General features: G+C 46.9%; 1 protein-coding gene across 1 annotated transcript; it reads right to left on the bottom strand.

Moving 5' to 3' along the window:
- Window positions 1–52,012: 52,012 nt before the first annotated feature.
- LOC137300321 (sodium-dependent phosphate transport protein 2C-like) lies at window positions 52,013–97,692 on the bottom strand. Its single transcript, XM_067969406.1, has 12 exons — window positions 97,602–97,692; window positions 94,753–94,866; window positions 94,537–94,665; window positions 87,511–87,654; window positions 86,540–86,651; window positions 83,642–83,837; window positions 78,366–78,461; window positions 68,398–68,515; window positions 63,789–63,956; window positions 59,899–60,015; window positions 57,843–57,967; window positions 52,013–52,528 (listed from the first exon to the last, which is right to left on the bottom strand). The coding sequence occupies exons 1-12, from the start codon at window positions 97,690–97,692 to the stop codon at window positions 52,013–52,015; spliced, it is 1,926 nt and encodes a 641-aa protein (XP_067825507.1).
- Between the last annotated feature and the right edge of the window lie 25,174 nt (window positions 97,693–122,866).

Genomic DNA, 122,866 nt, shown 5'->3' with positions numbered 1-122,866 from the left:
GGTTAATTTCTAGAGGGATAGAATTGAAAAGCAGAGAAATTACGTTAAACTTGTATAGAACCTTAGATAGACCACACTTGGAGTATTGTGTACAATTCTGGTCTCCACACTATAAAAATGATATAGAGGCACTGGAGAAGGTGCAAAAAAGATTTGCTAGGATGATACCAGAACCGAGAGCTTTTATCTAGCAGAAAAGATTGAGCAGCCTGGGTCTCTTTCCTCTAGAAAAGAGAAGTTTGAGGGGTGACCTGATAGAGGTCTTTAAGATTATGAAAGGGTTTGATAGGGTAGACGCGGAGAAGATGTTTCCATTTGTGGGGGAGACCAGAACTAGAGACTATAAATATAAAATAGTCACTAATAAATCCAATAGGGAATTCAGGAGAAACGTCTTTACACAAAGAGTGGTAAGAATGTGGAACTCACTAGGCAAAGGTGTAGTTGGGGCGACTAGCATAGCTGCATCAAAGGGGAAGCTAGATAAACACATGAGAGAGAAAGGAATAAAAAGATATGCGGATGGGGTTAGTTGAAGCAGGGAGGAAGGAGGCTCGTGTGGAGAATAAACACCAGCATGGATCTGTTGGGCTGAATGGCCTGTTTCCGTGCTATACATTCTGTCATTCTGTGTAATTATTAGAGTCTGCATTTGTGTATCTGGCTGTATTATAGTCTGTGTTTGTGTTACTGGCTGCGTTAGAGTCTATGTTTGTGTTACTTGCTGGACTAGAGTCTGTCTTTGTGCTCCTTGTTGTATTAGAGTCTGTGTTTGTGTTACCGGTTGAATTAGAGTCTGTAACTGTGTTACTGGTTGTCTTAGAGCCTATGTTTGTATTGCTGGCTATGTTAAAATCTGTTTTTGTGTTACAGGCAATATTTGAGCCTGCGTTTGTGTTACTGGCCAAGTTAGATCCCGTGTTTGTGTTACTGGCTGTGTTGAGGCCTGTGTTGGCGTTACTGGCTTTATTAGTTTCTGTGTTTGTGTTACCGGCTGTGATAGAGTCTGTGTTTGTGTTACTGGCTGTGTTCGAGTCTGTGTTTGTATTACAGTTTGTGTTTGTGTTACTAGCTTTGTTAGTTTCTGTGTTGCTGTTACTGGTTGAATTAGAGTCTGTGTTTGTGTTACTGGATGTGCTACAGTCTGCGTTTGCGTTACTGCCTGTGTTATAGTCTGTGTTTGTGTTATTGGCTGTGTTACAGTCTGTGTTTGTGTTACTGGCTGTATTACAGTCTGTGTTTATGTAATTGGCTGTGTTACAGTCTGTGTTTGTGTTACTGGCTTTCTTACAGTCTGTGTTTATGTTATTGGCTGTGTTACAGTCTGTGTTTATGTTATTGGCTGTGTTACAGTCTGTGTTTGTGTTACTGGCTTTCTTACAGCCTGTGTTTATGTTATTGGCTGTGTTACAGTCTGTGTTTGTGTTACTGGCTGTGTTACAGTCTGTGTTTATGTTATTGGCTGTGTTACAGTGTGTGTTTGTGTTACTGGCTATGTTAGAGTGTGTGTTTGTGTTATTGGCTTTCTTACAGTCTGTGTTTATGTTATTGGCTGTGTTACAGTCTGTGTTTGTGTTACTGGCTGTGTTACAGTCTGTGTTTATGTTATTGGCTGTGTTACAGTGTGTGTTTGTGTTACTGGCTATGTTAGAGTGTGTGTTTGTGTTATTGGCTGTGTTACAGTCTGTGTTTGTGTTACTGGCTTTCTTACAGTCTGTGTTTATGTTATTGGCTGTGTTACAGTCTGTGTTTGTGTTACTGGCTTTCTTACAGTCTGTGTTTGTGTTATTGGCTGTGTTACAGTGTGTGTTTGTGTTATTGGCTGTGTTACAGTGTGTGTTTGTGTTACTGGCTATGTTAGAGTGTGTGTTTGTGTTATTGGCTGTGTTACAGTCTGTGTTTGTGTTATTGGCTGTGTTACAGTCTGTGTTTGTGTTATTGGCTGTGTTACAGTGTGTGTTTGTGTTACTGGCTATGTTAGAGTGTGTGTTTGTGTTACTGGCTGTGTTACAGTGTGTTTGTGTTACAGAAGGTGGTGGTGAGCCGCCTTCTTGAACCGCTGCAGTCCGTGTGGTGAAGGTTCTCCCACAGTGCTGTTAGGAAGGGAGTTCCAGGATTTTGACCCAGCGACGATGAAGGAACGACGATATATTTCAAAGTCAGGATGGTGTGTGACTTGGAGGGGAACGTGCAGGTGGTGTTGTTCCCATGTGCCTGCTGCTCTTGTCCTTCTAGGTGGTAGAGGTCGCGGGTTTGGGAGGTGCTGTCGAAGAAGCCTTGGCGAGTCGCTGCAGTGCATCCTGTGAATGGTACACACTGCAGCCACCGTGCGCCGGTGGTGAAGGGAGTGAATGTTTATGGTGGTGGATGGGGTGCCAATCAAGCGGGCTGGTTTGTCCTGGATGGTGTCGAGCTTCTTGAGTGTTGTTGGAGCTGCACTCATCCAAGCAAGTGGAGAGTATTCCATCACACTCCTGACTTGTGCCTTGTCGATGGTGGAAAGGCTTTGGGGAGTCAGGAGGTGAGTCACTCGCCGCAGAATACCCAGCCTCTGACCTGCTCTTGTAGCTGCAGTATTTATATGTCTAGTTAAGTTTCTGGTCAATGGTGACTCCCAGGATGTTGGTGGTGGGGGATTTGGCAATGGTAATGCAGTTGAATGTCAAGGGGAGGTGGTTAGACTCTCTCTTGTTGGAGATAGTCATTGCCTGGCATTTGTCTGGTGCGAATGTTACTTGCCACTTATGAGCCCAAGCCTGGATGTTGTCCAGGTCTTGCTGCATGCGGGCACGGACTGCTTCATTATCTGAGGGGTTGCAAATGGAACTGAACACTGTGCAATCATCAGCGAACATCCCCATTTCTGACCTTATGATGGAGGGAAGGTCATTGATGAAGCAGCTGAAGATGGTTGGGCCTAGGACACTGTCCTGAGGAACTCCTGCAGCAATGTCCTGGGGCTGAGATGATTGGCCTTCAACAACCACTTCCATCTTCCTTTGTGCTAGGTATGACTCCAGCCACTGGAGAGTTTTCCCCCTGATTCTCATTGACTTCAATTTTACCAGGGCTCCTTGGTGCCACACTAGGTCAAATGCTGCCTTGATATCAAGGGCAGTCACTCTCACTTCGCCTCTGGAATTCAGCTCTTTTGTCAATGTTTGGACCAAGGCTGTAATGAGGTCTGGAGCCGAGTGGTCCTGGCGGAACCCAAACTGAGCATCAGTGAGCAGGTTATTGGTGAGTGAGTGCCACTTGATAGCACTGTCGACGACACCTTCCATCACTTTGCTGATGATTGAGAGTAGACTGATGGAGCGGTAATTGGCTGGATTGGATTTGTCCTGCTTTTTGTGGACAGGACATACCATGGCAATTTTTCACATTGTCGGGTAGATGCCAGTGTTGTAGCTGTACTGGAACAGCTTGGCTAGAGGCGCAGCTAGTTCTGGAGCACACGTCTTCAGCACTACAGCTGGGATGTTGTCAGGGCCCATAGCCTTTGCTGTATCCAGTGCACTCAGCCGTTTCTTGATATCATGTGGAGTAAATCGAATTGGCTGAAGACTGGCTTCTGTGATGGTGGGGATATTGGGAGGAGGCCAAGATGGATCATCCACTCGGCACTTCTGGCTGAAGATGGTTGCAAACGTTTCAGCCTTGTCGTTTGCACTCACGTGCTGGACTCCGCCATCATTGAGGATGGGGATGTTTGCAGAGCCTCCTCCTCCTGTTAGTTGTTTAATTGTCCACCACCATTCACGACTGGATGTGGCAGGACTGCAGAGCTTTGATCTGATCTGTTGGTTGTGGAATTGCTTAGCTTTGTCTATATCATGTTGCTTCCGCTGTTTAGCATGCATGTAGTCCTGTGTTGTAGCTTCACCTGGTTGGCACCTCATTTTTAGGTATGCCTGGTTCTGCTCCTGGCATGCTCTTCTACACTCCACATTGAACCAGGGTTGATCCCCTGGCTTGTTGGTAATGGTAGAGTGAGGAATATGCCAGGCCATGAGGTTACAGATTGTGCTGGAATACAATTCTGCTGCTGCTGATGGCCCACAGCGCCTCATGGATGCCCAGTTTTGAGCTGCTAGATCTGTTCTGAATCTATCCAATTTAGCACGGTGGTAGTGCCACAAAACACGTTGGATGGTGTCCTCAGTGCGAGGACGGGACTTCATCTCCACGAGGACTGTGTGGTGGTCACTCCTACCAATACTGTCATGAACAGATGCATTTGCGACAGGTAGATTGGTGAGGACGAGGTCAAGTAAGTTTTTCCCTCGTGTTGGTTCGCTCACCACCTGCTCCAGGCCCAGGGGTGGCAGTTATCTCCTTCAGGACTCGGCCAGCGCGGTCAGTAGTGGTGCTACCAGAGCCACTCTTGGTGATGGACATTGAAGTCCCCCACCCAGAGTACATTCTGTGCCCTTGCTACCCTCAGTGCTTCCTCCAAGTGGTGTTCAACATGGAGGAAGACTGATTCATCAGCTGAGGGAGGGCGGTAGGTGGTAATCAGCAGGAGGTTTCCTTGCCCATGTTTGACTTGATGCCATGAGATTTCATGGGATCCAGAGTCAATGTTGAGGACTCCCAGGGCCACTCCCTCCTGACTGTATATCACTGTACCGCCACCTCTGGTGGGTCTGTCCTGCCGGTGGGACAGGACATACCCAGGGATGGTGATGGAAGAGTCTGGGACGTTGGCTGAAAGGTATGATTCTGTGAGTACATAAGATATAGGAGCAGGAGTAGGCCAATCCTATTTCTTATGTACTCACAGAATCATACCTTTCAGCCAACGTCCCAGACTCTTCCATGGTTATGGCAGGCTGTTGCTTGACTAGTCTGTGGGACAGCTCTCCCAATTTTGGCACAGGTCCCCAGTTGTTAGTGAGGAGGACTTTGCAGGCTCGACTGGGCTTGGTTTGCCTTTGTCGTGTCCGGTGCCGAGTGGTCCGTCCGGTTTTATTCTTATTATGACATTTTTTAAGCAAGATTGTACAATTGAGTGGCTTGCTCGGCCATCTCAGGGCAATTAAGAATCAACCAATCTGGGGACTTGTGCCAAAACTGGGAGAGCTGTCCCATAGACTAGTCAAGCAACAGCCTGACATAACCATACTCACACCTTGCTGTGGGTCTGGAGTTACATTTCAGCCAGACCAGGAAAGGATGGCAGGTTTCCTTTCCTGAAGGGCATTAGTGAACCAGACAATCTGGTAGTTTCATGGTTACCATTACTGATACTGGCATTTTAATTCCAGATTTTATTTAATTGAATTTAAATTCCCCAGCTGCTATAGCAGGATTTGAACTCATGCTTCTGGATTAATTGGGTTAGGCTTCGGGATTACTAGTCCAGTAGCATAACCACTATGCTACCATACCCCATGTTTATCATGCTTGCTGTGTTACAGTGTGTGTTTGTGTTACTGGCTGTGTCACAGTGTGTGTTTGTGTTATTGGCCGTGTTACAGTCTGTGTTTGTGTTACTGGCTGTGTTACAGTGTGTGTTTTTGTTATTGGCTGTGTTACAGTATGTGTTTGTGTTATTGGCTGTGTTACAGTGTGTGTTTGTGTTATTGGCTGTGTTACAGTCTGTGTTTGTGTTACTGGCTGTGTCACAGTCTGTGTTTGTGTTACTGGCTGTGTAACAGTCTGTGTTTGTGTTACTGGCTGTGTAACAGTGTGTGTTTGTGTTATTGGCTGTGTTACAGTGTGTGTTTGTGTTACTGGCTGCGTTACAGTGTGTGTTTGTGTTACTGGCTGTGTTACAGTGCGTGTTTGTGTTACTGGCTATGTTATAGTGTGTGTTTGTGTTCCTGTCTGTTTTAGTTTCTGTGGGTCGAATTTAAAAGAAAACTGCAGTGTGTTGGGGGCGGGGGGACAAAGAAAACTATGTTTTTTTGGAGCGGGCAGATATCCCGGATCCAATACGCTGAGGAGCGCACACGACCCTGAGTCATCTGGGTGAGCCCACCGTTCCTGAACCCGGATTGTCCCACCGGCAATTAAAGCCGGTGGGACAATATTTAAAGCAGCAATTCAAGTAATTAAAGTACTTGAATTGTATATGAATCTAATTAACAGTGAAGGCCAGTGATTTTTTTAATTATTTATTCGTTCATATGATGTGGGCGTCGCTGGCGAGGACAGCATTTATTGCCCATCCCTAATTGCCCTTGAGAAGGTGGTGGTGAGCCGCCTTCTTGAACCGCTGCAGTCCGTGTGGTGAAGGTTCTCCCACAGTGCTGTTAGGAAAGGAGTTCCAGGATTTTGACCCAGTGACGATGAAGGAACGGCGATATATTTCCAAGTCAGGATGGTGTGTGACTTGGAGGGGAACGTGCAGGTGGTGTTGTTCCCATGGGCCTGCTGCTCTTGTCCTTCTGGGTGGTAGAGGTCGCGGGTTTGGGAGGTGCTGTCGAAGAAGCCTTGGCGAATTGCTGCAGTGCATTCTGTAGATGGTACACACTGCAGCCACAGTGCGCCGGTGGTGAAAGGAGTGAATGTTTAGGGTGGTGGATGGGGTGCCAATCAAGCGGGCTGCCTTGTCCTGGATGGTGTCGAGCTTCTTGAGTGTTGTTGGAGCTGCACTCATCCAAGCAAGTGGAGAGTATTCCATTACACTCCTGACTTGTGCCTTGTCGATGGTGGAAAGGCTTTGGGGAGTCAGGAGGTGAGTCACTCGCTGCAGAATACCCAGCCTCTGACCTGCTCTTGTAGCCACAGTATTTATATGCTGCCTCAGCGTGTTTCCCGTGCTGTGTGAAACACGCCATGGTGAAGGAGTCGTGTTTCAGCCGGCAGCCATTTGGACATTTAAATGCCTGTTTGACAGATGGGGATAAAAGGTGAGATATTGCAGCAGGGCACTCAGTTCTCTCAGACATATTTTTGGCCGGGAGTTCTTTGTGTTTAGACTGAAAATTCTTGGTTTCCACTCAGAATTGTTCTGTTTACACATTTTTATCAATTTTTTGGACCCCCTCACCTGACACCATCAGGATGGGGGGGCGCGATGGCTGCATTCACCAGTACATCCGAGGACGAGCAACACCACCGTCCTCACCAGGCACGGCGTGCACTTCCGCTACTTGGAGCTTCACAACACAGTGCTGCGCCACAGGGACCTGCACAAGAGCACAGAGGGGAACAACAGAGAGAACGATGTCGCAGGAGCCACGACCCTCACCACAGGGACTACAGACCGAGGCTCAGCTTCCTGGACCTTTCTGAGGAGCAGTGCATACGGAGGCTGAGAGTGAGTCGCTAGGTAGTCGCAGACATCTGCAGCCTCCTTCATACTGGGCTGCTCCCGGCTGGGCCTGGCAGCATCTCATTACCCGTCGCTGTTAAAGTCACCACTGCCCTCAACTTCTTCGCCTCCAGATCATTCCAGGGTGCCACCAGGGACATCGTCGGGGTCTCTCAGTTGTCTGCACACAAGTGCATAAGAGAGGTCACTGAATGTTGTTCACCCTGAGTCCGAACAGCCGTTGTCAGGGTGAACAAATGGACTCATTTGTGAGCCGTGCTTGAAGCTCCATGGAGGCTAGCCTTCCCTCCATCGCAGACATTCCAGCACTTACCTGCGACGCTATCTCAGATATTTTCACAGTTCCCTGCAGCACTATCTCAGACAGTTGCTCACATCCCTGCGGCACTATCTCAGAAATTCCCTCAAGTACCTGTGCCACCATTCCACTAATCCAGGAGTTGGATTCCTCCATTCTCTGCGCTGTTGTGGAGAGTGTATGTGGCACCTGTTCCAGTAGCTCACAAATGTGCTGCTGTCCCTCGATCATTCTTCTATTAAAGGACGGCCCCTGGGGTTCAGCATCTGTGTCCAGCTGAGCAGAGCCTGGCGAGGAATGCTCCCACTGACACGGACTCTTCACAGCTGCCCCTGCCACCAGTGTCTGCTCGTGCTCACTTGTGTGTGGTGACTCACCATGTGCCAACCCAACTAACTGACTACTAGGAACCACCAAGGTGTGAGTATCTGCGCTGATGGATGGCTCACTAAGATGTGACGATGCACCCTCAGAGATTTGGAGCTCTTCTGAGGAATCGCCCTCTGCCGTCACTGCAGTCGTTGAAGGGCCTGTAAGAGAATAGAAGGCAATATTAAACATCATCACAGATGTGTAATTTTATGATGAGCTTACTGAGGTGCTCAAGATGCCAATCATTGTTAACATCAATTGATAATGTGTGTGATGAATGTTAAAGTTGTGTCACCAGACGTTTGTCGGGTGCCAGTCTCAGCGTCCCCGACGGACAGGCACTCGAGGGCGCGGCTGATCTCCAGGGTCTCCTCCTCTGTGTATGTGAGGACCATGATCTGTTGCGGCCCCCCTCCAGTCCTCGCCCTCTCGCGTGCATTTTGCTCTCTCTTCTCCTAGAAGGGGGAATGTACCGACGTGTGAGTGAGTGATGGTGAAGTGGCCAACCACTGAATGCATTGGTTTGGGTGAGGCTGACCGTGAAAGAGATGCATCAGAGGGTGAGTATCAGACAGAGCCATGACATTGGATGAGGATTGGGGTGAGTGGTAGTGGAGGGGTGAGTATTGGGGAGGTGAGGAAGTGCTCAGGAAGTGAAGTTAAGTTGAGGATGGGCCTTAAGTGGGTGTGAGGAGTGATGTGATGGAGTAGTCTTGGCAGTGCAGAATGATGTGAGAGGATGGAGCGGGGTGGGGGGGGGGGTGATGTGCGACACAGAATGCAGGAGTATCAATAAGTGGACTCACTTTTACTGACCTGGTTAGGTCATTGAAATGCTTCCTACACTGAACCCAAGTGCGGGATATGTTGCTCCTGCTGGTGACCTCCTCTGCCACCTCGAGCCGATACAGCACGGGTTAGATACAGAGTAAAGCTCCCTCTACACTGTCCCAGCAAACACTCCCAGGACAGGTACAGCACGGGTTAGATACAGAGTAAAGCCCCCTCTACACTGTCCCATCAAACACTCCCAGGACAGGTACAGCACGGGTTAGATACAGAGTAAAGCTCCCTCTACACTGTCCCAGCAAACACTCCCAGGACAGGTACAGCACGGGTTAGATACAGAGTAAAGCCCCCTCTACACTGTCCCATCAAACACTCCCAGGGCAGGTACAGGGTTAGATACAGAGTAAAGTTCCCTCTACACTGTCCCATCAAACACTCCCAGGACAGGTACAACACGGGGTTGATGAGAAGGTAGAGAGAAGGTTCATTGAGAAGCAGTGGTTTGATGACACCAAGTTTGGGTTTTTAAAAGTCTGGATATAGACAGGCTGGTGGCATGGGCAGAGACAGGGCAGATGAAATTTAACACATAAAAATGCAAGGTGATACATTTCGGTCGAAAGAACGAGGAGAGGAAATATAAACTAGAGGGCACAATTCTAAAAGGGGTACAGGAACAGAGAGATCTGGGGGTATATGTGCACAAATCATTGAAGGTGGCAGGGTAGGTTGAAAAAGCATACGGGATCCTGGGCTTTAATAATATAGGCATAGAGTACAAAACAAGGAAGTGATGATGAACCTTTATAAAACACTGGTTCAAGCACAACTGGAGTATTCTGGGCACTGCAATTGAGGAAAGATGTGACGGCCTTAGAGAGGGTGCGGAAGAGATTTACTAGAATGATTCCAGGGATGAAGGACTTTAGTTATGTGGATAGACTGGAGAAGCTGGGGTTGTTCTCCTTGGAACAGAGACGGTTGCGAGGAGATCGTGAAGGGTCTAGACAGAGTAGATAGAGAGAAACTGTTCCCACTGGTGGAAGGGTCAAGAACCAGAAGATATAGATTTAAGGTGATTGGCAAAAGAACCACAGCGAGTGGTTGGGATCTGGAATGCACTGCCCGAGGGGGTGGTGGAGGCAGATTCAATCATGGCCCTCAAAAGGGATCTGGATAAGTACTTGAAAGGAAAAAATTTGCAGGGCTTCGGGGAAAGGGCAGAAGAATGGGACTAGCTGGATTGCTCTTGCATAGAGCTGGCACGGCTCAATGGGTCGAATGGCCTGCTTCCGTGCTGTAATCTTTCTATGAGCCAGGCCTTCTTGGTGGCAGAGGCAGGACACTTCCTCCTGTCGGCCGGGTAAAACAGTTCATTCCTCCTCCTCACCCCGGCCAGTAGCACCTGAAGTGAGGCATCGTTGAATCTCGGAGCAGCCTCGCCCCTGTGCTACTCCATTGGGTCTCCTTGTTCTTTGCTCCAGCAAAATCCATTGGAGCAATGGCCCTTTAAATCCAGACGCTCCAGCTGACAGCAGGTGATACGGGTGTGCAGTCCGCCCACTGCACAGCTTTCGGACGGCAAACCTGGAAACAAGATTAATGGCCACTAATTAAGTTGCAATCGCGTGGGGAAAGGTAGGTTTTTATTATATGGGTTACTCGCACCCACGTTCACCCCCCACATCCCGCTGCTATCCCGTGACCCTTTTAAAATCATGCCCTGCGTCTGTGTTACTCGTTGAATTAGAGTCTGTGTTTGTATTACTGGTTGTATTCGAGTCGGTCTGTGGTTTGGGGCTGTATTAAAGCTCATATTTGTTTTAGTGAATGTGCTAGAGTCTGTCTTTGTGTTACTGTCTGTTTTAGAGTCTGTGTTTATGGTGCTGGCTGTATTGGAGTCTGTCTTTGTGTTACTGTCTGTTTTAGAGCCTGTGTTTGTGTTACTGGCTATGGTAGAACCTCTGTTTGTGCTACTGCCTGTGTTGGAGTCCGTGTTTGTGTTACTGGTTGTATTAGAGCCTGTGTTTGTGTTACTGTCTTTATTACTTTCTGTGTCTGTGTTAGTGGCTGTGTTAGAGTCTGTGTTTATGTTACTGGCTACAGTAGAGCTGTGTTTGTGTTACTGACTCTGTTACAGCCTGTGTTTGTGTTACTGTCTGTTTTAGAGTCCGTGTTTGTGTTATTAGCTGTGTTGGAACCATAGTTTGTATTACCAGCTATGGTAGAATCTGTGTTTGTGTTACCACTGTGTTAGAGTCTGTGTTTGCATTATTGGATGTGTTAGAGTCTGTGTTGTGTTACTGGTTGTATTAGAGCCTGTATTTGTGTTACTGGCTGTGTTCGAGTTTGTGTTTGTGTTGATGCCTGTGTTTGTGTTACTGGCTATGATAGAATCTGTGTTTGTGTTACTGGCTGTGTTGGAGTCCGTGTTTGCATAACTGGATGTGTTAGAGCCTGTGTTTGTGTTACTGTCTTTATTAGTTTCTGAGTCTGTGTTAGAGGCTGTGTTAGAGATTGTCTTTCTGTCACTGTTAGCACCACTGTTTGTGTTGCTGGCTGTGTTAGAGTCTGTGTTTGCGTTACTGGCTGTGTAGCACCTGTGTTTGTGTTACTGGCAGTGTTAGATGCTGCACGTGTGTGTTTCTGGCTATTTAAGAACATAAGAACATAAGAAATAGGAGCAGGAGTAGGCCAATCAGCCCTTCGAGCCTGCTCCGCCATTCAATAAGATCATGGCTGATCTGATCCTAACCTCAAATCTAAAATCATGTCCAATTTCCTGCCCGCTCCCCTTAACCCCTAATTCCCTTTACTTCTAGGAAACTGTCTATTTCTGTTTTAAATTTATTTAATGATGTAGCTTCCACAGCTTCCAGGGGCAGCAAATTCCACAGACCTACCACCCTCTGAGTGAAGAAGTTTCCCCTCATCTCAGTTTTGAAGGAGCAGCCCCTTATTCTAAGATTATGCCCCCTCGTTCTAGTTTCACCCATCCTTGGGAACATCCTTACCGCATCCACCTGATCAAGCCCCTTCGCAATCTTATATGTTTCAATAAGATCGCCTCTCATTCTTCTGAACTCCAACGAGTAGAGTCCCAATCTACTCAACCTCTCCTCATATGCCCGCCCCCTTATCCCCGGGATTAACCGAGTGAACTTTCTTTGTACTGCCTCGAGAGCAAGTATGTCTTTTCTTAAGCATGGAGACCACTGGAACTTTTTTTAGTGACTGTTTTTGTCACTGGCTCTGTTAAGGCCGTTTTACAGTCTGTGTTTGTTTCACTGGGTGTGTTAGAGTCTGTGTTTGTGTTACTGGCTGTGTTAGAGTCTGTCTTTGTTTTACGGGCTGCGTTACAGCTTGTCTTTGTGTTACTGTCTGCATTAGAGTCTGTCTCTGTGCTGGGCCTATATTAAAGCTTGCATTTGTTTTGTGAATGTGTTAGTGTGTGTGATTGTGTTACTGGCTGGATATTTGAGACTGTCTTTGTGCTACTCCCTGTGTTTGTAACTGTCTTTGTGTTGCTTGCTGTGTTAGAGTCTGTGTTTGTGTTGCTGGCTGTTTTAGTGTCTGTTTGTGTTACTGGCTGTGTTGTAGCCTGTGTTTGTGTTACTGGATGTGCTAGCACCTGTGTTTGTGTTACTAGCTGTATTAGTTCCAGTGTTTGTGTTTCTGGCTGTATTAGTTCCTGTGTTTGTGTTTCTGGCTGTATTAGTTCCTGTGTTTGTGTTTCTGGCTGTATTAGTTCCTGTGTTTGTGTTTCTGGCTGTATTAGTTCCTGTGTTTGTGTTTCTGGCTGTATTAGTTCCTGTGTTTGTGTTTCTGGCTGTGCTGGAATCCATCTTTGTATTACTAGCTGGTTAAGAGCCTGTCTTTTGTTACTGTGTGGATTAGAGTCTCTGTGTTGGGCCTGTATTAAAGCTTGCATTTATTGAATGTGTTTGAGCCTGTATTTGTGTTGCTAGCTGTGTTTGAGCCTGTAATTCTGTTACTGGCTGTGTCAGTGTCTGTGTTTCTATTTCTGACTGTGTTAATATCTTTTTTTGTTTTATTGTCTGTATTTAAGTGTGTCTTGTGTTACTGGTTGTATTAGATGCTGAGCTTGTGTTACTGGTTGTATTAGATGCTGAGCTTGTGTTACTGGTTGTATTAGATGCTGAGCTTGTGTTACTGGTTGTATTAGATGCTGAGCTTGTGTTACTGGTTGTATTAGATGCTGAGCTTGTGTTACTGGTTGTATTAGATGCTGAGCTTGTGTTACTGGTTGTATTAGATGCTGAGCTCGTGTTACTGGTTGTATTAGATGCTGAGCTCGTGTTACTGGTTGTATTAGATGCTGAGCTCGTGTTACTGGTTGTATTAGATGCTGAGCTCGTGTTACTGGTTGTATTAGATGCTGAGCTCGTGTTACTGGTTGTATTAGATGCTGAGCTTGTGTTACTGGTTGTATTAGATGCTGAGCTCGTGTTACTGTTGGTGTTAGAATCTGTCCTTGTATTATTCACTGTATTAGTGTCTGTCTTTGTTTTACAGGTTGTGTTAAAGCTTGTGTTTGTGTTAATGGATGTGTTAGAGTCTGTGTTTGTGTTGTTGGCTGTGTTAGAGTCTGTGTTTATGTTGCTGGTCATGTGAGAGCCTGTGTTTGTGTACTGGCTGTATTAGTTTCTGTGATTGTGTTACTGGCTTTGTTAGAGCCTGTGTTTTCGTAACTGGCTGTTTTAGAGTCTGTGTTTGTGTTACCGGCTGTGTTAGTGTCTGTGTTTATGTTACTGGTTGTGTTAGAGTCTGTGTTGATGTAATTGGCAGTGTTAGAGTCGGTCTGTGGTTTGGGGCTGTATTAAAGCTAATATTTGTGTTAGTGACTGTGTTAGAGTTTGTGTTTATGGTGCTGGCTGTATTGGAGTCGCTCTTTTTCTTACAATCTGTTTTATAGCCTGTCTTTGTGGTACTGGCTATATTTGAGTCTGTCTTTTTGCGACTGTCTGTGTTAGGAACTGTCTTTGTGTTGTTGGCTGTGTCAGAGTCTGTGTTTGTGTTACTTTTTAAAAATTCATTCACAGGATATGGGTATCGCTGGCAAGGCCAGCGTACTGTCTGCATTAGAATCTGTCTCTATGTTGGGCCTGTATTAAAGCTTGTATTTGTTTTATTGAATGTGTTAGAGCCTGTGATTGTGTTACTGGCTGTTTTAGAACCTGTGTATCTGTTACTGGCTGTGTCAGTGTCTGTGTTTCTATTACTGGCTGTGTCAGTGTCTGTGTTTCTATTACTGGCTGTGTCAGTGTCTGTGTTTCTATTACTGGCTGTGTCAGTGTCTGTGTTTCTATTACTGGCTGTGTCAGTGTCTGTGTTTCTGTTACTGGCTGTGTCAGTGTCTGTTTTTGTTTTATTGGCTGTATTTCAGTGTGTCTTTGTGTTACTGGTTGCGTTAGATCTGTCTTTGTGTTGCTCACTTTATTAGTGTCTGTCTTTGTTTTACTGGCTGTGTTAAAGCTTGTGTTTGTGTTACTGGATGTGTTAGAGCCTGTGTTTGTGTTATTGGCTGTGCTAGAATCTGTGTTTGTGTTACTGGTCATATTAGTTTTTGTTTGTGTTACTGGCTTTATTAGTGCCTGTGTTTTCATTACTGGCTGTTTTAGAGCCTGCTTTTGTTTCATTGGCTGTATTACAGCTTGTGTTTGCATTACTGGGTGTGTTAGAATCTGTCTTTGTGTTACTGACTGTGTTAGAGCCTATGTTTGTGTTACTGGCTCTATTAGAATCTATGTTTGTGTTACTGGCTGTATTAGATTCTGCCTTTGTGTTACAGTGTGTGTTTGTGTTACTTTCTGCTTTAGAGCCTGTCTCTGTGTTTGGAGTGTAATAAAGCTTGCATTTGTTTTAGTGCATGTGTTAATGTCTGTGTTTGTGTTTCTTGGTGTTTTAGAGTCTGTGTTCATGTTAATGGCTGTATTTAAGTCTGTCTTTGTGCTCCTGCCTGTATTAGAACCTTTGTTTGTGTTACTGGCTCTGTTAGGATCTGTGTTTGTGGTATTGGCTGCATTAGAGTCTGTGTTTGTGTCACTGGCTGTGTTAGAACTATGTTTGTGTTACTGGCTATGTTGGAATCAGTGGTTACATTTTTGACTTTGTTAGAGTCTGTGTTTGTGTTAATGGCTGTGTTAGAGCCTGTGTTTATTTTCATGGCTGTGTTTGTGTTTATGGCTGTGTTTGTGCTTATGGCTGTGTTTGTGTTTATGTTAGTTGCTGTGTCTGTATTAGTTGCTGTGTTTGCATTTGTGTTTATGTTAGTGGCTATGATGGTTTTCATGTTAGTGGTTGTGTTTGTGTTTAATTTACTTGCTGTGTTTGGGTTTGTGTTTATATTAGTTGCTGTATCTGTATTAGTGGCTGTGCTTGCATTTGCATTTATATTAATGGCTGTGTTTATGTTTATGTTAGTGGCTGTGTTTGTATTTATTTTAATGTCTGTGTTTGTGTTGATGTTAGCGGCTGTGTTTGTATTTATTTTAATGTCTGTGTTTGTGTTGATGTTAGCGGCTGTGTTTGTATTTATTTTAATGTCTGTGTTTGTGTTGATGTTAGCGGCTGTGTTTGTATTTATTTTGATGTCTGTGTTTGTGTTGATGTTAGCGGCTGTGTTTGTATTTATTTTAATGTCTGTGTTTGTATTGATGTTAGCGGCTGTGTTTGTATTTGCATTGATGTTAGTGGCTGTGTTTGTGTTTGCATTGATGTTAGTGGCTGCGTTTGTGTTTGTGTTACTGTTTTTTTTCTGTTTGTGTTACTGTTAGTGGCTTTGTTTGTGTTTGTGTTACTGTTAGTGTTGTTTGTGTTTGTGTTACTGTTAGTGGCTGTGTTTGTGTTTGTGTTACTGTTAGTGGTTGTGTTTGTGTTTGTGTTACTGTTAGTGGCTGTGTTTGTGTTTGTGTTACTGTTAGTGGCTGTGTTTGTGTTTGTGTTACTGTTAGTGGCTGTGTTTGTGTTTGTGTTACTGTTAGTGGCTGTGTTTGTGTTTGTGTTACTGTTAGTGGCTGTGTTTGTGTTTGTGTTACTGTTAGTGGCTGTGTTTGTGTTTGTGTTACTGTTAGTGGCTGTGTTTGTGTTTGTGTTACTGTTAGTGGCTGTGTTTGTGTTTGTGTTACTGTTAGTGGCTGTGTTTGTGTTTGTGTTACTGTTAGTGTCTGTTTAGGTTGGTGCCTGTGTTTGTGTTTATGTTAATGTCTGCCTTTGTATTGATGGTATTGGCTGTGCTAGTGTTTATGTTGGTGCCTGTGGTTGTGTTTACATTAATGGCTGTATTCGTGTTAATGTCAGTGTTTGTGTTTCTGTTAATGTTAGTGGTTGTGTTTTTGTTTATATTAATGGCGGTATTAGTGTTTATATTGGTGCCCCAGTTTGTGCTTATGTTAATAGCTGTGTTTGTGTTAATGTTAGTGTTTGTGTTTGTGTTAGTATTAGTGGCTGTGTTTTTGTTCTTTTTTAAGGCTTTTTTTGTGTTTATAGAATCAAAGAATGGTTATAGCACAGAAGGCAGCCATTCGGCCCATCAAGACCATGCCAGCACTTTGTAGGAGCAGTCCACTTAGTCCCATTCCCTGTTCTTTCACCGTAGCCTTGCAAACTTTTTCCCTTCAAGTATTTATCCAATTCCTTTTCGAAAGCCATGATTGAATCTGTCTCCACCGCCCTTTCAGGCAGCGCATTCCAGATCATCACCACTCACTGCGTAAAAAAGTTTTTCCTCATGTTGCCTTTGGTTCTTTTGTGTCATCTGGTTCTTGACCCTTCTGCCAATGGGAACAGTTTCACTTTATTTACTTTATCTAAACCCATTGTGATTTTGAACATTTCTATCAAATCTCCTCTCAACCTTCTCTGCTCTAAGGAGAACAATCCCAGCTTCTCCAGTTTATCCTCGAAACTGAAGTCTCTCATCCCTGGAACTAGTCTAGTAAATCTTTTCTGCACCCTCTCTAAGGCCTGTGACTGTGTTCGTGTTAGTGACAGTTTTAGTGTTAGTGAATGTGTTAGTGTCAGTGACTGTTTTAGTGTTAGTGATGGTTTTAGTGTCAGTGACTGTATTAGCGTTAGTGATGGTTTTAGTGTTAGTGACAGTTTTAGTGTTAGTGACTGTGTTAGTGTTAGTGACGGTTTTAGTGTCAGTGACTGTATTAGTGTTCATGATGGTTTTAGTGTTAGTGACTACTAGTGTTCGTGATGGTTTTAGTGTTAGTGAATGTGTTAGTGTTAGTGACGGTTTTAGTGTTAGTGACTGCGTTAGTGTTAGTGACGGTTTTAGAGTTAGTGACTGCGTTAGTGTTAGTGATGGTTTTAGTGTTAGTGACTGTGTGAGTGTTAGTGACAGTTTTAGTGTCAGTGACTGTATTAGTGTTCGTGATGGTTTTAGTGTTAGTGACTGTGTGAGTGTTAGTGACAGTTTTAGTGTCAGTGACTGTATTAGTGTTTGTGATGGTTTTAGTGTTAGTGAATGTGTGAGTGTAAGTGACGGTTTTAGTGTCAGTGACTATTAGCGTTAGTGATGGTTTTAGTGTTAGTGAATGTGTTAGTGTTAGTGATGGTTTTAGTGTTAGTGACTGTGTGAGTGTTAGTGATGGTTTTAGTGTTAGTGAATGTGTTAGTGTTAGTGATGGTTTTAGTGTTAGTGACTGTATTAGTGTTCGTGATGGTTTTAGTGTTAATGAATGTGTTAGTGTTAGTGACAGTTTTAGTGTCAGTGACTGTATTAGTGTTCGTGATGGTTTTAGTGTCAGTGACTGTATTAGCGTTAGTGATGGTTTTAGTGTTAGTGACTGTGTTAGTGATGGTTTTAGTGTCAGTGACTGTATTAGCGTTAGTGATGGTTTTAGTGTTAGTGACTGTGTGAGTGTAAGTGACGGTTTTAGTGTCAGTGACTGTATTAGTGTTCGTGATGGTTTTAGTGTTAGTGACTGTGTTAGTGTTAGTGATGGTTTTAGTGTCAGTGACTGTATTAGTGTTCGTGATGGTTTTAGTGTTAGTGAATGTGTTAGTGTTAGTGATGGTTTTAGTGTCAGTGACTGTATTAGTGTTCGTGATGGTTTTAGTGTTAGTGAATGTGTTAGTGTTAGTGATGGTTTTAGTGTCAGTGACTGTATTAGTGTTCGTGATGGTTTTAGTGTTAGTGAATGTGTTAGTGTTAGTGACGGTTTTCGTGTAAGTGACGGTTTTAGTGTCAGTGACTGTATTAGCGTTAGTGACGGTTTTCGTGTTAGTGACTGTGTTAGTGTTCGTGATGGTTTTAGTGTCAGTGACTGTGTTAGTGTCAGTGACTGTGTTAATGTTAGTGACCATTTTAGTGTTAGTGAATGTGTTAGTGTTTGTGACGGTTTTTGAAATTTTCATTGACCTCAGCCTTAACAGTTTTTTGGGGAGAGAGTTCCAGATTGCCACTCCCCTTTGTGAGTTCTTGGTCCCAGATCTCCAAAACCATTGTCAGCCTTCTCCTCAGCCGGGGAAGGCGGCACACTCTCAGCCCCTCCCTCCTTCTCCGGCTCCCTCGTGCTCTGTGAATCACCCCGTACCTCACCCTCACCATAACACCACCTAATCCACCCACAGGGTGATGGTATCTGAGCTGATGCATAGGAGTGAGACTGGAAATGAGGGGTGGGAGAGGGTGGGGGTGATATCAAGGGGTTGGGGCAGAGGAACACGGGGCAAGTTCCTGGGCCATGTCCTCAACGTCCTCTTCCTCATCATTGCAGTCCATAAGGAAGAATAATCTCCCCTCCTTCTCTTCATTCTCCTCTTTTCCATGTTGCTGCGCTGGATCTACGGGAAGGGAAGGTACTAACTAGGGATGAGGAGCATCGCCCCCTTGGGATTGAGGAGACAGGGAACGGGGTGAATCCTTCCAGCTGTGTGTTGCTTCACAGGGATGTCTAGGCCACTGTCTGGTGTGCACCCACTAACATGCCGCCTGCACTGTCCCACCCATCTCCCAGCTCCCACAACGAGGACAAAGGGCCTTCCCGGCAGCTCCGTGGCCTGCTCTTCACAGGGGGGCAGCTCTCTGGCATTGGGAATACCTCTCCGGAACCCAGTTTCTCAAGGACATTGTGCACCAGTTCCTCCTGTAGTAAGACTAAGTGAATTAGGTGCAGGTTGGCAACTGTTGCTTGGTGTTCTCAGACAATTGATGTACGAGATGTGGGGGTAGCACCTTGTTACAGTGGAGCAAAGTGGCTTGAAGGTTTTATAAATTGGGGTGCTATTCCCTAGAAATGAGAAGGCTGAGGAGTGACCTAATAGAAGTCTATAAAATTATGAAAGGGTTCGATAGGGTAGACGTAGAGAAGATGTTTTCATTTATGGGGGAGTCCAAAACTAGGGGCCATAATATAAGATAGTCACTAATAAATCCAATAGGGAATTCCGGAGAAACTTCTTTACCCAGAGAGTGGTAATAATGTGGAACTCGCTGCCACAAGGAGTAGTTGAGGTGAATAGTGTAGATGCATTTAAGGGGAAGCGAGATAAACACATGAGGGAGAAAGGAATAGAAGGATATGTTGATAGTGTTCGATGAAGTAAGGTGGGAGGAGGCTCATGTGGAGCATAAATACCGACATAGACCAGTTGGGCCGAATGGCCTGTTTCTGTGCTGCATCATTCTATGTAACATTCTACATGTGAGGAATTGCTGTTAGGGGAGATGGCGATACATATTGTAAGCCCTCGAGTTCATGCCCCCCTTAACCAGAATGCAGTGTGAAGGGTGACTTGTGCGATTATTAATTTCAGAGGGCGAACTGTGTGCTGGTGCCCACGGTGCACACTGCGCCCAAGGAAGCCAGCACTGCTCCCCCGCTCAGGCCTAAAGTAGCAGATCGGGCCTGAATTATGCCATTGGGGCCTAGTTTGCATATTTAAAGGAGAACCCCCACTGATTTCGGATGTTCTTGCAGTTGGCCAGATAGTGGCGGGAACAAAGTTGGTAAGTCCCCCCGCTCATTTTAATTGCCCCCCACCCTGTTTGTGCCAGGCGGGGGGAATTAAAGTCAATGCCTGTGATATTATACTGACTCTGTTCCTGCTGCTCCTGTTTTGTGTCTCTCTCAGCTACATACTGATACACATGAATGAAAGATTCAATAACCACACTGCTTCTAACTCATGACAAAATAAACAAGCAGTGCAAATTGTGACTGCAAAGTTTCACTTATCGCACTGCTACCTCCTCAGCCTCACTCTATCCATCTTCCTCTGGCCTTTCCCAACCCTCCTCTTGCGCCCGCTGTACGGTGAATCTAAAATTCTCATCCTTGTTTTCAAATCCCTCCATGGCCTCGCCCCTCCCTATCTCTGTAACCTCCTCCAGCCCTACAACCCTCTGAGATCTCTGCGCTCCTCCAATTCTGGCCTCTTGCGCATCCCCGATTTCCATCACCTCACCATTGGCGGCCGTGCCTTCAGCTGCTTAGGCTCTAAGCTCTGAAATTCCCTCCCTAAACCTCTCCGCCTCCTTTAAGACCCTTCTTGAAGCCTATCTCCTTGAGAAAGCTTTTGGTTGGTTGGGTAACGGTTGACGGGTGTTTTTGTGACTGGAAGGCTGTTTCCAGTGGGGTCCCGCAGGGCTCAGTACTCGGTCCCTTGCTTTTTGTGATATATATCAATGATTTGGACTTAAATGTAGGGGGCTTGATCAAGAAGTTTGCAGATGATACAAAAATTGGCCATGTAGTTGATAGTGAGGAGGAAAGCTGTAGACTGCAGGAAGATATCAATGGACTGGTCAGGTGGGCAGAAAAGTGGCAAATGGAAATCAATCCGGAGAAGTGTGAGGTAATGCATTTGGGGAGAGCAAACAAGGCAAAGGAATACACAATAAATGGGAGGATACTGAGAGGTGTAGAGGAAGTGAGGGACCTTGGAGTGCATGTCCACAGATCCCTGATGGTAGAAGGACAGGTAGATAAGGTGGTTAAAAAGGCAAATGGGATACTTTCCTTAATTATCCAAAGCATAGAATATAAGAGCAGGAAGGTTATGCTGGAACTGTATAAAACATTGGTTAGGTCACAGCTTGAGTACTGTGTACAGTTCTGGTCAGCACATTACAGGGGGCATAGATTTAAAGTGATTGGTAGAAGGATTAGACTGGAGCTGAGGAAACATTTTTTCACCCAGAGGGTGGTGGGGGTCTGGAACTCACTGCCTGAGAGGGTGGTAGAGGCAGAAACCCTCAACTCATTTAAAAAGTACCTGGATGTGCACTTGAAGTGCTGTAACCCACAGGGCTACGGACCAAGTGCTGGAAAGTGGGATTAAACTGGACAGCTCTTTTTCGGCCGGCACAGACATGATTACCTCACACTTCTCTGGATTGAATTCCATTTGCCACTTTTCTGCCCACCTGACCAGCCCATTGATAACTTCCTGCAGTCTACAGCTTTGTGGCGTAACTTTCTATGATTCTATGAATTGATTGACAGTGAACACCCGTTAGGAGACACCGGGTTGCTCCAGTGTCATCAACCCAAAATAAAAGAAATCTAACAAAAGTGCCCCTGAGAGGCACTAACAATAAACACCCAAATCATACGAAAGACAAAGGAAACTTAGCAAATTAAATAATAATATTATTTCCAGTGTCCACTGGTCCCTGCGGTGCCCACCGGTCGTGGAAAGCCTCAGGCGTACCGGCGGACACTGCAAGCTCCTTCTCCAGGGCAACCCGGGCATGGAGAAGGCCACGGAAGAGAGGCAGGCAGCCAGAGCGACCCCACAGGCCACATCCAACCTGGGCCTGGGAATTGCCACCTTGGCCAGGTCCAGGAGCAGACCCACTTGCCCACCTCCGTCCGCACCGGGCGCCAAAGATCAGGAACATGGGACTGAAGTGCAGCCAGAAGTTGAGGAGCGGCCCCTTCAAATAGTGGAAGAGGGGCTGCGACCTCCCACACTCCGTGTATTCATGAACCACGGACTCATCCAGGGACTCGCAGGTTTTAAAGTTGGAAAACTAAGTCAAATTTCAGTTTGATAAAAGTCTATTCTCATCGTGAGATCTACGGTACTGGGTTGGGTTTGATTAACTTACTCCAAACTGTAACTGGTGAACTCTGTGCTCTCTCTTTCAGGGAAACCAACAGGGGCACTTCAGTCAAGCTGTTCATAGCAGGAGTGAGGAAAGCAGAAATGATCCTTCGACACAGTGACACTCCCTTAAGCAATAAATGTGAGCTGCAATAAAGATCCTCAGCAACAAGAATGAACCGTCTCACTGGCATCTTTCCATTTGGTCAGTCACTGGAATGTGTGCTCACTGTATGGGATTGATCAGTTTAATAGGGAATATAGGGACATCATTTACATGTTTTTACAGAGCATTATTTATTTGAAGGAAATGTGTTATGGAAATGCTTTCTGGGAACATTTATTGTATTGATTGGGCGGTTTGCTCCATTAGTTTGGTTTGTTGGGTTTATTGGGTGATGAGATGGTAACAGTAGAGGGAGCTGGACGAACAGCAAAGGACCCCCCGCCTGAAGCTCAGAGCGCACAGAAAGACTCAGAGACGTCACATGAGGAAAACCGACCGGCAAATCCCAGATCTCCCAAAGCGCAACACATGGTTCAGCAATCCAGGATTAGGGAATCAAAGGGGAGAAAGGGCCAGAAATACACAGCAGGGTCCGTCAGTATCTGTAACAAGAAGGGACGGGAGGAGGGTTCAGGTGGATTGGCCAGGACCAGACACTGGGAGCTAAGGAAGATCCGGTCACTTCCCCCTCCCATCCCTCTCAAACCTTCCCGTCTTCCGCCTCCTACAACTAAGCTCAGAGTGAACTTGAGGAGACAGGTGACCATTTCCTGAACACCTCGACTGCCCCCAGTGCTGCCCCGATTCTCCATCCATTGCTTCCATTTTCTGACGTGCTCAAAGATCCTTGGAAATGACTCCTGAACTCTTTGTTGCCTTGGATGCCCTGCAGCTCATTGGTCTGTACGTTGAGTTTAACTACGTCAGACCCCAGAGGCCTCCTCTATTTTCCTGCCTGTTTCATCAATTCACCTCCCCTCCTTTTATCTTTCTGATGCTTTATATATCATCCAGCATTTTTCACTTCCTTCCAGCATTTTAAAATGTCTTCTCACAGGCTATTAATCCCAGTGACAGGACTCAGTGTACCTGTTCTTCTGTCCCCATCCCTTTTCACAGAATCATACAGCACAGAAGGAGGCCATTTGGCCCATTGTGCCTGTGCCGGCTCTTTAAAAGAGCTCACCAATTAGTCCCACTCCCCTTCCTTTTCCCCATAGCCCTGTAAATTTTTCCCTGCAAGTATTTATCCAATTACCTTTTGAAAGTTATTATTGAATCTGCTTCCATCACCCTTTCAGGCAGTGAATTCCAGATCAGAACAACTCGCTGCGTAAAAAAATGTTTCCTCATCTCACCTCTGGTTCTTTTGCCGATCACCTTAAATCTGTATCCTTTGGTTACCGACCCTTCTGCCACTGGAAATAGTTTCTCCTTATTTACTCTATCAAAACCTTTCATGATTTTGAACATACGAACATATGAAATTGATGGCCAGGAAAAGAGCATCTGGTCCATCAAGCCTGCCCCACAACATGATGGCCGCACCATCACGGCTAAACACTTCTTCCCTCCCCCCCGCCTCTCCCCTCCCCCACTGCAGCCATGTTATCCCCTGGGAGAGGCAAAAAACAGAGAAAAAACCCAGGGTCAATAAGGGAAAAAATATTCTGGAAAATTCTGACCACCGCCCCCCCCCCCCCGCCCCGCCCTCAGACGATCAAAACCAGTCCAGGAGATTACATGGACTAAGTGTTATTTATAAAGACACTTACCTTCAATATGATGCGATCTCTGCCCCAGTCAGGAACTGGTCCAGCTCCCTCTTGAAAGCAGGCAGAGAATCAGCACCCATCACACCAGCCGGCAATGTATTTCAGAGGCTCACAATTCTCTGGGAAAAGAGGAACCACCTAACATCCAGTCTATTTCTACTCTTCCATAGTTTAAATTCATGTCCCCTGGTCCTCCCCAACCTGTTAAACTGGAATAATCTATCAATTGGGACGCTATCCAGCCCCTTAATTATTTTATGGACCTCTATCAGGTCACCTCTAAGTCTACGCTGTTCTGAAGTAAATAGACCAATGCTCTTGAGACTATCTGAGTAGCTGAGGTTCTTTAAGCTAGGAATTATTCTTGTAGCTCTCCTTTGGACCTTTTCCAAAGCTGTTATATCACCCACCATGTGGGGGGACCAAAATTGGGTACAGTTCTCTAGATGCGGTCTGACCGGTGACCTGTACAAAATGGTGTCCTTTGATTTATACTAAATGGTTCTATTAATACAACCCAATACCTTGTTAGCTTTAGCTACAGTTTCTCTACATTGGTCATGAACCTTTAATAATCTGTACACAATAACCCCAAGGACTTTTTGTCGCTCTACCTCTTTCAGTATTGATCCCTGCAAATAATACATGATTTCTGTGTTGGCCCTACCAACATGCATGACACTACATTTATCTAAATTAAATGCCATTTGCCCATGTGTGGCCCACTCCCCTAGCACATCTAAATCTTTTTGGATTTGATTGCACAACCTTGCACAGATTTTGGTATCATCTGTAAACATACTGACCATACTCCCAACACCACTGTCCAGGTCATTAATAAAGACCGTGAAAAGTAGCGAGCCTAGGACCGATCCCTGGGGGACACCACTAATAACATGTCTCCAGGCTGAACCATATCTGTTAACTACAATGTTTTGGCTGTGGGATTGGAGCCAATTCCTAATCCAGCTTGTCAGATTTCTACGGATACCACAAGATTCTATCTTGTGAAATAACCTAGTGTGAGCTAGGGATTTCTGAAGGTCCAGGTAAACAATGTTTACCGGATTTCCCTCATCCACTACCCGAGTGACTGCCTCGAAAAATTCTATCAAATTTGTAAGGCATGACCTACTTTTGGGTTCCCTTTTACATTAGCTGCTAATCTATTCTCATAATCTCTCTTTTCCTCTCTTATTCCCTATTTTAGATCTCCTCTGTACTTTCTGTATTCAGCTGGTTCTCTACTGTATTATGAACCTTACATTCATCATAAGTCTCCATTTTCTGTTTCATTTTAATCTCTATGTCTTTAGTCATCCAGGGACCTCTAGCTTTGGATGCCCTCCCTTTTCCCCTCATAGGGATGTGTCCACTCTGTACACGAACCAACTCCTCCTTGAAGGCCTCCCATTGTTCAATTACTGTTTTGCTGCCAATTTTTGATTCCAACCCACCTGGGCAAGATCCCTTTTTAACTCACTGAAATTTGCCTCCTCCAGTTTGGTATTTTCATATTTGATTGTTCCTTGTCCTTTTTGCATAACTATTCTAAACCTAATAATATTATGATCACTGTTCCCCAAATGGTCCCCCACTGAAACATGCTCCATCTGCCCCACTTCATTCCCCAGAACTAGATCCAGCACTGTTTCCTTCCTCATTGGGCTGGAAACACACTGTTCCAGAAAGCTTGGTCAAACAGGTAGGTTTTAAGGAGTGTTATACTCCATGTCCCATATTCAGCTCCAATGGCTTCAACACAACTGATTGTCGGGCATGTGCTATAATGGTGGCAAATGCGATTCCACCTGTTTTGAGTCACCCCCCACTCCCTCATGTCCAATTTCCCCTGCCAGAGGCAGCACCTGCAGGGGAGGGGAGACTCCAAACAGACTTACAGTAAGCAAAGATCACCGCGAGACTGTGGTTTATGAGCATTAATAAAATTGAAAACGTGAGAAGGATCAGTCCAAGAAGGACTATAGGGGAGATATTAGCCGTATTATCAGACTGTAAATGAAGTGGTGATGCAAATGTTTATCACAAAAATAACCTCACATCTAATGAGGAAACGAGCAAAATTGCTGACGACTCGTACAAGTCTTCAGTACAAGGATTGACTCATCTCATTCTAACCAGTGCTGTAAATACTCATAAAATATCCTCATCGCTACAGAGGAGCGTAGGACTAGCTGAGCAGAGACTGTGAAACCATGGGAGCAGTAGAATTAACCTCATTGCCCCTGGGTCAGTGAGGGGAAGGGTCAGCCAGCAACCACCCCCCTCACCTACTCATGACTATTCAGGAGCCCCCAGCTGGAAAGTCCATCTGCGTGGACATCAGCTTGTGGACATAGTTACGATCATCTTTATGGTCCAATATCCACAATGTCTTCTGTCTTCTCCCCTTTTGCAGATACCGGGAGATCCGCTGTATATTTCCAATATTTTTTGGCTTTGTTTTTTTCGAAAACTGACAATTTTTCATTTTCTCTTGTCGTGTGGATCAGGGAGTGATGGTTAAAGCTGCCGTCGAACTTCTGCAATTTAAGGGGCTCCGTTCCTGACGGTGACACTGGGATAGAGGAGGGAGCAGTGATATGTGAAGCCTTCCTACTCGAACCCTCTTGGATGGAGGCACAATGTTTAGGACCATTGGTATTCCAGGCCTAAACCACCTGATAGGGCAGACGGGACCTGGGCTTATCGTCTCGTCTGAAAGATGACACCTCCGACACTGTCGGACTCCCTCAGTACTGCACTGGAGTGCCGGCCTAGATCTGTGCATCCATGAGACTTTACTGCATGTGTTAGGACTGACTGTCAGACTGTGCCTCCAGTAATGCTGTGGTCCCACTTGATCACCATCTAAATAGGACTGTGATGGACACGGGTAATGCACAGTGGGTCTGCCCAGTGGTGGAGTGCAGATACTGGGGCAGATATAGAGCAAACAAGGAGAATGGGAGAGGCGGGTTGCCAACTCTGGTTCTACGTATTCCTGGAGGTTTCATAACATGACCTCCTGCCTCCAACCATCCCGCCCCCACACTCCTGCCATTGGTCGCCTGACACATCCATCCTCACGGCACCTTGCCCTCCCTCACCAATCGAAAAGTGAATAGACTCTTCTTTACCCGATTGGTTGATTCTTGACTGTCAGTCAAACAGCCTATTTGTCCATCTCCATTATTTTTGTAAATAGTAAACAAAAGTGTTCAAAGAAAATTAAAAAAGGAACACAATTTTTTTATTGTCTCATGACTTTTCTCCCGGGTGTTGCTTGCAGCAGTGACCTGGAGATTATTAGTCTTTTATTCCTGGGGACTCCAGGGCAATCCTGGAGGGTTGGCAACCCTATCTGAGAGGCTGCCTCCCTGAATAGGCCTGGCAGATTATTGCGGGTGGCATGAAGGGAGGGGAAGTTGATGAAGGGAAATCCACAGACAAACAGAGAGTCCAGCAATCGTAGGAGGTGATGCAATTTGAAGTAAGGGTCTGCAGTGCGTGTGACTGCTAATCACCTCATGCGAGGCGCGCAAATCCTCGATTATATAGGAACCCAGTTCAAAAGCTCAGGCTCAGTTATGTCACTACATCTGAGTCTCCAAGGTGGCTGAAGGTATCTGGGATGTTTGCCAAAAAAGCTTTCATAAAAGCAGAACTGAGCCGTAGGACTTGCTGAGCACAGACTGTGCAACCATGGGGGCTGTAGAATTAACCTCATTGCCCCAGGGTCAGGGAGGGGAAGGGTCAGCCAGCAACCCCCCCCTCACCTACTCATGACTATTCAGGAGCCCCCAGGTGGAAAGTCCATCTGTGTGGGCATCAGCTTGTGGACATAGTTACGATCATCTTCATGGTCCAATATCAAGCCCAGCTTCTGTTCAGACTAAAGCATGAGGAGTGGGCCAGGGTATCAGATGGTGACTAGAGCTCCCGGAACATTCCCCAGCCAGAGGCAGCGCCTGTGGGGGAGGGGAGACTCCAAACAGACTTACAGTAAGCAAAGATCACCGTGAGACTGTGGTTTATGAGCATTAATAAAATTGAAAACGTGAGAAGGATCATTCCAAGAAGGACTATAGGGGAGATATTAGCCGTATTATCAGACTGTAAATGAAGGTGGTGATGCAAATGTTTATTACAAAAATAACTTCACATCCAATGAGGAAACGAGCAAAATTGCTGACGACTCGTACAAGTCTTCAGTACAAGGATTGACTCATCTCATTCTAACCAGTGCTGTAAATACTCATAAAATACCCTCATCGCTACAGAGGAGAGAGACAAGGGATAGAGGGCCTCCCTATCGGTTCAATCAGAGGTCAGGCAAATATTAACTCAATGGCCCAATAAAGTGTGAGGTGATAACACACTGGAACAGTTAATGACCTGGCAGTCCCAGCACAAGCTCCTGCACAAACCAAGTCAACAGGAGACATCCTGATTTGCAGACAATCCCAAACTGGGAGCAGTGGCAAATGGTGAATTCGAAAGTATCTGGACAAGCTCGATCAGCGGGTGGAGAAATGGCAGATATAGTTTAATAGTTGGAAATGTAAGGTGCTGAGATTGGACAGAGGGAAGGTTGATGTAGATTATGTGCTAAATGGGAATGTATTTGAGGAATCGGAGCAGGAGAGACCTTGGGGTTTTAGTGGACAGGTCACTAAAACCATCCACACGAGGTTTCCAGGCTGTTAATAAAACAAACAGAATGTTGGGATGTATAGCAAGGGGTATAATGTACAGATCCAGAGAGGTCATTGAAAAACTGTATTTGGACCTGTCAGACCACATCTGGAATACTACAATTGTAAACAATTTTACAACACCAAGTTATAGTCCAGCAATTTTATTTTAAATTCACAAGCTTTCGGAGGCTTCCTCCTTCGTCAGGTGAACGATTTTCACATCGTTCACCTGACGAAGGAGGTAGCCTCCGAAAGCTTGTGAATTTAAAATAAAATTGCTGGACTATAACTTGGTGTTGTAAAATTGTTTACAATTGTCAACCCCAGTCCATCACCGGCATCTCCACATCTGGAATACTACAGGCAGTTTTGGTCTTCCTATTTCAAAAAGGATATTGAGTTATTGGAGGGGGTACAGAGAAGGGTATTCAGTTATTGGAGGGGGGACAGAGAAGGTTATTCAGTTATTGGAGGGGATACAGAGAAGGGTATTCAGTTATTGGAGGGGGTACAGAGAAGGGTATTCAGTTATTGGAGGGGGTACAGAGAAAGGCATTCAGTTATTGGAGAGAAGGAGGGGGAGGTGCAGTAGGTTTGAGGGCTAGGAGGAGATGGAGTAGACTGTGGAGGGTAGGGGGAGGTGCAGCAGATTGTGGAGGCGGAGGTGGTGGTGGAGCAGATTTTGGATGTGGAGGAGATTGAGATGGATTAAGTTTCGGGGAAGGAGGAGGTGGAGTAGATTGGTGGGAGAGTGTGGTGGAGGAGGTAGAGGGAGGAAGAGGGCATGGAATAAGTTGGGGGAGGAGGTGGGTGTGGAGTAGATTGGGGAGGAGGTGGGTGTGGAGCAGATTGGGGGAGGAGGTGGGGGTGGAGTAGATTGGGGAGGAGGTGGGGGTGGAGTAGATTGGGGAGGAGGGGGGGTGGATTAGATTGGGGAGGAGGGGGGTGGAGTAGATTGGGGAGGAGGTGGGGGTGGAGTAGATTGGGGAGGAGGTGAGGGTGGAGTAGATTGGGGAGGAGGTGGGGGTGGAGTAGATTGGGGAGGAGGGGGGTGGAGTAGATTGGGGAGGAGGTGGGGGTGGAGTAGATTGGGGAGGAGGTGGGGGTGGAGTAGATTGGGGAGGAGGTGGGGGTGGAGTAGATTGGGGAGGAGGGGGGTGGAGTAGATTGGGGAGGAGGTGGGGGTGGAGTAGATTGGGGAGGAGGTGGGGGTGGAGTAGATTGGGGAGGAGGTGGGGGTGGAGTAGATTGGGGGAGGAGGTGAGGGTGGAGTAGATTGGGGAGGAGATGGGTGTGGAGCAGATTGGGGGAGGAGGTGGGGGTGGAGTAGATTGGGGGAGGAGGTGGGGGTGGAGTAGATTGGGGAGGAGGTGGGGGTGGAGTAGATTGGGGAGGAGGTGGGGGTGGAGTAGATTGGGGAGGAGGTGGGGGTGGAGTAGATTGGGGAGGAGGGGGGTGGAGTAGATTGGGGAGGAGGGGGGTGGAGTAGGTTGGGGGAGGAGGTGAGGGTGGAGTAGATTGGAGAGGAAGTGGGGGTGGAGTAGATTGGGGAGGAGGGGGGTGGAGTAGATTGGGGAGGAGGTGGGGGTGGAGTAGATTGGGGAGGAGGGGGTGGAGTAGATTGTGGAGGAGGATGAGGAGGAGTAGATTGGGGAGGAGGGGGTGGAGTAGATTGGGGAGGAGGTGGGGGTGGAGTAGATTGGGGAGGAGGTGGGGTGGAGTAGATTGGGGAGGAGGATGAGGAGGAGTAGATTGGGGAGGAGGATGAGGGTGAGTAGATTGTGGAGGAGGATGAGGAGGAGTAGATTGGGGAGGAGGATGAGGAGGAGTAGGTTGGGGGAGGAGGGGGGGTGGAGTAGATTGGGGGAGGAGGATGAGGTGGAGTAGATTGAGGAGGAAGATGAGGAGGAGTAGATTGTGGAGGAGGAGATGAGGAGGAGTAGATTGTGGAGGAGGATGAGGAGGAGTAGATTGTGGAGGAGGATGAGGAGGAGTAGATTGAGGAGGAAGATGAGGAGGAGTAGATTGGGGAGGAGGATGAGGAGGAGTAGATTGGGGAGGAGGATGAGGAGGAGTAGATTGGGGAGGAGGACGAGGAGGAGTAGATGTGGAGGAGGAGGATGAGGAGGAGTAGATTGGGGGAGGAGGATGAGGAGGAGTAGGTTGTGGAGGAGGATGAGGAGATGTAGATTGGGGAGGAGGATGAGGAGGAGTAGATTGTGGAGGAGGATGAGGAGATGTAGATTGGGGAGGAGGAAGAGGAGGAGTAGATTGGGGAGGAGGATGAGGAGGAGTAGATTGGGGAGGAGGATGAGGAGGAGTAGATTGGGGAGAAGGAAGAGGAGGAGTAGATTGGGGAGGAGGATGAGGAGGAGTAGATTGGGGAGGAGGATGAGGAGGAGTAGATTGAGGAGGAGGAAGAGGAGGAGTAGATTGAGGAGGAGGAAGAGGAGGAGTAGGTTGGGGAGGAGGAAGAGGAGGAGGAGGAAGAGGAGGAGGAAGAGGAGGAGTAGATTGGGGAGGAGGAAGAGGAGGAGGAGGAAGAGGAGGAGGAAGAGGAGGAGGAGATTGGGGAGGAGGAAGAGGAGGAGTAGATTGGTGAGGAGGATGAGGAGGAGTAGATTGGGGTGGAGGATGAGGAGGGAGTAGATTGGGGAGGAGGATGAGGAGGAGTAGATTGTGGAGGAGGATGAGGAGGAGTAGATTGGGGAGAAGGGAAGAGGGTGGAGTAGATTGGGGGAGGAGGATGAGGAGGAGCAGATTGGGGAGGAGGATGAGGAGGAGTAGATTGAGGAGGAGGAAGAGGAGGAGTAGATTGATGAGGAGGAAGAGGAGGAGTAGGTTGGGGAGGAGGAAGAGGAGGATGAGGAAGAGGAGGAGGAAGAGGTGGAGTAGATTGGGGAGGAGGAAGAGGAGTAGGAGGAAGAGGAGGAGGAAGAGGAGGAGGAGATTGGGGAGGAGGAAGAGGAGGAGTAGATTGGGGAGGAGGATGAGGAGGAGTAGATAGGGGAGGAGGAAGAGGAGGAGTAGATTGGGGAGGAGGATGAGGAGGAGTAGCTTGGGGAGGAGGATGAGGAGGAGTAGATTGGGGAGGAGGATGAGGAGGAGGAGATTGGGGAGGAGGATGAGGAGGAGTAGATTGGGGGAGGAGGAGTAGGTTGGGGAGGAGGAAGAGGCGGAGTAGATTGGGGAGGAGGATGATGAGGAGTAGATTGGGGGAGGAGGAAGAGGCGGAGTAGTTTGAGGGGGAGGAAGAGGAGGAGAGTATATTGGGGAGGAGGAAGAGGAGGAGTAGGTTGGGGAGGAGGTGGAGGAGGTTTAGATTGTGGAGGAGGAAGAGGCGGAGTCGATTGGGCGAGGATGATGAGGAGGAGTAGGTTGGGGGAGGAGGGGGGTGGAGTAGATTGGGGAGGAGGATGAGGAGGAGTAGATTGAGGAGGAAGATGAGGAGGAGTAGATTGTGGAGGAGGATGAGGAGGAGTAGATTGGGGAGGAGGATGAGGAGGAGTAGATTGGGGAGGAGGATGAGGAGCAGTAGATTGGGGAGGAGGATGAGGAGGAGTAGATTGTGGAGGAGGATGAGGAGGAGTAGATTGAGGAGGAAGATGAGGAGGAGTAGATTGGGGAGGAGGATGAGGAGGAGTAGATTGGGGAGGAGGATGAGGAGGAGTAGATTGGGGAGGAGGATGAGGAGGAGTAGATTGGGGAGGAGGATGAGGAGGAGTAGATTGGGGAGGAGGATGAGGAGGAGTAGATTGTGGAGGAGGATGAGGAGATGTAGATTGGGGAGGAGGATGAGGAGGAGTAGATTGTGGAGGAGGATGAGGAGGAGTAGATTTGGGGAGGAGGATGAGGGTGAGTAGATTGTGGGAGGTGGATGAGGAGGAGTCGATTGGATGGGAGAAGGAAGAGGAGGAGTAGATTGGGGAGGAGGATGAGGAGGAGGTAGATTGGGGAGGAGGATGAGGAGGAGTAGATTGAGGAGGAGGAAGAGGAGCAGTAGATTGAGGAGGAGGAAGAGGAGGAGTAGGTTGGGGAGGAGGAAGAGGAGAAGGAGGAAGAGGAGGAGGAAGAGGAGGAGTAGATTGGGGAGGAGGAAGAGGAGGAGTAGATTGGGGAGGAGGAAGAGGAGGAGTAGATTGGGGGAGGAGGATGAGGGTGAGTAGATTGTGGAGGAGGATGAGGAGGAGTAGATTGGGGAGGAGGATGAGGAGGAGTAGATTGGGGAGGAGGAAGAGGAGGAGTAGATTGGGGAGGAGGAAGAGGCGGAGTAGATTGGGGAGGAGGTGTGAGGAGGAGTAGATTGGGGAGGAGGATGAGGAGCAGTAGATTGGGGAGGAGGATGAGGAGGAGTAGATTGTGGAGGAGGATGAGGAGGAGTAGATTGAGGAGGAAGATGAGGAGGAGTAGATTGGGGAGGAGGATGAGGAGGAGTAGATTGGGGAGGAGGATGAGGAGGAGTAGATTGGGGGAGGAGGATGAGGAGGAGTAGATTGGGGAGGAGGATGAGGAGGAGTAGATTGGGGAGGAGGATGAGGAGGAGTAGATTGAGGAGGAAGATGAGGAGGAATAGATTGGGGAGGAGGATGAGGAGGAGTAGATTGGGGAGGAGGATGAGGAGGAGTAGATTGGGGAGGAGGATGAGGAGGAGTAGATTGGGGAGGAGGATGAGGAGGAAGTAGATTGTGGGGAGGAGGATGAGGAGGAGTAGATTGTGGAGGAGGATGAGGAGATGTAGATTGGGGAGGAGGATGAGGAGGAGTAGATTGTGGAGGAGGGATGAGGAGGAGTAGATTGGGGGAGGAGGATGAGGAGGAGCAGATTGGGGAGGAGGATGAGGAGGAGTAGATTGAGGAGGAGGAAGAGGAGGAGTAGATTGATGAGGAGGAAGAGGAGGAGTAGGTTGGGGAGGAGGAAGAGGAGGATGAGGAAGAGGAGGAGGAAGAGGTGGAGTAGATTGGGGAGGAGGAAGAGGAGTAGGAGGAAGAGGAGGAGGAAGAGGAGGAGGAGATTGGGGAGGAGGAAGAGGAGGAGTAGATTGGGGAGGAGGATGAGGAGGAGTAGATAGGGGGAGGAGGAAGAGGAGGAGTAGATTGGGGAGGAGGATGAGGAGGAGTAGCTTGGGGAGGAGGATGAGGAGGAGTAGATTGGGGAGGAGGATGAGGAGGAGGAGATTGGGGAGGAGGATGTGGAGGAGGAGATTGGGGAGGAGGAAGAGGAGGAGTAGATTGGGGAGGAGGATGAGGAGGAGTAGGTTGGGGAGGAGGAAGAGGAGGAGGAGGAGAGGAGGAGGAAGAGGAGGGAGTAGATTGGGGAGGAGGAAGAGGAGGAGGAGGAAGAGGAGGAGGAAGAGGAGGAGGAGATTGGGGAGGAGGAAGAGGAGGAGTAGATTGGTGAGGAGGATGAGGAGGAGTAGATTGGGGTGGAGGATGAGGAGGAGTAGGATTGGGGAGGTGGATGAGGAGGAGTAGATTGTGGAGGAGGATGAGGAGGAGTAGATTGGGGAGAAGGAAGAGGGTGGAGTAGATTGGGGAGGAGGATGAGGAGGAGCAGATTGGGGAGGAGGATGAGGAGGAGTAGATTGAGGAGGAGGAAGAGGAGGAGTAGATTGATGAGGAGGAAGAGGAGGAGTAGGTTGGGGAGGAGGAAGAGGAGGATGAGGAAGAGGAGGAGGAAGAGGTGGAGTAGATTGGGGAGGAGGAAGAGGAGTAGGAGGAAGAGGAGGAGGAAGAGGAGGAGGAGATTGGGGAGGAGGAAGAGGAGGAGTAGATTGGGGAGGAGGATGAGGAGGAGTAGATAGGGGAGGAGGAAGAGGAGGAGTAGATTGGGGAGGAGGATGAGGAGGAGTAGCTTGGGGAGGAGGATGAGGAGGAGTAGATTGGGGAGGAGGATGAGGAGGAGGAGATTGGGGAGGAGGATGAGGAGGAGTAGATTGGGGAGGAGGAGTAGGTTGGGGGAGGAGGAAGAGGCGGAGTAGATTGGGGAGGAGGATGATGAGGAGTAGATTGGGGGAGGAGGAAGAGGCGGAGTAGTTTGAGGGGGAGGAAGAGGAGGAGTATATTGGGGAGGAGGAAGAGGAGGAGTAGGTTGGGGAGGAGGTGGAGGAGGTTTAGATTGTGGAGGAGGAAGAGGCGGAGTCGATTGGGCGAGGATGATGAGGAGGAGTAGGTTGGGGGAGGAGGGGGGTGGAGTAGATTGGGGAGGAGGATGAGGAGGAGTAGATTGAGGAGGAAGATGAGGAGGAGTAGATTGTGGAGGAGGATGAGGAGGAGTAGATTGGGGAGGAGGATGAGGAGGAGTAGATTGGGGAGGAGGATGAGGAGCAGTAGATTGGGGAGGAGGATGAGGAGGAGTAGATTGTGGAGGAGGATGAGGAGGAGTAGATTGAGGAGGAAGATGAGGAGGAGTAGATTGGGGAGGAGGATGAGGAGGAGTAGATTGGGGAGGAGGATGAGGAGGAGTAGATTGGGGAGGAGGATGAGGAGGAGTAGATTGGGGAGGAGGATGAGGAGGAGTAGATTGGGGAGGAGGATGAGGAGGAGTAGATTGTGGAGGAGGATGAGGAGATGTAGATTGGGGAGGAGGATGAGGAGGAGTAGATTGTGGAGGAGGATGAGGAGGAGTAGATTGGGGAGGAGGATGAGGGTGAGTAGATTGTGGAGGTGGATGAGGAGGAGTCGATTGGGGAGAAGGAAGAGGAGGAGTAGATTGGGGAGGAGGATGAGGAGGAGTAGATTGGGGAGGAGGATGAGGAGGAGTAGATTGAGGAGGAGGAAGAGGAGCAGTAGATTGAGGAGGAGGAAGAGGAGGAGTAGGTTGGGGAGGAGGAAGAGGAGAAGGAGGAAGAGGAGGAGGAAGAGGAGGAGTAGATTGGGGAGGAGGAAGAGGAGGAGTAGATTGGGGAGGAGGAAGAGGAGGAGTAGATTGGGGAGGAGGATGAGGGTGAGTAGATTGTGGAGGAGGATGAGGAGGAGTAGATTGGGGAGGAGGATGAGGAGGAGTAGATTGGGGAGGAGGAAGAGGAGGAGTAGATTGGGGAGGAGGAAGAGGCGGTGTAGATTGGGGAGGAGGGTGAGGAGGAGTAGATTGGGGAGGAGGATGAGGAGCAGTAGATTGGGGAGGAGGATGAGGAGGAGTAGATTGTGGAGGAGGATGAGGAGGAGTAGATTGAGGAGGAAGATGAGGAGGAGTAGATTGGGGAGGAGGATGAGGAGGAGTAGATTGGGGAGGAGGATGAGGAGGAGTAGATTGGGAGGAGGATGAGGAGGAGTAGATTGGGGAGGAGGATGAGGAGGAGTAGATTGGGAGGAGGATGAGGAGGAGTAGATTGAGGAGGAAGATGAGGAGGAGTAGATTGGGGAGGAGGATGAGGAGGAGTAGATTGGGAGGAGGATGAGGAGGAGTAGATTGGGGAGGAGGATGAGGAGGAGTAGATTGGGGAGGAGGATGAGGAGGAGTAGATTGGGGAGGAGGATGAGGAGGAGTAGATTGTGGAGGAGGATGAGGAGATGAAGATTGGGGAGGAGGATGAGGAGGAGTAGATTGTGGAGGAGGATGAGGAGGAGTAGATTGGGGAGGAGGATGAGGGTGAGTAGATTGTGGAGGAGGATGAGGAGGAGTAGATTGGGGAGGAGGATGAGGAGGAGTAGATTGGGGAGGAGGAAGAGGAGGAGTAGATTGGGGAGGAGGATGAGGAGGTGTAGATTGTGGAGGAGGATGAGGAGATGTAGATTGGGGAGGAGGATGAGGAGGAGTAGATTGTGGAGGAGGATGAGGAGGAGTAGATTGGGGAGGAGGATGAGGGTGAGTAGATTGTGGAGGTGGATGAGGAGGAGTAGATTGGGGAGAAGGAAGAGGAGGAGTAGATTGGGGAGGAGGATGAGGAGGAGTAGATTGGGGAGGAGGATGAGGAGGAGTAGATTGAGGAGGAGGAAGAGGAGCAGTAGATTGAGGAGGAGGAAGAGGAGGAGTAGGTTGGGGAGGAGGAAGAGGAGAAGGAGGAAGGGGAGGAGGAAGAGGAGGAGTAGATTGGGGAGGAGGAAGAGGAGGAGTCGATTGGGGAGGAGGAAGAGGAGGAGTAGATTGGGGAGGAGGATGAGGGTGAGTAGATTGTGGAGGAGGATGAGGAGGAGTAGATTGGGGAGGAGGATGAGGAGGAGTAGATTGGGGAGGAGGAAGAGGAGGAGTAGATTGGGGAGGAGGAAGAGGCGGAGTAGATTGGGGAGGAGGATGAGGAGGAGTAGATTGTGGAGGAGGATGAGGAGATGTAGATTGGGGAGGAGGATGAGGAGGAGTAGATTGTGGAGGAGGATGAGGAGGAGTAGATTGGGGAGGAGGATGAGGGTGAGTAGATTGTGGAGGAGGATGAGGAGGAGTAGATTGAGGAGGAAGATGAGGAGGAGTAGATTGGGGAGGAGGATGAGGAGGAGTAGATTGGGGAGGAGGATGAGGAGGAGTAGATTGGGGAGGAGGATGAGGAGGAGTAGATTGGGGAGGAGGATGAGGAGGAGTAGATTGGGGAGGAGGATGAGGAGGAGTAGATTGTGGAGGAGGATGAGGAGATGTAGATTGGGGAGGAGGATGAGGAGGAGTAGATTGTGGAGGAGGATGAGGAGGAGTAGATTGGGGAGGAGGATGAGGGTGAGTAGATTGTGGAGGAGGATGAGGAGGAGTAGATTGTGGAGGAGGATGAGGAGGAGTAGATTGGGGAGGAGGAAGAGGAGGAGTAGATTGGGGAGGAGGAAGAGGCGGAGTAGATTGGGGAGGAGGATGAGGAGGAGTAGATTGGGGAGGAGTATGAGGAGGAGTAGATTGGGGAGGAGGATGAGGAGGAGGAGATTGAGGAGGAGGATGAGGAGGAGTAGATTGTGGAGGAGGATGAGGAGGAGTAGATTGAGGAGGAAGATGAGGAGGAGTAGATTGTGGAGGAGGATGAGGAGGAGTAGATTGGGGAGGAGGATGAGGAGGAGTAGATTGTGGAGGAGGATGAGGAGGAGTAGATTGAGGAGGAAGATGAGGAGGAGTAGATTGGGGAGGAGGATGAGGAGGAGTAGATTGGGGAGGAGGATGAGGAGGAGTAGATTGGGGAGGAGGATGAGGAGGAGTAGATTGGGAGGAGGATGAGGAGGAGTAGATTGTGGAGGAGGATGAGGAGATGTAGATTGGGGAGGAGGATGAGGAGGAGTAGATTGTGGAGGAGGATGAGGAGGAGTAGATTGGGGAGGAGGATGAGGGTGAGTAGATTGTGGAGGTGGATGAGGAGGAGTAGATTGGGGAGAAGGAAGAGGAGGAGTAGATTGGGGAGGACGATGAGGAGGAGTAGATTGTGGAGGAGGATGAGGAGGAGTAGATTGAGGAGGAGAAAGAGGAGGAGTAGATTGAGGAGGAGGAAGAGGAGGAGTAGATTGAGGAGGAGGAAAAGGAGGAGTAGATTGAGGAGGAGGAAGAGGAGGAGTAGGTTGGGGAGGAGGAAGAGGAGAAGGAGGAAGAGGAGGAGGAAGAGGAGGAGTAGATTGGGGAGGAGGAAGAGGAGGAGTAGATTGGGGAGGAGGATGAGGAGGAGTAGATTGGGAGGAGGATGAGGAGGAGTAGATTGGGGAGGATGAGGAGGAGTAGATTGGGAGGAGGATGAGGAGGAGTAGATTGGGAGGAGGAAGAGGGGAGTAGATTGGGGAGGAGGAAGAGGCGGAGTAGATTGGGGAGGAGGATGAGGAGTAGATTGGGAGGAGGATGAGGAGGAGTAGATTGGGAGGAGGATGAGGAGAGAGATTGGGAGGAGGAGATTGGGGAGGAGGATGAGGAGGAGTAGATTGTGGAGGAGGATCAGGAGGAGTAGATTGAGGTGGAAGATGAGGAGGAGTAGATTGTGGAGGAGGATGAGGAGGAGTAGATTGGGGAGGAGGATGAGGAGGAGTAGATTGGGGAGGAGGATGAGGAGGAGTAGATTGGGGAGGAGGATGAGGAGGAGTAGATTGGGAGGAGGATGAGGAGGAGTAGATTGTGGAGGAGGATGAGGAGATTTAGATTGGGAGAAGGAAGAGGAGTAGATTGGGGAGGAGGATGAGGAGGAGTCGAATGGGAGGAGGATGAGGAGGAGTAGATTGAGGAGGAGGAAGAGGAGGAGTAGATTGAGGAGGAGGAAGAGGAGGAGTAGGTTGGGGAGGAGGAAGAGGAGAAGGAGGAAGAGGAGGAGGAAGAGGAGGAGTAGATTGGGGAGGAGGAAGAGGAGGAGTAGATTGGGGAGGAGGAAGAGGAGGAGTAGATTGGGGAGGAGGACGAGGAGGAGTAGATTGGGGACGAGGATGAGGAGGAGTAGATTGGGGAGGAGGATGAGGAGGAGTAGATTGGGGAGGAGGATGAGGAGGAGGAGATTGGGGAGGAGGATGAGGAGGAGTAGATTGGGGAGAAGGAAGAGGAGGAGTAGGTTGGGGGAGGAGGAAGAGGCGGAGTAGATTGGGGAGGAGGAAGAGGAGGAGTAGGTTGGGGAGGAGGATAAGGAGGAGTAGTTTGGGGACGAGGTGGGGGTGGAGTAGATTGGGGAGGAGGTGGGGGTGGAGTAGATTGGGGAGGAGGGGGGTGGATTAGATTGGGGAGGAGGGGGGTGGAGTAGATTGGGGGAGGAGGAAGAGGAGGAGTAGATTGGGGAGGAGGATGAGGAGGAGTAGATTGGGGAGGAGGAAGAGGAGGAGTAGATTGGGGATGAGGATGAGGAGGAGTAGATTGGGAGGAGGATGAGGAGGAGGAGATTGGGGAGGAGGATGAGGAGGAGTAGATTGGGGAGGAGGATGAGGAGGAGGAGATTGGGGAGGAGGATGAGGAGGAGTAGATTGGGGAGAGGAAGAGCAGGAGTAGGTTGGGGGAGGAGGAAGAGGCGGAGTAGATTGGGGAGGAGGAAGAGGAGGATTAGGTTGGGGAGGAGGATGAGGAGGAGTAGATTGGGGAGGAGGTGGGGGTGGAGTAGATTGGGGAGGAGGTGGGGGTGGAGTAGATTGGGGAGGAGGGGGGGTGGAGTAGATTGGGGAGGAGGGGGGTGGAGTAGATTGGGGGAGGAGGAAGAGGAGGAGTAGATTGGGGAGGAGGATGAGGAGGAGTAGATTGGGGAGGAGGAAGAGGAGGAGTAGATTGGGAGGAGGATGAGGAGGAGTAGATTGGGGAGGAGGATGAGGAGGAGGAGATTGGGGAGGAGGATGAGGAGGAGGAGATTGGGGAGGAGGATGAGGAGGAGTAGATTGTGGAGGAGGATGAGGAGGAGTAGATTGGGGAGGAGGATGAGGAGGAGGAGATTGGGGAGGAGGATGAGGAGGAGGAGATTGGGGAGGAGGATGAGGAGGAGGAGATTGGGGAGGAGGATGAGGAGGAGTAGATTGTGGAGGAGGATGAGGAGGAGTAGATTGAGGAGGAAGATGAGGAGGAGTAGATTGTGGAGGAGGATGAGGAGGAGTAGATTGGGGAGGAGGATGAGGAGGAGTAGATTGGGGAGGAGGATGAGGATGAGTAGATTGGGGAGGAGGATGAGGAGGAGTAGATTGGGGAGGAGGAAGAGGAGGAGTAGATTGGGGAGGAGGATGAGGAGGAGTAGATTGGGGAGGAGGATGAGGAGGAGGAGATTGGGGAGGAGGATGAGGAGGAGGAGATTGGGGAGGAGGAAGAGGAGGAGTAGATTGGGGAGGAGGATGAGGAGGAGTAGATTGGGGAGGAGGAAGAGGAGGAGTAGATTGGGGAGGAGGATAAGGAGGAGTAGTTTGGGGACGAGGTGGGGGTGGAGTAGATTGGGGAGGAGGTGGGGGTGGAGTAGATTGGGGAGGAGGGGGGGTGGAGTAGATTGGGGAGGAGGGGGGTGGAGTAGATTGGGGGAGGAGGAAGAGGAGGAGTAGATTGGGGAGGAGGATGAGGAGGAGTAGATTGGGGAGGAGGAAGAGGAGGAGTAGATTGGGGAGGAGGATGAGGAGGAGTAGATTGGGGAGGAGGATGAGGAGGAGGAGATTGGGGAGGAGGATGAGGAGGAGTAGATTGGGGAGGAGGATGAGGAGGAGGAGATTGGGGAGGAGGATGAGGAGGAGTAGATTGGGGAGGAGGAAGAGCAGGAGTAGGTTGGGGAGGAGGAAGAGGCGGAGTAGATTGGGGAGGAGGAAGAGGAGGATTAGGTTGGGGAGGAGGATGAGGAGGAGTAGATTGGGGAGGAGGTGGGGGTGGAGTAGATTGGGAGGAGGTGGGGGTGGAGTAGATTGGGGAGGAGGGGGGGTGGAGTAGATTGGGGAGGAGGATGAGGAGGAGTAGATTGGGGAGGAGGAAGAGGAGGAGTAGATTGGGAGGAGGATGAGGAGGAGTAGATTGGGGAGGAGGATGAGGAGGAGGAGATTGGGGAGGAGGATGAGGAGGAGGAGATTGGGGAGGAGGATGAGGAGGAGTAGATTGTGGAGGAGGATGAGGAGGAGTAGATTGGGGAGGAGGATGAGGAGGAGGAGATTGGGAGGAGGATGAGGAGGAGGAGATTGGGAGGAGGATGAGGAGGAGGAGATTGGGGAGGAGGATGAGGAGGAGTAGATTGTGGAGGAGGATGAGGAGGAGTAGATTGAGGAGGAAGATGAGGAGGAGTAGATTGTGGAGGAGGATGAGGAGGAGTAGATTGGGGAGGAGGATGAGGAGGAGTAGATTGGGGAGGAGGATGAGGAGGAGTAGATTGGGGAGGAGGATGAGGAGGAGTAGATTGGGGAGGAGGAAGAGGAGGAGTAGATTGGGGAGGAGGATGAGGAGGAGTAGATTGGGAGGAGGATGAGGAGGAGGAGATTGGGAGGAGGATGAGGAGGAGGAGATTGGGGAGGAGGAAGAGGAGGAGTAGATTGGGGAGGAGGATGAGGAGGAGTAGATTGGGGAGGAGGAAGAGGAGGAGTAGATTGGGGAGGAGGATGAGGAGGAGTAGATTGGGGAGGAGGATGAGGAGGAGGAGATTGGGAGGAGGATGAGTAGGAGGAGATTGGGGAGGAGGATGAGGAGGAGTAGATTGTGGAGGAGGATCAGGAGGAGTAGATTGGGGAGGAGGATGAGGAGGAGTAGATTGGGGAGGAGGATGAGGAGGAGGAGATTGGAGAGGAGGATGAGGAGGAGGAGATTGGGGAGGAGGATGAGGAGGAGTAGATTGTGGAGGTGGATGAGGAGGAGTAGATTGGGGAGGAGGATGAGGAGGAGTAGATTGGGGAGGAGGATGAGGAGATGTAGATTGGGGAGGACGATGAGGAGATGTAGATTGGGGAGGAGGATGAGGAGGAGTAGATTGTGGAGGAGGAAGAGGAGGAGTAGATTGGGGAGGAGGAAGAGGAGGAGTAGGTTGGGGAGAAGGAAGAGGAGGAGTAGATTGGGGAGGAGGATGAGGAGGAGTAGATTGGGGAGGAGGAAGAGGAGGAGTAGATTGGGGAGGAGGAAGAGGAGGAGTAGATTGGGGAGGAGGAAGAGGAGGTGTAGATTGGAGAGGAGGAAGAGGAGGAGTAGGTTGTGGAGGAGGATGAGGAGGAGTAGATTGTGGAGGAGGATGAACAGGAGTAGATTGTGGAGGAGGATGAGGAGGAGTAGATTGGGGAGAGGAAGAGGAGGAGTAGGTTGGGGAGGAGGAAGAGGAGGAGTAGATTGGGGAGGAGGATGAGGTGGAGTAGGTTGTGGAGGAGGATGAGGAGGAGTAGATTGTGGAGGAGGATGAGGAGGAGTAGATTGGGGAGGAGGATGAGGAGGAGTAGATTGGGAGGAGGAAGTGGAGGAGTAGGTTGGGGGAGGAGGAAGAGATGGAGTAGTTTGAGGGGAGGAAGTGGTGGATAGATTGGGGAGGAGGAAGAGGAGGAGTAGATTGGGGAGGAGGAAGAGGAGGAGTAGGTTGGGGAGGAGGAAGAGATGGAGTAGTTTGAGGGGAGGAAGAGGAGGAGTAGATTGTGGAGGAGGTGGGGGTGGAGTAGATTGGGGGAGGAGGAAGAGGAGGAGTAGATTGGGGAGGAGGAAGAGGAGGAGTAGACTGGGGAGGAGGATGAGGAGGAGTAGTTTGAGGGGGAGGATGAGGAGGAGTAGATTGGGGAGGAGGAAGAGGAGGAGTAGTTTGAGGGGGAGGATGAGGAGGAGTAGATTGGGGAGGAGGAAGAGGAGGAGTAGTTTGAGGGGGAGGATGAGGAGGAGTAGATTGGGGAGGAGGAAGAGGAGGAGTAGGTTGGGGAGGAGGAAGAGATGGAATAGATTGGGGAGGAGGAAGAGGAGGAGTAGATTGGGGAGGGGAAGAGGAGGAGTAGATTGGGGAGGAGGATGAGGAGATATAGATTGGGAAGGAGGATGAGGAGGAGTAGATTGTGGAGGAGGATGAGGAGGAGTAGATTGGGGAGGAGAAGAGGAGGAGTAGTTTGAGGGGGAGGATGAGGAGGAGTAGATTGGGGAGGAGGAAGAGGAGGAGTAGGTTGGGGAGGAGGAAGAGATGGAATAGATTGGGGAGGAGGAAGAGGAGGAGTAGATTGGGGAGGGGGAAGAGGAGGAGTAGATTGGGGAGGAGGATGAGGAGATATAGATTGGGGAGGAGGATGAGGAGGAGTAGATTGTGGAGGAGGAAGAGGAGGAGTAGATTGGGAGGAGGAAGAGGAGGAGTAGGTTGGGAGAAGGAAGAGGAGGAGTAGATTGGGAGGAGGATGAGGAGGAGTAGATTGGGAGGAGGAAGAGGAGGAGTAGATTGGGGAGGAGTAAGAGGAGGAGTAGATTGGGAGGAGGGGGGTGGAGTAGATTGGGGGAGGAGGTGAGGGTGGAGTAGATTGGGGGAGGAGGAAGAGGAGGAGTAGACTGGGGAGGAGGATGAGGAGGAGTAGTTTGAGGGGGAGGATGAGGAGGAGTAGATTGGGGAGGAGAAAGAGGAGGAGTAGTTTGAGGGGAGGATGAGGAGGAGTAGATTGGGAGGAGGAAGAGGAGGAGTAGTTTGAGGGGGAGGATGAGGAGGAGTAGATTGGGGAGGAGGAAGAGGAGGAGTAGGTTGGGGAGGAGGAAGAGATGGAATAGATTGGGGAGGAGGAAGAGGAGGAGTAGATTGGGGAGGGGGAAGAGGAGGAGTAGATTGGGGAGGAGGATGAGGAGATATAGATTGGGGAGGAGGATGAGGAGGAGTAGATTGTGGAGGAGGAAGAGGAGGAGTAGATTGTGGAGGAGGAAGAGGAGGAGTAGGTTGGGGAGAAGGAAGAGGAGGAGTAGATTGGGGAGGAGGATGAGGAGGAGTAGATTGGGGAGGAGGAAGAGGAGGAGTAGATTGGGGAGGAGGAAGAGGAGGAGTAGATTGGGGGAGGAGGAAGAGGAGGAGTAGATTGGGGAGGAGGAAGAGGAGGAGTAGATTGGGGAGGAGGAATAGGAGGAGTAGGTTGGGGAGGAGGAAGAGGAGGAGTAGGTTGTGGAGGAGGATGAGGAGGAGTAGTTTGAGGGGGAGGAAGAGGTGGAGTAGATTGGGGAGGAGGATGAGGAGGAGTGGATTGGGGAGGAGGAAGAGGAGGAGTAGGTTGGGGGAGGAGGAAGAGATGGAGTAGTTTGAGGGGGAGGAAGAGGAGGAGTAGATTGGGGAGGAGGTGGGGGTGGAGTAGATTGGGGGAGGAGAAAGAGGAGGAGTAGATTGGGGAGGAGGGGGGTGGAGTAGATTGGAGGAGGAGGTGAGGGTGGAGTAGATTGGGGGAGGAGGAAGAGGAGGAGTAGATTGTGGAGGAGGATGAGGAGGAGGAGATTGTGGAGGAGGATGAGGAGGAGTAGATTGGGGAGGAGGAAGAGGAGGAGTAGATTGGGGAGGAAGGGGGTGGAGTAGATTGGGGGAGGAGGTGAGGGTGGAGTAGATTGGGGGAGGAGGAAGAGGAGGAGTAGATTGGGGAGGAGGATGAGGAGGAGGAGATTGGGGAGGAGGATGAGGAGGAGTAGATTGTGGAGGAGGATGAGGAGGAGTAGATTTGGGAGGAGGATGAGGGGGAGTAGATTGGGGAGGAGGATGAGGAGTAGTCGTTTGAGGGGGAGGATGAGGAGGAGTAGATTGGGGAGGAGGAAGAGGAGGAGTAGTTTGAGGGGGAGGATGAGGAGGAGTAGATTGGGGAGGAGGAAGAGGAGGATTAGTTTGAGGGGAGGATGAGGAGGAGTAGATTGGGGAGGAGAAAGAGGAGGAGTAGATTGGGGAGGAGGAAGAGATGGAGTAGATTGGGGAGGAGGAAGAGGAGGAGTAGTTTGAGGGGGAGGATGAGGAGGAGTAGATTGGGGAGGAGGAAGAGGAGGAGTAGTTTGCGGATGGTGTTGTGGAATGGATTGAAGGATGAGGAGGTGGTTCAGTTGGTTGTGTAGAGGATGAGCGGCTGGAGTCAACTCACTGTCTGTGGCCTCACTCAGTGTGTGCGACCTCACTCAGTGTGTGACATCAGTCAGTGTGTGACATCACTGTGTGTGACATCACTCAGTGTGTGCGTCATCAGTCAGTGTGTGACATCACTCAGTGTGTGCGACCTCACTCAGTGTGCGACCTCACTCCATGTGTGACATCAGTCAGTGTGTGACATCAGTCAGTGTGTGCGACCTCACTCAGTGTGTGACATCAGTCAGTGTGTGACATCACTGTGTGTGACATCACTCAGTGTGTGCGTCATCAGTCAGTGTGTGACATCACTCAGTGTGTGCGACCTCACTCCATGTGTGACATCAGTCAGTGTGTGACATCAGTCAGTGTGTGCGACCTCACTCAGTGTGTGACATCAGTCAGTGTGTGACATCACTGTGTGTGACATCACTCAGTGTGTGCGTCATCAGTCAGTGTGTGACATCACTCAGTGTGTGCGACCTCACTCCGTGTGTGACATCAGTCAGTGTGTGACATCAGTCAGTGTGTGACATCAGTCAGTGTGTGCGACCTCACTCCGTGTGTGACATCACTGTGTGCGTCATCAGTCAGTGTGTGACATCAGTCAGTGTGTGACATCAGTCAGTGTGTGTGACATCACTCAGTGTGTGCGACATCACTCATTAACTTTCTCTATTCTAAGGAGAACAATCCCAGCTTCTCCAGTCTCTCCTAATAACTGAAGTCCCTCATCCCTGGGACCATTCTAATAAATCCCCTCTGCACCCTCTCTGAGTCCTTGACATCCTTTCAGCTGAGGCTGAACCAGTGTTTTATAAAAATTTAGCATAACTTCCTTGCTTTTGTACTCTATGCCTCTATTAATAAAGCCCAGGATCCCATATGCTTTTTTAACAGCCTTTTCAACTTGTCCTGTCACCTTCAAAGATTTGTATACGTACAACCCAGGTCTCTCTGTTCTTTCATCCCCTTTAAAATTGTATCATTTAGTTTATATTGCTTCTCCTCATTCTTCCTACCAAATGTATCACTTCAACTTTTCTGAGTTATATTTTATCTGCCATGTGTCTGTCCATTTCACCAGTCTGTTTATCTCCTCCTGAAGTCTGTTACTATCGTCCTCAGTGTTTACTACATTTCCGAATTTCGTGTCATCTGCAAACTTTCAAATTAGACTCTGTATACCCAAGTCCAGTGCATTAATATATATCAAAAAGAGCAGTGGTCCTAACACCAACCCCTGGGGAACACCACTGTATAATTCCCTCCACTCTGAAAAACAACCATTCACCACTATGCTCAGCTTTCTGTCCATTAGCCAATTTTGTATCCATGCTGCCACTGTCCCTTTAATCCCACGGGCTTTAATTTTGCTAACAAGTCTGTATTTTATCAAGTGCCTTTTGAAAGTCCATATTTATGAACATCAACTGCACTACCCTCATCAACCTTCTCCGTTACTCCATCAAAGAACTCAATCAAGTTAGTCAAACGTGATTTTCCTTTAACAAATCCGTGCTGACTTTCATTTATTGCCCAGACTTTCCCAAGTGCCAATTAATTTTGTCCTGGATTATTGTCTCTAAAAGTTTCCCCATCACTGACATTAGGCTGACTGGCCTGTAATTGCCGGGTTTATCCCTCTCCACTTTATTGAACAGGGGTGTAATATTTGCAATTCTCCAGTCCTCTGGCACCGTCCCCATATCTGAGGAGGATTGGAAGATTGTGGCCAGAGCCTCTGCAATTTCCCCCCTTACTTCCCTCAGTAACCTGGGATGCATCCCATCCGGACCGGGTGACTTTTCCATTTTGAGCGCTGCCAACCTTTTAATTACCTCCTCTTCATCTATTTTGATTCTATCCAATATCATTACCACCTCCACCTTTTCTGTGACATTGGCAGCATCCTCTTCTCCACTGAAGACAGATGTGAAGTATTCATTTAGTACCTCAGCCATGCTCTCTGCCTCCACAAGAAGATCTCCTTTTTTATCCATAGTCGGCCCCACCCTACCTCTGACTACCCTTTTACTATTTATATGTTTATAAAAGACTTTTGGGTTCCTTTTACATTAGCCGCTAATCTTTTCTCATATTCTCTCTTTGCCCCTCTTATTCCCTATTTTAGATCTCCTCTGTACTTTCTGTATTCAGCCTGGTTCTCTACTGTATTATGAACTTTACATTCATCATAAGCCTCCTTTTTCTGTTTCATTTTAATCTCTATGTCTTCAGTCATAGGAACATAGGAACAGGAGTAGGCCATTCAGCCCCTCGAGCCTGCTCCGCCATTTGATAAGATCGTGGCTGATCTGTGATCTAACTCCATATACCTGCCTTTGGCCCATATCCCTGAATACCTTTGGTTGCCAAATAGCTATCTATCTCAGATTTAAATTTAGCAATTGAGCTAGTATCAATTGCCGTTTGCGGAAGAGAGTTCCAAACTTCTACAACCCTTTGTGTGTAGAAATGTTTTCTAATCTCACTCCTGAAAGGTCTGGCTCTAATTTTTAGACTGTGCCCCCTACTCCTAGAATCCCCAACCAGCGGAAATAGTTTCTCTCTATCCACCCTATCCGTTACTCTTAATATCTTATAAACTTCGATCAGATCACCCCTTAACCTTATAAACTCTAGAGAATACAACCTCAATTTGTGTAATCTCTCCTCGTAACTTAACCCTTGAAGTCCGGGTATCATTCTAGTAAACCTACGCTGCACTCCCTCCAAGGCCAATATGTCCTTCCGAAGATGCGATGCCCAGAACTGTTCACAGTACTCCAGGTGTGATCTAACCAGGGTTTTGTATAGCTGCAGCATAACTTCTGCCCCCTTGTACTCCAGTCCTCTAGATATAAAGGCCAGCATTCCATTAGATTATTTTCTGCACCTGTTCATGATATTTCAGTAATCTATGTACCTGAACCCCTAAGTCCCTTTGGAAATCCACAGTTTTTAACTTTTTATCATTTAGAAAGTACCCTGTTCTATCCTTTTTTGATCCAAAGTGGATGACCTCACATTTGTCTACATTGAATTCTAGTGACCTCTAGCTTTGGATGCCCTCCCTTTTCCCCTCATAGGGATGTGTCCACTCTGTACACGAACCAACTCCTCCTTGAAGGCCTCCCATTGTTCAATTACTGTTTTGCTGCCAATTTTCGATTCCAACCCACCTGGGCAAGATCCCTTTTTAACTCACTGAAATTTGCCTCCTCCAGTTTGGTATTTTCATATTTGATTGTTCCTTGTCCTTTTCCATAACTATTCTAAACCTAATAATATTATGATCACTGTTCCCCAAATGCTCCCCCACTGAAACATGCTCCACCTGCCCCACTTCATTCCCCAGAACTAGATCCAGCACTGTTTCCTTCCTCGTTGGGCTGGAAACACACTGTTCCAGAAAGCTTGGTCAAACAGGTAGATTTTAAGAAGTGTTATACTCCATGTCCCATATTCAGCTCCAATGGCTTCAACACAACTGATTATCGAGCATGTGCTATAATGGTGGCAAATGTGATTCCACCTGTTTTGAGTCACCCCCCCACTCCCCCATGTCCAATTCCCCCCCCCCACACACAATCTGTCTTCTCCCCTTTTGCAGATACCGGGAGATCCGCTGTATACTTCCAATATTTTTTGGTTTTGTTTTTTTCGAAAACTGACAATTTTTCATTTTCTCTTGTCGTGTGGATCAGGGAGTGATGGTTAAAGCTGCCGTCGAACTTTTGCAATTTAAGGGGCTCCGTTCCTGACGGTGACACTGGGATAGAGGAGGGAGCAGTGATATGTGAAGCCTTCCTACTCGAACCCTCTTGGATGGATGCACAATGTTTAGGACCACTGGTATTCCAGGTCTAAACCACCTGATAGGGCAGACGGGACCTGGGCTTATCGTCTCGTCTGAAAGATGACACCTCCGACACTGTCGGACTCCCTCAGTACTGCACTGGAGTGCCAGCCTAGATCTGTGCATCCATGAGACTTTACTGCATGTGTTAGGACTGACTGTCAGACTGTGCCTCCAGTAATGCTGTGGTCCCACTTGATCACCATCTAAATAGGACTGTGATGGACACGGGTAATGCACAGTGGGTCTGCCCAGTGGTGGAGTGCAGATATTGGGGCAGATATAGAGCAAACAAGGAGAATGGGAGAGGCGGGTTGCCAACTCTGGTTCTACGTATTCCTGGAGGTTTCATAACATGACCTCCTGCCTCCAACCATCCCGCCCCCACACTCCTGCCATTGGTCGCCTGACACATCCATCCTCACGGCACCTTGCCCTCCCTCACCAATCGAAAAGTGAATAGACTCTTCTTTACCCGATTGGTTGATTCTTGACTGTCAGTCAAACAGCCTATTTGTCCATCTCCATTATTTTTATAAATAGTAAACAAAAGTGTTCAAAGAAAATTAAAAAAGGAACACAATTTTTTTATTGTCTCATGACTTTTCTCCCGGGTGTTGCTTGCAGCAGTGACCTGGAGATTATTAGTCTTTTATTCCTGGGGACTCCAGGGCAATCCTGGAGGGTTGGCAACCCTATCTGAGAGGCTGCCTCCCTGAATAGGCCTGGCAGATTATTGCGGGTGGCATGAAGGGAGGGGAAGTTGATGAAGGGAAATCCACAGACAAACAGAGAGTCCAGCAATCGTAGGAGGTGATGCAATTTGAAGTAAGGGTCTGCAGTGCGTGTGACTGCTAATCACCTCATGCGAGGCGCGCAAATCCTCGATTATATAGGAACCCAGTTCAAAAGCTCAGGCTCAGTTATGTCACTACATCTGAGTCTCCAAGGTGGCTGAAGGTATCTGGGATGTTTGCCAAAAAAGCTTTCATAAAAGCAGAACTGAGCCGTAGGACTTGCTGAGCACAGACTGTGCAACCATGGGGGCTGTAGAATTAACCTCATTGCCCCAGGGTCAGGGAGGGGAAGGGTCAGCCAGCAACCGCCCCCTCACCTACTCATGACTATTCAGGAGCCCCCAGGTGGAAAGTCCATCTGTGTGGGCATCAGCTTGTGGACATAGTTACGATCATCTTCATGGTCCAATATCAAGCCCAGCTTCTGTTCAGACTAAAGCATGAGGAGTGGGCCAGGGTATCAGATGGTGACTAGAGCTCCCGGAACATTCCCCAGCCAGAGGCAGCGCCTGTGGGGGAGGGAAAAAAATTACAGGGATATGGGGAAAGAGCATAGGATTGGAAAGCACTTTCAAAGAGCCGGCACAGGCACGATGGGTCGAATGGCCTCCTCCTGAGCTGTACCTTCAAGGATCCTATAATAAACACGCACACAGATAAACACAGATACACAAACTCACACAGATAAACACAGATACACAAACTCACACAGATAAACACAGATACACAAACTCACACAGATAAACACAGATACACAAACTCACACAGATAAACACAGATACACAAACTCACACAGATAAACACAGATACACAAACTCACACAGATAAACACAGATACACAAACTCACACAGATAAACACATATACACAAACTCACACAGATAAACACAGATACACAAACTCACACAGATAAACACAGACACAAACTCACACAGATAAACACAGATACACAAACTCACACAGATAAACACAGATACACAAACTCACACAGATAAACACAGATACACAAACTCACAAAGATAAACAAAGATACACAAACTCACACAGATAAACACAGATACACAAACTCATACAGATAAACACAGATACACAAACTCACACAGATAAACACAGATACACAAACTCACACAGATAAACACAGATACACAAACTCACATAGATAAACACAGACACAAACTCACACCAATAAACAGACACAAACTCACAAAGATAAACGCAGACACAAACTCAAACAGATAAACACAGACACAAACTCACTCAGATAAATACAGACACACAAACTCACACAGATAAACACAGACACAAACTCACCCAGATAACACAGACACACAAACTCACACAGATAAACACAGATACACAAACTCACACAGATAAACACAGATACACAAACTCACATAGATAAACACAGACACAAACTCACACCAATAAACAGACACAAACTCACAAAGATAAACGCAGACACAAACTCAAACAGATAAACACAGACACAAACTCACTCAGATAAATACAGACACACAAACTCACACAGATAAACACAGACACAAACTCACCCAGATAACACAGACACACAAACTCACACAGATAAACACAGATACACAAACTCACACAGATAAACACAGATACACAAACTCACACAGATAAACACAGATACACAAACTCACACAGATAAACACAGAAACAAACTCACACAGATAAAAACAGATACAAACTCACACAGATAAACACAGATACAAATTCACACAGAAAAACTCAGACACAAACTCACACGGATAAACACAGACACAAACTCACACAAATAAACACAGACACAAACTCACACAGATAAACATAGACACAGACTCACACAGATAAACACAGATACACAAACTCACACAGATAAACACAGACACAAACTCACACAGATAAACACAGACACAAACACACAGATAAACACAGACACAAACTCACACAGATAAACACAGACACACAAACTCACACAGATAAACACAGATACAAACACACAGATAAACACAGACACAAACTCACACAGATAAATACAGACACACAAACTCACACAGATAACACGGACACACAAACTCACACAGATAAACACAGATACACAAACTCACATAGATAAACACAGACACAAACTCACACCAATAAACAGACACAAACTCACAAAGATAAACGCAGACACAAGCTCAAACAGATAAACACAGACACAAACTCACTCAGATAAATACAGACACACAAACTCACACAGATAAACACAGACACAAACTCACCCAGATAACACAGATACACAAACTCACACAGATACACAAACTCGCACAGATAAACACAGATACAAACTCACACAGATAAACACACAGACACAAACTCACACCGATAAACACAGACACAATCTCACACAGATAAACACAGACACAAACTCACACAGATAAACACACAGACTTGTACACACAATGTACACATACACGCGTACTCACATTAATACACACCCACCCTGCTGCTTGTCAGCTGACTCTTCTTTTATATCTTTATTTAAAATATTTGCTGGATTAAATTGCTGGGTTTTGATTGATCCATTCTGTGCATCAGTTGGAGAGCTGAATCCACTGAGTCACAGCAGAGAACAATGCCAGCTCCCTGCACAGGTTACAAATGGAGTAAGGACACTTCTTCATTTAAATGACAAAACATCTGAAAGACAAGTCCGACTGTCGAATAGCCGATGACTCCTCAGAGCTGCACACTCTCCCTGCTTACTGAGTTGTCGTAGCATTGACTCTCCTTTGACGGAGCGTGTGTTTGAAGCTGGCCTGCCTTGGGCTCCTGGGCATTGTCCGTTATCGTCCTACAACAATGACAGCAGCTGTGGGCACAGCAGGATGTCAGAGCCCTGTCCAGTGGGCTGAATGAGTGCATCCAGAGGGGTAGGAAGTCCCAGGAACGCAGGAACGGGGGGAGACACCTGGGGCGCTTTTTCTGGATGATGTTGATGATGATGACGACGATGAGGATGATGAAGATGGGGCCGGCGATGGCTCCGAGCAATATCCAGCCTGCCATGGACAACCCAAAGAGAGCCCCAGGGATCAGGACGAAACTCAGTAGCAAGTACATGACGGGAAACCAGCGATACCGGGCAGTAATATTCCCAAACACCTTGGCAAACGAGATTGGGATTCGCAGAAGCGGAACACAATACCACATGAGAATCCCGGATAGGTTAAAGAACAGATGGATGAGGGAAACCTGGCGAAGGAGAAGGAGGATCAGTGTCACACATCTTCACAACCGGGTATTAAGATCATTAGAAAGATGAGAAATAGTTACCAGCCTAACAGGTCTCTTCCACCTACAGCCCATGTGTGACCTGCTCCGACTGAGGCCCGAGTCCACCTGCCACATTGAGGAAACGTTACGCAGGATTTGTCCCCACTCCCAAAGAAGGTACCAAATCGAGATTTCATATCCCAGCCCAGGGGCCTCCAAGCTCTTGTTTCATTGGCTGTTTCCATGGTTACCATGGACCCATTGGAGCCACGTATCAAGTTCAAATGCATGTTGACATTAACCTGCGGATATCTCGAGGTGTCGACACAAACAGGCTGTGGAGATTCTGGTTTTTGGGTTTATCTCTCATTGAGGCAACAGCACTAAGAGCTGCCCTTTCCAAACCTGCAGGACACAATTTCAAACGGGACGACCCACTGAGTAAGAAATCTAAACACTAATAGGCTGAGATCCCTGGGCTCGGGCCAGGGCCCGGGGTCACACCTGGGCCGAGGGTTGGACATGTGGTGTCCCAGACCGAAGGGGTAAGTGTTCATGTTGCTCAGTGGGCCGCACTCTCGCCTGGGACTCAGAGGCCGTGCGGTCAAATCCCAGTCCAGCGACTTGATCACATAATCCAGGCTGACCCTCCAAGTGCAGTACTGAGGGAGTGCTGCACTGTCGGAGGGTCAGTACTGAGGGAGCGCTGCACTGTCGGAGGGTCAGTACTGAGGGAGTGCTGCGCTGTCGGAGGGTCAGTACTGAGGGAGTGCTGCGCTGTCGGAGGGTCAGTACTGAGGGAGTGCTGCACCGTCGGAGGGTCTGTACTGAGGGAGTGCTGCACTGTCGGAGGGTCAGTACTGAGGGAGTGCTGCACTGTCGGAGGGTCAGTACTGAGGGAGTGCTGCACTGTCGGAGGGTTAGTACTGAGGGAGTGCTGCACTGTCGGAGGGTCAGTACTGAGGGAGTGCTGCACTGTCGGAGGGTCAGTACTGAGGGAGAGCTGCACTGTTGGAGGGTCAGTACTGAGGGAGTGCTGCACTGTCGGAGGGTCAGTACTGAGGGAGAGCCGCACTGTCGGAGGGTCAGCACTGAGGGAGTGCTGCACTGTTGGAGGGTCAGTACTGAGGGAGCGCTGCACTGTCGGAGGGTCAGTACTGAGGGAGTGCTGCGCTGTCGGAGGGTCAGTACTGAGGGAGTGCTGCGCTGTCGGAGGGTCAGTAATGAGGGAGTGCTGCACTGTCGGAGGGTCAGTACTGAGGGAGTGCTGCACCGTCGGAGGGTCTGTACTGAGGGAGTGCTGCACTGTCGGAGGGTCAGTACTGAGGGAGTGCTGCACTGTCGGAGGGTCAGTACTGAGGGAGTGCTGCACTGTCGGAGGGTCTGTACTGAGGGAGTGCTGCACTGTCGGAGGGTCAGTACTGAGGGAGTGCTGCACTGTCGGAGGGTCAGTACTGAGGGAGTGCTGCACTGTCGGAGGGTCAGTACTGAGGGAGTGCTGCACTGTCGGAGGGTCAGTACTGAGGGAGTGCTGCACTGTCGGAGGGTCAGTACTGAGGGAGAGCTGCACTGTCGGAGGGTCAGTACTGAGGGAGTGCCGCACTGTCGGAGGGTCAGTACTGAGGGAGAGCCGCACTGTCGGAGGGTCAGTACTGAGGGAGAGCCGCACTGTCGGAGGGTCAGCACTGAGGGAGAGCTGCACTGTCGGAGGGTCAGTACTGAGGGAGCGCTGCACTGTCGGAGGGTCAGTACTGAGGGAGTGCTGCACTGTCAGTGATGCCATCTTTCGGATGAGAAGTTACACTGAGGTCCCGCCTGCCCTCTCAGGTGGACATAAAAGATCCCATGACACTCGATAATCTCTGCACCTGCTCATCCTGCTAACCTCGTAACCCTAACCTCACATTCTCCCACCTCCCAGTCACGGCCTGAGCTGCTCATCCACTCCTTTGTTCCACATATGCTCAACATTGTGGGAGATTTGTACATTTTGGAAAGTTCTTCAGTTCTCCATTCATAGTCTAAATTAAATAGCTCACTTACAATTCTCTTCTCTGTGCCTCTCAGTATTTTACAATCCTGGATTATATCCTCCAATGCCTATTTCTCACCTCCATCTGCTGCTGAAACCCTCATTTGTTACCTCCAGACTCGACTATTCCAATGCTCTCCTGACCGGCCTCCCATCTTCCACTGTCCATAAATTTCAGCTCATCCAAAACTCTACGGCCCGTATCCTAACTCGCACCAAGTCCTGTTTTCCCATCACCCCTGTGCCCGTTGACCTACATTGTCTCCCGGTCTGGGAACACCTCGATTTTAAAATTCTCATCCTTGTTTTCAAATCCCTCCATGGCCTCGCCCCTCCCTATCTCTGTAACCTCCTCCAGCCCTACAACCCACCGAGATCTCAGCGTTCCTCCAATTCTTGCCTCTGGCGCATCCCCGATTTTAATCGCTCCACTATTGGCGGCCATGCCTTCAGCTGTCTAGACCCTCAGCTCTGGAATTCTCTCCCTAAACCTCTCCCTCTTCCTTTAAGACGCTCCTTAAAACCTATCTCTTTGACCAAGCTTTTGGTCACCTGTCCTAATATCTCCTTATGTGGCTCGGTGTCAAATTTTGTCTGATAATCGCTCCTGTGGAACAGCTTAGGACGTTCAAGGTGCTTTATAAATACAAGTTTTTTTGTTCGAATATGTCCCCTCTCAATCTCCAGGTTTAGTCCACAAAATGAGTACTTTGCATCTGTTTTTACCAAAGAAGAAGATGCTGCCAGAGTCTCAGTAAAGGAAGATATAGTTAAGATACTGGATGGGCTAAAAATTGATAAAGAGGAGATATTAGACAGGCTGGCTGTACTTAAAGTAGATAAATCACCTGGTCCGGATGGGATGTACCCTAGGATGCTGAGGGAAGTAAGGGTGGAAATTGCGGAGGCTCTGGCCACAATCTTCCAAACATCCGTAGATACGGGGGTGGTGCCAGAGGACTGGAGAATTGCAAATGTTACCCTTGTTCAAAAAAGAGTGTAAGGATAAACCCAGCAACTATAGGCCAGTCAGTTTAACCTCAGTGGTGGGGAAACTTTCAGAAACGATAATCTGGGGCAGAATTAACAGTCACTTGGACGAGTGTGGATTGATTAGGGAAAGCCAGCACAGGTTTGTTAAAGGCAAATCGTGTTTAACTAACCTGATAGAGTTTGTTGATGAGGTAACAGAGAGGATAGATGAGGGCAATGCAGTTGATGTGATGTATATGGGCTTTCAAAAGGTGTTTGATAAAGTGCCATATGGTAGGCTTATCATCAAGATTGCGGCCCATAGAATAAAGGGGGCAGTGGCAACATGGATACGGAATTGGCTAAGTGACAGGAAACAGAGAGTAGTGGTGAACGGTTGTTTTTCGGACTGGAGGGAGGTGTACAGTGTTGTTCCCCAGGGGTCAGTGCTGGGACCACTGCTTTTCATGATATATATTAATGACTTGGACTTGGGTGTACAGGGCACAATTTCAAAATTTGCAGATGACACAAAACTTGGAAGGGTGGTGAACAGTGAGGAGGATAGTGATAGACTTCAAGAGGATATGGACAGGCTGGTGGAATGGGCGGACACGTGGCAGATGAAATTTAACGCAGAAAAATGCGAAGTGATACATTTCGGTAGGAAGAATGAGGAGAGGCAATATAAACTAGAGGGCACAACTCTAAAAGGGGTACAGGAACAGAGAGATCTGGGGGTATATGTGCACAAATGGTTGAAGGTGGCAGAGCAGGTTGAGAAAGTGGTTAAAAAAAGCATGCGGGATCCTGGGCTTTATAAATAGAGGCATGGAGTACAAAAGTATGGAAGTCATGATGAACCTTTATAAAACACTGGTTCGGCCACAACTGGAGTATTGTGTCCAGTTCTGGGCACCGCACTTTAGGAAAGATGTGAAGGCCTTAGAGAGGGTGCAGAAGAGATTTACTAGAATGATTCCAGAGATGAGGGACTTTAGTTATGTGGACAGACTGGAGAAGCTGGGGTTGTTCTCCTTGGAACAGAGACGGTTGAGAGGAGATTTGATCGAGGTATTCAAAATCATGAAGGGTCTAGACAGAGTAGATAGAGAGAAACTGTTCCCATTGGAGGAAGGGTCAAGGACCAGAGGACATAGATTTAAGGTGATTGGCAAAAAAACCAAAAGAACATGAGGAAAAAATTTTTTACACAGCGAGTGGTTAGGATCTGGAATGCACTGCCTGAGGGGGTGGTGGAGGCAGATTCAATCATGGCCTTCAAAAGGGAACTGGATAAGTACTTGAAAGGAAAAAATGTGCAGGGCTACGGGGATAGGGCGGGGGAGTGGGACCAGTAAGATTGCTCTTGCACAGAGCCGGCGTGGACTCGATGGGCCAAATGGCCTCCTTCCATGCTGTAACCTTTCTATGATTCTATGATTTTAGTCCTGTGACTCTTACCTTCTAATTTAGAGCCCTGTTCTAAAATCATCATCACAGTCTTCACCAAACCTGCTGCAAAGTGTTTGTGGAGGGCAAATGAGAACTACATTGGGTTCTGTTGTGATGCTCCCATGGCCCAATAGCTGCTTAGGGTGAATTATGGGATGGCTGCTGGAATAGGATGGAACCATACTCCATCAGAAGTTAAAACCTTCAGGAAAAGAGGGGTGAGGAGAAAGTTGGAAAGAGGAAAGGCCTAATAACTGGATAAAAACATGGCAAAACATCGGGGGAGGGGAGAGGGAGTGGGGCTTCTGGATTAAACCCTGTTTACTCCGAATTGTTAACTGAATTTCTCCATCCTTAGTCTGGCATGTGTGAGTGTGTGTATCAAACAGTGTGTGTGTGTGTGTTAGTGTGTGTGTGTGTGTTAGTGTGTGTGTGTGTGTGTTAGTGTGTGTGTGTGTTTGTGTGTGTGTGTGTGTGTGTGAGTACATATGTGTGAGTGCATGTGCTACTGCTTGTGAATGTGTGTGCGAGTGTGTGTAAGTGTGAGTGTGCAAGTGTGTGTGTGATCGCTGTTAGTGCGTGTATATGTGAGTGCGTGTGGATGTGTGTGTGTGAGCTTGTGTGTGTGAGTGCGTATGAGTGTGTGAGTGAGTGAGTGAGAGTGCAAGTCTGTGAGTGCGTGAGTTTGAGTGCATGAGTGAGTGTGTATGAGTGTGAGTGTGTATCCGAGTGCGTGTGAGTGCACGTGTGTGTGTGAGTGGGTGTGAGTGCGGGTGTAAGTGTGTGTGCGTGAGTCCAAGTGTGTGTGTGTGTGTGTGAGTACGAGTGTGTTACCTGCACAGCGTTCCCCAGTTGTTCAGCTGGACTGGCCAGGGCTGCCAGTATTGCTGTGGTTGTTGTTCCAATGTTTGACCCCAGGCACAGGGGGTACGCCCTCTCCAGACTGATCACCCCGATCCCTGCACAGGTCACAAGGGAAAAGAAGCATTAGATCAGCCTTCCACTGAGCAGTCGATCACAGGAGAAGCAGCAAACCTGCACCCAGCAGGGGGCGAAGTACAGGTTACAGTCTCACTCCCATTCCACGTCCCACTGATCTCCCTGTGACTGGGAGAGGGAGTCCTCTCAACACAGAGACCATGTTTATTGTCGATCGTCCCTTTTCCCCAGGGGAGGGGTTTATAGTTTAAAAGAGCATTTCGTGGCCAACGTTAGACTTTTAGAAATGACTTCCTCTTATGCTGCAGCAAGACGTTACATTAATCATCCTCCCCCCCACTCACCCCCCCTGGGACAGGAGTCCTACTAAACACCATAACTAGCCCCACCGCCCACCCCCCCCACGATATTTACACCTCCCCCGCCCTCGGGAACTGGGACAAGGTCCGTTCGGGAAGGATGGAAGTTCCACCCTCTGCACTCCCAGTGGGGAGGTGGCAGCACGGGAATTTCGGGGATCTCGGGCTGCCAACTCTGATTGGACGCATTCCTGGAGTTTTCATCACATGACCTCCTGCCTCCAACCACCTCGGCCCCCCCCACCCCCCCCCCCCCCCCCCACTCTCCTGCCATTGGTCGCCCGGCTCGTCCATCCCCGCAGAGTTCCCTGGAAATTGATCCTTAATTCCTGGAGACTCCAGGGTAATCCGGAAGGGTTGGCGACAGTACTGGGACCCCCGGGTTCCTGTGTGGGATCATTGTACGGCGGTTACAAGTGATCTTCATGCTCATTGGGTGGTCTTCCTCTTTGCTCGCTGCTCTGTGCTCTGGTCGTGCCTCACCTTTCGAATAGCTCTGTCATCCTCTCCCTGCTGTTCCGCCCGGCACCGAGTCTAATGAGCCCGCGTATGGAACAGGACACAAGTGGCCTGGGTTAGGCCGCGATCAACGACAAGCTGGCTCCTCATCCCTGTATCTCAGTATGAGAGGCCATGCTGGGGAGAAACCTGTAATGGGGGAAGGGCCTGCAATGGGAAGAGGGGCCTGCGATGGGGAGGAGCTTAGGTTGGGGACAGGACATGGCTGGGGAGGGGCCTGTGGTGGGGAGAGGCCTGGTCTGGGGGAGGCCTGTGTTGGGGTGGCGCCTGTGCTGGGGAGGAGCCTGGGCTCCAGAGGGGCCTGTGCTGGGGAGGAGCATGGGCTCCGGAGGGGCCTGTGCTGGGGAGGAGCCTGGGCTCCGGAGGGGCCTGTGCTGGGGAGGAGCCTGGGCTCCAGAGGGGCCTGTGCTGGGGAGGGGTCTGGGCTCCGGAGGGGCCTGTGCTGGGGAGGAGCCTGGGCTCCGGAGGGGCCTGTGCTGGGGAGGAGCCTGGGTTCCAGAGGGGCCTGTGCTGGGGAGGGGTCTGGGCTCCGGAGGGGCCTGTGCTGGGGAGGGAGCCTGGGCTCCGGAGGGGCCTGTGCTGGGGAGGAGCCTGTGCTGGGGAGGAGCCTGGGCTCCGGAGGGGCCTGTGCTGGGGAGGAGCCTGTGCTGGGGAGGAGCCTGGGCTCCGGAGGGGCCTGTGCTGGGAGGGGTCTGGGGAGGGGCCTGTGCTGGGGAGGGGTCTTGGATGGGGAGGGGACTGCAATGGGGAGGGGACTGCAATGGGGAAGGGCCTAGGCTGTGGAAGAGACTGGGACGGGAGAGGGGCCTGGGCTGGGAAAAGGGCCTGTGCTGGAGGTGTGACTGAGCCAAGCAATTGAGCTGTAAGCAGTCTGTGCCTGGGGAGGAGGATCCAGCTCACTGAGTGTTCGCCACAGGGCACTGAGGAATTCCAGCCCCTCGGTACTTTGGGATTGAAACTCAGAGACTGTAGTAACTGTCGCATTACGAACATAGTGCCCACAGTGCTGGGCAGCTTTTGATATGTGTGTATTGGATATGATGAGCAGGGCACCAGGAGAGCACCTCTCTTACCTATGAGTGGAACAATGGCGGATGTGAAGACCGAGCTGCTCTGAACAATGAAAGTCATGACGGCGCCGACCACAATGGCTAAATAACCATTTACCCAAGCAAAGGGGAAGGGGAAATCTGTAAAGAAACACAGAGAGAATCAAAGTGGGAATGGTACACTGGGCACCGTGCACACGGGCACTCGGCATGGCAAGATCCCAAATAGGTCCGCCACATTGTACCCAGACACTGAGTATCATACTGACACCGTGAGTATTATACTGACACTGTGAGTACTATACTGTCACAGTGAGTATTATACTGACACTATGAATATTATACTGCCACTGTGAGTATTATACTGACACTGTGAGTACTATACTGCCACTATGAGTACTATACTGCCACTGTGAGTATTATACTGCCACTGTGAGTATTATACTGATACTGAGTATTATACTGACACTGTGAGTATTATACTGACACTGTGAGTATCATACTGACACCGTGAGTATTATACTGATACTGAGTATCATACTGACACCGTGAGTATTATACTGACACCGTGAGTATTATACTGATACTGAGTATTATACTGACACTGTGAGTATTATACTGACACTGTGAGTATTATACTGATACTGAGTATTATACTGACACTGTGAGTATTATACTGACACCGTGAGTATTATACTGATACTGAGTATTATACCGACACTGTGAGTATTATACTGACACTGTGAGTATTATACTGATACTGAGTATTATACTGACACTATGAGTATTATACTGATACTGAGTATTATACTGACACTGTGAGTATTATACTGACACTGTGAGTATCATACTGACACCGTGAGTATTATACTGACACCGTGAGTATTATACTGACACTGTGAGTATCATACTGACACCGTGAGTATTATACTGACACCGTGAGTATTATACTGATACTGAGTATTATACTGACACTGTGAGTATTATACTGACACTGTGAGTATTATACTGATACTGAGTATTATACTGACACTGTGAGTATTATACTGACACCGTGAGTATTATACTGATACTGAGTATTATACTGACACTGTGAGTATTATACTGACACCGTGAGTATTATACTGATACTGAGTATTATACTGACACTGTGAGTATTATACTGACACCGTGAGTATTATACTGATACTGAGTATTACACTGACACTGTGAGTATTATACTGATACTGAGTATTATACCGACACTGTGAGTATTATACTGACACTGTGAGTATTATACTGACACTGTGAGTATTATACTGATACTGAGTATTATACCGACACTGTGAGTATTATACTGACACTGTGAGTATTATACTGATACTGAGTATTATACTGACACTATGAGTATTATACTGATACTGAGTATTATACTGACACTGTGAGTATTATACTGACACTGTGAGTATCATACTGACACCGTGAGTATTATACTGACACCGTGAGTATTATACTGACACTGTGAGTATCATACTGACACCGTGAGTATTATACTGACACCGTGAGTATTATACTGATACTGAGTATTATACTGACACTGTGAGTATTATACTGACACTGTGAGTATTATACTGATACTGAGTATTATACTGACACTGTGAGTATTATACTGACACCGTGAGTATTATACTGATACTGAGTATTATACTGACACTGTGAGTATTATACTGACACCGTGAGTATTATACTGATACTGAGTATTATACTGACACTGTGAGTATTATACTGACACCGTGAGTATTATACTGATACTGAGTATTACACTGACACTGTGAGTATCATACTGACACCGTGAGTATTATACTGACTCTGTGAGTATTATACTGACACCGTGAGTATTATACTGACACCGTGAGTATTATACTGATACTGAGTATTATACTGACACCGTGAGTATTATACTGATACTGAGTATTATACTGACACCGTGAGTATTATACTGACACCGTGAGTATTATACTGATACTGAGTATTATACTGACACCGTGAGTATTATACTGATACTGAGTATTATACTGACACTGTGAGTATTATACTGATACTGAGTATTATACTGACACCGTGAGTATTATACTGACTCTGTGAGTATTATACTGATACTGAGTATTATACTGACACCGTGAGTATTATACTGATACTGAGTATTATACTGACACTATGAGTATTATACTGATACTGAGTATTATACTGACATTGTGAGTATTATACTGACACTGTGAGTATTATACTGACAAGGTGAGTATTATACTGACACTGTGCGTATTATACTGACACTGTGAGTATTATACTGACAAGGTGAGTATTATACTGACACTGTGAGTATTATACTGACACTGTGAGTATTATACTGACAAGGTGAGTATTATACTGACACTGTGAGTATTATACTGACACTGTGAGTATTATACTGACACCATGAGTATTATACTGATACTGAGTATTATACTGACACTGTGAGTACTATACTGACACTGTGAGTATTATACTGACAAGGTGAGTATTATACTGACACTGTGAGTATTATACTGACAAGGTGAGTATTATACTGACACTGTGAGTATTATACTGACAAGGTGAGTATTATACTGACACTGTGAGTATTATACTGACACTGTGAGTATTATACTGACAAGGTGAGTATTATACTGACACTGTGAGTATTATACTGACACTGTGAGTATTATACTGACACTGTGAGTATTATACTGACACCATGAGTATTATACTGATACTGAGTATTATACTGACACTGTGAGTAGTATACTGACACCCTGTGAGCATTATACTGATACTGAGTATTATACTGACACTGTGAGTATTATACTGACACTATGAGTATTATACTGACACTGTGAGTATTACACACACTGTGAGTATTATACTCACACTGTGAGTATTATACTGACACTGTGAGTACTACTCTGACAATGTGAGTACTATACTGCCACTGTGAGTATTATACTGCCACTGTGAGTACTATACTGCCACTGTGAGTATTATACTGCCACTGTGAGTACTATACTGCCACTATGAGTACTATACTGCCACTATGAGTACTATACTGACACTGTGAGTACTATACTGCCACTATGAGTATTATACTGCCACAGTGAGTATTATACTGCCACAGTGAGTATTATACTGCCACTGTGAGTACTATACTGCCACTGTGAGTATTATACTGACAGTGAGTACTATACTGCCACAGTGAGTATTATACTGACACTGTGAGTACTATACTGCCACAGTGAGTATTATACTGACACTGTGAGTACTATACTGTCACAGTGAGTATTATACTGACACTATGAATATTATACTGCCACTGTGAGTATTATACTGACACTGTGAGTACTATACTGCCACTATGAGTACTATACTGCCACTGTGAGTATTATACTGCCACTGTGAGTATTATACTGACATTGTGAGTACTATATTGCCACAGTGAGTATTATACTGACACTGTATTATACTGCCACTGTAAGTATTATACTGACACTGTGAGTACTATACTGCAACAGTGAGTATTATACTGACACTGTGAGTATTATACTGACACTGTGAGTACTATACTGCCACAGTGAGTATTATACTGCCACTGTAAGCATTATACTGCCACTGTATTATACTGCCACTATAAGTATTATACTGACACTGTGAGTACTATACTGCCACAGTGATTATTATACTGCCACTGTGAGTATTATACTGACACTGTGAGTATTATACTGACACTGTGAGTATTATACTGACACTGTGAGTACTATACTGCCACAGTGATTATTATACTGACACTGTGAGTATTATACTGACTTCACGATGACAGGATGCATTGACGCTGTGACCATGATAATAGGATGCTTGCCTCATACCTGTATTGATAATTTTTTTGATCATTTGAGCCATCTTCCCCTTCAGAACTGAATTCAATAACTTGACGATGAGCACGAGGCAGATACAAAGAATCAGCAGAGATGCGATGAGCAGGATGAACCCGACTGCTATGTCAGTGAGGGTCGTGTTTACAAATATATGTTGGCCTGTGGGCAAAATGGAAACATCGTTTGCAAAGGAGAGCTCTACAGTTACAGTACTGTGATGGATTCCCAGATTGTTACTCTGTACGGTTACAGTGCTGTGATGTATTCCCAGATTGTTACTTTGTACAGTTACAGTGTTGTGATAGATTCCTCATTGTTACTCTGTATAGTTACTATCCTATGATGGATACCTCATTGTTACTCTGTACAGTTACTATCCTGTGATGGATTCCCCCAATGACACACTGTATAATTACAGTTGTGTGATGGATTCTCTCACTGTTACTCTGCACAGTTACCATCCTGTGATGGATTCCTCATTGTTACTCTGTACAGTTACTGTCCTGTGATGGATTCCCTCATTGTTACTCTGTACAGTTACTGTCCTGTGATGGATTCCCTCATTGTTACTCTGTACAGTTACTGTCCTGTGATGGATTCCCTCATTGTTACCCTATATAGTTACAGTTCTGTGATGGATTCCCTCATTTTGTTACATGTTGCAGTTACAGTTCTGTGATGTTTTACCTCAATGATACTCTGTATTGTTACAGTCCCTTGTAGGATTCCCTCATTGTTACATGATACATGTCTAGTTCTGCTTCTAGTTCTGTGATGGATTTCCTCATTGTTACTCTGTACAGTTACACTCCTATGATGGATTCCCTCAATGATACTCTGGATAACTATGGTCCTATAACAGATTCCCTCACTGTTACTTTGTACAATTACTGTCCTGTGCTGGATTCCCTCAATGATACTCTGTATACTTACAGTCCTATAATGGATTCCCTCATTGTTACTCTGTACAGTTACCATCCTGTGATGAATTCCCTCATTGTTACTCTATACAGTTACAGTTCTGTGATGGATTCCCTCATTATTACTTTGTACAGTTACTGTCTGCTGATGGATTTGCTCATTTCTACTCTATACAGTTACTGTCCTACGATGGGTTCCTCATCGTTACTATGTACAGTTAGAGTCCAGTGATGGATTGATAATTGTTACTCTGTACAGTTACCAACCTGTGATGGTGTCCTCATTGTTACTGTGTACAGTTACAGTCCTGTGATAAATTCCTTTATTGTTACTTTGAATAGTTACAGTTCTGTAATACCCACATTGTTACTCTGTGCTGTTACAGTCCTGTGATGGATTCCTCATTGTTACTCTGAACAGTTACCATCCAGTGAGGGATTCCTCCTTCTTATTCTCTATTGTGACCTTCCTGCGATGGATTCCCTCATTGTTACTCTGTACAGGTACAGGCCTGTGATGGATTCCTCATTATTACTTGTTACAGTCCTGTGATGGATTCCCTCATTGTTATTCTGTACATTTTCTGTCCTGTAATGGATTCCCTCATTGTTACTTTGTACTGTCACAGTCCTGTGATGGATTCCCTCAATGATAGTATATATTGTTACAGACCATTAATGGATTCAATTATTGTTACTGTCCACAGTTACAGTCTTGTGATGGAATTCCCTCTGTGATATTTTGTATAGTTACAGCCCTATGATGGATTTCCTCATTATTACTTTGTACAGTTACAGTCATAGAATCATAGAATCAAAGACCAGTTACAGCACAGAAGGAGGCAATTCGGCCCATCGGGCCTGTGCTGGCTCTTGGCAAGAGCAAACCAGATAGACCCATTCCTCCTCTCTTTCCCCGTAGCCTTGCAAATTTTTTCCCTTCAAGCATTTATCCAATTCCTTTTTGAAAGCCACAATTGAATCTGCTTCTACCACCCTTTCAGGCAGCACATTCCAGATCATAAAAACTCGCTGCGTAAAAAAATGTTTCCTCGTGTCGCCTCTGGCTCTTTTGCCTCTGGTTCTTGACCGTTCCGCCAATGGGAACAATTTCTCTTTATTTACTTTATCTAAACCCTTCATGATTTTGAACACTTCTATCAAATCTCCTCTCAACCTTCTCTGCTCTAGGGAGAACAACCCCAGCTTCTCCAGTCTATCCATGTAACTGAAGTCCCTCATCCCTGGAACCATTCTAGTAAATCTCCTCTGCACCCTCTCTAAGGCCTTCACATCCTTCCTGATGTGCGGTGCCCTGAACTGGACACAATACTCCTGTTGTGGCTGAACCAGCGTTTTATAAAGGTTCATCATAACTTCCTTACTTTTGTACTCTATGCCTCTATTTATAAAGCCCATGACCCCGTATGCTTTTTTTCAAACGTTTTCTCAACCTGTCCTGTCACCTTCAAAGATTTGTGTACATACACCCCCAGGTCTCTCTGTTCCTGCACCCCCTTTAGAATTGTACCATTTAGTTTATATTGTCACTCCTCGTTCTTCCTGCCAAAATGTATCACTTCGCACTTCTCTGTGTTAAATTTCATCTGCCACGTGTCCGCCCATTCCACCAGCCTGTCTATGTCCTCTTGAAGTCTATCACTATCCTCCTCACTGTTTACTACCCTTCCAAGTTTACAGTATAGTTACTGTCCCATGATGGATTCCCTCATTGCTACATTGGGCAGTTACAGTCCTGCTATGGATTACCTCACTGTTACTCAGTACAGTTACAGTCCTGCTATGGATTACCTCACTGTTACTCAGTACAGTTATAGTCCTGTGAAGGATTTGCTGATTGTTACTCTGTACAGTTACAGTCGTATGTTGAATTTTTCATTCTTACTTTCTACAGTTAGTCCTGTGATGTATTCCGCAATGTTACTCAGTACAGTTACCATCCTGTGATGGATTCCCTCACTGTTACTCTGTATACTTACAGTCCTGTGATGTATTCCGCAATGTTAATCTGAACAGTTATAGTCCAGTGATGGAATCACTCATTGTTACTCGTTACAGTCTTGTGATGGAATTCCCTCAATTATACTCTGTTTAATTACAGCCCTGCAACGGATTTCCTCATTGTTACTTTGTACAGTTACAGTCCTGTGATGAATTCCATTAATGATACTCTGTATAGTTACAATACTGTGCTGGATTCCCTTATTGTTACTTTGTACTGTCCATTCCTGTGATGGATTCCCACAATGATACTCTGTATTGTTACAGTCCCTGGAATCTCTCATTGTTACTTCGTACAGTCTTGCAATGGAATTCCCTCCGTGTTTCTCTGTAAAGTTACAGTCCTTTGATGGATTCCCTCATTGTTACTCTGCTCAGTTATTGCCCTGTGATGGATTCCCTCATTCTTATGCTATACAGTTACAGTTCTGTGATGGTTTACGTCATTGTTACTCTTTATAGTTACAATCCTGTGATGGAGTCCCTCATTGTTACTTTGTACAGTTACAGTTCAGTGATGGATTCCCTCATTATTACATTGGGCAGTTACAGTCCTGTGATGGATTCACTCAATGATACTCTGTATACTTACAGTCCTATGATGGATTACCTCATTGTTACTCTTTACAATTACAGTCCTGTGATGGATTCCTCCTTGTTACTCTGCACACTTAATGTCCTGTGATGGCTTCCTCATCGTTACTTGTACAGTTAATGCCTGTGATGGATATCCTCATTGTTATGCTATACAGTTGCAGTCCTATGCTGGATTACCTCACTGTTACTCTGCACAGTTACAGATTTGCTGATTGTTACTTTGTACAGTTACAGCCCTATGACAAATTCTTCATTCTTACTTTGTACAGTTACAGTTCTGTGATGCATTCCCTCATTGTTACTTTGCACTGTCACAGTCCTATGATGGATTACCTCTATGATAGTCTGTATTGTTACAGTCCTGTAATGGATTCCCTCATTGTTACTCTGTACAGTTACAGTCCTTTGGTGGGTTCCCTCATTGTTACTCTGTACAGTTACAGTCCTTTGGTGGGTTCCCTCATTGTTACTCTGTACAGTTACAGTCCTATGATGGATTCCCTCATTGTTACTCTGTACAGTTACAGTCCCGTGATTGATTCCCTCATTGTTCACTTACAGTCTTGCGATGGATTCCCTCATTATTACTCTGTATACATACATTCCTGTGATGGATTCCGTTATTGTTACTCTGTACAGTTACAGCCTATGACAAATTCTTAATTCTTACTCTGTACAGTTAGAGTCCTGTGATGGATTCCCTCATTGTAACGTTTCATAGTAATAGTCCTACGTTTCCCTCATTGTTACTCTGTACATGCAATGAATTTCTGAATGTTATTCTGTACAGTTACATTCCTGTGATGGACTCTCTCATTGTCACTTTCTATAGTAACATTTCTATGATCCCTCAGTGTTATTATGTAGAGTAATACTGTTGTGATACATTCTCGAACTGTTACCCTACTGTGAGCCCCATTTTGAAAAAAATAAGTTGAGCACCAACAGGATGGTGATAATTTCCCTAACAAGGCAATCTTTGAACCTGAGAATCTTGATATTTCTGGTCAATAAGAAACATTTCCTGAAAATGCTCAAAGCAGGATCTGTCTGTCACTTACACAGCTGAAGGTGCTCGGTCTCTGTGGTGTTTTTCAATGCGACTGTCTCATTTCCTGTTTGAAAGCAGTGGAAAATCTCACACTCAGTAAGATTTGTCACCGATACATTTTTCAGAACCTATCGATGAACAGAAAGATGTGAGTCTAGCACGACGGGCAGTGATGTGAGTTAAACAGTGATGTGTCAGTGTAGCCCAGTGGCTATCACTCTTGTCTCTGATTCATAGGTACACAGGAACAGGAGGAGGCCATTGAGCCCCTCGAACCTGTTCCGCCATTCAATGAGATCATGGCTGATCTATAACCTAACTCCATATACCCGCCTTAGCCCCATATTCCTTAATACCTTTGGTTAACAAAAATCTATCAATCTCAGATTTAAAATTAACAATTGAGTTAGCACCAACTGGCATTTATGGAAGAGAGTTCCAAACTTCTACCACCCTTTGCGTGTAGAAGTGTTTCCGAACTTCACTCCTGAAAGTCCTGGCTCTAACCTTTAGGCTCTGTCCCCAAGTCCTAGAATCACCAACCAACGGAAATAGTGTCTTTCTATCTACCCTATCAGTTCCCCTTAATATCTTGAAAACTTCAATACATAAGAACATAAGAAATAGGAGCAGGAGAAGGCCAATCGGCCCTTCGAGCCTGCTCCGCCATTCAATAAGATCATGGCTGATCTGATCCTAACCTCAAATCTAAATTCATGTCCAATTTCCTGCCCGCTCCCCGTAACCCCTAATTCCCTTTACTTCTAGGAAACTGTCTATTTCTGTTTTAAATTTATTTAATGATGTAGCTTCCACAGCTTCCTGGGGCAGCAAATTCCACAGACCTACTACCCTCTGAGTGAAGAAGTTTCTCCTCATCTCAGTTTTGAAGGAGCAGCCCCTTATTCTAAGATTATGCCCCCTCGTTCTAGTTTCACCCATCCTTGGGAACATCCTTACCGCATCCACCTGATCAAGCCCCTTCACAATCTTATATGTTTCAATAAGATCGCCTCTCATTCTTCTGAACTCCAATGAGTAGAGTCCCAATCGACTCAACCTCTCCTCATAAGTCCACCCCCTCATCCCCGGGATTAACTGAGTGAACCTTCTTTGTACTGCCTCAAGAGCAAGTATGTCTTTTCTTAAGTATGGAGACCAAAACTGTATGCAGTATTCCAGGTGCGGTCTCACCAATACCTTATATAACTGCAGCAATACCTCCCTGTTTTTATATTCTATCCCCCTAGCAATAAAAGCCAACATTCCGTTGGCCTTCTTGATCACCTGCTGCACCTGCATACTAACTTTTTGATTTTCTTGCACTAGGACCCCCAGATCCCTTTGTACTGCAGTACTTTCCAGTTTCTCACCATTAAGATAATAACTTGCTCTCTGATTTTTCCTGCCAAAGTGCATAACCTCACATTTTCCAATATTGTACTGCATCTGCCAAATCTCCGCCCACTCACCCAGCCTGTCTATATCCCCTTGTAGGTTTTTTATGTCCTCCTCACTCTCTACTTTCCTTCCCATCTTTCTATCATCTGCAAACTTTGATATGTTACACTTGGTCCCCTCCTCCAAATCGTTAATATAGATTGTAAAGAGTTGGGGACCCAGCACCGACCCCTGCGGAACACCACTGGCTACTGGTTGCCAGTCCGAGAATGTACCATTTATCCCAACTCTCTGCTTCCTGTTAGATAACCAATCCTCCACCCATGCCAGAATATTACCCCCAATCCAGCGATTCTTTATCTTGAGCAATAATTTTTTATGTGGCACCTTGTCGAATGCCTTCTGGAAGTCTAAATACACTACGTCCACTGGTTCCCCTTTATCCACCCTGTACGTTATGTCCTCAAAGAACTCAAGCAAATTTGTCAGACATGACTTCCCCTTCGTAAAGCCATGCTGACTTTGTCCTATTAACTTATGTTTATCCAAATGTTCCGCTACTGTCTCCTTAATAATAGACTCCAAAATTTTACCCACCACAGATGTTAGGCTAACTGGTCTATAATTTCCAGCCTTCTGCCTACTACCCTTTTTAAATAAGGGTGTTACATTAGCAGTTTTCCAATCTGCTGGGACCTTTGCCGAGTCCAGAGAATTCTGGAAAATTATTACCAAAGCATCCACAATCCCTACTGCCACTTCCCTCAAGACCCTAGGATGTAAGCCATCAGGTCCAGGGGATTTATCCGCCTTGAGTCCCATTAATTTACTGAGTACCAATTCCTTAGTGATTTTAATCGTATTTAGCTCCTCCCCCCTAGAGCCCCCTGTTTGTCCAGTGTTGGGATATTCTTAGTGTCCTCTACCGTAAAGACTGAAACAAAATATTTGTTCAGCATTTTTGCCATCTTCATATTTCCCACCATTAATTTCCCGGTCTCATCCTCTAAGGGACCTACGTTTGCCTTAGCCACCCTTTTTCTTTTTATATAACTGTAGAAACTCTTGCTATCTGTTTTTATATTTTTTGCTAATTTATTTTCATAATCTATCTTCCCTTTCTTAATCAATCCTTTAGTTACTTTTTGCTGTCTTTTGAAGATTTCCCAATCTTCTATCCTCCCACTAAGTTTGGCTACCTTATATGTCCTTGTTTTTAGTCGGATACTATCCTTAATTTCTTTACTTAGCCACGGATGGCTGTCATTTCTTTTACACCCTTTTTTCCTCAGTGGAATATATATTTTTTGAAAGTTGTAAAATAACTCCTTAAATGAACACCACTGTTCATGTACCGTCTTACCCTTTAATCTATTTTCCCAGTCCACTTTAATCAATTCCGCTCTCATACCATCATAGTCTCCTTTATTCAAGCTCAGTACGCTTGTTTGAGAACCAACCTTCTCACCCTCAAATTGGATATGGAATGTAACCATGTTATGGTCACTCATTCCAAGGGGATCCTTAACTAAGACATTATTAATTAATCCTGGCTCATTACACAGGACCAGGTCCAAGGTTGCTTGCCCCCTTGTAGGATCAGTTACATACTGCTCAAGAAATCCATCCCTAATACACTCAATAAACTCTTCCTCAAGGCTGCCCTGCCCAGTTTGATTTGTCCAGTTAATATGATAGTTAAAATCCCCCATAATTATAGCTGTTCCCTTATTACACGCCCCGACTATTTCCTGATTAATACTTCTTCCAGCAGAGTTGCAACTATTAGGAGGCCTATATACTACGCCCACTAGTGTTTTTTTCCCCTTATTATTCCTTATCTCTACCCAAACTGTTTCATTATCCTGATCCTTTGTCCCAATATCTTTTCTCTGTATTACAGTGATTCCTTTCCTTATTAACATTGCCACCCCACCTCCCCTTCCTTCCTGCCTGTCCTTCCTGATTGTTAAATACCCTGGCATATTTAATTCCCAGTCGTTGTCACCCTGCAGCCATGTTTCTGTAATGGCCACAAGATCATAGCCATACGTAGTTATTTGTGCCGTTAACTTGTCCATTTTGTTACGAATGCTACGTGCATTCAGATAAAGAACTTTCAAATATGTTTTGTGACACTTAGTTCCTGCTTTTTCCTTTTTTAACGCTTTACCTTTTTCTCCATACCTTCTGTCCCTTCCTGACACGCTTTCCTCTGTCTCCCTGCTCAGGTTCCCAACCCCCTGCCACAGCTTTGATGCTGGGTTAATCCCCTTGCACCTTCTAGTTTTCATTTTATCTGTCGTGCCTAAAGTACACTTTCTTTCCGCTGCTCTACGCTTTTCCCTTTCACTTGTTCTTGAACAACTGTTTGTGCTATTTGTATTGTAAATTTCCCCTGGGTCTTCCCCTCTCTTGCTGCTCTCAACTTTATTCCCTTCTGACTCCCCGCTCAGGTTCCCATCCCCCTGCCACTGTAGTTTAAACCTTCCCCAACAGCACTAGCAAACACCCCCGCGAGGACATTGGTCCCGGTCCTGCTCGGGTGTAACCAGTCACGCTTGTACAGGTCCCACCTTCCCCAGAACCAGTCCCAATGTCCCAGGAATCTAAATCCCTCCCTCCTACACCATCCCTGCAGCCACGCATTCATCCTGTCTATTCTCCTGTTCCTATACTCACTAGCACGTGGCACCGGTAGTAATCCTGAGATCACTACCTTTGAAGTCCTGCTTTTTAATTTATCTCCTAACTCCTTAAATTCACCTTGCAGGACCCCATCCCTTTTTTTACCTATGTCGTTGGTACTGATATGGACCCCGACTACTGGCTGTTCACCCTCCCCCTCCAGAATGCCCTGCAGCCGCTCCGTGACATCCTTGACCCTAGCACCAGGGAGGCAACATACCATCCTGGAGTCACGTTTGCGGCCGCAGAAACGCCTATCTGTTCCCCTTACAATTGAATCCCCTATCACTATAGCCCTGCCACTCTTCTTCCTCCCCTCCTGTGCAGCAGAGCCACCCGTGGTGCCCCGAACCTGGCTCTTGCTGCTTTCCCCTGATAAGCCATCTCCCCCAACAGTATCTAAAGCAGAATATCTGTTTGAGAGGGAGATGGCCCCAGGGGACTCCTGCTCTACCTGCCTAGTCCTTTTACTCTGCCTGGCGGTCACCCATTTCCTTCCTGCCTGCGTATTCTTTACCTGCGGTGTGACCACCTCACTGAACGTGCTATCCACGATAGTCTCAGCATCGCGGATGCTCCACAGCGAATCCACCCGCAGCTCCAACTCCGAAAGACGGTTAGCCAGTAGCTGCAGCTGGACATACTTCCTGCACACATGGTCGCCAGGGACACTGGTAGTGTCCATGACTTCCCACATAGTGCAGGAGGAGCATATCACCCCTTAATCTTCTAAATTCCAGGGAATACAACCCTAGGTGTTCCATCTCTCCTCGTAATTGAACCCTTGAAGTCCGGGTATCATTCCAGTAAATCTACGCTGCACTCCCTCCAAGGCCAATATATCCTTCCTAAGGTGCGGTGCCCAGAACTGAACACAGTACTCCAGGTGTGGTCTAACCAGGGCTTTGTATAGCTGTAGCATAACATCTACCCCTTTGTATTCTGGTCCTCTAGATATAAAGGCCAGCATTCCAATAGCCTTTTTGATTATTTTCTGTACCTGTCCTTGACATTTGACTGATCTATGTACATGGACCCCTAAGTCTCTTTGGACCGCCACTGTTTTGAGCTTTTCACCATTAGAAAGAACTCTGATCCATCCTTTTTAGGCCCAAAGTGGATGACCTCATACTTGCCTACATTGACTCTGGACCCCATAAAATCTCATGGCATCAGGTCAAACATGGGCAAGGAAACCTCCTGCTGATTACCACCCTCCCTCAGCTGATGAATCAGTCCTCCTCCATCTTGAGCACCACTTGGAGGAAGCACTGAGGGTAGCGAGGGCACAGAATGTACTCTGGGTGGGGGACTTCAATGTCCATCACCAAGAGTGGCTCGGTAGCACCACTACTGACCGAGCTGGCCGAGTCCTGAAGGACATAGCTGCCAGACTGGGCCTGCGGCAGGTGGTGAGCGAACCAACACGAGGGAAAAACCTACTTGGCCTCATCTTCACTAATCTACCTGTCGCAGATGCATCTGTCCATGACAGTATTGGTAGGAGTGATCACCGCACAGTCCTCGTGGAGATGAAGTCCCGTCTTCACACCGAGGACACCATCCAACGTGTTGTGTGGCACAACCACCGTGCTAAATGGGATAGATTCAGAACAGATCTAGCAGCTCAAAACTGGGCATCCATGAGGCGCTGTGGGCAATCAGCAGCAGCAGAATTGTATTCCAGCACAATCTGTAACCTCATGGCCCGGCATATTCCTCACTCTACCATTACCAACAAGCCAGGGGATCAACCCTGGTTCAATGAGGAGTGTAGAAGAGCCAGGAGTAGCACCAGACGTACCTAAAAATGAGGTGCCAACCTGGTGAAGCTACAACTCAGGACTACATGCATGCTAAACAGCGGAAGCAACATGCTATGGACAGAGCTAAGCGATTCCACAACCAAGGGATCAGATCAAAGCTCTGCAGTCCTGCCACATCCAGTCGTGAATGGTGGTGGACAATTAAACAACTAACGGGAGGAGGAGGTTCTGTAAACATCCCCATCCTCAATGATGGCAGAGTCCAGCACGTGAGTGCAAAAGACAAGGCTGAAGCATTTGCAACCATCTTCAGCCAGAAGTGCTGAGTGGATGATCCATCTCGGCCTCCTCCCGATATCCCCACCATCACAGAAGACAGTCTTCAGCCAATTCGATTCACTCCATGTGATATCAAGAAACGGCTGAGTGCACTGGATACAACAAAGGCTATGGGCCCCGACAACATCCCGGCTGTAGTGCTGAAGGCTTGTGCTCCAGAACGAGCTGCGCCTCTAGCCAAGCTGTTCCAGTACAGCTACAACATTGGCATCTACCTGACAATGTGGAAAATTGCCCAGGTATGTCCTGTCCACAAAAAGCAGGACAAATCTAATCCGGCCAATTACCGCCCCAACAGTCTACTCTCAATCATCAGCAAAGTGATGGAAGGTCTCGTCGACAGTGCTATCAAGCGGCACTTACTCACCAATAACCTGCTCACTGATGCTCAGTTTGGGTTCCGCCAGGACCACTCGGCTCCAGACCTCATTACAGCCTTGGTCCAAATATGTACAAAAGAGCTGAGGTGAGCAGAGGTGAGGTGAGAGTGAATGCCCTTGACATCAAGGCAGCATTTGACCAAGTGTGGCACCAAGGAGCCCCAGTAAAATTGAAGTCAATGGGAATCAGGGGGAAAACTCTCCAGTGGCTGGAGTCATACCTAGCACAAAGGAAGATGGTAGTGGTTGTTGGAGGCCAATCATTTCAGCCCCAGGACATTGCGACAGGAGTTCCTCAGGGCAGTGCCCTAGGCCCAACCATCTTCAGCTGCTTCATCAATGACCTTCCCTCCATCATAAGGTCAGAAATGGGGACGTTCGCTGATGACTGCACAGTGTTCAGTTCCATTCGCAACCCCTCAGATAATGAAGCAGTCCGAGCCCGCATGCAGCAAGACCTGGACAACATCCAGGCTTGGGCTGATAAGTGGCAAGTAACATTCGCACCAGACAAGTGCCAGGCAATGACCATCTCCAACAAGAGAGAGTCTAACCACCTCCTCATGACATTCAACAGCATTACCATCGCCGAATCCCCCACCATCAACATCCTGGGGGTCACTATTGACCAGAAACTAAACTGGACCAGCCATATAAATACTGTGGCTACAAGAGCAGGTCAGAGGCTGGGTATTCTGCGGCGAGTGACTCACCTCCTGATTCCCCAAATCCTTTCCACCATCTACAAGGCACAAGTCAGGAGTGTGATGGAATACTCTCCACTTGCCTGGATGAGTGCAGCTCCAACAACACTCAAGAAGCTCAACATCATCCAGGACAAAGCAGCCCGCTTGATTGGCACCCCATCCACCACCTTAAACATTCACTCCCTTCACCAGCGGCGCACTGTGGCTGCAATGTGTACCATCCACAGGATGCACTGCAGCAACTCGCCAAGGCTTCTTCGACAGCACCTCCCAAACCCGCGACCTCTACCACCTAGAAGGACAAGGGCAGAAGGCACATGGGAACAACACCACCTGCACGTTCCCCTCCAAGTCACACACCATCCCGACTTGGAAATATATCGCCGTTCCTTCATTGTCGCTGGGTCAAAATCCTGGAACTCCCTTCCTAACAGCACTGTGGGAGAACCTTCACCACACGGACTGCAGCGGTTCAAGAAGACGGCTCACCACCACCTTCTCAAGGGCAATTAGGGATGGGCAATAAATGCCGGCCTTGCCAGCGACGCCCACATCCCGTGAACGAATAAAAAAAAATTGAAATCCATTTGCCACAGTTTTGCCCAGTCACTTAATCTATTAATATCTCTCTGTAATTTTATGCTTCCATCTACACTGTTTACAGTGCTGCCTATCTTTGTTTTTAACGGCAAACTTGGATATGTGGCTCTCTATCCCATCATCTAAGTTATTAATAAATACAGAGAATAATTGAGGACCCAACACAGATCCCTGTTGGACACCACTAGTCACATCCTGCCAATTTGAGTACCTGCCCATTATCCCTACTCTCTGTCTCCTGCTGCTCAGCCAATTTCCTAACCAGGTCAACAATTTGCCCTCAATTCCATGAGCTTCAACTTTCGCTAACAGTCTCTTATGAGGGACTTTATCGAATGCTTTCTGGAAGTCCAGACAAACAACATCCATATTCCCCTGACCACTACTTTAGTCACCTCTTCAAAAAATTTAATCAGGTTTGTCAGGTATGACCTACCCTTTACAAATCCATGCTGGCTCTCTCCAATCAGCTGAAAATTTTCAGAAGGTCATGGGTTCAAACCAGAACATGGGTACATAATCCGGCTGACACGTCAGTGCAGTACTGAGGGAGTGCTGCACTGTCAGAGGGGCAGTACTGAGGGAGTGCTGCACTGTCAGAGGGGCAGTGCAGAGAGAGTGCTGCACTGCAGAGGGGCAGTACTGAGGGAGTGCTGCACTGTCAGAGGGGCAGTACAGAGGGAGTGCTGCACTGTCAGAGGGGCAGTACTGAGGGAGTGCTGCACTGTCAGAGGGGCAGTACTGAGGGAGTGCTGCACTGTCAGAGGGGCAGTACTGAGGGAGTGCTGCACTGTCAGAGGGGCAGTACTGAGGGAGTGCTGCACTGTCAGAGGGGCAGTACTGAGGGAGTGCTGCACTGCAGAGGGGCAGTACTGAGGGAGTGCTGCACTGTCAGAGGGGCAGTACTGAGGGAGTGCTGCACTGTCGGAGGGGCAGTACTGAGGGAGTGCTGCACTGCAGAGGGGCAGTACTGAGGGAGTGCTGCACTGCAGAGGGGCAGTACTGAGGGAGTGCTGCACTGTCAGAGGGGCAGTACAGAGAGTGCTGCACTGCAGAGGGGCAGTACTGAGGGAGTGCTGCACTGCAGAGGGTCAGTACTGAGGGAGTGCTGCACTGTCAGAGGGGCAGTACTGAGGGAGTGCTGCACTGTCAGAGGGGCAGTACTGAGGGAGTGCTGCACTGTCAGAGGGGCAGTACTGAGGGAGTGCTGCACTGTCAGAGGGGCAGTACTGAGGGAGTGCTGCACTGTCAGAGGGGCAGTACTGAGGGAGTGCTGCACTGCAGAGGGGCAGTACTGAGGGAGTGCTGCACTGTCAGAGGGGCAGTACTGAGGGAGTGCTGCACTGTCGGAGGGGCAGTACTGAGGGAGTGCTGCACTGCAGAGGGGCAGTACTGAGGGAGTGCTGCACTGCAGAGGGGCAGTACTGAGGGAGTGCTGCACTGTCAGAGGGGCAGTACAGAGAGTGCTGCACTGCAGAGGGGCAGTACTGAGGGAGTGCTGCACTGCAGAGGGGCAGTACTGAGGGAGTGCTGCACTGTCAGAGGGGCAGTACTGAGGGAGTGCTGCACTGTCAGAGGGGCAGTACTGAGGGAGTGCTGCACTGTCAGAGGGGCAGTACTGAGGGAGTGCTGCACTGTCAGAGGGTCAGTACTGAGGGAGTGCTGCACTGCAGAGGGGCAGTACTGAGGGAGTGCTGCACTGTCAGAGGGACAGTACTGAGGGAGTGCTGCACTGTCAGAGGGTCAGTACTGAGGGAGTGCTGCACTGTCAGAGGGTCAGTACTGAGGGAGTGCTGCACTGTCAGAGGGTCAGTACTGAGGGAGTGCTGCACTGTCAGAGGGTCAGTACTGAGGGAGTGCTGCACTGCAGAGGGACAGTACTGAGGGAGTGCTGCACTGTCAGAGGTGCAGTACTGAGGGAGTGCTGCACTGTCAGAGGTGCAGTATGGAGAGAGTACATGTGCAGGTAGTCACATGACTCATGTACAATTTCAGGGGCTGTGGTAAGTACCGACACAGCACAATGTAAATGCAGGCATGTAGGAAGTGCTGATTCAGCAGAGTGTGAATTACAGGATGTAGGAAATGCTGACTCACCGTCATGTCCTTAAATGTGCACCAGTTTTGGATGAGACTTCTGTTCCTTGCATCTGCGTCTCCAGTTGCGATGGCTGATATCACAGATTGATCCAGCTGCAGAGAAACACATCCGTATTAGCCTTTCAATCTCATTCTTTAACCAAGTGTCCTATTGTTTCCGGCCGGAGTGACAGACAGCTGAGAAATGAGAATGACATGAGCTCGTCCACTGTGCAGGTTACAGAGTAATTTCCAGTCCATTACAGGAATCATAGAAGAATCATAGAAAATTTACAGCTCAGAAGGAGGCCATTCGGCCCCTCGTGTCCGTGCCGGCTGAAAATGAGCCACCCAGGCTAATCCCACTTTCCAGCTCTTGGTCCGTAGCCCTGTAGGTTACAGCACTTCAGGTGCACATCCAAGTACTTTTTAAATGAGTTGAGGGTTTCTGCCTCTACCACCCTTTCAGGCAGTGAGTTCCAGACCCCCACCACCCTCTGGGTGAAAAAATGTTTCCTCAGCTCCAGTCTAATCCTTCTACCAATCACTTTAAATCTATGCCCCCTGTTTATTGACCCCACTGCTAAGGGAAATAGGTCCTCCCTATCCACTCTATCGAGGTCCCTCATGATTTTATACACCTCAATTAAATCTCCCCTCAGCCTCCTCTGTTCCAAAGAGAACAACCCCAGCCTATCCTATCTTTCCTCATAGCTAAAATTCTCCAGTCCTGGCAACATCCTCGTAAATCTCCTCTGTACCCTCTCTGGTGCAATTACATCCTTCCTGTAATGTGGTGACCAGAACTGTACACAGTACTCAAGCTGTGGCCTAACCAATGTTTTATACAGTTCTAGCATAACCTCCCTGCTCTTACAGTCTATGCCTTGGCTAATAAAGGAAAGTATCCCGTTTGCCTTTTTAACCACCTTATCTACCTGTCCTGCTACCTTCAGGGATCTGTGGACATGCACTCCAAGGTCCCTCACTTCCTCTACACCTCTCAGTATCCTCCCATTTATTGTGTACTCCCTTGCCTTGTTTGCCCTCCCCAAATGCATTACCTCACACTTCTCTGGATTGAATTCCATTTGCCACTTTTCTGCCCACCTGACCAGTCCATTGATATCTTCCTGCAGTCTACAGCTTTCCTCCTCACTATCAACCACACAGCCAATTTTTGTATCATCTGCAAACTTCTTAATCGTGCCCCCTACATTTAAGTCCAAATCATTAATATATATCACAAAAAGCAAGGGACCGAGTACTGAGCCCTGCGGAACCCCACTGGAAACAGCCTTCCAGTCACAAAAACACCCGTCGACCATTACCCTTTGCTTCCTGCCACTGAGCCAATTTTGGATCCAATTTGCCACATTCCCTTGGATCCCATGGGCTTGTACTTTTTTGACCGGTCTGCAATGTGGGACCTTGTCAAAAGCCTTGCTAAAATCCATGTAGACTACATCAAATACACTAACCTCATCGACCCTCCTTGTTACCTCCTCAAAAAATTCAATCAAGTTAGTCAGACACAACCTTCCCTTAACAAATCCATGCTGACTGTCCTTTCTAAGTGACGATTTATCCTGTCCCTCAGAATTGATTCCAATAATTTTCCCACCACCGAGGTTAGACTGACTGGCCTGTAATTACTCGGTCTATCCCTCGCTCCCTTTTTAAACAACAGTACAATGTTAGCAGTCCTCCAATCCTCTGGCACCACATCTGTATCCAGTGAGGATTAGAAAATGATGCTCAGAGCCTCTATCCGTGCTGTATAACTCTATGACTCTATCGGACCAAATGCTGGAATATGGGATTAGAGTAGACAGGGCTTGATGGCCGGCGCGGACACGATGGGCCGAAGGGCCTCTATCCGTGCTGTATAACTCTATGACTCTATGAGAGCCTCTGCTATTTCCTCCCTGGCTTCTTTTAACAGCCTGGGATACATTTCATCTGGGCCTGGTGATTTATCAAAGATGCTAATCTCCTTAATACTTCCTCTCTCACTAAGTTTTTCCCATTCAATATTTCACACTCCTCCTCCTTAATTTCAATCTCTGCATCATCCCTCTCCTTTCTGAAGACAGACACAAAATATTCATTAAGAACCATACCCACATCTTCCCCCTCCACACATAGTTTACCTTTTTGGTCTCTAATAGGCCCGACTCTTTCCTTAGTTATCCTTTTGCTCTTAATATATTTATAAAACGTCTTTGGGTTTTCCTTGATTTTACTTGCCAGTATTTTCTCATACCCTCTCTTTGCTTTCCTAATTTCCTTTTTAATTTCACCCCTGCACTTTCTATACTCCTCTGGGCTTTCTGTAATATTGAGCTCTCGGTGTCTGATATAAGCTTCCCTTTTTTGCCTTATCTTACCCTGTATGCTCCTTGTCATCCAGGGGACTCTAGATTTGGCAGTCCCACCCTTTTTCTTTGTGGGAACATGTTTACTCTGAACCCCTTGAATCTCCCCCTTGAATGCCTCCCACTGCTCTGACACTGATTTACCTTCAAGTAGCTGTTTCCAGTCCACTTTTGCTAATTCATTTCTTAGCTTAGTAAAATTGGCCTTTCCTCAATTGAGAACTTTAACACCTGTTCTATCTTTTCCATAACTATGCTAAAACTAACTGAATTATGATCACTACCACCAAAATGCTCTCCTACTGATACTCCTTCCACCTGCCCAGCTTCATTTCCTAAAACTAAGTCCAGAACTGCTCCCCCTCTCATTGGGCTTGCTATGTACTGACTAAAAAAGTTCTCCTGTATGCAATTTAAGATTTCTGCGCCCTCTATACCCTTCACACTGTTTGTATCCTAGTTAATATTCGGGTAGTTGAAATCCCCGACTATTACTGCCCTATTGTTTTTGTACTTCTCAGAAATTTGCCTACATACTTGCTCTTCTATCTCCCTCTGACTGTAGGAGTGTGTGCACAGCCTATAAATCAGTGGGACAAAATATGTCTCACTTATATTGAATCCAAAGGGTAGAAATTGGTTTAAATGCGTTTTCAAGCGCAGAATTGACCCTGTGCTCAGACCGCACGCCCGATCACCTGGATGCAAAGAAGGCCCCAAATTTGGCCCCCCTCATTAATTAAAATGAAACAGCTACTTGCGACATTCGTTGGAAGCTCGCCTAAAGTGCGTGTCAATATCACGCATTGCTGATGCCACTTAAAGGCAGCCTGCTCCTCTTAAAGGGGAATTGCACTTTGGCTGCAGGCAACTAAAGCTGAAGATTGTGGACAATGGCAGGAACAGGAGATGAGTACATAGGGGTGGCAGCACCAGAAATAGCGCCCCCAGGACATGGCCACAATGCAGGAAATAGTTTAATGACCTCACAAGGAGAGCCAAGGCGGCCTTCGAGACACACGACAACGCAAAATCGTCGAGCAAAAATTGATAGCCAAGTTCCGCACCCATGAGGACGGCCTCAACCGGGATCTTGGGTTCATGTCACGCTACACGTTACCCCACCAGCGAACAAATGTTATCTGTTTTTAATATAATGGGTCATTTGCTGGCTTTCTCTGCCTTCCGGATGTCTCTGCCTCTCTCTGTTTTTTTTCCTGTTTGTTTTTTTGTTGAATGTGTATTCGGGGGTTCTGCAGGTGACACCTCTCTGTCTGAACACGGTGATTGCCTTGGCAACGGGCAGTTGCAGGGGCAGTCTGTAAACACCATGTATTGTTCTATATGTATAAATGCGTAGGCTTCAAGGAGCTCCTGAACATTTACCTGACGAAGGAGGAAGCCTCCGAAAGCTTGTGAATTTAAAATAAAATTGCTGGACTATAACTTGGTGTTGTAAAATTGTTCACAACTCACAAGGAGAGGTCAGGTAAACCTCCTAACTCCTGATGTAAAACACGAACTTCCCACCTTCTCCTCGAGGAATTTTTCCACGCTTCAGGTTCAGAGTGTTGGCGGCCATGGGAAAGGTCGGGGGCTGGTTGGTTGGCCCAGAGTGTCAGGGATTACCCCAGCTTGTCTGAAGGTGCACTTGAGTTGGTTTGATATTCCTTGTGACGTTTGGAGTGGGAAGAGGTTATACGCCCATCTTCCATTTTGGGTGAGTCTGCCCTTCTATATAAATGTTCTAGGGGTGCACTGCGATGCTTTGTTGATAGGTGAGGTCTTGCTGAGGGGCCACCAGGAGTGGTTGGGGACCAGTCAGTCTTTTAGGCAACACCGGCACAAGTATATCAAACCTCCAATAGACAGGTTTGCTCCCCAAGTAGCGTGTTTGTAAAATGTACATTGGCTCCACCAATATGTAACTAATAGAAAATTCTGGGAAAAAATCATTTTAATAAAGGGAATTCTTCAGGAGGTTCCCAATAAACGGTTCTCTGACTTGTGCCCTGATTTAGTTTTCTAATCACCCAGCATGAATCTAATTTGTAAATACTGGAAGGAATGGATTGCGTGGGAGTTGGATGGAGCCATGATCTCCCGCTGTAGCCTCTCACCTTCCAGCCTCTCTCCTCATTGTCTGGGCCATTATGAGCCGTGGGACCTCGCATACAGTGAGTTAGCTTGACATTGCCCCAAACTCACCTTATGTAGGGACTACTTACAGCTGACTCAGGAAACCTTCAGCACAGCCATTAGGGCTGGATAGAAACCCTAGTCTCAGAGGTGAAAGGAAAGACATCGAACGCCCAGTATCACCCAGCCCCTCCCTCTCCAATCGTCCATGATGCTTTCAGGTTCTGTTAGCAGTTTGTGTAGACATGAGCTCCTGATAACAGCTATTTTATTTATCTCAATGAGGGGAGCTTTTATTTCCATTATTTTCAAATTTTAATTTTCCATTAAAGGATTTGATAGGGTAGATAGAGAGAAACTATTTCCTCTGGTGGGAGAGTCCAGAACAAGGGGGCAGAACCTTAAAATTAGAGCTAGGCTGTTTAGGGATGATGACAGGAAACATTTCTTCACACAAAAGGGAGTGGAAATCTGCTGTTGGGGCTGGGGGTCAATTGAAAATTTCTAAATTGAGATTGATGGATATTTGTTAGGTATTAAAGGTAATGGAGCCAGGGCAGGTAGTTGGAGTTGAGATAGAGATCAGCCATGATCTAATTGAATGGCGGGACAGGCTGGAGGGGCTGAATGGCCTACTCCTGTTCCTATGTTTCTATGTCCATGTGTCTGAGGTCTCTGATCTGTATTTAGCATTGTGTAAGGTGTAGCTGTTGTGAGCTTTGTCTCTGGGTGTAGGTACCACAGTGCCCTGAGTTCATTAGTAGCCGGCACACTTACCCTGATGATGAGCTGAGTGAAGGGCTCTGTGATGACTTTCAGGATGTTCGGAGCACTCTCTCCCGTCTGGATGTTGAAGCCCTCGATGCTGACCTTGCTGAGGTAGTAGAGAAACCCTGTGCCAACCTCAATCGGAAGCAAAATGATGACCGTCATCCAGTTAAATATCCCATGCACTGCCGAACCTGCAAAGGCCCTGGGGATAGAGAAGCAGCAGATCACAACAGGAGCACCACTACCAGGACCCTGCCAGCTCACACATCCCAGGAGTCACTTGAAAGAAAAGGGGCAGGGAGATGGACTTGGAGTAGACAGCTCTATTCAAAGAGCTAGCAACAGTACAGGCGCAATGGGCCGAAGGGCCTCCTTCTGTAATTTCTAGCTTGTAAAGATATAACCCACTATGGCAATTTGAGAATTTGAATTCAGTTTTTCAAAAATTTGGAAATAAAAAGCTGGCATCAGTAAAAGTAACGGATTGTTGTAAAAACCCAACTGGTTCACTAATGTCCCTTAGAGACGGAAACCTGTTGCCCTTTCACACTCTGGTCTATATGTGACTCCAGTCCTACACCAACATGGTTAACTTTTAACGGCCTCTGAAGTGGCCTAGCAACTCGAGATGGGCAATAAATGCCCGCCTTGCCAGCGATGCCCACATCCCAAGGATGAATTAAAACAGTATCAGGTGGTGCACACACACTGCACCCGGCCAGGATAGGCTGAGGAGTTCTCTGCCTAACGCCTGTATAAACAAGCTAAGCAGCCCAAGAAGCTGCCACCGAGGGTCCATCCCAGGTTTGTGCTGAGGTAGCTGGTCTCAGCCGAAGCCAGCAGGAGGACTATCCTGGGTCAGGGAGAGGATAATCATAGAATTGTAGAATGATACATAGGAACATAGGAACAGGAGTAGGCCATTCAGCCCCTCGTGCCTGCTCCGCCATTTGATAAGATCATGGCTGATCTGTGATCGAACTCCATATACCTGCCTTTGGCCCATATCCCTTAATACCTTTGGTTGCCAAAAAGCTATCTATCTCACATTTAAATTTAGCAATTGAGCTAGTATCAATTGTCGTTTGCGGAAGAGAGTTCCAAACTTCTACCACCCTTTGTGTGCAGAAATGTTTTCTAATCTCGCTCCTGAAAGGTCTGGCTCTAATTTTTAGACTGTGTCCCCTACTCCTAGAATCCCCAACCAGCGGAAATAGTTTCTCTCTATCCACCCTATCTGTTCCCCTTAATATCTTATAAACTTCGATCAGATCACCCCTTAACCTTCGAAACTCCAGAGAATACAACCCCAATTTGTGTAATCTCTCCTCGTAACTTAACCCTTGAATTCCGGGTATCGTTCTAGTAAACCTACGCTGCATTCCCTCCAAATATGTCCTTCCGAAGGTACAGTGCCCAGAACTGCTCACAGTACTCCAGGTGCGGTCTAACCAGGGTTTTGTATAGCTGCAGCATAACTTCTGCCCCCTTGTACTCCAGTCCTCTAGATATAAAGGCCAGACTTCCATTAGCCTTCTTGATTATTTTCTGCACCTGTTCATGACACTTCAATGATCTATGTTCCTGAACCCCTAAGTCCCTTTGGACATCCACTATAGCACAGAGGGAGGCCAATCGGCCCATCGTGCCTGTGCCAGCTCCTTGAAAGAGCTATCCAATTAGTCCCATTCCCCCGCCCTTTCCCCCACAGCCTTGCAAATTTTTCCAATTCCCTTTTGAAAGTTATTATTGAATCTGCTTCCACCGCCCTTTCAGGCAGTGCATTCCAGATCAGAACAACTCGCTGCGTAAAAAAATGTCTCCTCATCATTGCCAATTACCTTAAATCTGTGTCCTCTGGTTACCAACCCTCCTGCCACTGGAAACAGTTTCTCCATATTTGCTCTATCAAAACCCCTCATGATTTTGAACACTCCCCTAGGTGTTTAAGTCTCCCCTTAATCTTCTCTGCTCTAAGAACAGCCCCAGCTTCTCCAGTCTCTCCACATAACTGAAGTCCCTCATCCCTGGTACCATTCTAGTAATCATCCAGGATCACTGCAGCTAGGAGTCCATGAGTGTGTGGACATCAGCTGAGGGCAGTATCAAGCCTGGCGGTGATATCACCCATCGAACAAAGTACTGACTCCCGCTGGTGCCAGTGGAACTGTATCCCAGGAAAATGTCATTAGTGGGTAATTGTCAACCTCGCTCCCTGGGCGGTAATCTGGTGGAGCAGATTGTCCGCCCTTTGTAGAACCCGCTCGATTCTAATCTCAACGGAACAAAAACCGGGCGAGTCCTCTAAACGGCAGGCGATCTGCTTCGTCACATTACTGCCCAGTAGGAGAAGCTCTGGGAGAGGAGGAAGGAGTGGAGAGGAAGCTCAGGAAGAGGATTTCTGAGGAGATCAGCATAGGGCAGAGGGGATCGACAACTTACAAATCTGCAGCACATGTCCAGGAATCCGATTCCTGGATAATGACAAGTTTAACCTGGCGATCGGCTCAGGCCCAACTGCACTGGTCCATCAGTCTGCCAGCAGCATTAACACAGTCAGAATCATAAAACCAAATGAGCAAATCAATAATCAGGAGCAGTTACTAGATTCATTATAGGGGCGAGTGTACAAGGGTTGAGCTAAGTGATGGAGCTGGGATACAAAACAATTGCTGGACATGCAGAACTGGGACTAGCAAACAGAATATTGCACTCCAAAAGATTCCTGTCAGACCTGGAGCTTAGAAGGGACAAGAGCACACGGGAGGAATGAATTATACAACACAGCCTAAACATGTCAATGAATATGGAGTGATCCAACCCTCAGACCCCAATCCCACATTGAAGGAGCAGTCAGAAAGCAGGTGCTGAGTGAGTGTTGCACTGTTGATCAGTTTGTCCTACCTTCTGAACTCGTTGCGGTCTCCGGACTGGGCCAAGGACACCAAGGTGCTGGTCACAGAAGTTCCCACATTGACCCCCATGATAATTGGAATAGAAGCTTTTACATTGAGCACTGCCAAAGAAAGACATGCATTAGAAACCGCCATGGCCTGCCACACCACTCCCCAACTCCCAGCTCAGGTCAGTGTATGGCCCAGTGCTCACACTGCCCAGCATCCACAGGAATGAACTGAGAATACAACAGGACCATGCACCGTCTGGGGACGCAGCCTCGGCAGGGCTCGCTGTCGCTGGGCGCTGTCTGAGATCAGGACAAAGTTACACACTTCATACCCCAGACTAACGCAGTCAAACTAATTCCTTTTGGGGATCAGGCAGTATTTATGCAGAGATTTTCCTCAGGAGATTAAATGGGTGGGTAGAGTCCATGATAGGGGCGAGTGTACTTGGGCTGTGGGAGGAGATTGAATTGGTGGGTGGAATCTGTGATAGGGTAGAGTATACACAGGCTGTGCAAGGAGATTAAATGGGTGGGTAGAGTCCATGATAGAGACAGTGTACATGGGCTGTGGAAGGAGATTAAATCAGTGGGTGGAGTCCATTATAGGATAGAGTGTACACGGGCTGTGGAAGGTGATTGCTCCCTAGACTGAATGGCTTGTTCTTCTCCCCTGCTCCTTATGATCTAATTAGGTAGAGGAAATAAAGACAAGTAAATATATTTAAAATCCACGGGATTAGGTCTGGCCTGCATAGCTCTCCAGCTTGGGCAGATACATTGAGGAACACTGTATGCCCTGTACAGACCTGGGGCTCAGCACCAGTCCTATCTCACACAATGCTCAGACTTGGCTAGTAACAGACAGGGTGTTCCCCATGTGAGTGGAATTTAATACAATGTTTGGATCAGAGTGCAGATGGATATACTTACACCCTGAGGAGACCATGCTGACCACGATGGATATACTTACACCCTGAGGAGACCATGCTGACCACGATGGATGAGGATGTGCTGGAACTCTGCACCAGGATTGTCACCAACACTCCCAACACCAGGCCAGCTATGGGATTCGCCAGAACTGTGTTATCACCAAATATGTCACCAGCCACTTTCCCTAAAGAGAAACAGTGCCAATTTACATGAGCAAATATATAGAACATAACAATAACAGAGACAACTCGCATTTCTACAGCACCTTTAACATAGTAAAACGTCCTGAGGCGCTTCCCAGGAGCGTTACAAAATAAAATTTGGCACCGAGCCACATATGGAGCTATTAAGACAGTAGGTTTTAAGGAGTTTTTTTTAAAATTCGTTCATGGGATGTGGGCGTCGCTGGTGAGGCCGCCATTTATTGCCCATCCCTAATTGCCCTTGAGAAGGTGGTGGTGAGCCGCCTTCTTGAACTGCTGCAGTCCGTGTGGTGAAGGTTCTCCCACAGTGCTGTTAGGAAGGGAGTGCCAGGATTTTGACCCAGCGACGATGAAGGAACGTCGATATATTTCCAAGTCGGGATGGTGTGTGACTTGGAGGGGAACGTGCAGGTGGTGTTGTTCCCATGTGCCTGCTGCTCTTGTCCTTCTAGGTGGTAGAGGTCGCGGGTTTGGGAGGTGCTGTCGAAGAAGCCTTGGAGAGTTGCTGCAGTGCATCCCGTGGATGGTACACACTGCAGCCACAGTGCGCCGGTGGTGAAGGGAGTGAATGTTTAGGGTGGTGGATGGGGTGCCAATCAAGCGGGCTGCTTTATCTTGGATGGTGTCGAGCTTCTTGAGTGTTGTTGGAGCTGCACTCATCCAAGCAAGTGGAGAATATTCCATCACACTCCTGACTTGTGCCTTGTAGATGGTGGAAAGGCTTTGGGGAGTCAGGAGGTGAGTCACTCGCCGCAGAATACCCAGCCTCTGACCTGCTCTCGTAGCCACTGTATTTATATGGCTGGTCCAGTTAAATTTCTGGTCAATGGTGACCCCCAGGATATTGATGGTGGGGGATTCGGTGATGGTAATGCCGTTGAATGTCAAGGGGAGGTGGTTAGACTCTCTCTTGTTGGAGATGGTCATTGCCTGGCACTTGTCTGGCGCGAATGTTACTTGCCACTTATGAGCCCAAGCCTGGATGTTGTCCAGGTCTTGCTGCATGCGGGCTCGGACTGCTTCATTATTTGAGGGGTTGCGAATGGAACTGAACGTTGTGCAATCATCAGCGAACATCCCCATTTCTGACCTTATGATGGAGGGAAGGTCATTGATGAAGCAGCTGAAGATGGTTGGGCCTAGGACATTGCTTAAATGAGGACAGAGAGGTGGAGAGGGGGAGAGGTTTAGGGAGGGAATTCCAGAGCTCAGGGTCTAGGCAGCTGAAGGCACGGCCGCCAATGGTGGAGTGATTAAAATCAGGGATGCGCAAGGGGCCAGAATAGGAGGAGCGCGGAGATCTCGGAGGGTTGTAGGGCTGGAGGAGGTGACAGAGATAGGGAGGGGTGAGGGCCTTGGAGGGATGTAAAAAAAGGATGAGAATTTTAAAATCAAGGCGTTGTCAGACCAGGAGCCAATGTAGGCCAACGAGCACAGGGGCGATGGGTGAACGGGACTTGGTGCGAGTTAGGTTACGGGCAGCAGAGTTTTGGATGAGCTCAAGTTTACGGATGGTGCAAGGTGGGAGGCCGGCCAGGAGAGCATTGGAATAGTCGAGTCTGGAGGTAATAAAGGCACGGATGAGGGTTTCGACAGCAGATGAGCTGAGGCAGGGGCGGAGACGAGCGATGTTACGGAGATGGAAGTAGGCGGTCTTGGTGATGGAGAGGATATGTGGTCAGAAGTTCAGCTCAGGGTCAGATAGGACGGCAAGGTTGCAAACGGTCACTGAACGTAATGTCACTGAGTTTAATGTCATTGAGTGTAACATCATTAAATATACGTCACTGAGTGTAATGTCACTGAATGCAATGTCACTGAATGTAACGTAACTGAATATAACGTCACTGAATGTAACATCACTGAAAGTGATGTCACTGAATGTAATGACACCGAGTATGATGTCACTGAATGTAACATCACTGAGTGTAATGTCACTGAGTGTAATGTCATTGAATGTAACGTAACTGAATATAACGTCACTGAATGTAACATCACTGAGTGTAATGTCACTGAGTGTAATGTCATTGAATGTAACGTAACTGAATATAACGTCACTGAATGTAACGTCACTGAGTGTAATATCACTGAATGTAACGTCACTGAGTGTAATATCACTGAATGTAACATCACTTAGTGTAATATCACTGAATGTAACATCACCGAGTGTAATGTCACTGAGTGTAACGTCACTGAATGTAACGTCACTAAATGTAACGTCAGTGAGTGTATGTAACTGAGTGTAACGTCACTGAGTGTAATGTCACTGAGCATAATGTCACTGAATGTACGTCACTGAGTATAACGTAACTGTATGTAACATCACTGAGTGTAATGTCACTGAAGGTAATGTCACTGAGTGTAACGTCACCAAGTGTAATGTCACGAGTGTAACGTCACTGAGTGTAATTTCACTGAGTGTACATCACTGAGTGTAATGTCACTGAGTGAACATAACTGAACGTAACGTCACTGAGTGTAACGTTACTGAATGTCACTGAATGTAATTTCACTGAGTGTAATGTCACTGAATGTAATGTCACTGAGTGTAATGTCATTGTGTTTAATGTCGCTGAGTGTAAGTCACTGAGTGTAATGTCACTGTCTGTAACGTCATTGTGTGTAATGTTACTGCGGGTGACATCACTGAGTGTAATGTCACTGATTGTAACGTCACTGAGTGTAATGTCACTGATTGTAACGTCACTGAGTGTAATGTCACTGAGCATAATGTCACTGAGTGTAATGTCACTAAATGTATGTCACTGAGTATAACGTAACTGAATGTAACGTCACTGAGTGTCATGTCATTTAGTGTACTGTCACTGAGTGTAACGTCACTGATTATAATGTAAATGAATGTAACATCACTGAGTGTAACATCACTGAATGTAAAGTCACTGAATGTAACGTCACTGAGTGTAATGTCACTGAATGTAAGTCACTGAGTGTAATGTCACTGTGTGTAATGACACTGAGTGTAATGCCACTGAGTGTAACGTCACTGAGTGTAATGTCACTGAGTGTAATGTCACTGAGTGTAATGTCATTGTCTGTAACGTCACTGAGTGTAACGTCACTGAATGTAAGCACAGCCTGTGCATTACAAGGAATAACATCCTGTCGCTATAAAATGTGAACCCTTTGACTCACCATTAGCAATGCCTAGAGAGATCCATTGGTACACTTTATATGGTTACAATAATCGTTAAGTAATAGTCTCAACATGAAATGTAGCTGAGCCTGTGATGTCACGAAGCATTTCCTAACCTTATCCCAGCTCTCTGTGTGGCCACGTCAGTGAATTACCCAGGGGAATGGCATAATGACTCCCATTATATAGATCACAGACATTCCCATTATATAGATCACAGACATTCCCATTATATAGATCGCAGCCATTCCCATTATATATATCACAGACATTCCCATTATATATATCACAGACATTCCCATTCTATATATCACAGACATTCCCATTCTATATATCACAGACATTCCCATTCTATATATCACAGACATTCCCATTATATATATCACAGACATAAGAACATAAGAAATAGGAGCAGGAGTAGGCCAATCGGCCCCTTGAGCCTGCTCCACCATTCAATAAGATCATGGCTGATCTGATCCTAACCTCAAATCTAAAGAACACAAAAGTAGGAACAGGACCCGGCCACTCAGCCCCTGGGCCCGCACCGCCACCCACAGGGCCTTGACCGATCCGAACTCAGCTTCATGTCCAATTTCCTGCCCACTCCCCTTAACCCCTAATTCCCTTTACTTCTAGGAAACTGTCTATTTCTGTTTTAAATTTATTTAATGATGTAGCTTCCACAGCTTCCTGGGGCAGCAAATTCCACAGACCTACTACCCTCTGAGTGAAGAAGTTTCTCCTCATCTCAGTTTTGAAAGAGCAGCCCCTTATTCTAAGATTATGCCCCCTCGTTCTAGTTTCACCCATCCTTGGGAACATCCTTACCGCATCCACCCGATCAAGCCCCTTCACAATCTTATATGTTTCAATAAGATCGCCTCTCATTCTTCTGAACTCCAATGAGTAGAGTCCCAATCTACTCAACCTCTCCTCATATGTCCACCCCCTCATCCCCGGGATTAACCGAGTGAACCTTCTTTGTACTGCCTCGAGAGCAAGTATGTCTTTTCTTAAGTATGGACACCAAAACTGTGTGCAGTATTCCAGGTGCGGTCTCACCAATACCTTATATAACTGCAGCAGTACCTCCCTGTTTTTATATTCTATCCCCCTAGCAATAAAAGCCAACATTCCGTTGGCTTTCTTGATCACCTGCTGCACCTGCATACTAACTTTTTGATTTTCTTGCACTCGGACCCCCAGATCCCTTTGTACTGCAGTACTTTCCAGTTTCTCGCCATTGAGATAATAACTTGCTCTCTGATTTTTCCTACCAAAGTGCATAACCTCACATTTTCCAATATTGTATTGCATCTGCCAAATCTCCGCCCACTCACCCAGCCTGTCTATATCCCCTTGTAGGTTTTTTATGTCCTCCTCATTCTCTACTTTCCCTCCCATCTTTGTATCATCTGCAAACTTTGATATGTTACACTCGGTCCCCTCCTCCAAATCGTTAATATAGATTGTAAAGAGTTGGGGACCCAGCACCGACCCCTGCGGAACACCACTGGCTACTGGTTGCCAGTCCGAGAATGTACCATTTATCCCAACTCTCTGCTTCCTGTTAGATAACCAATCCTCCACCCATGCCAGAATATTACCCCCAATCCAGCGATTCTTTATCTTGAGCAATAATCTTTTATGTGGCACCTTGTCGAATGCCTTCTGGAAGTCCAAATACACTACGTCCACTGGTTCCCCTTTTTCCACCCTGTACGTTATGTCCTCAAAGAACTCAAGCAAATTTGTCAGACATGACTTCCCCTTCATAAAGCCATGCTAACTTTGTCCTATTAAATTATGTTTATCTAAATGTTCCGTTAATGTCTCCATAATAATAGACTCCAAAATTTTACCCACCACAGATGTTAGGCTAACTGGTCTATAATTTCCAGCCTTCTGCCTACTACCCTTTTTAAATAAGGGTGTTACATTAACAGTTTTCCAATCTGCCGGGACCTTTGCCAAGTCCAGGGAATTTTGGAAAATTATTACCAAAGCATCCACAATCCCTACTGCCACTTCCCTCAAGACCCTAGGATGTAAGCCATCAGGTCCAGGGGATTTATCTGCCTTGAGTCCCATTATTTTACTGAGTACTAATTCCTTAGTGATTTTAATCGTATTTAACTCCTCCCCCCCAGAGCCCCCTGTTTGTCCAGTGTTGGGATATTCTTAGTGTCCTCTACCGTAATGACTGAAACAAAATATTTGTTCAGCATTTTTTCCATCTCCATGTTTCCCACCATTAATTTCCCGGTCTCATCCTCTAAGGGACCTACGTTTGCCTTAGCCACCCTTTTTCTTTTTATATAACTGTAGAAACTCTTGCTATCTGTTTTTAAAATTTTTGCGAATTTATTTTCATAATCTATCTTCCCTTTCTTAATCAATCCTTTTGTCACTTTTTGCTGTCTTTTGAAGACTTCCCAATCTTTTATCCTCCCACTAAGTTTGGCTACTTTATATGTCCTTGTTTTTAGTCGGATACTATCCTTTATTTCTTTACTTAGCCACGGATGGCTGTCATATCTTTTACACCCTTTTTTCCTCAGTGGAATATATATTTTTTGAAAGTTGTAAAATAACTCCTTAAATGAACACCACTGTTCATGTACTGTCTTACCCTTTAATCTATTTTCCCAGTCCACTTTAATCAATTCCGCTCTCATTCTATCATAGTCTCCTTTATTCAAGCTCAGTACGCTTGTTTGAGAACCAACCTTCTCACCCTCTAATTGGATATGGAATGTAACCATGTTATGGTCACTCATTCCAAGGGGATCCTTAACTAAGACATTATTAATTAATCCTGGCTCATTATACAGGACCAGGTCCAAGGTTGCTTGCCCCCTTGTAGGATCAGTTACATACTGCTCAAGAAATCCATCCCTAATACACTCAATAAACTCTTCCTCAAGGCTGCCCTGCCCAATTTGATTTGTCCAGTTAATATGATAGTTAAAATCCCCCATAATTATAGCTGTTCCCTTATTACATGCCCCGACTATTTCCTGATTAATACTTCTTCCAGCAGAGTTGCAACTATTAGGAGGCCTATATACTACGCCCACGAGTGTTTTTTTCCCCTTATTATTCCTTATCTCTACCCAAACTGTTTCATTATCTTGATGCTTTGTCCCAATATCATTTCTCAGTATTACAGTGATTCCTTCCTTTATTAACATAGCCACCCCACCTCCCCTTCCTTCCTGCCTGTCCTTCCTGATTGTTAAATACCCTGGCATATTTAATTCCCAGTCGTTGTCACCCTGCAGCCATTCCCATTATATAGATCGCAGACATTCCCATTATATAGATCGCAGACATTCCCATTATATAGATCGCAGCCATTCCCATTATATAGATCGCAGACATTCCCATTATATAGATCGCAGACATTCCCATTATATAGATCGCAGACATTCCCATTATATAGATCGCAGACATTCCCATTATATAGATCGCAGACATTCCCATTATATAGATCGCAGACATTCCCATTCTATAGATCGCAGACATTCCCATCAGATGGATCACAGACTGATAAGGTACAGACCAAACTTGTTTCTTTGCTGTACCCCATCATTCAAATTTTGAAACCACCTGAAATAGTCCATCATTTGTTTTTATAATGTTGGTGAGGTCAGTGGTAAACACTCATTCGAGGCTCTTCCTCTACACAACACGCTAAATCTCTTACCTCCGACCAGTTGAAATGCAGAACTTAGGACATCGAGAGAACAAATAAAGAAATAGAGGAGAGCAATCAGGAGGCAGCCCATTACAATCCCCTTCAAAACCCGCTTCACCTTCCCAGCTGTCTCCAATTCTGTGAAAGAACAAATCAAGTATGAATTGTCGAGCCAAAGGGTGATAGTTGTTATTTAAACTTGTGAGAGGCATATAATTCACTCACCGCTCCACTTGGGCCCCTCACTCTGAAGCTCGGGGAGAGCCCAGGGATCTTCCTCCTCCTGCTCCAAACCATCATCCTTTGATTGAGGAGTATCAGTTACTGTTATCACATTCTCTGTTACAAGATAGAAGTGGTTTTCACTAAAGAGAAAACAAGAAAACATAACCCTGCCCAGTACTCATTTAGACACCAACGCAATACTTATAGAGGAGTGGGGTATTTGGTAAAGGAGGGGCAAGATAATGTAAAAAGTCAGATCTGACCCAGGGGAGAGAAATCAGACCTGACCCAGGGGGACAGTAATCAGACCTGACCCAGGGGGGAGTAATCAGACCTGACCCAGGGGGAGAGTAATCAGACCTGACCCAGGGGGAGAGTAATCAGATCTGACCCAGGGGGAGAGTAATCAGACCTGACCCAGGGGGAGAGTAATCAGATCTGACCCAGGGGGAGAGTAATCAGATCTGACCCAGGGGGGAGTAATCAGACCTGACCCAGGGGGAGACTAATCAGTTCTGACCCAGGGGGAGAGTAATCAGATCTGACCCAGGGGGAGAGTAATCAGACCTGACCCAGGGGGAAGTAATCAGATCTGACCCAGGGGGAGAGTAATCAGATCTGACCCAGTGGAGAGTAATCAGACCTGACCCAGGGGGAGTAATCAGATCTGGCCTAGGGGGAGAGTAATCAGACCTGACCCAGGGGGAGAATAATCAGATCTGGCCTAGGGGAGAGTAATCAGACCTGACCCAGGGGGAGAATAATCAGATCTGGCCTAGGGGAGAGTAATCAGACCTGACCCAGGGGGAGAGTAATCAAATCTGATCCAGGGGAGAGTAATCAGACCTGACCCAGGGGGAGTAATCAGATCTGGCCCAGGGGAGAGTAATCAGACCTGACCCAGGGGAAGAGTAATCAGATCTGATCCAGGGGAGAGTAATCAGACCTGACTCAGGGGGAGTAATCAGATCTGACCCAGGGGAGAGTAATCAGACCTGACCCAGGGGAAGAGTAATCAGACCTGATCCAGTGGGGAGTAAACAGACCTGACCCAGTGGAGAGTAATCAGACCTGACCCAGGGGGGAGTAATCAGACCTGACCCAGGGGGAGAGTAATCAGACCTGAACCAGGGGAGAGTAATCAAACCTGACCCAGGGGGAGAGTAATCAGACCTGACCCAGGGGTAGAGTAATCAGACCTGACCCGGGGAGAGTAATCAGACCTGACCCAGGGGAGAGTAATCAGATCTGATGCAGGGGGAGAGTAATCAGACCTGACCAGGGGGAGAGTAATCAGATCTGATCCAGGGAGAGAGTAATCAGATCTGACCCAGGGGGAGAGTAATCAGACCTGACCCAGGGGGAGTGTAATCAGATCTGACCCAGGGGGAGAGTAATCAGACCTGACCCAGGGGAGAGTAATTAAACCTGACCCATAGGGAGAGTAATCAGATCTGACCTGGGGGAGAGTAATCAGACCTGACCCAGGGGAGATTAATCAGGCCTGACCCAGGGGGAGAGTAATCAGATCTGACCCAGGGGGAGAGTAATCAGACCTGACCCGGGGGAGAGTAATCTGACCTGACCCAGGGGGAGAGTAATCAGACCTGACCCAGGGGGAGAGTAATCAGACCTGATGCAGGGGGAGATTAATCAGATCTGACCCAGGGGGAGAGTAATCAGACCTGACCCAGGGGGAGAGTAATCAGATCTGACCCAGGGGAGAGTAATCAGACCTGACCCAGGGGGAGAGTAATCAGACCTGACCCAGGGGGTGAGTAATCAGACCTGATCCAGGGGGAGAGTAATCAGATCTGACCTGGGGGAGAGTAATCAGACCTGACCCAAGGGAGATTAATCAGGCCTGACCCAGGGGGAGAGTAATCAGATCTGACCCAGGGGGAGAGTAATCAGACCTGACCCGGGGGAGAGTAATCTGACCTGACCCAGGGGCAGAGTAATCAGACCTGACCCAGGGGGAGAATAATCAGACCTGATGCAGGGGGAGAGTAATCAGATCTGACCTGGGGGAGATTAATCAGATCTGATCCAGGGGGAGAGTAATCAGATCTGACCCAGGGTGGGGGGGTAATCAGACCTGACCCAGTGGGGAGTAATCAGCCCTGACCCAGGGGGAGAGTAATCAGATCTGACCCAGGGGGAGAGTAATCAGTTCTGACCCAGGGGGGAGTAATCAGATCTGACCCAGGGGGAAAGTAATCAGACCTGACCCAGGGGAGAGTAATCAGATCTGACCCAGGGGGAGAGTAATCAGTTCTGACCCAGGGGGGAGTAATCAGATCTGACCCAGGTGGGAGTAATCAGATCTGACCCAGGGGGAAAGTAATCAGACCTGACCCAGGGGAGAGTAATCAGATCTGACCCAGGGGGAGAGTAATCAGATCTGACCCAGGGGGAGAGTAATCAGACCTGACCCAGGGGGGAGTAATCTGACCTGACCCAGGAGGGGAGTAATCAGATCTGATCCAGGGGAAGGATGTCAGATCTGACCCAGGGGGGAGTAATCAGATCTAACCCAGGGGGGAGTAATCAGATCTGACCCAGGGGGAGAGTAATCAGATCTGATCCAGGGGAAGGATGTCAGATCTGCCAATGTCCTTTTTTTTGGGTTCAATCTATTGCGTTGAGATATGCTGACTGACCTATTAACACTAGCATTGGCCTGACTCTAACCTGCCCCTTTGGGTCCTGTGCTGCTGCTGATATTATCATGACAGTCCTTTTGTGACCTGGGTAAATAAAGCAGTCTGAAATAGGCAGGTTAAAGTATCTGCTCCAATCACATTGTTCTGAAAGACTGCTTTGCACAGGTGAAGATTGCTACATACCTGGTTCTGTTGATGGGGTTCGATCAACTATTTCATTTTCATCAAGACTGAACGCAGCAGAGGGGTTGGGATTGATGTTAAATGGAGACATTCTCACAGTGAAGAGACTGTGAACACAAGGCAAGTATAGCTGTAACGGCATGCTGTCTGTATAGGCCATCTGTAACTGTACTGCATCTATATGGTATATCTGTATTTGCACTGTATCTATACAGTATATCTGTATCTGCATTGTATCTATATAGTATATCTGTATCTGTATCATTATATCAGTAACAGCATGCTGTCTGTATAGGCCATCTGTAACTGCTCTCTATCTATATGGCATATCTGTATCTGTACTGTCTCTATATAGTATATCTGCATCTGCAATGTATCTATACAGTATAACTGTATCTGCACTGTATCTATATAGTATATCTGTAATGGCACAATATCTGTATAGGTCATCTGCATTTGCATTGTATCAAATGGTATATCTGTATCTGCACTATATCTATTAGGTATATCTGTACCTGCACTGTATTTATATGGTATATGTGTCTGTACTGTATTTATATTGTATACTTGTATCTGCACTGTGACTCTATAGTATATTTCTATCTGCACTGAGTCTATAGTATATCAGTATCTGCACTGTATCTATATAGTATACCTGTATCTGTGCTGTAACTATATAGTATATCTGTAATGGCATACTATCTGAATAGACCATCTATATCTGCAGTGTATCTATATGGCATATCTGTATCTGCTCTGTATCTATATGGTATATATGTGTATTTTCACTGTATTTATCAGGTTTATCTGTGTCTACATTGTATCTATGTTGTGTCTACATTGTAACTATCTATATAATCTATCTGTAACTGTGCTGTATCTATATAGTATATCTGTAATGGCACAATATCTGTATAGACCATTTGTATCTGCACTGTATATATGGTATATCTGTGTCTGCACTGTATCAATATGGTAGATCTGTATTTCCACTGCATCTATACAGTATATCTGAATCTGCACTGTATCTACATAGTAGATCTGATTCTGTAGTGTATCTGTATCATATATTTGTATCTCACTGTATTTATATAGTATATAGGTGGTATATAGTATGGCATATAGTATCTGCACTAAATCTCTAAAGTGTACCTGTGATGGCATGTTATTTGCATAGGCCACCTCTATCTGTACTGTATTTGAATGGCATATATGTAACTGCAATGTGTACCCATAGAGTACATCTGCACTATATCTATATAATATATAATACCGGTACTGTATCTATATAGTACACCTGTAATAGCATGCTATCTGTACAGGCCTTCTGTACCTGCAATGTATCCATATGGTATCTCTGTATGTGCACTTTATCTGTATAGGTATATCTGTATCTGCACTGTAATCTATATCACATATTGGTATCTGCACTGTATCTATATAGTATATATGGAGCGGCATGCTAGGTGTATAGGCCATCTGTATCTGCTATGCATCTATACGGCATATCTGTATTTGAATTCCCACTCTCCAACACTCTAACACACTAACCATCCCGCACTCCCATACTCCCACACACTAACTATCCAGCACACTAACTATCCAGCACACTAACTATCCAGCGTTCTAACTAACCAACACTCTAACAATCCAACACTCCCACACTCCAACACTCCAAAACTCGAACACTCCAACACTCCAAGGAACATAGGAACAGGAGTAGGCCATTCAGCCCCTCGTGCCTGCTCCGCCATTTGATAAGATCGTGGCTGATCTGTGATCTAACTCCATATACCCGCCTTTGGCCCATATCCCTTAATACCTTTGGTTGCCAAAAAGCTATCTATCTCACATTTAAATTTAGCAATTGAGCTAGTATCAATTGCCGTTTGCGGAAGAGAGTTCCAAACTTCTACATCCCTTTGTGTGCAGAAATGTTTTCTAATCTTGCTCCTGAAAGGTCTGGCTCTAATTTTTAGACTGTGCCCCCTACTCCAAGAATCCCCAACCAGCGGAAATAGTTTCTCTCTATCCACCCTATCCGTTCCCCTTAATATCTTATAAACTTCGATCAGATCACCCCTTAACCTTCGAAACTCCAGAGAATACAACCCCAATTTGTGTAATCTCTCCTCGTAACTTAACCCTTGAAGTCCGGGTATCATTCGAGTAAACCTACGCTGCACTCCCTCCAAGGCCAATATGTCCTTCCGAAGGTGCGGTGCCCAGAACTGCTCACAGTACTCCAGGTGCGGTCTAACCAGGGTTTTGTATAGCTGCAGCATAACTTCTGCCCCCTTGTACTCTAGTCCTCTGGATATAAAGGCCAGCATTCCATTAGCCTTATTGATTATTTTCTGCACCTGTTCATGACACTTCAAAGATCGATGTATCTGAACCCCGAGGTCCCTTTGGACATCCACTGTTTTTAACTTTTTACCATTTAGAAAGTACCGTGTTCTATCCTTTTTTAATCCAAAGTGGATGACCTCACATTTGTCTACATTGAATTCCATTTGCCACAGTTTTGCCCATTCACCTAATCTATCAATATCCCTTTGTAATTTTATGTTTTCATCTACACTGCCTACAATGCCACCAATCTTTGTGTCATCGGCAAACTTAGATATGAGACTTTCTATGCCTTCATCGAAGTCGTTAATAAATATTGTGAATAATTGAGGCCCCAAAACAGATCCCTGCGGGATTCCACTAGTCACATCCTGCCAATGTGAGTACCTACCCATTATCCCTATTCTCTGTCGCCTTTCGCTCAGCCAACTTCGTAACCAAGTCCGTACTTTTCCCTCGATTCCATGGGCTTCTATCTTAGCTAACAGTCTCTTATGTAGGACCTTATCAAATGCCTTCTGGAAGTCCATATAAATAACATCCATTGACATTCCCCTGTCCAATACTTTAGTCACCTCTTCAAAAAAAATTCAATCAGGTTTGTCAGGCACGACCTACCTTTCACAAATTCATGCTGGCTCTCTCTGATTAACTGAAAATTCTCAAGGTGTTCAGTCAATCCAACAATCCAACAATCCAACACTCTGACACACCACCATTCTAACTATCCAATTCTCCCACAGTTAAATATTGTAACTCTGCCACACTCCCACACTCCAACTATCCAATACTCCCACACTCTAACTATCCAATACCCCCACACTCTAACTATCCAATACCCCCACACTCTAAATATCCAATACCCCCACACTAACTCTGCCACACTCCCACACTCCAACACTCTAACTCTGCCATACTCCCACACTCCAACTATTCAACTCTCCCACAGTCCAAAACTTTAATTATCCAACTCTCCCAGACATCAACACTCCATCATTCAAAACTTCCCACACTCCCACACTCGATCCAATACTTCCACAGTCCAACACTCTAACTATCCAATACCCCCACACTCTAACTCTCCAACACCCCCACATTCTAACTATCCAATACCCCCACACTCGAACTATCCAATACCCCCACACTCTAACTATCCAATACCCCCACACTCTAACTATCCAATACCCCCACACTCGAACTATCCAATAATCCCACACTCTAACTATCCAATACCCCCACACTCTAACTATCCAATACCCCCACACTCTAAATATCCAATACCCCCACACTCTAACTATCTAATACCCCCACACTCGAACTATCCAATACCCCCACACTCTAACTATCTAATACCCCCACACTCGAACTATCCAATACCCCCACACTCGAACTATCTAATACCCCCACACTATAACTATCCAATACTCCCACACTCTAACTATCCAACACTCCCACACTCTAACTATCCAATACCCCCACACTCTAACTATCCAATACCCCCACACTCGAACTATCCAATACCCCCACACTCTAACTATCCAATACACCCACACTCTAACTATCCAATACCCCCACACTCTAACTATCCAATACCCCCACACTCTAACTATCCAATACCCCCACACTCTAACTATCCAATACCCCCACACTCTAACTATCTAATACACCCACACTCGAACTATCCAATACCCCCACACTCGAACTATCTAATACCCCCACACTCTAACTATCCAATGCTCCCACACTCTAACTATCCAACACTCCCACACTCTAACTATCCAATACCCCCACACTCTAACTATCTAATACCCCCACACTCGAACTATCCAATACCCCCACACTCTAACTATCCAATACCCCCACACTCTAACTATCCAACACTCCCACACTCTAACTATCCAATACCCACACACTCTAACTATCCAACACTCCCACACTCTAACTATCCAATACCCCCACACTCTAACTATCCAACACTCCCACACTCTAACTATCCAACACTCCCACACTCTAACTATCCAACACTCCCACACTCTAACTATCCAATACTCCCACACTCTAACTATCCAATACCCCCACACTCTAACTATCCAACACTCCCACACTCGAACTATCCAACACTCCCACACTCTAACTATCCAATACCCCCACACTCTAACTATCCAACACTCCCACACTCTAACTATCCAACACTCCCACACTCTAACTATCCAACACTCCCACACTCTAACTGTCCAATACCCCCACACTCTAACTATCCAATACCCCCACACTCTAACTATCCAATACTCCCACACTCTAACTATCCAATACCCCCACACTCTAACTATCCAATACCCCCACACTCTAACTATCCAACACTCCCACACTCTAACTATCCAATACTCCCACACTCTAACTATCCAATACCCCCACACTCTAACTATCCAATACCCCCACACTCTAACTATCCAATACTCCCACACTCTAACTATCCAATACCCCCACACTCTAACTATCCAATACTCCCACACTCTAACTATCCAATACCCCCACACTCTAACTATCCAATACTCCCACACTCTAACTATCCAACACTCCCACACTCTAACTATCCAATACCCCCACACTGTAATATTCCAATACCCCCACACTCTAACTATCCAATACCCCCACACTCTAACTATCCAATACCCCCACACTCTATATATCCAATACCCCCACACTCTAACTATCCAACACTCCCACACTCTAACTATCCAACACTACCACACTCTAACTATCCAACACTCCCACACTCGAACTATCCAACACTCCCACACTCTAACTATCCAACACTCCCACACTCTAACCATCCAATACCCCCACACTCTAACTATCCAATACCCCCACACTCCAACTATCCAACACTCCCACACTCTAACTATCCAATACCCCCACACTCTAACTATCCAACACTCCCACACTCTAACTATCCAATACCCCCACACTCTAACTATCCAACACTGCCACACTCTAACTATCCAATACACCCACACTTTAACTATCCAACACCCCCACACTCTAACTATCCAATACCCCCACACTCTAACTATCCAACACTCCCACACTCTAACTATCCAATACACCCACACTTTAACTATCCAACACCCCCACACTCTAACTATCCAACACCCCCACACTCTAACTATCCAATACTCCCACACTCTAACTATCCAATACCCCCACACTCTAACTATCCAACACTCCCACACTCTAACTATCCAACACTCCCACACTCTAACTATCCAATACCCCCACACTCCAACTATCCAATAACTCCACACTCTAACTATCCAACACTCCCACACTCTAACTATCCAATACCCCCACACTCTAACTATCCAACACTCCCACACTCTAACTATCCAACACTCCCACACTCTAACTATCCAACACTCCCACACTCTAACTATCCAACACTCCCACACTCTAACTATCCAACACTCCCAAACTCTAACTATCCAACACTCCCACACTCTAACTATCCAATACCCCCACACTCTAACTATCCAATACCCCCACACTCTAACTATCCAATACCCCCACACTCTAACTATCCAATACCCCCACACTCTAACTATCCAATGCCATCACACTCTAACTATCCAACACTCCCACACTCTAACTATCCAACACTACCACACTCTAACTATCCAATACTCCCACATTCTAACTATCCAATACCCCCACACTCTAACTATCCAACACCCCCACACTCTAACTATCCAATACCCCCACACTCTAACTATCCAACACTCCCACACTCTAACTATCCAATACCCCCACACTCTAACTATCCAATACACCCACACTCTAACTATCCAACACTCCCACACTCTAACTATCCAACACTCCCACACTCTAACTATCCAACACTCCCACACTCTAACTATCCAATACGCCCACACTCTAACTATCCAACACCCCCACACTCTAACTATCCAATACCCCCACACTCGAACTATCCAATACCCACACACTCTAACTATCCAACACCCCTACACTCTAACTATCCAATACCCCCACACTCTAACTATCCAATACCCCCACACTCTAACTATCTAATACCCCCACACTCGAACTATCCAATACCCCCACACTCTAACTATCTAATACCCCCACACTCGAACTATCCAATACCCCCACACTCGAACTATCTAATACCCCCACACTATAACTATCCAATACTCCCACACTCTAACTATCCAACACTCCCACACTCTAACTATCCAATACCCCCACACTCTAACTATCCAATACCCCCACACTCTAACTATCCAATACCCCCACACTCTAACTATCCAATACACCCACACTCTAACTATCCAATACCCCCACACTCTAACTATCCAATACCCCCACACTCTAACTATCCAATACCCCCACACTCTAACTATCCAATACCCCCACACTCTAACTATCTAATACACCCACACTCGAACTATCCAATACCCCCACACTCGAACTATCTAATACCCCCACACTCTAACTATCCAATGCTCCCACACTCTAACTATCCAACACTCCCACACTCTAACTATCCAATACCCCCACACTCTAACTATCTAATACCCCCACACTCGAACTATCCAATACCCCCACACTCTAACTATCCAATACCCCCACACTCTAACTATCCAACACTCCCACACTCTAACTATCCAATACCCACACACTCTAACTATCCAACACTCCCACACTCTAACTATCCAATACCCCCACACTCTAACTATCCAACACTCCCACACTCTAACTATCCAACACTCCCACACTCTAACTATCCAACACTCCCACACTCTAACTATCCAATACTCCCACACTCTAACTATCCAATACCCCCACACTCTAACTATCCAACACTCCCACACTCGAACTATCCAACACTCCCACACTCTAACTATCCAATACTCCCACACTCTAACTATCCAATACCCCCACACTCTAACTATCCAATACCCCCACACTCTAACTATCCAATACTCCCACACTCTAACTATCCAATACCCCCACACTCTAACTATCCAATACCCCCACACTCTAACTATCCAACACTCCCACACTCTAACTATCCAATACTCCCACACTCTAACTATCCAATACCCCCACACTCTAACTATCCAATACCCCCACACTCTAACTATCCAATACTCCCACACTCTAACTATCCAATACCCCCACACTCTAACTATCCAATACCCCCACACTCTAACTATCCAATACCCCCACACTCTAACTATCCAATACCCCCACACTCTAACTATCCAACACTCCCACACTCTAACTATCCAACACTACCACACTCTAACTATCCAACACTCCCACACTCTAACTATCCAACACTCCCACACTCTAACCATCCAATACCCCCACACTCTAACTATCCAATACCCCCACACTCTAACTATCCAACACTCCCACACTCTAACTATCCAATACCCCCACACTCTAACTATCCAACACTCCCACACTCTAACTATCCAATAACTCCACACTCTAACTATCCAACACCCCCACACTCTAACTATCCAATACCCCCACACTCTAACTATCCAATACTCCCACACTCTAACTATCCAACACTCCCACACGCTAACTATCCAACACTCCCACACTCTAACTATCCAACACTCCCACACTCTAACTATCCAACACTCCCACACTCTAACTATCCAACACTCCCAAACTCTAACTATCCAACACTCCCACACTCTAACTATCCAATACCCCCACACTCTAACTATCCAATACCCCCACACTCTAACTATCCAATACCCCCACACTCTAACTATCCAATACCCCCACACTCTAACTATCCAATGCCATCACACTCTAACTATCCAACACTCCCACACTCTAACTATCCAACACTACCACACTCTAACTATCCAACACTCCCACACTCTAACTATCCAACACTCCCACACTCTAACTATCCAATACTCCCACATTCTAACTATCCAATACCCCCACACTCTAACTATCCAACACCCCCACACTCTAACTATCCAATACCCCCACACTCTAACTATCCAACACTCCCACACTCTAACTATCCAATACCCCCACACTCTAACTATCCAATACACCCACACTCTAACTATCCAACACTCCCACACTCTAACTATCCAACACTCCCACACTCTAACTATCCAACACTCCCACACTCTAACTATCCAATACGCCCACACTCTAACTATCCAACACCCCCACACTCTAACTATCCAATACCCCCACACTCGAACTATCCAATACCCACACACTCTAACTATCCAACACCCCCACACTCTAACTATCCAATACCCCCACACTCTAACTATCCAATAACCCCACACTCTAACTATCCAATACCCCCACACTCTAACTATCCAATACCCCCACACTCTAACTATCCAACACTCCCACACTCTAACTATCCAATACTCCCACACTCTAACGATCCAATACTCCCACACTCTAACTATCCAATACCCCCACACTCAAACTATCTAATACTCCCACACTCTAACTATCCAATACCCCCACACTCTAACTATCCAATACTCCCACACTCTAACTCTCCAATACTCCCACACTCTAACTATCCAACACTCCCACACTCTAACTATCCAACACTCCCACACTCTAACTATCCAACACTCCCACACTCTAACTATCCAACACCCCCACACTCTAACTATCCAACACTCCCACACTCTAACTATCCAACACTCCCACACTCTAACTATCCAATACCCCCACACTCTAACTATCCAACACTCCCACACTCTAACTATCCAACACTCCCACACTCTAACTATCCAACACTCCCACACTCTAACTATCCAACACTCCCACACTCTAACGATCCAATACTCCCACACTCGAACTATCCAATACTCCCACACTCTAACTATCCAACACTCCCACACTCTAACTATCCAACACTCCCACACTCTAACTATCCAATACCCCCACACTCTAACTATCCAATACCCCCACACTCTAACTATCCAATACCCCCACTCTCTAACGATCCAAGACCCCCACACTCTAACTATCCAACACTCCTACACTCTAACTATCCAACACACCCACACTATAACTATCCAACACTCCCACACTCTAACTATCCAACACTCCCACACTCTAACTATCCCACACTCCCACACTCTAACTATCCAATACCCCCACACTCTAACTATCCAACACTCCCACACTCTAACTATCCAATACCCCCACACTCTAACTATCCAACACTCCCACACTCTAACTATCCAACACTCCCACACTCTAACTATCCAACACTCCCACACTCTAACTATCCAATACCCCCACACTCTAACTATCCAATACCCCCACACTCTAACAATCCAACACTCCCACACTCTAACTATCCAACACTCCCACACTCTAACTATCCAATACCCCCACACTCTAAATATCCAACACTCCCACACTCTAACTATCCAATACCCCCACACTCTAACTATCCAACACTCCCACACTCTAACTATCCAACACTCCCACACTCTAACTATCCAACACTCCCACACTCTAACTATCCAATACCCCCACACTCTAACTATCCAATACCCCCACACTCTAACTGTCCAACACTCCCACACTCTAACTATCCAATACCCCCACACTCGAACTATCCAACACTCCCACACTCTAACTATCCAACACTCCCACACGCTAACTATCCAATACTCCCACACTCTAACTATCCAACACTCCCACACTCTAACTATCCAATACTCCCACACTCTAACTATCCAATACCCCCACACTCTAACTATCCAACACTCCCACACTCTAACTATCCAATACTCCCACACTCTAACTATCCAACACTCCCACACTCTAACTATCCTACACTCCCACACTCGAACTATCCAATACCCCCACACTCTAACTATCCAACACTCCCACACTCTAACTATCCAATACCCCCACACTCTAACTATCCAATACACCCACACTCTAACTATCCAATACCCCCACACTCTAACTATCCAATACCCCCACACTCTAACTATCCAACACTCCCACACTCTAACTATCCAATACCCCCACACTCTAACTATCCAATACCCCCACACTCTAACTATCCAATACCCCCACACTCTAACTATCCAACACTCCCACACTCTAACTATTCAACACTCCCACACTCTAACTATCCAACACTCCCACACTCTAACTATCCAATACTCCCACACTTTAACTATCCAATACCCCCACACTCTAACTATCCAACACTCCCACACTCTAACTATCCAACACTCCCACACTCTAACTATCCAACACTCCCACACTCTAACTATCCAATACCCCCACACTCTAACTATCCAATACCCCCACACTCGAACTATCCAACACTCCCACACTCTAACTATCCAATACCCCCACACTCTAACTATCCAACACTCCCACACTCTAACTATCCAACACTCCCACACTCTAACTATCCAATACTCCCACAGTCGAACTATCCAATACTCCCACACTCTAACTATCCAACACTCCCACACTCTAACTATCCAATACTCCCACACTCTAACTATCCAATACCCCCACACTCTAACTATCCAATACCCCCACACTCTAACTATCCAATACCCCCACACTCGAACTATCCAATACCCCCACACTCTAACTATCCAATACTCCCACACTCTAACTATCCAATACCCCCACACTCTAACTATCTAATACCCCCACAGTCGAACTATCTAATACCCCCACACTCTAACTATCTAATACCCCCACACTCGAACTATCCAATACCCCCACACTCTAACTATCCAACACTCCCACACTCTAACTATCCAATACCCCCACACTCTAACTATCCAATACCCCCACACTCGAACTATCCAATACCCCCACACTCTAACTATCCAATACACCCACACTCTAACTATCCAATACCCCCACACTCTAACTATCCAATACCCCCACACTCTAACTATCCAATACCCCCACACTCTAACTATCCAATACCCCCACACTCTAACTATCTAATACACCCACACTCGAACTATCCAATACACCCACACTCGAACTATCTAATACCCCCACACTCTAACTATCCAATGCTCCCACACTCTAACTATCCAACACTCCCACACTCTAACTATCCAATACCCCCACACTCTAACTATCTAATAACCCCACACTCGAACTATCCAATACCCCCACACTCGAACTATCTAATACCCCCACACTCTAACTATCCAATACTCCCACACTCTAACTATCCAACACTCCCACACTCTAACTATCCAACACTCCCACACTCTAACTATCCAATACCCCCACACTCTAACTATCCAATACCCCCACACTCGAACTATCCAATACCCCCACACTCTAACTATCCAATACCCCCACACTCTAACTATCCAACACTCCCACACTCTAACTATCCAATACCCCCACACTCTAACTATCCAACACTCCCACACTCTTACTATCCAACACACCCACACTCTAACTATCCAACACTCCCACACTCTAACTATCCAATACTCCCACACTCTAACTATCCAATACCCCCACACTCTAACTATCCAACACTCCCACACTCTAACTATCCAACACTCCCACACTCTAACTATCCAATACTCCCACACTCTAACTATCCAATACTCCCACACTCTAACTATCCAACACTCCCACACTCTACCTATCCAATACTCCCACACTCTAAGTATCCAACACTCCCACACTCTAACTATCCAATACTCCCACACTCTAACTATCCAACACTCCCACACTCTAACTATCCAATACCCCCACACTCTAACTATCCAATACCCCCACACTCGAACTATCCAATACCCCCACACTCTAACTATCCAATACCCCCACACTCTAACTATCCAACACTCCCACACTCTAACTATCCAATACCCCCACACTCTAACTATCCAACACTCCCACACTCTTACTATCCAACACACCCACACTCGAACTATCCAACACTCCCACACTCTAACTATCCAATACTCCCACACTCTAACTATCCAATACCCCCACACTCTAACTATCCAACACTCCCACACTCTAACTATCCAATACCCCCACACTCTAACTATCCAATACTCCCACACTCTAACTATCCAATACTCCCACACTCGAACTATCCAATACCCCCACACTCTACCTATCCAATACTCCCACACTCTAAGTATCCAACACTCCCACACTCTAACTATCCAATACTCCCACACTCTAACTATCCAACACTCCCACACTCTAACTATCCAATACCCCCACACTCGAACTATCCAATACTCCCACACTCTAACTATCCAACACTCCCACACTCTAACTATCCAATACCCCCACACTCTAACTATCCAATACTCCCACACTCTAACTATCCAATGCTCCCACACTCTAACTATCCAACACTCCCACACTCTAACTATCCAATACCCCCACACTCTAACTATCTAATACCCCCACACTCGAACTATCCAATACCCCCACACTCTAACTATCCAATACCCCCACACTCTAACTATCCAACACTCCCACACTCTAACTATCCAATACCCACACACTCTAACTATCCAACACTCCCACACTCTAACTATCCAATACCCCCACACTCTAACTATCCAACACTCCCACAATCTAACTATCCAACACTCCCACACTCTAACTATCCAACACTCCCACACTCTAACTATCCAATACTCCCACACTCTAACTATCCAATACCCCCACACTCTAACTATCCAACACTCCCACACTCGAACTATCCAACACTCCCACACTCTAACTATCCAATACTCCCACACTCTAACGATCCAATACCCCCACACTCTAACTATCCAATACCCCCACACTCTAACTATCCAATACTCCCACACTCTAACTATCCAATACCCCCACACTCTAACTATCCAATACCCCCACACTCTAACTATCCAACACTCCCACACTCTAACTATCCAATACTCCCACACTCTAACTATCCAATACCCCCACACTCTAACTATCCAATACCCCCACACTCTAACTATCCAATACTCCCACACTCTAACTATCCAATACCCCCACACTCTAACTATCCAATACTCCCACACTCTAACTATCCAATACCCCCACACTCTAACTATCCAATACCCCCACACTCTAACTATCCAATACCCCCACACTCTAACTATCCAACACTCCCACACTCTAACTATCCAACACTACCACACTCTAACTATCCAACACTCCCACACTCTAACTATCCAACACTCCCACACTCTAACTATCCAACACTCCCACACTCTAACCATCCAATACCCCCACACTCTAACTATCCAATACCCCCACACTCTAACTATCCAACACTCCCACACTCTAACTATCCAATACCCCCACACTCTAACTATCCAACACTCCCACACTCTAACTATCCAATACCCCCACACTCTAACTATCCAACACTCCCACACTCTAACTATCCAATACACCCACACTTTAACTATCCAACACCCCCACACTCTAACTATCCAATACCCCCACACTCTAACTATCCAACACCCCCACACTCTAACTATCCAATAACTCCACACTCTAACTATCCAACACCCCCACACTCTAACTATCCAATACCCCCACACTCTAACTATCCAATACTCCCACACTCTAACTATCCAACACTCCCACACGCTAACTATCCAACACTCCCACACTCTAACTATCCAACACTCCCACACTCTAACTATCCAACACTCCCACACTCTAACTATCCAACACTCCCAAACTCTAACTATCCAACACTCCCACACTCTAACTATCCAATACCCCCACACTCTAACTATCCAATACCCCCACACTCTAACTATCCAATACCCCCACACTCTAACTATCCAATACCCCCACACTCTAACTATCCAATGCCATCACACTCTAACTATCCAACACTCCCACACTCTAACTATCCAACACTACCACACTCTAACTATCCAACACTCCCACACTCTAACTATCCAACACTCCCACACTCTAACTATCCAATACTCCCACATTCTAACTATCCAATACCCCCACACTCTAACTATCCAACACCCCCACACTCTAACTATCCAATACCCCCACACTCTAACTATCCAACACTCCCACACTCTAACTATCCAATACCCCCACACTCTAACTATCCAATACACCCACACTCTAACTATCCAACACTCCCACACTCTAACTATCCAACACTCCCACACTCTAACTATCCAACACTCCCACACTCTAACTATCCAATACGCCCACACTCTAACTATCCAACACCCCCACACTCTAACTATCCAATACCCCCACACTCGAACTATCCAATACCCACACACTCTAACTATCCAACACCCCCACACTCTAACTATCCAATACCCCCACACTCTAACTATCCAATAACCCCACACTCTAACTATCCAATACCCCCACACTCTAACTATCCAATAACCCCACACTCTAACTATCCAACACTCCCACACTCTAACTATCCAATACCCCCACACTCTAACTATCCAACACTCCCACACTCTAACTATCCAACACTCCCACACTCTAACTATCCAACACTCCCACACTCTAACTATCCAATACCCCCACACTCTAACTATCCAACACTCCCACACTCTAACTATCCAATACTCCCACACTCTAACGATCCAATACTCCCACACTCTAACTATCCAATACCCCCACACTCAAACTATCTAATACTCCCACACTCTAACTATCCAATACCCCCACACTCTAACTATCCAATACTCCCACACTCTAACTCTCCAATACTCCCACACTCTAACTATCCAACACTCCCACACTCTAACTATCCAACACTCCCACACTCTAACTATCCAACACTCCCACACTCTAACTATCCAACACCCCCACACTCTAACTATCCAACACTCCCACACTCTAACTATCCAACACTCCCACACTCTAACTATCCAATACCCCCACACTCTAACTATCCAACACTCCCACACTCTAACTATCCAACACTCCCACACTCTAACTATCCAACACTCCCACACTCTAACTATCCAACACTCCCACACTCTAACGATCCAATACTCCCACACTCGAACTATCCAATACTCCCACACTCTAACTATCCAACACTCCCACACTCTAACTATCCAACACTCCCACACTCTAACTATCCAATACCCCCACACTCTAACTATCCAATACCCCCACACTCTAACTATCCAATACCCCCACACTCTAACGATCCAAGACCCCCACACTCTAACTATCCAACACTCCTACACTCTAACTATCCAACACACCCACACTATAACTATCCAACACTCCCACACTCTAACTATCCAACACTCCCACACTCTAACTATCCCACACTCCCACACTCTAACTATCCAATACCCCCACACTCTAACTATCCAACACTCCCACACTCTAACTATCCAATACCCCCACACTCTAACTATCCAACACTCCCACACTCTAACTATCCAACACTCCCACACTCTAACTATCCAACACTCCCACACTCTAACTATCCAATACCCCCACACTCTAACTATCCAATACCCCCACACTCTAACAATCCAACACTCCCACACTCTAACTATCCAACACTCCCACACTCTAACTATCCAATACCCCCACACTCTAACTATCCAACACTCCCACACTCTAACTATCCAATACCCCCACACTCTAACTATCCAACACTCCCACACTCTAACTATCCAACACTCCCACACTCTAACTATCCAACACTCCCACACTCTAACTATCCAATACCCCCACACTCTAACTATCCAATACCCCCACACTCTAACTGTCCAACACTCCCACACTCTAACTATCCAATACCCCCACACTCGAACTATCCAACACTCCCACACTCTAACTATCCAACACTCCCACACGCTAACTATCCAATACTCCCACACTCTAACTATCCAACACTCCCACACTCTAACTATCCAATACTCCCACACTCTAACTATCCAATACCCCCACACTCTAACTATCCAACACTCCCACACTCTAACTATCCAATACTCCCACACTCTAACTATCCAACACTCCCACACTCTAACTATCCTACACTCCCACACTCGAACTATCCAATACCCCCACACTCTAACTATCCAACACTCCCACACTCTCACTATCCAATACCCCCACACTCTAACTATCCAATACACCCACACTCTAACTATCCAATACCCCCACACTCTAACTATCCAATACCCCCACACTCTAACTATCCAACACTCCCACACTCTAACTATCCAATACCCCCACACTCTAACTATCCAATACCCCCACACTCTAACTATCCAATACCCCCACACTCTAACTATCCAACACTCCCACACTCTAACTATTCAACACTCCCACACTCTAACTATCCAACACTCCCACACTCTAACTATCCAATACTCCCACACTCTAACTATCCAATACCCCCTCACTCTAACTATCCAACACTCCCACACTCTAACTATCCAACACTCCCACACTCTAACTATCCAACACTCCCACACTCTAACTATCCAATACCCCCACACTCTAACTATCCAATACCCCCACACTCGAACTATCCAACACTCCCACACTCTAACTATCCAATACCCCCACACTCTAACTATCCAACACTCCCACACTCTAACTATCCAACAGTCCCACACTCTAACTATCCAATACTCCCACAGTCGAACTATCCAATACTCCCACACTCTAACTATCCAACACTCCCACACTCTAACTATCCAATACTCCCACACTCTAACTATCCAATACCCCCACACTCTAACTATCCAATACCCCCACACTCTAACTATCCAATACCCCCACACTCGAACTATCCAATACCCCCACACTCTAACTATCCAATACTCCCACACTCTAACTATCCAATACCCCCACACTCTAACTATCTAATACCCCCACAGTCGAACTATCTAATACCCCCACACTCTAACTATCTAATACCCCCACACTCGAACTATCCAATACCCCCACACTCTAACTATCCAACACTCCCACACTCTAACTATCCAATACCCCCACACTCTAACTATCCAATACCCCCACACTCGAACTATCCAATACCCCCACACTCTAACTATCCAATACACCCACACTCTAACTATCCAATACCCCCACACTCTAACTATCCAATACCCCCACACTCTAACTATCCAATACCCCCACACTCTAACTATCCAATACCCCCACACTCTAACTATCTAATACACCCACACTCGAACTATCCAATACCCCCACACTCTAACTATCCAATGCTCCCACACTCTAACTATCCAACACTCCCACACTCTAACTATCCAATACCCCCACACTCTAACTATCTAATAACCCCACACTCGAACTATCTAATAACCCCACACTCGAACTATCCAATACCCCCACACTCGAACTATCTAATACCCCCACACTCTAACTATCCAATACTCCCACACTCTAACTATCCAACACTCCCACACTCTAACTATCCAACACTCCCACACTCTAACTATCCAATACCCCCACACTCTAACTATCCAATACCCCCACACTCGAACTATCCAATACCCCCACACTCTAACTATCCAATACCCCCACACTCTAACTATCCAACACTCCCACACTCTAACTATCCAATACCCCCACACTCTTACTATCCAACACACCCACACTCTTACTATCCAACACACCCACACTCTAACTATCCAACACTCCCACACTCTAACTATCCAATACTCCCACACTCTAACTATCCAATACCCCCACACTCTAACTATCCAACACTCCCACACTCTAACTATCCAACACTCCCACACTCTAACTATCCAATACTCCCACACTCTAACTATCCAATACTCCCACACTCTAACTATCCAACACTCCCACACTCTAACTATCCAATACCCCCACACTCTAACTATCCAATACTCCCACACTCTAACTATCCAATACTCCCACACTCTAACTATCCAATACCCCCACACTCTACCTATCCAATACTCCCACACTCTAAGTATCCAACACTCCCACACTCTAACTATCCAATACTCCCACACTCTAACTATCCAACACTCCCACACTCTAACTATCCAATACCCCCACACTCGAACTATCCAATACTCCCACACTCTAACTATCCAACACTCCCACACTCTAACTATCCAATACCCCCACACTCTAACTATCCAATACTCCCACACTCTAACTATCCAATACTCCCACACTCTAACTATCCAATACTCCCACATTCTAACTGTCCAATACCCCCACACTCTAACTATCCAACACCACCACACTCTAACCATCCAACACTCCCACACTCTAACTATCCAACACTCCCACACTCTAACTATCCAATACTCCCACACTCTAACTATCCAATAACCCCACACTCTAACTATCCAATACTCCCACACTCTAACTATCCAATACTCCCACACTCTAACTATCCAATACCCCCACACTCTAACTATCCAATACTCCCACACTCTAACTATCCAACACTCCCACACTCTAACTATCCAATACTCCCACATTCTAACTATCCAATACCCCCACACTCTAACTATCCAATACCCCTACACTCGAACTATCCAACACTCCCACACTCTAACTATCCAATACCCCCACACTCTAACTATCCAACACTCACACACTCTAACTATCCAATACCCCCACACTCGAACTATCCAATACCCCCACACTCTAACTATCCAACACCCCCACACTCTAACTAACCAATACCCCCACACTCTAACTATCCAACACCCCCACACTCTAACTATCCAATACTCCCACACTCTAACTATCCAATACCCCCACACTCGAACTATCCAACACCCCCACACTCTAACTATCCAACACTCCCACACTCTAACTATCCAATACCCCCACACTCTAACTATCCAATACTCCCACACTCTAACTATCCAATACTCCCACACTCTAACTATCCAACACTCCCACACTCTAACTATCCAATACCCCCACACTCGAACTATCCAATACCCCCACACTCTAACTATCCAACACCCCCACACTCTAACTATCCAATACCCCCACACTCTAACTATCCAACACACCCACACTCTAACTATCCAATACTCCCACACTCTAACTATCCAATACCCCCACACTCGAACTATCCAATACCACCACACTCGAACTATCCAACACCCCCACACTCTAACTATCCAACACCCCCACAATCTAACTATCCAATACTCCCACACTCTAACTATCCAATACCCCCACACTCGAACTATCCAACACCCCCACACTCTAACTATCCAACACCCCCACACTCTAACTATCCAATACCCCCACACGCTAACTATCCAACACCCCCACACTCTAGCTATCCAATACTCCCACACTCTAACTATCCAATACCCCCACACTCGAACTATCCAACACCCACACACTCTAACTATCCAATACCCCCACACTCTAACTATCCAACACCCCCACACTCTAACTATCCAACACTCCCACACTCTAACTATCCAATACACCCACACTGTAACTATCCAACACTCCCACACTCCAACTATCCAATACCCCCACACTCTAACTATCCAATACTCCCACACTCTAACTATCCAATACCCCCACACTCTAACTATCCAACACTCCCACACTCTAACTATCCAATACCCCCACACTCTAACTATCCAACACTCCCACACTCGAACTATCCAATACTCCCACACTCTAACTATCCAATACTCCCACACTCTAACTATCCAATACTCCCACACTCTAACTATCCAATACCCCCACACTCTAACTATCCAACACTCCCACACTCTAACTATCCAATACCCCCACACTCGAACTATCCAATACCCCCACACTCTAACTATCCAACACCCCCACACTCTAACTATCCAATACCCCCACACTCTAACTATCCAACACACCCACACTCTAACTATCCAATACTCCCACACTCTAACTATCCAATACCCCCACACTCGAACTATCCAATACCACCACACTCGAACTATCCAACACCCCCACACTCTAACTATCCAACACCCCCACACTCTAACTATCCAATACTCCCACACTCTAACTATCGAATACACCCACACTCGAACTATCCAACACCCCCACACTCTAACTATCCAACACCCCCACACTCTAACTATCCAATACCCCCACACGCTAACTATCCAACACCCCCACACTCTAACTATCCAATACTCCCACACTCTAACTATCCAATACCCCCACACTCGAACTATCCAACACCCCCACACTCTAACTATCCAACACCCACACACTCTAACTATCCAATACCCCCACACTCTAACTATCCAACACCCCCACACTCTAACTATCCAATACTCTCACACTCTAACTATCCAATACCCCCACACTCTAACTATCCAACACTCCCACACTCTAACTATCCAATACTCCCACACTCTAACTATCCAACACTCCCACACTCTAACTATCCAATACCCCCACACTCTAACTATCCAATACTCCCACACTCTAACTATCCAATACCCCCACACTCTAACTATCCAACACTCCCACACTCTAACTATCCAATACCCCCACACTCTAACTATCCAACACTCCCACACTCTAACTATCCAATACTCCCACACTCTAACGATCCAATACTCCCACACTCTAACTATCCAATACCCCCACACTCAAACTATCTAATACTCCCACACTCTAACTATCCAATACCCCCACACTCTAACTATCCAATACTCCCACACTCTAACTCTCCAATACTCCCACACTCTAACTATCCAACACTCCCACACTCTAACTATCCAACACTCCCACACTCTAACTATCCAACACTCCCACACTCTAACTATCCAACACCCCCACACTCTAACTATCCAACACTCCCACACTCTAACTATCCAACACTCCCACACTCTAACTATCCAATACCCCCACACTCTAACTATCCAACACTCCCACACTCTAACTATCCAACACTCCCACACTCTAACTATCCAACACTCCCACACTCTAACTATCCAACACTCCCACACTCTAACTATCCAACACTCCCACACTCTAACTATCCAACACTCCCACACTCGAACTATCCAATACTCCCACACTCTAACTATCCAACACTCCCACACTCTAACTATCCAACACTCCCACACTCTAACTATCCAACACTCCCACACTCTAACTATCCAACACTCCCACACTCTAACTATCCAACACTCCCACACTCTAACTATCCAACACTCCCACACTCTAACTATCCAACACTCCCACACTCTAACTATCCAACACTCCCACACTCGAACAATCCAACACTCCCACACTCTAACTATCCAACACTCCCACACTCTAACGATCCAATACTCCCACACTCGAACTATCCAATACTCCCACACTCTAACTATCCAACACTCCCACACTCTAACTATCCAACACTCCCACACTCTAACTATCCAATACCCCCACACTCTAACTATCCAATAACCCCACACTCTAACTATCCAATACCCCCACACTCTAACGATCCAAGACCCCCACACTCTAACTATCCAACACTCCCACACTCTAACTATCCAACACTCCCACACTCTAACTATCCCACACTCCCACACTCTAACTATCCAATACCCCCACACTCTAACTATCCAACACTCCCACACTCTAACTATCCAATACCCCCACACTCTAACTATCCAACACTCCCACACTCTAACTATCCAACACTCCCACACTCTAACTATCCAACACTCCCACACTCTAACTATCCAATACCCCCACACTCTAACTATCCAATACCCCCACACTCTAACAATCCAACACTCCCACACTCTAACTATCCAACACTCCCACACTCTAACTATCCAATACCCCCACACTCTAACTATCCAACACTCCCACACTCTAACTATCCAATACCCCCACACTCTAACTATCCAATACCCCCACACTCGAACTATCCAACACCCCCACACTCTAACTATCCAACACCCCCACACTCTAACTATCCAATACCCCCACACGCTAACTATCCAACACCCCCACACTCTAGCTATCCAATACTCCCACACTCTAACTATCCAATACCCCCACACTCGAACTATCCAACACCCACACACTCTAACTATCCAATACCCCCACACTCTAACTATCCAACACCCCCACACTCTAACTATCCAACACTCCCACACTCTAACTATCCAATACACCCACACTGTAACTATCCAACACTCCCACACTCCAACTATCCAATACCCCCACACTCTAACTATCCAATACTCCCACACTCTAACTATCCAATACCCCCACACTCTAACTATCCAACACTCCCACACTCTAACTATCCAATACCCCCACACTCTAACTATCCAACACTCCCACACTCGAACTATCCAATACTCCCACACTCTAACTATCCAATACTCCCACACTCTAACTATCCAATACTCCCACACTCTAACTATCCAATACCCCCACACTCTAACTATCCAACACTCCCACACTCTAACTATCCAATACCCCCACACTCGAACTATCCAATACCCCCACACTCTAACTATCCAACACCCCCACACTCTAACTATCCAATACCCCCACACTCTAACTATCCAACACACCCACACTCTAACTATCCAATACTCCCACACTCTAACTATCCAATACCCCCACACTCGAACTATCCAATACCACCACACTCGAACTATCCAACACCCCCACACTCTAACTATCCAACACCCCCACACTCTAACTATCCAATACTCCCACACTCTAACTATCGAATACACCCACACTCGAACTATCCAACACCCCCACACTCTAACTATCCAACACCCCCACACTCTAACTATCCAATACCCCCACACGCTAACTATCCAACACCCCCACACTCTAACTATCCAATACTCCCACACTCTAACTATCCAATACCCCCACACTCGAACTATCCAACACCCCCACACTCTAACTATCCAACACCCACACACTCTAACTATCCAATACCCCCACACTCTAACTATCCAACACCCCCACACTCTAACTATCCAATACTCTCACACTCTAACTATCCAATACCCCCACACTCTAACTATCCAACACTCCCACACTCTAACTATCCAATACTCCCACACTCTAACTATCCAACACTCCCACACTCTAACTATCCAATACCCCCACACTCTAACTATCCAATACTCCCACACTCTAACTATCCAATACCCCCACACTCTAACTATCCAACACTCCCACACTCTAACTATCCAATACCCCCACACTCTAACTATCCAACACTCCCACACTCTAACTATCCAATACTCCCACACTCTAACGATCCAATACTCCCACACTCTAACTATCCAATACCCCCACACTCAAACTATCTAATACTCCCACACTCTAACTATCCAATACCCCCACACTCTAACTATCCAATACTCCCACACTCTAACTCTCCAATACTCCCACACTCTAACTATCCAACACTCCCACACTCTAACTATCCAACACTCCCACACTCTAACTATCCAACACTCCCACACTCTAACTATCCAACACCCCCACACTCTAACTATCCAACACTCCCACACTCTAACTATCCAACACTCCCACACTCTAACTATCCAATACCCCCACACTCTAACTATCCAACACTCCCACACTCTAACTATCCAACACTCCCACACTCTAACTATCCAACACTCCCACACTCTAACTATCCAACACTCCCACACTCTAACTATCCAACACTCCCACACTCTAACTATCCAACACTCCCACACTCGAACTATCCAATACTCCCACACTCTAACTATCCAACACTCCCACACTCTAACTATCCAACACTCCCACACTCTAACTATCCAACACTCCCACACTCTAACTATCCAACACTCCCACACTCTAACTATCCAACACTCCCACACTCTAACTATCCAACACTCCCACACTCTAACTATCCAACACTCCCACACTCTAACTATCCAACACTCCCACACTCGAACAATCCAACACTCCCACACTCTAACTATCCAACACTCCCACACTCTAACGATCCAATACTCCCACACTCGAACTATCCAATACTCCCACACTCTAACTATCCAACACTCCCACACTCTAACTATCCAACACTCCCACACTCTAACTATCCAATACCCCCACACTCTAACTATCCAATAACCCCACACTCTAACTATCCAATACCCCCACACTCTAACGATCCAAGACCCCCACACTCTAACTATCCAACACTCCCACACTCTAACTATCCAACACTCCCACACTCTAACTATCCCACACTCCCACACTCTAACTATCCAATACCCCCACACTCTAACTATCCAACACTCCCACACTCTAACTATCCAATACCCCCACACTCTAACTATCCAACACTCCCACACTCTAACTATCCAACACTCCCACACTCTAACTATCCAACACTCCCACACTCTAACTATCCAATACCCCCACACTCTAACTATCCAATACCCCCACACTCTAACAATCCAACACTCCCACACTCTAACTATCCAACACTCCCACACTCTAACTATCCAATACCCCCACACTCTAACTATCCAACACTCCCACACTCTAACTATCCAATACCCCCACACTCTAACTATCCAACACTCCCACACTCTAACTATCCAACACTCCCACACTCTAACTATCCAACACTCCCACACGCTAACTATCCAATACTCCCACACTCTAACTATCCAACACTCCCACACTCTAACTATCCAATACTCCCACACTCTAACTATCCAATACTCCCACACTCTAACTATCCAACACCCCCACACTCTAACTATCCAATACCCCCACACTCTAACTATCCAACACACCCACACTCTAACTATCCAATACTCCCACACTCTAACTATCCAATACCCCCACAC

This window comes from Heptranchias perlo, chromosome 31, assembly GCF_035084215.1.
Source record: "Heptranchias perlo isolate sHepPer1 chromosome 31, sHepPer1.hap1, whole genome shotgun sequence".
NCBI lineage: Eukaryota > Metazoa > Chordata > Chondrichthyes > Hexanchiformes > Hexanchidae > Heptranchias > Heptranchias perlo.
The sequence above is the reverse complement of the archived record's forward strand: the minus strand, read 5'-3'. Positions and strand labels throughout refer to the sequence as shown.

What these genes read in the sequence shown, in the direction of transcription:
- LOC137300321 (XM_067969406.1), bottom strand. Translation starts at nt 97,692, where the DNA reads ATGTCTCCATTTAACATCAATCCCAACCCCTCTGCTGCGTTCAGTCTT. An exon ending in CAGCATGGTCTCCTCAGGGT is followed by an intron (nt 86,652 to 87,510) that starts GTAAGTATATCC and finishes TTTCTTTGGCAG; the next exon opens with TGCTCAATGTAAAAGCTTCT. An exon ending in CAAAAAAATTATCAATACAG is followed by an intron (nt 60,016 to 63,788) that starts GTATGAGGCAAG and finishes GTTTCTTTACAG; the next exon opens with ATTTCCCCTTCCCCTTTGCT.